The following is a 144179-nucleotide window of genomic DNA, read 5'->3' on the forward strand; positions in this document are numbered from 1 at the left end:
CTTTCTGATTAGCTAGGAATAAAGACATGAGCCACCAGTGTGGCTCCTACTTTTTCCTATGCTTATCTATTGCACATACTTAGATAGCAATTTTAATATTGAGAGTATATAAGCAAGTTGTATAGTTATTATATTGTTCTGTCAGAAATTGAAGTTACTAATGTAAATTTCTTCTTAAGACCATACACAAAAAATACTTAAGTAGAAATATGATGTTTGTGTGTGTGTGTGTGTGTGTGTGTGTGTGTGTGTGTGTGTGTGTGTGTGTGTGCTGTTGCAATATGTTTCACATATAAGCACTGTGCAGGGGTGTCCAGCCATTCACAGTTATGTCATTAATATCTGCCTTGAGATACCAACTCATGGACAATGTCTAAGTGCCCACTCTATGCTTCCCAATGAAGAGGGTATACTCACCCTCATCCCTAGTATTGATATGAGGGGCCTGTTTGGAAAGTTGACTCCGCACTGTAGTAAACTGCAATAAAAGCACTCTACCACTGAGCCACCTTCCCAACCCAAGGATTAAGATTCTTGTCTGTAATTTGGTCAAAGCTATGTCTCTTTATATAGGCCAATATAAATATATTTACTTAATTCCAGTAAATACATAAATTCTACTTCCATCTTTTTTAACAAATAAAAAATAAAATTGTTTGCTTTGTAAATTGATCAGAAGCATGTATTTTGTGGCTAGTTAGGTCATTGCACATCTGTATCTCTCTTCCTCTCTCTCTTTCATGATTCTCATAGATTACATGGTTGCTCCATAATTATCCCAATTTATTTTCCTTTTATATTTTTGGTTGCATCATTTCACTTTCTGCTCTGCCATTTCCCAAATCAGCACCACATAAACAGAACCACAGAAGTGATTTTGTGGCTCATGTGGTAGAGCGTTTGCCTTGATTTGAAGAGCTCAAGGACGGTGCCTAAGCCCAGAGTCCAGGCCCCACAACTAATTTTTAAAAAACGAATCTAAATCCTTGATAAGTCTAGGAACAGATCTGAGTGAAATCGGTTGAATCACCCATTTCCTGCACAATGAAAGAAAAGGTCCAGGCTAGGAAAGCAGCTAGAAAAGACGGACAGATTGTACCTGTGACAAAACTTTGTGGAAAATGGTATCGAGGATTAGTTACTGGTGATCCATTTGCATTGGAAGTATGATGCTGAACTATTTTTTGCTGATTCTGAACTATTGCTTTGATCATTATATTATCCAAGAAGAAAAAATGAAATTTAATTATATCAAAGGACTACTAATGCATGTTGGCTCCTCATTAAGCATCTTCAATCATCAAAATCACCTGAAGACAATAGATAGGCCTACTTTTTTAGATGAAAACAAGTGTCTTTTAAAAAACAAGGAATTTAAGTAGTCACGCAAAGGGCTTCTATTTTACTACTGAATTATACATTTTTTTCTAATGTTGGGTACCAATAAATAATGGATCTATTAGAAAGCTCTTAAAGCTCATATATTGAATAGTAAGTTCTCTTATACTATACCATGGTATTTCCCAAATCATTTACATAGAAGGCATTGTTTCCTATTTTCTCATTCCTAGAATAAGCTACACATGAAGACACCACTGGTCCTCATTTTCAGTCTGTGCATTTGAATACGGAGGAAAATCTTTCCTCTGCTCTCTATCAATTCACTACTCTCCAGTTAGAATAATTTAAAATAGTAAAAATGGAAAAAGAGAAAATAAATCATGGTGAAAAAACATATGCAGAAAATTCACCGGATTTTTCTGAACATTTCAACCAATGTTAATTGTTGGGGAAATACATGGACACCTCATTCCCACTGGTATAAAAGTTTCTGGTTAGGCAATTCTGATAAAGACAAGGAACAAGATTAAAACGTGAGGAATGGTATCAATTGCAAGAAAATAATGGAGAAGATTCCATGCAAATTTCTTCTTTGGGATGCCAAAATTAATCGGCTTACTACAGTGCTGAGACTACTTTGCAAAAAGGCCATGCATATGTATACTAGGATGAGGTAAGTATACCCCTCTTCATTGGGAAGCCTAGAGTGGACATTTAGACATTGTCCATGAGTTGGTAGCTCAAGGCAGATATTCATGCAATAACTTTGAATGGCTTGGCACTCCTGCACAGTGCTTATATGTTGAATAATACCAGAATGGATCTTTCTTACTTCATAATGAAGGAGATATCAATCCCCAAACTAAAGGACTCTTGACCCCCCCCCTTGCCTTTTGCTGCTGGGAATAGAAATAGGCAAGATACTCTGTATCTCCTTCTGTTGAACCATTGTATTAAACCGGGTCTGAGGAACAAGTTGGAAGAAACTACATTTGATATTGCCAAAAGGATAACTGTGAATCATTACCTCTTTGAAGTTGTGGAAGGCTGTACTATTTATTTCCTACGTAGTAATGGTTTGGTTAAGTTTCTTACATTTCAAAAGTGCCAGTCCATCCTTTTGTCCCTACAAATTATTTTCATAATACAAAATAACAGCTATATCTTAATTTAAAAATTCATAGATTCCATGGTATATTCCACGTGAATAGCCTGACTTTGATGTCAAAATGGATTCAAGAGTTGTTTGTCCAACTAAATTTTTTCGTTTTTATGTATAAAGTTCCCAATGCTGTCTTTTGTCATGACTTCTACAATCTCCATAGAGGCAAACCTGAAGTCTATATATTAAATATTCTAATCATCATATGAAATAATTAGGAAGGGCAAATCAATAGAAACAATGAAAACTATGTCAAACACAATGAACAGGACAATTACCCATCAAACAGATGCTTATCATATTTGAGAACAACAGTTTGAGAATGGGCAGAATTACTGACAGGACAATGTTTGAATTCAAACGAAAGGGGAAAACCCTTAAAATAGTGAAAGGCAAACATGCACCAATATGTCATGCCTGTTATCCTAGATGCTCAGGATGCTCATTAGTGGCTAAAGAAAAGCAAGAATGAACCGGATAACATCAAATGATAACCTTTCATAATTCAAAGGACACTATAACAGAAGAGAAAATATATCCACCAGATACAGGGGACACATTTGATAATGCTACAATGATCCAAGTCTTAAGTATTTTATATCTTATAATTATCTCTATATATTATTTGGGGAGTCCAGTCATTGGGCTTGAACTCTGGGCCTGGGCGCTGTCTCTCAGCTCTTTAGCTCAAGGCTAGTGCTCTACCACTTGAGCCACAGTGCCTCTTGCTGATTTTTTCTTTTTGCTTATGTGGTGCCGAGGAATCGAACCCAGGGCCTCAAGAATGCAAGGCAAGTGCTCTGCAATTAAGCCACCTTTCTAGCCATCATTCTATATATTTTTTTCTGAATACTATATTTCTTTTTTTAATTGTGAAAATACTGTACAGAGGGCTTACAATTACACGAGCAAAGTAATGAGTACATTTCTTATCAAGAATTGTTGCCTCCTCTCCAGTTGCCATTTCACATTCTCATCCCCCCACCAGGTGTTCCCCTACCCCCCCCAAGGCCAAAATTGAAAAGTTCATTTTTCAAAATAATGACTTGTATAGCTCATTGTTGCAATGGGTCCATCTGTATCCCTATTTAAACGATTTGTTTTTTCCCTTCCTCTCCACAAATTATACCAACATAAAATACAGTTAAAACAGGGGTTATACTGTTGGGGAGGGACTTGCAAAGCAACAAAGAAATTATCTTATAAATGTTATATTGGGGTTCATTTCACGTAATATCTACTTATCTGATGGTTTCTGCTTGTCTCACAAATATATGTTATTGCAAACAAAGGAAACCATGGGACCTATGTTTAATTGGGCCTGGCTTACCTCACTTAAGTAAATTTTTTCCAAGTCATTCAATTTCCTAAGAAATAGGGCAATGTCACTCTTTCTGATAGAGGCATAGAATTCCATTTTGTATATATACCTTATTTTCTTGATCCATTCATCTACTGAGGGGCATCTGGGTTGGTTTCATATCTTAACTATGGTAAATAATGCTGCAATAAACACAGTCGTGCTGGTAGCTTTAAAATAATCATGTTTGTATCATTTGGATAAATGTTCAGAAGTGTGATTGCTGGGAAATAGGGAAGCTCTATGTGGAGTCTTTTGAGGAATCTCCATACTACTTTCAAAAGTTGTTGAACAACTTTACACTCCCAACAACAATGCAGTAGGGTTCCCTTCTGTCGACTTACCATCCAGAATCTGTTGTTAGAGTTCTTGATTACAGCCATAATTGGGGTGAGGTGGAATCTGAATGTTGTTTTGATTTGCATTTATTTTGTAGCTAGGGAGGTTGAGCATTACTTCATGTGTCTACTGGCCATCCTTCTTTCCTTTTTAGAGAAGTTTCTCTTTAAGGTTTTAGCCCACTTATTTATTGGGCAGTTGTTTCTGTGAAGATTTGTTGGTAGGGGATTTAATTTTTTGAGTTCCTGCTATATTTTAGATATGAGAACCTTGTCTGTTTTATGGCTAGTGAATATCTTCTCCCAATCCGTGGGCTTTCTATTGATCTTGCTAGCTTCATCCTTTGCCATGAAGAAACTGCATTTTCATGCAATTCCATTTGTCCAACCTTTCTTTGATTTGTTGTGTTTCTGGGTCTCTTTTAAGAAATTTTCGGCCTGTAACGAGGAGCCTTATAGTTTCTCCAATTCCATCCTTTAATATTTTCAGAGTGTCCACTTTGACTCCATGTCTTTTATCTTTTGGAGTTGATTCTTTTGCATGGTGATATATAAGGATCTAGTTTTAGTTTTCTACAAGTGATTAACCAATTTTGCCAGAACCATTTACTGAAGAGGCTGTCTTTCTACCATTCCAATTTTTAGTTCCCTTATCGAAGATTAGATGGCTATAGGTCTGTAGGTTCATTTTTGGATTTTCAGTTATATTCCATTTTTCCTGAAGTCTGTTCTTGTGTCGGTAATAAGCTGTTTGGATTACAGTGGTGTTGTATTAGAGTTTGAAATTTGGTATTGATATTCTTCTATCACTTTTCTTTCTGTTTTTGATCATTTTTGTTATTCGGGGTCTTTTATTGTTCCATATGAATTTTTGGATTGCCTCTTCTACTTCCTTGAACAATGAGGTTGGAATATTGAATTTGTAGATAGCCTTGGCAAGTATTGCCATTTTCATGATGTGGATCCTTCCAATCCAGGAGCATGGGAGCTTTTTCCACTTTCAAAGTAGTATTTTGATTTCCTGTTTCAGGTTTTTAAAGTTTTCATCAGCTGGGCACTGATGGCTCACGCCTGTAATCCTAGCTACTCAGGAGGCTGAGATCTGAGGATCATGGTTCAAACCTAGGCAGGGAGGAAAGTCCGTGAGACTCTTATCTCCAATAAACCACTAGAAAACCGGAAGTGGTTCTGTGCTCCAGTGATAGAGCTCTCCCCTTGAGCTGAATACATGTGGGAGAGCACCCAGGGCCAGAGCTCAAGACCCATGAGTGACAAAATAAAAAAGTTTCCATCATAAAGGTCCGTCACTTTTTGGTTAATTCCTAGGTGTTTTATTTTATAGATGGAATTGTTTTCCTGGTTTCCGCCACACTTTTCTCATTGTTGGATTAGAGAAAAGCCGGTTATAAAATTACCCGTCTATTTTGCCTAAGTTTTGAATCACTATGAGTAATTTGGGAGTGGATTCCATGGGATTCTTTAAATACAACATCATGTCATCTACAAAGAGGGAGAATTTTACTTCATCATTGCCTATTTGGATCCATTGTATGTATGCACCTTGTCTTAATGTTGTAGCTTTGCATTCTAATACTAAATTGAAAAAAAACTGGAGAGAGTGGACATTCTTGTACCCTTCGTTTATTATACAGAGGGGTTACAATTACATGGGCAAGATAATGAATACATTTCTTATCAAGCTTGTAGTCTCCTCCCTTGTTTCCCCTTCTCATCCCTTCCTATTCTACCCCACCCCCACCCAATTCTCGCCCCCCCGGCGCCCCGCACCACAGTTGTAAAGTTCATTTTTGACATCACGACTTGTAATGTCATTGTTGCAATGCGTCCACCTGTATCCCTATTTAAATGATCTGTTTTTCCCCTTCCCCTCCACAATTATTCCGACATCAAATACAGTGAAAGCAGTGGTTATACTGTGGGGGTGGGAACAAACAACAAAGAAATAATCTTGCAAATGTGTTAGAAACAATCGCATGAAAGAAAAAATAACATTTCTATACATACCTTAGGGTTCATTTCCCTAATATCAAATTATCTGACCTTTTCTGCTTGACTCAGACATATACTAGATATTGCTAATAAAGGAAACCATAGGACCTATGTTTCTTTGGGCCTGGCTTACTTCACTTAATACAATCTTTTCCAAGCCTTTCCATTTCCTAACAAACTGGGCAATGTCATTCTTTGTGATGGAGGCGTAGAATTCCTTTGTTTATATATACCACATTTTCTTGACCCACTCATCTACTGAGGGGCATCAGGTTGGTTCCATATCTTACCTATAGTAAATAATGCTACAATAAACATATACATGCTGGTAGCTTTAGTGTGGTCTTGTTTGTGAACATTTGGGTAAATACTGCATAGGCTGAAATTTTCTTAATAGAGACACAGAAACACAACAAATCAAAGAAGGGTTGGAAAAATGGGATTGCATGAAAATGCCGAGCTTCTGCATGGCAAAGGTCATAGCTTGCAAGATCAATAGAACGCCCACGGATTGGGAGAATATCTTCCCTAGCCATACAACGGACAAGGTTCTCAAATCTAAAATATACCTAGAACTCAAAAAATTAAATCCCCCAACCACAAATCTTCAAAGAAACAACTGCCCAATAAATAAGTGGGCTAAAGCCTTAAAGAGAAACTTCTCTGAAGAGGAAAGAAGGATGGCCAATATACACATGAAAAATGCCTCCCTAGCAAAAAAAAAATGCAAATCAAAACAACATTGAGATATCACCTCACTCTAGTTAGAATGGCTACAATCAAGAACTCTAATAACAACAGATGCATGAGGGGATGTGTACAGAAGGGAACCTTACTACATTGTTGGTGGGAGTGTAAATTTTTTCAACCACTTTGGAAAGTAATATGGAGGTTCCTCAAAGTCTCGACATAGAGCTTCCCTCTGACCCAGAAATCCGTTTTCCCCTTCTTGATTTAAGAGAAAATGGCTTTAGTTTTTCACCATTAAGTATAATGCTGGCTGTAGGTATGTCATATACAGCCTTTATTCTATTGAGGAATGTTCCCTGATTTCATAATTTTTCCAGAGCCTTCATCATAAAGGGTTTGTTGGATGTTGTCAAATGTTTTTTCTCAATCAATTGAGATAACCGTATGGTTCTTATCCTTGCTCTTGTTGTTGCGACGTATTATATTAATTGATTTGCATATATTGACCCAACTTTGCATCCCTGAAATGAATCCTGTTTGATCATGGTGTATTATTTTTTGGATGAATTGTTGAAGTCAATTGACCAAAATTTTGTTGAGAAGTTTTGCATCAATGTTCATCAAAGAAATGTGTTTAAACTTCTCTTTTTTGATGAGTCTCTGCCTGGTTTGGGGATGAGGCTTTTGATGGCCTCATTGAATAAGTTCTGTAGTGAACTTTCTCTTTCAATTTCATTGAAGAGTTGGAGTAGTATTGGTGTGAGCTCTGCTTTGAAGGCTTTGTAGAATTCTGATGTAAATCTGTCTGGTCTTGGGATTTTTTTATATAGGACTTCTCTTATTGCTGTTTCTATTTTAATGCTTGATATGGGCCTGTTAAAATAGTTTAACTCATCTTGGTATAGTTTCGGCATGTTGATATTTGCTATTAAAAGGTCCATTTCTGCCAAGTTCTCAAACTTATTAGCATAGTTTTGAGAAGTATTTCCTTATAATGTTCTGAATCTTGTTTGATTCTTTGGTGATGTTCATTCTGAACTCTGAGTTTATTTATTTGGGTGAGTTTTCTTCTTTTTCTGATAAGATTTGTTAAGAGTCTGTCAATTTTTTTAATATTTTCGAAGAACCAACTCTTTGCTTTGTTGATTCTTTCTATGTTTTTTTGGGGCGGAATCTAATTCATTTAATTCTTATTTAATTTTAATTATTTCTTTCCATCTACTGGCTTGGGGTATATCTTGCTGCTCTTTTTCAAGGAGGTTCAGCTGTGTCATTAAATTGTTGGTTTCATATGTCTCCAACTTGCCTCTGAGTACTGACTTTTCTGTGTCCCAGAGGAGCTGGTCATTTGTTTGTTCGTTTTCGTTGAATATCATGAACAATTGAATTTCCTTTCTAATCTCTTACATGACTTACCCGTGATTCAACAGTATGTTGTTCAGCCTCCATGTGTTACAGGACTTTGGCTTTTGGCATTGGAATAAAATTTTATTTCCTGTGGTCTGAGAGAATGCAAAGTATAACTTCAATGTTTCTGAATTTGGACTTTTGTTTTGTGACCTAAAATGTGGTCAGTTTTTGAAAATCTTCTATGTGCTTCTGAGAAAAAACGTGTATTCTGATACTGCTGTGTGAAATATTCGCTAGATATCTGTTAAATCTAGTTGATCCTTACAGTTGTTTAGATCTGCAGTTTATTGAGTTTTTGCCGAGTTGATCTATCTAGTGGGCATAGTGATGTGTTAAAGTCCCCAACAATTAATGTCTTTTGATCTATGTGATCTTTGAGGGAAAGTAGTGTTTCTTGGGTAAATTTACATGCTCCATTGTTTGGTAAATAGATATTTAGAATTGTAATATCATCCTGAATGAGCAATCCCTTAATTAGTATGTAGCGACCCTCTTTTTCTCTTCTCACTAATTTTAATTTGAAGTCTATTTTATCTGATATTAGGATTACAAATCCCACCTTTTTATGGGGGTCATTTGCTTGGTAGATTTTGTTCCAGTCTTTCACTTTCAAAATGTGTTTGTTTTTATTGGCAAGGTGTGACTCCTGAAGGCAGCAGATAGAAGGATTTTGCTTTTTAATACAACTAGACAGTCTACCTCTCTTATTTGGAGAGCTAATCCGGTAATGTTGAGAGATAGGACTGAGAGGTATTTTTTATTGTGAAAATGCCATACAGATTGTTTACAATTACATGGACAAGATAATGAGAATATTTCTTATCAAAGATTGTTGCTTCCTCCTTTGTTTCCCCATCCCATCACTTCCTAGACTCCCCTTACCCAATTCTCTCCCCCCCACCAAAGTTGTAAAGATCATTTTTCTACATAACAACATGTGCATTTCACTGCTGCAATGGTTCCACCTCTATTCGTATTCAAACAAATTGTTTTTTCCGTTCCCCTCTACAAATTATACCAGCAACAAATACAGTGAAATCTGGAGTTATTTTTTGTTATGTCGAAAAATGAACTTTACAACTTTGGCCGGGGAATTTGGGAGGGAAGCATTGGGGATCAGTGTGGGGGGAGGTGAAAGGGATGGGAATAGGAAACAAAGGAGGAAGCAACAATGTTTGAAAAGAAATATACTCATTACCTTGCCCATGTAATCATAACCCCTTGGTACAGTATTTTCACAAAAAAACTTCAAAAATGTTTATCACTTCTTATAATTCAAATACCAAGCAAGAGCTATTTTATATAATCATTACAGATATCATTTTATCAGTATCATAAAACAGAATAAAAAGACCACTCCCAATTATTACCTATCTATCATTATCCTTAATTCCTAAACATTACCTAAATATCTTAAACAATCTAAATAGTCATGTCTTTAACATAGACATAAATATTCTATAGTTTTTACTTAAAAATTTCCAGGGGCATGTATTCATGTCTCTAAGAAATGTTCACAGCAGTTAAAAAATGTTTTTGTGAAATTAATGTGAGACATGTTGTTGTTGTTGTTTTTTGCAAGTACTGGGCATTGTCCCTAAGTTTTTTTGTGCTCAAGGCCAGCACTGCACAACTTGAAGCACAGGGCTAATTTCTGTTTTTGAATGGTTAATAGGAGAATAAGAATCTAACATGTACTTTTCAGTTTGGGCTAGATGTGAAAACAATTGTTAGATCTCAGCCACCAGAGGAGCTAGATTTATAGGCAAGAGTTACCAGCATTTGCTTTGATGATTTTTTTTTAATTTTAATTATGTTTTAAGATGTTTGTTTCACTATAATGCACATGATTCTATACATAAATAAATATATATATATATATATATATATATATATATATATATATATGACAACAAATTCCCTCTAAAAATATATGACTTTCTACACGTAACATTTATACACACACACACACACACACACAAACACAAACATATATTTCTGAATATATACACTCCCTCTAAAACGGTTATGCTACTATTTTTACCCTTTTCATTTCAAAGATATAGTCTATTTTTCCAAAAGTTTCCTAGAGTAACATGACTAATATTTCAATAGAAAGTAGAACATATTATTTTCAAGGTAATTTTAGATATACACATGATGTCATAGTAATATTTATAGTATATTACTTGAAAAAAATCTGTTCAAACCCTGAAATATTTGTGTGTAATGACAGGGAGAGGGGAAGTTAATTCATACTGGTTAGAAATATGCAATGCTTCAAAAATCGGTTCAATAATTTGTTGTAATCACATAGCCAAGCTACCTGTTATGGTTTAGTTTTTTTATTTCTTTATTTATTCAAAAATTTAACAGGGATGCATGCTCAGTGGTAATATTAAAGTTATTAATCAAAATACAAATAATAAAAAATCATAGACACATACCAGATTTTCAATAATTAGCACTGATGATGCTAATAATAATTATGTTGAAGATGATGATGACCAGAGTGTCCTTGATAATGGCAATGTTATGACTCAAAAGGAAAAAATTTTTAGACATCTTTGAAGTTAGATTTCCCATATTTAATACATAATAATAAACAGTGTTGGATTACATACAATAAGAATTACAAGAAGAGAGTTTCAATATCAAGAAATAACAATCACATAATCAGGTGAGACAGTAAATCCCTAATTTTATTCTTGCAGTCAAGACATAGACTATCTAGATGGATTAAAAAGCAAAATCCTTCTATCTGCTGCCTTCAGGAGTCACACTTTGCCCATAGAAACAAACACATTTTGAAAGTGAAGGACTGGAACAAAATCTACCAAGTAAATGACCCTCAAAAACAAGTGGGAGTTGCAATCCTAATCAGATAAAATAGATTTCAAATTAAAATTAGTGAGAAGAGAAAAAGAAGGTCGCTACATACTAATTATGGGATCACTCCTTCAGGAAAATATTACAATTCTAAATATCTATTTGTCAAACAACAGAGATGCAAATTTATCCAAGAAACACTACTTTCCCTGAAAGCTCACATAGATCCAAAGACATTAATTGTTAGGTACTTTAACACACCACTATCCCCACTAGATAGATCAACTCGGCAAAAACTCAATAAACTGCAGATCTAAAAACTGCAAGGATCATCTAGATTTAACAGACATCTAACGAATATTTCACCGAGCAGTATCAGAGTACACCTTTGTCTCAGCAGCATATAGAACATTTTGAAAAATTGATCACATTTTAGGTCACAAAGCAAAGGTCCAAATTCAGAAACATTGAAGTTATACTTTGCATTCTCTCAGACCACAGGAAATAAAATTAGAATTCAACGCCAAAAGCCACCAAAGAAAGTCCTGTAACACATGGATGCTGAACAACACACTGTTGAGTCACGAGTAAGTGATGTAAGAGATTAGAAAGGAAATTCAAGTGCTCATGATATTCAACAAAAACGAACACACAAATTACCAGCTTCTCTCGGACACAGAAAAGTCAGTACTCAGAGGCAAGTTGGAGATATATGAAACCAACAATTTAATGACACATCTGAACCTCCTTGAAAAAGAGCAAGATAAACACCAACCCAGTAGATGGAAAGAACTAATTAAAATTAAATAAGAATTAAATGAATTAGATTCCAAAAAACATAGAAAGAATCAACAAAACAAAGTGTTGTTTCTTCTAAAACATTAACAAAATTGAGAGACCTTTAACAAATCTTATTTGAAAAAGAAGAAAACTCACCCAAATAAATAAACTCAGAGATGAGAATGGAAACATCACCAGAGAAACAACCAAGATTCAGAACATTATAAGGGAATATTTCTCAAAACTATGCTAATAGGTTTGAGAACTTAGCAAAAATGGACCTTTACATAGCAAATATCTACACGCTGCTGAAACTAAAAAAAGATGAGTTAAACTATTTTAACAGGCCCATATCAAGCATTAAAATAGAAACAGCAATAAGAGAAGTCCTATATAAAAAAATCCCAAGACCAGACAGATTTACATCAGAATTCTACAAGGCCTTCAACGCAAAGCTCACACCAATACTACTCCAACTATTCAATGAAATTGAAAAAGAAAGTTCACTACAGAACTTATTCAATGAGGACATCAAAACCCTCATCCCCAAACCAGGCAGGGACTCATCAAAAAAAGAGAAGTTTAAACACATTTCTTTGATGAACATTGATGCAAAACTTCTCAACAAAATTTTGGTCAATTGACTTCAACAATTCATCCAAAAAATAATACACCACGATCAAACAAGATTTATTTTAGGGATGCAAAGTTGGGTCAATATATGCAAATCAATTAATATAATACATCCCAACAACAAGAGCAAGGACAAGAATCACATGGTTATCTTAATTGTTTGAGAAAAAGCATTTGACAATATCCAACAATCCCTTTATGATGGAGGCTCTGGAAAAATTAGGAATCCAGGGAACATTCCACAATAGAATAATGGTTGTATATTACAAACCTACAGCCAGCATTATACTTAATGGTGAAAAACTGAAGCAATTTCCTCTTAAATCAAGAAGGGAACAACGGATTGCTGGGTGATAGGGAAGCTCAATGTGCAGTCGTTTTAGGAACCTCCATACTATTTTCCAAAGTGGTTGAACAAATTTACACTCCCACCAACAAAAAGTAAGGTTCCCTTCTGTCCACATCCCTTCCAGCAGCTGTTGTTATTACAATTCTTGATTTTAGCCATTCTAACTGGAGTGAGGTGGAATCTCAATGTTGTTTTGATTTGCATTTTTTTATGACTAGGGAGGTTGAGCATTTCTTAATATATCTATTGGCCATCCTTCTTTCCTCTTCAGAGAAGTTTCTCTTTAAGGCTTTAGCCCACTTATTTATTGGGCAGTTGTTTCTTTGAGGATTTGTTGGTGGGGATTTAATTTTTTGATTTCCAGGTATATTTTAGATATTAGACCCTTGTCCATTGTATGGCTAGTGAAGATCTTCTCCCAATCCGTGGGCCTTCTATTGATCTTGCTATGACCTTTGCCACGCAGAAGCTCTGCAATTTCATGCATTCCCATTTGTCCAACCTTTTTGATTTGTCGTGTTTCTGCGTCTCTATTACGAAAATTTCGGTCTGTGGGGCATTTACCCAAATGTTCACAAACAAGCCCACACTAGAGCTACCAGCACGACTATGTTTATTGCAGCATTATTTACTATAGCTAAGATATGGAACCAAACCAGATGTCCTCAGTAGATGAATGGATCAAGAAAATGTGGTATATATACACAATGGAATTCTATGCCTCCATCAGAAAGAATGACTTTGCCCCATTTGTTAGGAAATGGAAAGTCTTGGAAAAAATTATATTAAGTGAAGTAAGCCAGGCCCAAAGAAACATAAGACTCATGGTTTCCCTTAATAGCAGTATATAGTATATGTCTGAGTGAAGAAACAAAGGTTAGATAATTTGTTGTTAGGGATATGAACCCTACCATATGTATTCAAATGTTAATTTTTCCTTAATGCGATTATTTCTAACACATTTGTAAAATTATTTCTTTATTGCTTTGAGTGTCCCTCCCCCACAGTATAACCCCTGCTTTCACTGTATTTGATGTCGGTATAATTGTGGAGGGGAAGGGAAAAAAATCATTTAAATAGGGATATAGGTCGACCCATTGCAACAATGAGACATCCAAGTCCTTATGTAGAAAATGAACTTTACAAATTTGGTGCGGGGGAGGGGGTATTGGGTTCAGGTGGGGGAGGATGGGAAGGGATGGGAAGGGGAAACAAAGGAGGAGATTACGATGCTTGATAAGAAATGTATTCCTTATCTTACACATGTAATTGTAACCCCTCTGTAAAGTATTTTCACAATAAAAAAAGAAGGGGACAAGGATGTCCAATCTGTACAGTTTTTTCAATTTAGTATTAGAATGCCAAGTTACAGCAATAAGACAAGGTGCAAACATAAAATGGATCCAAATAGGGAAAGATTAAGTAAAAATCTCCCTCTTTGTAGATGACATGATCTTGTATTTAAAGAATCCCATGGAATCTACTCCCAAATTACTCATAGTGATTCAAAACTTTGGCAAAGATGCCGGTTATAAAATTAACCCTCAAAAACAGTGGCTTTTCTCTCATCCAACAATGAGAAAAGTGTGGCTGAAACCAGGAAAATAATTTCATCTATAATAGTCCCCACCAACAAAATAAAACACCTAGGAATTAACCAAAAATGAAGGACCTTTATGATGGAAACTTTTTTGTTTTTGGTCAGTCATGGGTCTTGATCTCTAGGCCTGTGTGCTGTCCCACAGGTCTTCAGCTCAAGGAGACCACTCTATCACTGGAGGCACAGCACCACTTCTGGTTTTCTAGTGGTTTGTTGTTAGAGTCTCACGGACTTAACTTCCATAGCTAGCTTTGAACCATGATCCTCAGATCTCAGCCTCCTGAGTAGCTAGAATTACAGGCGTGAGCCACCAGTGCCCAGCTAATGAAAACTTTAAAAACCTGAAAAAGAATATCAAAACAGTACTTAGAAAGTGGAAAAATCTCCCATGCTCCTGGATTGGAAGTATCCACATCGTGAAAATGGCAATACTTGCCAAGGCTATCTACAAATTCAATGTGATACCTATCAATATTCCAACCTCATTGTTCAAGGAAGTAGAAGAGGCAATCCAAAAATTCATATGGAACAATAAAAGACCCTGAATAACAAAAATGATTAAAAACAGAAAGAATAGTGCTGGAGGAATATCCATACCAAATTTCAAACTCTACTACAACAGCACTGTAATCAAAACAGCTTGATACTGACACAAGAACAGACTTCAGGAGCAATGGAATATAATTGAAAATCCAAAAATGAGCCTACAGACTTATAGCCATCTAATATTCGATAAGGGACCTGAACATTAGAATGGAAGAAAGACAGCCACTTCAGTAAATGGTGCTGGCAAAATTGGTTAATCACTTGTAGAAAACTAAAGCTACATCCTTATATATCACCCTGCAAAAGAATCAACTCCAAATGGATCAAAGACCTGGAGTCAAAGCAGACACTCTGAAAACATTACAGAATGGAATTGGAGAATCTCTAAGGCTCCTTGGCACAGGCCGAAATTTTCTTAAAAGAGACCCAGAAACACAACAAATCAAAGAAAGGTTGGACAAATGGGATTGCATGAAATTGCAGAGTTTCTGCATGGCAAAGGATGAAGATAGCAAGGTCAATAGAATGCCCAAGGATTAGGAGAAGATCTTCACTAGCCATACAACGGACAAGGGTCTCATATCTAAAATATTCCCAGAAATCAAAAAATTAAATCCCTTAACAACAAATCTCCACACACACAACTGCTCAATAAATAATTGGGCTAAAATCTTAAAGAGAAACTTCTCTGAAGAGGAAAGAAGGATGGCCAGTAGACACATAAAGGAATGCTCAACCTCACTAGCTATAAAATAAATGCAAATCAAAACAACATTCAGATTCCACCTCACCCCTGTTAGTATGGCTATATCAAGAACTCTAACAACAGATTCTGGAAGGTATGTGGACAAAAGGGAACCCTACTTCATTGTTGGTGGGCGTTTAAACTTGTTCAACCACTTTGGAAAGTAATATGGAGATTCCTCAAAAGACTCCACATAGAGCTGTCCTATTTCCCAGCAATCCCACTTTTGAGCATTTACCCAAATGATACAAACATGATTATTTTAAAGCTACGAGCACAACTGTGTTTATTGCAGCATTATTTACCATAGGTAAGATATGGAACCAACTCAGATGCCCCTCAGTAGATGAATGGATTAAGAAACTGTGGTATATATACAAAATGGAATTCTATGCCTCTATCAGAAAGAATGACGTTGCCCCATTTCCTAGGAAATAGAAGGACTTGGAAAAAATTTAATTAAGTGAAGTAAGCCAGGCCCAATGAAACATAGGTCCCATGGTTTCCCTTATTTGCAGTAATGTATATTTGTGAGACAAGCAGAAACGGTCAGATCAGTTGATGTTAGGTTTGTGATTGTTTCTAAAATTTATAAGATGATTTCTTTGTTGCTGTGTATGTTCCTACCCCACAATATAACCCCTGTTTTCACTATATTTGATGTTGGTATAATTTGTGGAGGGGAAGGGAAAAAACAAATAGTTTAAATAGGGATAAGATGGACCCATTGCAACAATGACCTATACAAGTCGTTTTGTTGAAAAATGAACTTTACAACTTTGGCCTGGGGGGAAAGTTGGGGACACATGGTTGGATGAGAATGGATGTGAAAGGGAAACAGAGGAGGAGGCAAGAATGCTTGATAAGAAATGTACTTATTACTTTGCTCATGTAATTGTAAGCCCTCTGTATAGTATTTTCACAATTAAAAAAAAAGAAATATAGTATTCAGGAAAAAATATATAGAATTAGGGGCTGGGAAGGTGGCTAATTTGTAGAGCACTAGCCTTGAATGCTTTAGGCCCTGGGTTCAATTCCTCGGCACCACATAAGCAAAAAGAAAAAAATCAGCAAGTGGCACTGTGGCTCAAATGGTAGAGCACTAGCCTTGAGTTGAAGAGATGAGGGACAGCGCCCAGGCCCAGAGTTCAAGCCCCATGACCGGACCCATGAATCATATATATAGAGAGAATTATAAGATATAAAAATACTTAAGACTCAGGATCATTGTAGCATTAACATTGTAGGATTAACAAATAAGTGCCCGCCCTGTATCTGTTGGATATATTTTCACTTCTGTTATAGTGTCCTTTGAATTATGAAAGGTTATCATTTGATGTTATCCGGTTCATTCTTGCTTTTCTTTATCCACTAATGTGCTTCCTGAGCAGGTAGGATTACAGGCAAGACATATTGGTGCATGTTTGTCTTTCAATATTTTAAGGGTTTTCCTCTTTCCTTTGAATTCAAACATTGTCCTGTCAGTAATTCTGCAAATTTTCAGATTGCTGTTCTCAAAGATGACAAGCATCTGTTTGATGGGTAATTGTCCTGTTCATTGTGTTTGACATAGTTTTCATTGTTTCTACTGATTTGCCCTTCCTAGTTATTTCATATGATGATTAGAATATTTAATATATAGACTTCGGTTTTGCCTCTATGGAGATTGTCAAAAGAATGTTTAAAAAGATTCTTATAGAGACAGCATTGTGAACTTTATACATAAAAACAAAAAAAAACTTTTAGTTGGTCTTTGGTCCTATGAAGAAATATTAAAAATAGGATTTAAATTATATGGGAATATATTTTTAAATGCCATAGGAATAAAAAATATGATAATCAGCAAAATTTTCCCTAGGTGACTGTCCCATTTATTCCCCCACCTCACTTTTCCCTGTTCTGGAGCTTAGAAAGGAAAAGGAAAATTGGTGTTGAACATTAAACATTGTGAAATTCTCAAACTAGATTTTTAGCTGTAGAGGGTTGGGATGTAGAACTGTGTTAGAGACCAAGCCTTTTATATGCAAAGCTCTGCTCTTGATCTTCAGCACTGAGAAAAGAGGAGGAGGAGGAGGAGGAGGAGGAGGAGGAGGAGGAGGAGGAGGAGGAGGAGGAGGAGGAAGAGGAAGAAGAAGAGGAAGAAGAAGAGAAGAAGAAGAAGAAGAAGAAGAAGAAGAAGAAGAAGAAGAAGAAGAAGAAGAAGAAGAAGAAGAAGAAGAAGAAGAAGAAGAAGAAGAAGAAGAAGAAGGAGAAGAAGAAGGAGAAGGAGAAGGAGAAGGAGAAGGAGAAGGAGAAGAAGAAGACAAAGAAGAAGACAAAGAAGAAGAAGGAGGAGGAGGAGGAAGAGGGGGAAGAGGAGGAAGAGGGGGAAGAGGAGGAAGAGGAGGAGGAAGAGGAAGAAGAGGAGGTGGAGGAGGAGGAGGAGGAGAAGAAGAAGAAGAAGAAGAAGAAGAAGAAGAAGAAGAAGAAGAAGAAGAAGAAGAAGAAGAAGAAGAAGAAGAAGAAGAAGAAGAGGAGGAGGAGGAGGAGGAGGAGGAGGAGGAGGAGGAGGAGGAGGAGGAGGAGGAGGAGGAGGAGAAGGAGGAGGAGGAGGAGGAGGAGGAGGAGGAGGAGGAGGAGGAGGAGGAGGAGGAGGAGGAACAGGAGGAGGAGGAGGAGGAGGAAGAGGTACCGAATCAAATTTATCCACATTTTATTTAATGAATAATTATGGCTAAATAAGAGGTTCAAGTTTCATTTTGATCTTTACAGTAGTTCCTGTTTAGCCTCTGGATATATATTTCAAGTGGATACCTGAAATCCATGAAGTACTTTATAGAGTTATCCCTCAGTATCCAGAATTTCCACATCTAGGTGTTCAGTCAACCAGAAATTTAAAATATTCAGTAAAAAATTTTTCCCCAAACATTCAATATATCAACTATTTACATACTGTTACATGTATGTTGGTAATAGATATAACCTTGATGTGATTTAAAGTGTAACTTACTTTGTATGCTATTTTCTATATGGGACTGGAGCCTATGCTGATTTTAGTATACTCAAACAATTCTGGAAGCAACACTGTAAATACCGAGATGACTATTTTAGGATTTTACCTAAACAAATATAGTTACAATAAACTTCAGATATAAATTAGGTACAGTAAGACAATTATAACAGTACCTAATAAAAATAGAAAAATTGTAACCATATAATATAAAAAAAAATAATGTGAAATGGATGTGGAAGTGCATACCTGAAATTCCAGGAAACAGAAGCCTAGGCAGGAAAATAATCAAAGATATATACAGTGAAATTTTAGCTCCAAAATAACCCAAAAAAAATAAAATAAAGGTATTATGTGAATGTGGTCTCTTTCAAATTATGAGATGTTTTTCCATTCATCTTTTCAGAACAGTGGAGCACAGGTAACTTGTTGGGTCTTTGTCTGTCCCAGGAAACAAGAAAGACAGAGGGGTCTGAGGAAAGGTAAGTGTGGTGCTTGCCCATTCTCCAGGCTCCCTCAAACCGGGAGACAATCAGACACAGCGGGGAGCCAAGTCAAGCAGGAAGAAAACTCATTTATTAACAGAGTGCAGCCCTTTTTAAAGCCAAGAAAAGCAGGTGGCATGGCAGGGGAGGAAGATGAATCAATCACTGTCAAGGTCACACCCTATCATACACCTAAGCTTTCACAGGCTGGTTAAGCACTGAACATAAGGTAAATTCGGCTCTGCCCACTCAACTCCTCTCAGCGCCATCTTTGCTGACTATGTGCTCTTCAGTAACTAACTACAGAAGGGGAAATTATAGTGGAGGGGACTATTGTATAATTGTTTTGTGAAGAGAAAAACGTATCTTATTTAAAGGTTATTTTCTGAGAAGAACAACCATGCACAATTCTTTTGCCTTTTTCTGAAACTCTAAGACATTTCTCCCCTCCCAACTAACCATCTTCCCACCTGGGTGCTGGAAAGGACAAGCACTCCCAAACTAGCTTAGCTGTGCCATCAAGTCTTTCCATGGCAACAATTCTTGATAAGAAATGTACTCATTACCTTGCTCAGGTAATTGTAACCTCTCTGTACGGTATTTTCACAATTAAAAAGAAAAAGCAGAAGTACAAACATGATTTATTCCTGAACAATCAAGCTTCCTGTAGCCTGTTTCGCTCTTCCTATTTTGCTCCCAGATGCCCAGGAGGCCCTGGTTTGAAGACATATTCTGTATTGTCAGGTGTGTGAGATAAATGACTTCCTTAGAAAAAAATGTAAATTTGAAGATTGAAATTGAGAAGGGAAATCAAACTCTTCCTTCTGTTTTACTAAGGACCAGAAAACAATGATAATGTGCTTACATGCTGAGAGTAAGTAACTTTTGCCACCTGTGGTAATGAATTTAATTTTTTTTATGTTTTAATATTTATTTTTATTGTATATATACTGTACAGAGGGGTTAGAGTTATATGAGTAAGGTAATGAGTCCATTTCCTGTCGAGTATTGTTACCCCCTCCTTTGTTTTCCCCTACCATCTCTTCTCTTCGCACTTTCCCAACTTCTACCCCACCCCAAGCTGTAAATTTCATTTTGATGCTGTTTTGAAATGTATCTGACATGTGTCCTGACCCCTAATTCCTTATTTTCTGAAAGCACCACCTATTCAGAAATTCTGATTTGTGCTGTCAATATTTACTTCCTGTAAAATGTAGTTGCTTGGATATTTTGATTTTGTGAAAGCTTGGTTAGTTTGATATTGTTCTCTCATTTAAATTATAAGCAAGTAAAAATGAATTGAACCTGATTAAATGAAGTTCTTTCTGCCCATTTACTCTGGTACAGATTTCTCTGATTAGGAAATCTGCATTTTAAGTCATTCTGGACGCCTAACTAGATCAGTGTATATGAACGAATCAATAAGAGTTGTAGACTTTGCCACATTGATTTTGGAGCAAAAAATTACAGCTGATAACTGAGCAATAATTCAGAAGACAGCTGAGGCTGAAGCCATCAGCCCTCCTGCTTGTGTTCAGTTCCAAATCTCTTCTAAAACACCCCTCACTTCCCATGCAGGGGTTTCTTTTTCTATCCAAAAAGGTTTCTGGAGCTTCATCTTATGCTGCCTCCTTGTATGCCAACATGAGGGGAGCCAAAACAAGCAAGGCAGATGTGGCAGAGGCATTTTTCTTGGTCGGTTGCGGGGCCTGAATTCTGGGACTGGGCATTGTCCCTCACCTCTTCAGCTCAAGTCTGAAACTGCTAATCTAAACAGCTGCATATATCAACTAGATTTAACAGACATCTATTGAATATTTCACCCAGCAGCATCAGAATACACGTTTTTCTCTGCAGCAATAGAACATTTTCCAAAATAGACCACAAAGCAATCTTGTCCAAATTCAGAAACATTTAAATTATACCTTGCATTCGCTCACACCACAAGGGAATAAAATTAGAACTCAACACCAAAAACCACCAAAGAAAGTCCTGTAACACATGGAGGCTAAACAAGACACTGTTGAATCATCAGTGGGTCAGGGAAGAGATTAGAAAGGAAATTCAAATGTTCATGATATTCAACAAAAATGAGCACACAAATTACCAACTCTTCTGGGACAGAGCAAAGACAGTACTCAGAGGCGAGTTTATAGCTTTGAGATCCTACATCAACTAATTGGAGAGATCTAAAACCAACAATTTAATGAGTCATCTGAACCTCCTTGAAAAAGAGCAGCAAGATAAACCCTAATCCAGGAGATGGAAAGAAATAATTAAAATTAAATCAGAATTAAACTAATTAGGATCCAAGAAAACCAGAGAAAGAATCAACAAAACAAAGAGTTGGTTCTTCAACAAAATTAACAAAATTGACAGACCCTTAGCAAATCTTATCAGGAAAAGAAGCAGACTCACCCAAAGAAATAAACTCAGAGATGAGAATGGAAACATCACCAGAGAAACAACCAAGATTCCGAACATTAAAAGGGAATACTTATCAAAACTATGCTAATAAGATTGAGAACTTGAAAGAAATGGACCTTTTCCGAGCAAATATTGACATGCTGAAACTAAACCAAGATGAGTTAAAATATTTTAACAGGCCCATATAAAACATTGAGATAGAAACAACAATAAGAGAAGTCCCATCTAAGAAAAGCCCAGGACCAGAAAGATTTGCAGCAGAATTCTACAAGGCCTTTAAAGCAGAGCTGACACCAATAGCCCTTCAATGAAATTGAAAGAGAAAGTGCACTACTACATAGAACTCATTCTATGAAGACATCATAACCCTTATCCCAAAACCAGTCAGGGACTCTTCAAAAAAGAGAACTGTAGACCCATTTTTTTTTTGTCAGTCGTGGGGCTTGAACACTGGGCCTGGGCACTGTCCTTCAGTTCTTCAACTCAATGCGAGGGCTCTACCACTTGAGCTACAGCGTCACTTCCGTTTTTCCTGTGGTTTATTGGAGATAGGAGTCTCACAGTCTTTCCTGCCCGGGCTGGCTTTGTACCGTGATCCTCAGATCTCAGCCTCCTGAGTAGCTAAGATTACAGGCATGAGCCACCAGCCCCCGGCTGACCCATTTCTTTCATGAACATTGATGCAAAATTTCTGACAAAATTTTGGCCAATCGACTTCAACAATTCATGCAAAAAATCAAACACCACGATCAAACAGGATTGATTTCAGGGGTGCAAAGCTGGTTCAATATACGCAAATCAATTAATAAAATTTATCACATCAACAAGACCAAGGATAATAAACACATGGTTATCTCAATAGAAGCAGAAAAGGCATTTGGCAAGATTCAACACCCATTGATAATGAAGACTCTGGAAAAACTAGGAATCCAGGGATCATTCCTCAATACAATAAAGGCTGTATATGACAAACCTACAACCAACATTATACTTAATGGTGAAAAACTAAAGCCATTTTCTCTTAAATCAGGAATGAGACAAGGATGTCTGTTCTTACCACTCATCTTCAATCTAGTATTAGAATGCCTAGATACAAAAAAGAGACAAGATGCAAACATAAAATGGATCCAAAAAGGGAAAGATGATGTAAAACTCTCCCTTTTTGCAGATGGAATGGTCTTGTATTTAAAGAATCCCACTGACTCCACTCCCAAATTATTCTACCTTATTCAAAACTTGGGCAAAGAAACAGGGTATAAATTTAACCCTCAAAAATCAATGGCTTTTCTGTATGCCAAGAATGAGAAAAGTGTGGCTGAAATCAGGAAAACCACTCCATTCATAATAGCTCCACAAAAAATAAAATACCTAGGAATTAACTTAACCAAAGAATTGAAGGACCTCTATGATAAAAACTTTAAAAATCTGAAAAAGGAAATCAAAACAGAACACAGAAAGTGGCAGAAACTCCCCTGCTCCTGGATTGGAAGGAACAACATCATGGAAATGGCAGTACTTCTCAAGGCTATCTACAAATTCAATGCAATACCTATCAATATCCCAAATTGATTCTTCAAGGAATAGAAGAGAAAATCCAAAAATTCATATGGAACAATAAAAGACCCTGGATAGCATAAAAGATCCTTTACAGAAGGAAAAGTGCTGTAGGAATATCAATACCAAATTTCAAACTCTACTACAACACTATAGTAATCAAAACAACTTGGTAATGGCACAAGAACAGACCTCAGGACGAATGGAATAGAATTGAACCTACAGATATATAGCCATCTAATTTTCGATAAGGAAGCTAAATAATTAGAATGGAAGAAAGATAGACTCTTTAGTAAATGGTGCTGGCAAAATTGGTTAATCACTTGGTAGAAAACTAAACCTAGATTCTTATATATCACCCTGCACAAGAATCTACTCCAAATGGATCAAAGACCTCGGAGTCAAAGCAGACACTCTGAAAACATTACAGGATGCAATAGGAGAAACACTAGGTCTCCTTGGCACAGGCCAAAATTTTCTTAATAGAGACCCAGAAATACAACAAATCAAAGAAAATTTGGACAAATGGGATTGCATGAAATTGCAGAGCTTCTGCAAGTCAAAGAACATAGCTACCATGATCGATAGAAAGTCCACGGATCGGGAGATGATCTTCACTAGCCATACAACGGGCAAGGGTCTCATATCTAAAATATAACTGGAACTCAAAAAATTAAATCCCCCAACAACAAATCCTCAGAGAAACAACTGCCCAATGAATAAGTGGGCTAAAGACTTAAAGGGAAACTTTTCTGAAGAGGAAAGAAGGCTTGCAGATAGACATATGAAGAAATTCTCAACCTCTCTAGCTTTAAAGAAATGCAAATCAACCCAACATTGAGATACCACCTCAGCCCAGTTAGAACAGCTATAATAAAGAACTCTAATAACAAGTGATACTGGACGAGTTGGGGAAAGAAGGGAATCTTCCTGCATTGTTCATGGGAGTGTAAACTTGTTCAACCACTTTGGAAAGTAGTATGGAGGTTCCTCAAAAGACTCCACATAGAGCTCCCTATTTCCCAGCAATCCCACTTTTGGGCATTTAGCCAAATGATCACAAACAAGACCATACTAAAGTTGACAGCACAACTATGTTTATTGCAACATTATTTACCATAGATAAGATATGGAACCAACCCAGATGCCCCTCATTAGATGAATGGATCTAGAAAATGTGGTAGATATACACAATGCAATTCTATGCCTATATCAGAAAGGATGATATTGTCCCATTTGTTAGGAAATGGAAATACTTGGAAAAAATTAAGTGAAGTAAGCCAGGCACAAAAATATTGGTCCCATGGTTTCCCTTATTTGCAATAACTAGTATGTTTTTGAGACAAGCAGAAAAGGTAAGATAAGCTAATGTTAGGTGAAATGAACCCCAAGATAAGTATTGAAATGTTTTTTTTCTTTCTTGCAATTGTTTCTGGCATATTTATAAGATTATTTCTTTGTTGCTTTGTATGTCCCTCCCCCATGTTATAACCACTGCTTCCATTTTATTTGATATTGGTATAATTTGTGGAGGGAATGGGCAAAAACCAACCTTTAAATTGGGATACGTTGTACCCAGTGCAACAATGAGCTATACAAGTTATTATGTCCAATAACGAACTTTACAACTTTTGCCAGGGGCGGAGTGTTGGGGGGTTGGAGAGGGGAGATCGGAAGGGATAAGAAGTGGAATCAGGAGGAGGCAAAAATGCTTGATAAGAAATGTACTCATTACCTTACCCATGTAATTGTAACCCCTCTGTACGGCATTTTGCAAAAAAAATAAAAAATAAAAACCTTTGTCAGAATAATGTCAAAAAGTTTTTGACAGAATAATCATTAGTGTATCACCTAGAATCTGGATATGGTTGGTAACTCTAGAGGATTTTCTCATACTTTCAGAATTTTCGTAAACATAAGTCAAATGAGGTGTTTTATACCTATAATCCCAACTACTCTGAAAATGGAAATGTCAATAGTTGCAGTTCATGGTCAAGCTGGAAAACATACAAGAGACCTCCAGCTCAATCAATAAAAGCTGGGTGTACCAATATGTGGCTGTCATCCTACCTATGTTGAACATAAAACTAGGAAGTACACTATCCAGGTAGACTAGGAATAAACAAATACAAGATTCTATCTCAAACACCAACAAAGCAAAAATTGCTGTATGTGACATGGTTCAAGTGGTCAGATGCCTGCCTGGCAAATGCAAGGCTCTGAATTTGAATCCAAGTACATACCTCAAAAAATTAAAAATAAACAATATGAATTAATTCTCTAAATCACTTCTCAGTGCAATTATTTTATGTATTCCTCAAATAATCTGGTTGTGAAAGCAGAGAATTGATTAAACCAGATCAATATAATAGGTGAAATGAACCCAAGGATAATTATTGAAATGTTTTTTTTTCTTGCTTGCAATTCTTTCTAACATATTTATAAGATTATTTCTTTGTACTTGGAATGCCTAGCTTCTGCATGGCTCATAGGCTGGTGTGCTCTTGTGGACCCATTCACCAATTAGGCCTGCTAGGCCACGAGTTCAGATCCCAGCCCTGCCAAAAGATTCATCTTGATGTCAGAAGCAAATCGTTTCCCTGTTTTCCTTTCCTGTGCAACTCCTGGGCTTCAGCTAGGATGGAGAATGCATGGGCCACCCTGTGGTCATGGGAATAACTTGTTATACATGTCAGCCAAGTTGTACCTGTCATATACTCAAGAAATGAATAGCATACAAAATAAAGACAATAACTACACTTAATATACGATGCAGTCCACACACGGATGTGAATATACATACCATGTTTCAATGATGCATTGAGGACTATTTTGGCCTCCCTGGGGCTCAATCTCAGTTCCTGGGAACAGCCCAGCTCCTTACTGGCTCACAGTCTGGTGTGATCATGTGGACCCAATGGGCAGTTGGGCTGCCTAGGCCTCGAGTTCGAATCCCAGCACTGAGCAAAATTCACCCTGATGTGAGAAGCCAGTCATTGCACCCGTTTTCATGTGCTGTGCAAATTCTGGGTCTCAGCTAGGATAGAGAAGGTATAGGCAACTCTATATTCATGGGAATAGGTTGTAATCCAGTTCACCACAGTTATATCTGTCAACCTATACTCAAGAAAATACACAAGGGCTGGGAAGGTGGCTCAGTGGTAGAGCATTTGCCTTGCATGCTCAAGGCCCTGGGATTGATTCCTCAGTACCACATAAGCAAAAAGAAAAAAGCCGGAAGTGGACACTGTGGCTCAAATGGTAGGGCACTAGCCTTGAGCTGAAGAGCTGAGGGACAGCATCCAGGCCCAGAGTTCAGGACCCACGACCGGACCCACCCCCCCAAAAAAAGAAAATACACAGTACATCAATGACTAAGACACAAAATAAAGAGAATGACTACACCAAATGCAAGATGTCGCCCACTCATGTTTGGAAATATAGATCCTTTGTTTAATTATGAATTTATGACTGTATTGGCCCCCACCAGGACTCCATCTCAGGTCCCAGGAATGGCCTACCTCCTTAGTGCTTCACAGGCTGGTGTGCTCACCATGACCCATTCACCAATTGGGCCTGCTAGGCCTTGAGTTCAAATTCCAGCACTGCCAAAAGATTCATTCTAATGTGAAAAGCCTGGGTTGCTCATGTTTTCCTGTTCTGTGAATGTCCTGAGTCTCATTGAGGATGGAAAATGTTAAATAAGCAACTCAATAGCCATGGGAATAGGTTGTCATCCATGTAAGCACAGTTATATCTGTCACCATATTCAATAAAATTCACAATACCTCCATGAATAAGATAAATAGAAAATTAATAAAAAGTGTAACTACACTGAATGCAAGATGCATACCACACCTGTAGGTAAATACAGATCCTATGTTTAAAAAAGGTGGGCTTGCTATTTTGTCCAGTGCTGGGGCTTCAAATCAGGCCCTAAACCAGACCTGACATTCTAGTCTTCAAGGATGGTGAGCTTCCCCTTCTCCCTCAGTGCAACAGAGCTATCCAAACCTGAATTCAAATCCCAGTGCTCACAAAAGTTTCATTCTGATGTCAGAAGCCAGTTGTTTCACACGTTTTCCTCTTCTGTGAAAGTCCTGAGTCTCAACCAACAAGAGAAATTCATAAGCAACCCTATAACCATAGGAACAGGTTGTCATCCATGTCAGCAAATTTATACCTGTCACCATATTTAGTAAAATACACAATACCTCCATGAAATAGAGACAAAATAAGGAGAAGAAATTCACCGAACACAAGATTCTCTACACACATGTGTGTCAATATAGATCGTATGTTTAAATTATGAATTCATGACTATAGTGGACCACCCTGGCAATCAATGTCAGATCCTGGAAATGGCCTAGCTCATTAGTTGCTCACAGGTTAATGTGTTCACCTTGACTTATTGGCCAATTGGTCCTACTAGGTCCTGAGTTAAGATCCCAGCACTACCAACAAGTGGATCGTGGAGTAAGAAGCTAAGTGTGAAACTTATTTTCCTTTTCTCTGAATATCCTGGGTGATCCTGAGAATCCTGGCATGATGGAGAATATTTCTATAAATCTACATGCTCTATGATGGGATGTCATCAATGTAATAAATTTAAGGGGTTTCATCTTAGTACAATCAATGGTAAATAAATGAATAAAACAAAAAATACAAGAACAATCACACCAAACATGTATGGACTGAACATCTACAGGTAAATATAAATCCTATCTTTACAATGTATATAAATAGTATGTATCCAGGGCTGGGCTTGAATTCAGGACTAGTGAACAGGCCTAATTTTCTTTCTTTTTTTTTTTTTTTTTGTCGGTCGTGGGGCTTGAACTCTGGGCCTGGGCGCTGTCCCTCAGCTCTTCAGCTCAAGGTGAGTGCTCTACCACTTGAGCTACAACGCCACTTTCGGTTTTCTGGTGGTTTATTGGAGATAGGAGTCTCACGGTCTCTTCTACCCGGGCTGGCTTTGAACCGCGATCCTCAGATCTCAGCCTCCTGAGTAGCTAGGATTACAGGCGTGAGCCACTAGCGCCCGGCAGGCCTAAATTTCTTATCTTCAAATACGGTGATCATCCCCTTTATCCACATTGCTGCCAATTTACCCAGATACTGAGTTCAAATCCAAAGCCTGGAAGAATAAAGAGTGTGAACTGCAAGCTAGGGAACTAAATTTTTTTTTTATTTTACTTTTCTCAATATCGCGCTTGAACTCAGGTCGTGGCAACTCTGCCTAACCTTTGATCACGTTAGGCTGGGTTGCAGCCACAAGATCTCCAGCTCCTCCTGGGATCCTAGACCCCCAGGCCTTGCAGGGAAAGCAATGCACAGAAAAAATATGGCCATTTTATGTTTTCTTCCTTTGCATGGTGACCCTCATGGGCCTGAATGACACTGTTGCAAATGGTACTTCACCTTGCATTGCTGAAGGCTGCCAGACTATCAGGGATGCCATAGGCCCACGTGGCAACATAGGCCCTGATTTCGAATCCCTGTCCTAACACCAACCAATGGCAGGAGCTACTAAGAAAATGGTTCCCATCCACAGGATTAACAATGGAATATTATCAATGTCAAGGTTCAATGAGTTGATCATGCATGATGCTCCTATAAAATTAGACAGCATGATTTCAGGAGGCTGATTCATTTTATTCAATATTTATGAAACATTAAAAGAATATTATTACTTAAAGGAACTCAATAATTTCAGGACACTGATTTCATTAATAGTTTAAGGATGAAAACAATTATATTACACTAATTAAAATTAATTACATTGAGGCATAATTAATAACCAGGAATTGGAAGGAATGTAGTCTATATAACTGAATAATGTATAGACATCTCTGACATGCTATAAAGTTATATTTATTAGCGTACTGCCATCTGCATGTCAATCTTTTCTTATTTTGGTCACCCCTAGTGCTTGATCTGAGGTCCTGGAACAGCATGTCATCTGAATTTGCCACAGGATGGCATGCTAACACTCACCCATTCATTAATTGGGCCTTGAAGGCTTGTAGGTCTTGAGTTCAGATGCCAGCACTCCCAAAAATGAATCGTGGAGTAAGATGATGATGGTGACACGTTTTCCTTTTCTGTGAAAGTCCTGGGTGTCAGGTATGAAGTGGAATACATATGCAGACCTATATCCTATGTAATCAATGTAATCAATGTTTTATGTTCCATAATAGTCAATAAAATAAATGGTCAATATATGAATAAAACAAAAAAATATAATAACTACACTGAATACAATATGGAGTCAACATATGTATATAAATATAAATCATATATTTAAATTGTACATGAATAGGATGTTTTCTAGTGTTGGAGATCTATTTTAGGCATAAGGAACACACCTGAATTTCTTGACTTTAAGGAGGCCAGCTTCCCATTCCCACACAGTGCAACAGAGTTACCAAGACATTGAGTTTCAATCCCAATCCTGGCAGAAAAATGGTACCTTTGCACTATGTGAGGCCCAATTCTTAAGCATTTCATTATGCCTACATTTTATGAATGTGATTGTTTAACTGCTTAATAAAGAATTAACTAAAATCAATCAGTGTTCTATAACATAATTGTGTATAATTTTATCCTAGAATCATTCAAGAACTGCCCATTCAATCATATGGATAGGAATGAGTTCCTTAAGATCTCCAGCCATTTGGAGGTGGCAGGACCAGGATTCCAACTGTGAGTTCCAGCTCCCACCACTTCAACCTGGGAATAGGGTACTCACCGGTCTGTCCAAGAATATCAGCAAGACCAATGATTAGACAGGAACCAGGGATTCAAAGCAGTGCTCCTTGATACTTACAAGGCTGTGATGGGAAGATCATGGTAAAAGTCATCGTAGTCAGGAAAGTCCTTGAACTTCTCTCCAACTTCAGTGTCAACAAAGCCAGAAGCCCTGTGGCTCCAGTGTGGAGGGCGAGCCTTGAGCAAAAGCAGTGCCTAGACTGTGCCCAGATCCTGAGTTCAAGGTCCGGGTCTGGCAACAAACAGACATACAGAAGAATCTGTGCAGCCATCCAGCTAAAGCAGGTCACCCTCTCATCTCCAACTGAATTGGACATTGTTCCCTGGGAAAAGGGCTGGGGGAGCTGCTATCTTCTTGACTATGCCCATGCTGCTTGCATCACAGAATTCCGGCCACACCCCCATTCTTTCATGGTTATTTCTGACCAATGGGATACAAGAATTGTGACCACGCCCACATTCCATGCTGCCTAGTAGCACCCAGGATTCCCACTGTTAGTTTACACCACTACCAGCAGTTGAGGAAGGTAGAGGTGCCTGAGTGGTGAGGAAGAGACTCAAGCAACTTTGGAGTATACTAGGAAATTGAGATGCCTGCCCGCATCCGGGATCCCTCCCCACCTTCCCAAGTTGCTGGATTTCAAACCTCTGGCAATGTTGTACTGCCAGCCCGCCTAAAGCCTTGACCTGGTCCCTGGCTCTGGTTCTCTGCTCTTGGCCCATGTGTTTGCAATGATGCTGCCATTGCTGCTTGCCCCAACTGGAGCAGCCTCCAGCAGCTTTTCCCAGCAGCACAGGTGAGTGGCTGCCCCCAAATCACCACTACCAGGGATCAGACACCCCTCTGGGGGCACCATGACCCCCTGCTTATTTCCTCACCCTGACTCTGAGGAGCCACCTTTCTGTCTTGGGCATTTCTGAAACAGAGACTCAATATATGCTCTGGTTGGACAGGATCAAGGTCCTCCTATCTGGGACAGGTATGCTCCACCAGGCCTGGTCCTCTGTAGTTGGGATGGTAAACATGTAGCGCCAAGCTCAGTAATAGATTTAGATGGATTATCCCAAACTTTTAGTCCACAGCAGCCAATTCTTGACCACAGGTGAAGCTCTGGGTAGGGCCACAACCATCAGAACTCATTCTCCTCACAGGACAGTTTGAGGAAACAAGGGATTTATACAGAGGGAATCTCTGGAGCATGGCTTGGCATGGAGGGAGTGGCATTCAGAGAAGGTTCTGCAATTCTGTGAGCAAATGACAGGAAGATACACACAAAGGGCTCAGGTGGGGCCAGTTATTAATCATGCAACAGCTGGGGATTTTGAAACAAAACACGGCTCTCTTTCATCATTACCCTCTCCCCATGAGGAAGGGGATCCTTCACTGTGTTGAATTTTGCATCTGGGGAAACCGAGGCACAGAGAAGTCAGGTGACCTCCTTATGACTTCAACTTCACAGGAAGCTGGGCCTGACTTGACTACCATGCTCCCTAGGACAATGGGTGCTATTCAATCCACTTCTTGTGGTAGGAAGTCCACTTCTTGTCAGTTGTGGGGCTTGAACCCTAGGCATGGGCACTGTTCCTGAGCTCCTCAGCAAAAGGCTAGTGTTCTACCACTTGAGCCCACAGCACCAATTCTGGTTTTCTGGTGGTTCTTTGGAAATAAAAGAAAGACGTTCCTGTGGGGGCTGTCTATGAACCATGATCCTCATATGTCAGCCTCCAGTGTAGTTAGGATTAGAGATCTGAGCCACTGGCACCCAACTTAATTTTAATTCTGATTTCTCTCTCTCTCTCTCTTTTATAAAAACTGGTTGAATAGGTGCTGGAGTAAGGGGTCCAGCATCCCCATATGGCTGGAATACAAGGTGACCCTCTCATTCTGGAGGTGGGCTGTGGGTCAGGAGCTGTCTCACTCAGCCTGTTGAAACAGCTCCCTGAGGTAAGCCCCACTGTGCCCTGGCTAGATCATGAAATTCATTGTCAATCCAGCCTTACTGGGCTTATTGTATTGTATTGCTTTCTACATCATTTTCTAGCACCTGGCCAAACTTATGATACATAGTTATGGAATGAAAATGTAATGTCTTCTTAAGAAAGTCATTTAGGGCTCTGGGAATGTGGCTTCATGGTATGCTGTTTGCCTAGCATGCATGAAACCCTGGGTTCAATTCCTCAGTAAAACAGAAAAAAGAAAAACACTAGAAGGAATGCTGTGCCTCAAGTGGTAGAGTGCTAGCCTTGAAGAAAAAAAAGCTCAGGAATAATTCCCTACCCCTGAGTTTAAGCCTGGACTGGAAAAAAATTAGTAAATGGAAAAGAAAGAACACATACTTGAAATATATAATTGCGACTTCTGTACTGACACCTGATAATAGCCCCTAATTCATGTATTTTACTTATGTTAGGATACTGTGTTAAAAAATTTTTGTTCATTAAGTCACAGCAATTAATACCAGGAATATGCTTAATTGTCAGCTGAAGATTAATTCTGGAAATTCAAGGATTCCAGGATTTTGTGTCATCACTGCTAATCACAAAGTAAAAAGTTGTCTAAGTGTGATTTTGAAATCTTTTTGATCAGTTTTGGCATCAAAAAGGCAGAAGCTAATTAATAGTTGTGACAGAAAATAAGGAGTAACTCCAGATGGAAGGAAAAAATGATACTAAATAAGGTATACCAGAAACTGGTCTAGAGAACCATTTTTGGTTATTGAAGAACTAGTTGTCAACTAGGATTTTCCTCGTTGCCATTAGGATTCTAAATCTCTTAGGCTAGTTCTTAATCTCTGCGTGATACATGTAAACCCTTCTTTTTTTTTACTTGTGTGCATTTTTTTTCTTTTTTCTTTTTATTATTTTTTATTTTTTTAATTTTAATTTTTATTTTTTGTGATCATATTGTACAGAGGGGTTACAATTACATGGGCAAGATTACGAGCAAATTACTTATCAAAAATTGCAACCTCCTCCTTTGTTTAACCTTCATATCCCTTCCCAGCCTTCCCCCCCTGCCCCCCTACCTAATCCTCCCCTCCCCCTGGCAACAAAGTTGTAAAGTTCGTTTTTGACATGACAACTTGTACCACTCATAGTCGCATCGGGCCCACCTTTATCCTTAAAAGACTTGTTTTCCCCCATCTCCTCCACAAATTATACTGACATCAAATATAGTGAAAGTTGGGGTTATAGTGTGGGAGAGGGACATACAAAGCAACAAAGAAATAATCTTATAAATGAGTTAGAAACAAATGCATAAAAGAAAAAAAATAAATACATATTTAAGGGTTCATTTTCCTAACATCACATTATCTGAACTTTCATGCTTGACTTATACATATACTAGATATTGCAAATAAGGACAACCATGGGACCTAAGTTTCCTTGGGCCTGGCTTACTTCACTTAATATAATTTTTTCCAAGCCTTTCCATTTCTTAACAAATGGGGAAATGTCATTCTTTCTGATGGAGGCATAGAATTCCATTGTGTATATATACCACATTTTCTTGATCCATTCATCTACTGAGGGGCATCTGGGTTGGTTCCAGATCTTAGGTATGGTAAATAATGCTGCAATAAACATAGTTGTGCTGGCAAATTTAGTGTGGTCTTGTTTGTAAATATCTGAATAAATGCCCAGAAGTGGTTTTGCTGGGTCATAGGGGAGCTCTATGTGAAGTCTTTTGAAAAACCTCCATGCTGATTTCCAAAGTGGTTGAACAAGTTTATACTCCAACCAACAATGAAGTAAGGTTTCCTTCTGTCCACATCCCCTCCAGCATCTGTTGTTATTAGAGTTCTTGATTTTAGCCATTCTAACTGGGTTGGGGTGGTATCTCAAAGTTGTTTGGATTTACATTTCTTTTATGGCTAGGGAGGTTGAGCATTTCTTCATGTGTCTATTGGCCATCCTTCTTTCTTCTTCAGACAAGTTTCTCTTCAAGTGTTTAGCCCACTTATTTATTGGAAAGTTGTTTCTTTGAGGATTTGTTGTTGGGGGATTTAATTTTTCGAGTTCCAAGTATGTTTTAGATATGAGACCCTTGTCTGTTGTATTGCTAGTGAAGATCTTCTCCCAATCCGTGGGCTTTCTATTGATCTTGCTAGCTATGTCCGTTTCCATGCAGAAGCTCTGCAACTTCATGCAATCCCATTTGTCTAGCATTTCTTTGATTTGTTGTGTTTCCGGGTCTCTATTAAGAAAATTTCAGCTTGAGTAAAGGAGGCATAGGTTTTCTCCTATTCCATCCTGTAATGTTTTTAGAGTGTCTGCTTTGACTCCGAGGTCTTTGATCCATTTGGACTTGATTCTGGTGCAGGGTGATATATAAGGATCTAGTTTTAGATTTCTACAAGTAGTTAACCAATATTGCCAGCACTATTTACTGAAGAGGCTATCTTTCTTCCATTCTATTATTTTAGCTCCCTTATCGACGATTAATTGGCTATAGGTCTGTAGGTTCATTGCTGGGTTTTCAATTCTATTCCATTCGTCCTGAGGTCTGTTCTTATGCCAGTACCAAGCTGTTTTGATTATTATGGCTTTATAGTAGAGTTTGAATTTTGGTATTGATATTCCACCAGCAGTGTTCTTTCCGTTGAGGAGCGTTTTTGCTATTCGGGGGTCTTTTATTGTTTCATATGAAATTTTGGATTGCCTCTTTTATTTCCTTGAACAATGAGGTTGGAATTTTGATAGGTATTGCGTTGAATTTATAGATAGCCTTGGGAAGTATTGCCATTTTCACGATGTTAATCTTTCCAATCCAGGAGCATGGGGGTTTTGCCATTTTGTAAGTTATGTTTTGATTTCCTTTTTCAAGATTTTAAAGTTTTCATCGTAGAGGTCCTTCAGTTCTTTGATTAAGTTAATTCCTAGGTATTTTATTTTTTGAGGGGTTATTAAAAATGGAGTTACTTGCCTAATTTCAGCCACAATTTTCATTGTTGGCATATAGAAAAGCCCTTGATTTTGAGGGACTAATTTTATACCCTGCTACTTTGCCAAAGTTTTGAATCAGCTTGAGTAATTTTGGAGTGGAGTCTATGGGATTCTTTAAATACAAGATCATGTCATCTGCAAAGAGGGAGAATTTTATTTCTACTTTCCCTATTTGGATTCCCTTTATGTTTGCACCTTGTCTTATTGCTGTAGCTAGCCATTCTAATACTAGATTGAAGAGAAGTGGAGAGAGTGGACATCCTTTACTTATTCATGAGTTAGAGTAAATGGCTTTAGTTTTTCACCATTAATTATAATGTTGGCTGTAGGTTTGTCATATACAGCCTTTATTGTATTGAGGAATGTTCCATGGATTCCTAATTTTTCCAAAATCTTCATGATAAAGGGGTGTTGGATCTTGTCGAATGTTTTTTCTGCATCTATTGAAATAACCATGTCGTTCTTACACTTGCTCCTGTTGATGTGATGAATAATATTAATTGATTTGCATATATTGAACCAGCTTTGCATCCCTGAAATGAATCCTGTTTCATCGTGGTGTATTATTTTTTGGATGAATTGTTGAAGTCGATTGGCCAAAATTTTGTTGAGAAGTTTTGCATCAATGTTCATCAAAGAAATGGGTCTATAATTCTCTTTCTTTAATGAGTCCCTGCCTGGTTTGGGATGAGGGTTATGATGGATTCATAGAATGTGTTCTGTCGTGAAATTTCTCTTTCAATTTCATTGAAGAGTTGGAGGAGTATTGGTGTGAGCTCTGCTTTGAAGGCCTTGTAAAATTCTGCTGTAAAACCATCTGGTCCTGGACTTTTCTTAGCTGGGAGGTCTCTTATTGCTGTTTCTATTTCAATGCTTGATATGGGCCTGTTAAGATGGTTTAACTCATCTTGGTTTAGTTTTGGCATGTCAATATTTGCTAGGAAAATATCCATTTCTCTCAATTTCTCAAACATATTAGCATAAAGTTTTGAGAAGTATTCCCTTATAATGTTCTGAATCTTGGTTGTTTCCATGGCGATATTTCCATTCTCATCTCTGAGTTTATTTATTTGTGTATGTTCTCTTCCTTTTCTGATAAGATTTGCTAAGGGTCTGTCAATTTTGTTAATTTTTTTGAAGAATCACCTCTTTGTTATGTTGATTCTTTCTATAGTTTTTTGGATTCAAATTCATTTAATTCTGATTTAATTTTAATTATTTCTTTCCATCTACTGGATTGGGGTTTATAATGCTGCTCTTTTTCAAGGAGGTTCAGATGACTCATTAAATTTTTAGTTTCAGATCTCTCCAATTTGTAGATGTAGGAGCTCAGAGCTATAAACTTGCCTCTGCATACTGCCTTTGCTGTGTCCCAGAGGAGCTGGTAAATTGTGTGCTCATTATTATTAAATAGCATGAGCATTTGAGTTTCCTTTCTAATCACTTCATGAATCATTCCTGATTCAGCAGTGTGTCGTTCAGCCTCCATGTATTACTGGACTTTCTTTGGTGGCTTTTGGTCTTGATTCTAATTTTATTCCTTTGTGGTCAGAGAGAATGCAAGGTATAACTTCAATGTTTCTGAATTTGGACAAGCTTTCTTTGTGGCCTAAAATGTGTTCTATTTTAGAAAATATTCCATGTGCTGCTGAGAAAAACTTGTATTCTGATGCTGCTGGGTGAAATGTTTGGTAGATGTCTATTTAATCTAGTTGATCTCTGCAGCTGTTTATATCTGCAGTTTCTCTGTTGAGTTTTTGTCGAGTTGATCTATCTAGTTGGGAGATTGGGGTGTTAAATACCCAACAATTAATGTCTTTGGATCTATGTGGGATTTGAGGGAAAGTAGTGTTTCTTGAATAAATTTGGGTGCTCCATTGTTTGGCAGTTAGATACTTAGAATTGTAATATCCTCCTGAAGGAGAGATCCCTTAATTAGTATGTAGCAACCTTCTTTATCTCTTCTCACAAATTTTAATATGAAGTCTATTTTATCTGATATTAGGATTGCAACTCCTGCCTGTTTATGAGGGCCATTTGCTTGGTAGATTTTGCTCCAGTGTTTAACATTGAAAATGTGTTTGTTTTTATGGGCAAGATATAACTCCTGAAGGCAGCAGATAGGAGGATCTTGTTTTTTAGTCCAACTGGACAATCTATGTCGCTTAATTGGTGAGTTAAGTCTGTTAATGTTAAGAGATATGACTGAGAGGTATTTGGGAGTTCCTGCCATGTCATCCACCTTCTTGGGGGTTGCAAAACCTGGATTGTTCCTATGGTTCTTGGATTCTCAGTTTGGTTGCAGTTTCTTGGCCTTTATTTTGGTCTCGTTGGTTTTCTATGTGTGGGACATCTTTAAGAATTTTTGTAGGGCTGGTTTGGTGGAGATGTATTGTTTCAATTTTTCTTTGCTATGGAAGGTTTTTATTTGGCCTTCAGTTATGAAGGAGAGTTTAGCTGGGTTCAGTATTCTTGGTTGATTGTTTGTTTTTAGGGCATGGCATACATCATTCCAGGCTCTTCTTGATTTGATTGTCTCTGCTGAGAAATCTGAGGTCATTCTAATTGGTTTCCCATTATAAATGATTAATCTTTTCACCTTAACAGCTTTATGGATCTTTTCCTTTGTCTGTGTTGATCCTGTGTGAATTATAATGTGACAGTGGGATGTCCTATTCTGATCTGGTCTATTTGGACTTCTAAAAGCTTTTTGTATCTGAATAGGCCTATCTTTTTGCATGTTTAAGAAATTCTCTGCTAGGATTCTGTTAAACAAATTTCCTAGACCATTAACTTCTTTTTCTAGGTGCTCCTCTACACCCATTATCCTTAGATTAGGCCTTCTGATGGTGTCTTCCAAGTGTTGGGTTGTTCTATCATATTTCTTGGACTTGTCTTGGATGGTTGTATGTTCTTTCTCTATAATATCTAGGCTATCTTCAATCCCCGAGATTCGATCTTCTGCATGGTCTAAACTGCTGTCAAGACTTTCTACTTAGTTTTTTATTTCTTTTCCTTCTAAGTGGTCAGCTTTAATGGCTTCAAATTCTTTGTTGAAGCTTTGTTTTAGATCTTGTATTAACTTCTTTACTTCCTTAATTTGGTGTTCAGTGTTCATTCTCTAATCACTTAGTTGATTGGTTATGGTTTCCTTGGAATCCCATTCCTTCTGTTGGTTTCCATTCAGCATTCCATTTGTGGTCTCCCTGACTTCCCTCAGCTCTTTGTTAGTGGAGCCCATGAATGCCTTTAGTGATCTTTGTGTATTCTCTTCCTGCTCTCTCAATTCCTGTATTACTCTTTGATTAGCTTCCTCCCATTCATGGGATTCCTGTAGTTCTCTTTGAGTGTAATCAGCCTGATAACGCCATTCCTGCCTTTCTCTTTGAGTATTCTCAAGCTGCTCATGCAAATCCTGTATCAGTTTTTGAGTAGCTTCCTCACGCTCATGATATTCCTCTAGAAACCTTTGGATTGCCTCCTCTCTCTCCCTATCACGCTCATACAGAGTCCTTTGTAGGTATTTAATCTTTTCCTGCATTGACCTATTGTTTGCCTCCTCTCTCTACCTATTACGCTCATACAGAGTTCTTTGTATGTTTTCAATCTTTTTGTTTATCAGTTTTGCCAGCAGTGTTTGTAGAGCTATTTGGGAACTCTCCTATGGATTATTCATTATCTGTTCTGTCCCCTGATTATCATGAGTGGGAGTGAAGATACCCGGAATTGCCATTTTCTTGTGGTTTTCTAGCTTACTCTGCCCATTTGGGATGAAAGTAATACCAGTTTTGTGCTAGAACACTAACTTAATGCAAGCATCAACCAAAGGCTGAATTTGCATAGTCAACAGTCTGCAGATACAATCTAGTTGAACAGTTACCTCTATTCAACATCAAATGACTCTATATTAATGGGCTACAAACCGCAAAGAAGAATTTGATGAACCAGAAATTATTAGGGTTAGGGAGAGATGTGGGTAAAAAGATGTGGGAAAAAAAGAGGAATAGAATGATATGGGAAGGTACAGGGAGAGTTAACTTAACTAAGTCCTAGTCTCAAAGCAGGAATTAGGTTGGATAGAATGGAAGTAGAGAGAGAGAAAACAAGAAGAAAAAGAAAGGGAGAAAAAGAGACCAGAAAAAATAGAAAAATATAAATTAATAATATACAGATCGAGAGCAAACTATTCAAAGAACGTGAATATATTGAGAGAAGTGGAGGGATATAAAGGAGATGTGAAAAACTTAAAAATAAAAATAATTAAAATGTTATATTGGTATAAAGAGGTAGTATAGCTATTAAGGAATTTAAGTCTCAAAAGTTTTGAATTGAGTAATTAATTTGTGGATTAAGTGTGTACACAATGGGCGATAGGGTCTAATAATCAACTACGGGTATATCTGAGGATGTGCAGAACAACAATTAAGTCCCATAAAGAACAAAATTGAGGAAAAGGTAGGAAGGATAAGGAAGAAAGAAGAAAAAAATCAGAAGTTCAGTCGAGCTAAGCAAAAAGCAAAAAGAAAATTTTGTTAAAAGAAGAAAAAAAGAAAGCTACAAAGCAATAAACTTATAAATGAGTTAGAAACAAATGCATGAAATAAAAAAAAAACATTTAAATGCATATCTAAGGGTTCATTTTCCTAACATCACATTATCTGACCTTTCCTGCTTGACTCATACATATACTAGATATTGCAAATAAGGGAAACCATGGGACCTATGTTTCTTTGTGCTTGGCTTACTTCACTTAATATAATTTTTTCCGAGCCTTTCCATTTCCTAACAAATGGGGAAATGTCATTCTTTCTGTCCCTCCCCCACAGTATAACCCCTGCTTTCACTATATTTGATGTCGCTATAATTTGTGGAGTACATGTGGAAAAACAAGTCGTTTAAGCATACAGGTGGACCCGATGCAACTATGAGAAGTACAAGTTGTCATGTTAAAAACAAACTTTACTTTAGTGCGGGGGGTGGGGGGGATAGGGTCGGGGGGTGGGTGAGGCTGGGAAGGGATGTGAGGGGTAAAAAAGGAGGAGGCTGCAATGCTTGATAGGAAATGTACTCATTATCTTGCCCATGTAGTTGTAACCCCTCTGTACAGTATGTCACAAAAAATTAAAATTAAAATTAAAAAAAATAAAAAAAATAAAAAGAAAAAAGAAAGAAAGAGAAATGCACACACGCATGTATACCTAAAATAAAGATTAAAAGGGGGAAAAAGTTACTAGAAAATAGTTTTTTTCAAAAAAGGTAAAAATTAAAGATTAAAAAAGTTTTAGAAAAGAAAAATAATTTTTTTCGTAAAAGGTATATAAAAAAGAAGAAGATTAAAAAAAAAGTTCTTTGATTTTTTTAGGAGCATTGGGAAAAATCCTGTATCTCCCTTGTGTCTGTAATCAGCTTCTGGTTGGAGTCTCTGGTCTGCTTGGTTGGTTTCTTAAGTCAGTTTGTTTGGACAGGCAGAAAAATACTCTGCTTTACCCAGGATTTTTCGATCCTCCTCCCAAGTTAGTTCAATGGGAGTGGGGTATGCTTTGAGTATCACAAAAGAGGGAGATGGCTTTTTCCTCCAATTTGGAGATGCTGTGATGAGGCTAGGTTCTTTGTAGACTTGAGGCCTTTCAGCAAAGAGTAGCTTTTCCCAGGGACTAGTTTGTGAGAAACTCACACAGTCCAGCCTGGAACCACTCTCAGGGCTTCTGTTTACTGATATTGAAGCTGCTAATGGGAGGGGCAGCCTCTGGCTCTGATTACTCAATGAAGAAAGCCACTCCTAGGTCTGGCGCCCGAACTGGGTGACTTTTCCCTTGGTAGAGCTGATTCTGGCAGGTCACGCCTTTAAGTTCTTGTGACCTGCTAAATGATGCTAGTTTTATTCCAAGGCCTGAGTTGGAGCTAGCAGCTTTGCCAAGTTTGTGGGTATCCAAGATGGAGATCTCCAGTACTGGGGTGGGGGGGAGGAGTGGCCTTCAATCCTCTGATCCCTGAGAAGGAGTGAGGATGTCAGGGTTTTACTCATGCCGTCTTGCTTCCTGGGTCGTCTCTGGTCTGCGAACTGCAGGATGAAGATGTCTGCTCCTTGTCGGTTCTTGCTGGTGTTGAGTAGAATCCGCTCACTTGCTGCTTCTGGCTCTTTCGTCCCCAGACTCTCTCTGTTTCAGGTATGGGGGTACCGCCGCTGTCGCTGCCGACGCTGCTGTCACAGCAGCTGCTGCTGGCAAGAGCTCAGATCTGTCTCCTTGCCTGGATTTTCCCTCTCTGGCCTAACTCTCTGTCCTGTGATGGCACACTTGGTGTGATTCTCTGGCTTAGGACTGTTCACTGGAACTCTAAAACTGCTTTCTATGTGAGAGCTTGTTTTGCCTCCAGCTTCTCCTCTGTCATCTTCCTGGAACTCCCAAAATGTATCTCCTTCTATGCTGTTCTTTCATACCTTATCTCCTTTTTTTTCTAAAAATCTCAGTCTTTCTATATTTCTCTATGAACATTTCCTGATACTAAATACACCTATACAGATGTCACAGCATGCTATTGTAAGGGTCCCATAGCTCATGAGTCATTAATGTAACAAAATGGAAAAGGAGGACATATTTACTGCTACCTCAATTTTTCTGAAAAGCTGCAATGGCATCATTTGGTTAAAATTTCCATTCTTTGTCTACACAGTGTCATTCAGTGTACCTAAATGCAAATATGAAATGGGTGCTGGTGGTTTACACCTGTAATCCTATCTACTCAGGAGGTTGAGACCAGAATTGTGGTTCAAAGCCAGCCTTGTCAGGAAAGTCCAGGAGACCCTAATCTTCAATTAACCACCAGAAACCCGGAAGTGGTGCTGTAGCTAAAGTGTTAATGTGCACAACTTGAAGTGAAGAGCAGAGGGACAGTGCCCAGTATCAGAATTCAAACCCCACAACCAACAAAAAAGGTGAAATATGACTTTAAATTTCCCCAGAAGGAATGACAAGATCAATAATCTTCCCAAGCAAAAAAATTAATTCCAAAATTATTCAGTGCACCTACATTTGGTGAGTTATTTTATAGAATCTGTGCTGGACATATTCTCTTAAAACAAATCGTTTAGGAATACAGGTAGACCCATTTCAACAATGAGATGTATAAGTCTTTATGTCAAAAAACGAACTTTACAACTTTGTTGGGGGGGGAGGATGATATGGGGAGAGAGGGGGAGTATGGGAAGGGATGGGAAGGGAAAACAATGAAGAGGCAACAATGCGTGATAAGAAATGTACACGTTATCTTGCCCGTGTAATTGTAACTCCTCTATAAGGTATTCTCACAATAAAAAAAGGAAAAAATGTCAAATATTAGCTTTACAATAAACATCTAATATTTCATCTTTGAAGAGAGATGTCTATACAGTTGATGTTGCTTGGCTTTCTTACTATCTTAGTTCGAATCCAACCCTGGCAGGATAGTCTGTCAAAATCTTATCTGTATTTACACAGCAAAAAAGCCACAAGTGGAGTTTTGGTTCAAGCAGTAGAGTACAAGCTTTGGGGGCAGGTTAGCAGGAAAGAAAACCGTTCAGAGACAGTACCCAGCCTATGAGTTCAAGCAGCATAGCCAACACAAAGTAAAAAAAAAAACAAGCAAACAAAAAAAACCCAAAATTTCCTAAAAGGAGTACTGGTCTGAGAAGAGCCTCCTTTTGCTGATCATACTCACTGGATGCTTTTTTGGAATCCTTATTGCTCTGGAGAATTCCGGACCAAACTAAAGGAATTGATAACTGAGTCCTGAAACAAGAGAATCATCTCAGGGGTAAAAATACGAGCGATAAGAGACTTTAAAACCTCCATGTCTTTGTTTCTTAGCAGTAGAACGGTTTTGGGAGGGTCCAGTGGTGGGCCTGAACTCTGGGCTGAGCGCTGTCCCTCAGCTCTTCAATTCAAGGTTAGCGCTCTAGCACTTGAGCCACAGCACCACTTCTGGCTTAATTTTTGCTTATATAGTGCTGACGAATCAAACCTGGGCCTCATGCATGCAATGCCAACGCTTTAACACTGAGGCAACTTCCCAGTCCCCTCAGTAGAACATGTTTAAAACAATGTTATTTCTTTTTGTTCTATGCTGGCCTTAAAATGGCACATTATTTCTTTTTGTAATATTCTCAATTAGAAGTTTACAGAAAAGTTATATATGAGTAAAAACACACACGAAAAATTCGGAGACAGAGTTTCCTTCAAGCCTTGGGATTTTCTTGTACAGTAAAAAGGAAAGCACAAGTTAACTTGAACTTTGGCAATCCTCTATGTTCCATTCCTCTCCTGGGATCAGTTTCCACATCCAGTAGCAGTTACTTCCAGGAACAATCTATGGTGCTGCCGGAGGTATAATGAATGTTTTCTTGCTTCACCAAAATAACACAAGGACACCTTTATCTGAGGTTACACGTGTTTCAGAGACAACTTAGTAAAGAGAAAATATGAAATTTATATTGCTTTTCAATACATTTTCCATGAGTATATTGAGTTCAAACTTTGTAAGTTCTCTATAAATTAAGGTGAATTTTAAATGGGAAGAAGGTTCTCAGATCTTTTTATTTGTGAGTGTATGTGCTGCGCATTATTTCCCAACTGTTCATGAGTTAACAGTAAGGAAACAATAGCAATAATAGGAGAAAGAGAAGTTTTGTGTTTAAGTATAAGGGTTCAATACACTATAGAAGATTCTGAAAATAAGACCATGTTGAAACAATAAAGCCAAGTCCAGTATGTAGATTTCAGAGTGATATAGAGAAAGCATTACTTGTATGTGGAACAGGAAGTATGAGGCCACTCACTTTCTAAATCATGCTTGCTAATCATGCAACTTTGTAGACAGTAGAATGGAAGCATAATTCTGTTTCCAATGCAAATCAGATATGAGCATGGACTTAATTGGAAAAAAAAAGTCCATCCGGAGAGAGCAGGGATTATACTAGCCATGAACTGGTGGATAAGATCACATTTATTTTCTTTCCTTTACTTATGTATTTTTTGTTGGTGGTGGTCTTGGCAATTGAACACTGGGCCTGGGAGCTGTCCCTCTGCTATTCAACTCAAGGCTAATGCTCTATACTTGAGCAACAGTGCCACTTTCAGTTTTCTTATAGTTAATTGGAAAAAGAGTCTCCGGAACATTCCTGCCCGGCCTGGCTTTGAACCCTATCCGAAGATCTCACCACCATCCAGCTTAGGATCACACTTCTAACAGTGTACACACAGCATATATAATGTGCATGTTCATGTATCTTTATATGAATTCTTAAGTTAAAAATCTAGGCTACAGCTTAGCCTTTACACTCACGAAAATGTTTGTAATTTAAAAGTTGATACTACTGGAGAAATAAAACCTAAGAATGTAAAGGTGTCTGGGAAGTTCAGTTTGCATCCAGCCTGGGCAGAACAGTCTTTGAGAAACTATAATTAACCAACCAAAAGCTGGATTGGAAGCATGGCTCAAGTATTGGAATACCAGTCATGAACAAGATTGCTGAATAAGATCTTGACGCTTTTGCATACATACATACAATCATACACATATATACACACGTATGTGTGTATATGTGCACACACAAATACACATATGAAGTAACTCTCAGAATATGTGGAAAAGTTAGAAAACAATAGAAAATATGTCCAGAGTAAGACTAGAATCAAGTGATAATTTTTAATGTTAGAAAGTCCTCAAGTGAACCTTCTTCAAAAAGTTTAAGAATATTACATAGATAGGGACCAGAGATAGTAAGAGAATCAAGTAATCATTATTAATGGGATCAGGTCCATGGAGGAATGAATCAGAGACTCCTGCAGGTGCATCTGAAAATGTTCATATCCTGTGTCAAATGTTAGAACATCTTTGAAAAGAGTACATGAACACTCTGAGCAGTATGGTGGATAATATTACTGGAGAAATTCAGAATTGCTAGTCTGTATCTAGATTAAATAAACCAAGAAACTATGGAGGGGCAATGTGATACAAGGCTAGAATTCTAGCATTCAGACTAAGACAGGAGATTAGATAGTGGAATTACACAGTGATACCTTCCCTGGAGCAGGTAGTATAATTTTGTCTTAATAAAACAAACCGAACAAGAAAGGAATACAAAGTTGTAAGTTTGGGCTAATTTTGTCATTATGTTTTGAGAAGTCATGTTTCCTATTGAAATGCAACTCATATATAATCCTCAGTTGTGTTTGAAATGATCTCTTCATTAAAGAACATTCTTAGATGCAAAATGGCTCATGATTCCCATCCAAAATTTGAAAATGTAAGGAATCATCATTCTGATAGATTCCAAGGAAAGGACAAAGGATTACAAAAGCTTAAGCTTGGAAAAATAGCAAAGTTAATCTAATGTAGCACTATGTAGATCTTGCTAAATTAGAGTTTATATTTAAAATAAATGTTTTGGTTTTGTTTGTAATTTCATATTCTATAGGATACTACAAAATTCTTTTTAAGTAGAGGGTTTAATTGACAAATTTACAAATGTGTCTTGCATGCTATTTGCCTAGAATATTCTTTCATGAGATTTATAATTAGAACTCAGTAGATAATACCAACACTTCATGTATAAAATGATAATGTGAATAATGTAGACAGAGTTGGCAAAAAGTGGATGATATTAATTTATAAATTTAGAAAAAGGGCGATTTTTTGAGGCTTTGGTATAACATGGAATGAAGAGAATAATTGTGTGACATCTTCTTTCTTCTACCTCTATGTAAGACAGGAAGCAATTCCCTTAATTACGTGCCTCTGTATACAGTGAGAAAAATGCTCGGTTTGTGATTTGTTTTATTGGTTTGTCCTAGGGCTTGAACTCAGGGACTGGACACTGTCTGAGCCTGTTTATGCTCAAGGCCCATGCCCTACCACTTCAACCTCAGCTCACTTGTGTCTGGCTTTTCCTAAAAAGTTTATTGGAGATAAGAATCTAGAGAACCTTCTTGCCTGGGTGGGCCTTTGCCAATGTCTAGTGCGTTGGGGTCCCTGGGTAAGGGTAACGAAATCACCAGGACACTGGGGATGCAGAGTGCAAACAGCAATTGCCACTGCATGCTGTGCTTTATTGTTAGTAGTATTTAACAACAAGGAAGCATGATCTTTGCCAATATTTGGTCAGAAGACATTGACACAAAAATTTCAACAGATAGATTTTTACTTGACCTATGCGGCAATGTCTTGGTATATTATTATCTCAACTATTTTATTACAAGCTCAAACCAATCAGGAAAATGCTTGACTAGCTGTTAATCTATGTTTAAGCAAGAAGAAGCGCTACTTCCTCAGCTCCCAGGAGTCTGTGACATGTGTTTTGAGATAGGGAGAGAACATTTTCCCTCTCTAGCCCGGCATGCCAAGAGCTTTCCTAATACTCAAACACGGTCTTCAGATAATCCTGAGGCCGGAGCCTGCATCATTCTGCCCCTTCAACATAGACCCTGCGTCCTCACAATTTCCTTCTTTTTTCTTTTGTTTTAAAGTAAAGCTTTCCACAGAGTTATCATAGATGTTTGCATTGATTTCATAAAAATCAAACATAACAGTCCAATGCAATCAAAATACTAACAATCATAATTTCCCTACCACTAGCAATATGTGAAATGCTTTGTAGTAGTTTTTTGTATCCAACCCTTCTAATTGTTTAATAAGTGCATCAGCAATATTAGAATCATTATCATTTGTAAATTGTTTACCAAAATTCTCATGTACATTAAATTGTAATTGTGTAATCAATTGAGCAGCAGTAGAATTTCCAGATAAATACTGCTGTATTACATTCTAATCATGTATAGATTTATTATATTTTACATTAGTAATGAAAAAGGTAGTAAAATTCCAATTACATTTTAACAGTAACTGTTTTTCCACAACCAATAACTTGTGTCCTAACCATCCCACTATCTGTTTAAGAATATTAATCTGTGTTTGTGATAGAGCATCAATTTCTACCTGTGAGACCCACAATTCATGTGAATCCCGGAGACATTCTTCCACAAAGTGCTAATTTGTAAGGAAGTGTATAGGGCAATTCCAGACACCGCAGCAACAGTGGTAATAGCAATTAAGCTTAAGATGACAGCTACCATGGCTCCAATCATGCACTTTGTACATTTTAGTATTTTGGTAAAAAATTCAATAACAACACTATCCAAAGGATTTTGGAACCATTGTCTTCCTAATTTGACAGGTAGCCAAATATGAGTGCTTTGTTGTAATATCATAGTACTATACTGTCATTAAAATTAAGAGGAATTAATGCAAGAACACAGGCGACAATGAAAACAAGAAATATTAGGAGAAAATGTAAAATTTCCCACTAAAAGTGCATAAGGCAGAGCTACACAAGCAGTTGAATCATAAGATTTGTACAAAGTAAAATTATAAGTGGATGCAGAGTTCACCGTCCCTGAAAACGATCCATTTGATAGCCTCATGGTTTCAGCGCCGCTGCGACCTTCCAAAGATGAGTCTGAACAGCAGTGGGTGCAGCCATGAAAGCCCATAGAGCATCTGCAATGCCTCCATCTCCCCAGGCCATCAATCGAACTTCAGTAAGCGATCCATTAATGGCTTCCGGCATCCTAGTAACATTTGATAAATCACATCTGGTAATATTCCATTCTGAACATGTGTTAATAAACTGTCCAAAGGTCCTCAATTAATAAAATTATTGAACATTTTTCCAAATGTTCCTCTATACTCTTGCCACACAAAAGGCTGATATTTTAAATCAATATAAGTAAAATCAGGGCACATAGGTAAGGATAACTTGCCATCAGTGACACTTTCCCAGCTACTATTAATGGCCAAGAAGTTAATCGCTGAAACTGTGTTTTAAAATTGGAAGTGCGTTTCCCAGGTAAAACCCAACGTTGCCAATTCATTACTAAACATGGAGGAGGCCCCAGACAAACAGGCAAGGAATGAGTATAGTAAGTAAAATTTAAAAAGCTACCATCATCCTTATTGCAAAGTGTGAAATTATTCCAAGGAGGAGATAAAACCGCAGGAAGAATATAGAAGGTTATATCCCCAAACAACAGGTTCCAATGAAGGAGGGTTAGGAACAAAGGCCCAATAACTTACATTAGCATTAGCATGGACAAAGTTTACAGTAAGCAGGGCACACATGGCCAGGAACAAGTTCTCAGCAGTGACAGGTTTATCATTGAATTGTAACATCTTTTGTCTTTCTCCAGTCAACTTTTTAACCTGCCCCCAGATGGGCAGTGGGGGTTTCTTTTTTTTATTTTTATTTTATTTGTGAACATAATGTGCAGAGGGGTTACAACTACATGGACAGGATAATGTGTATATTTCTTACCAAGCATTGCAGCCTCCTCCTTTGTTTACCCTTCACATCCCTTCCCAGCCTCCCCCTCACCCAGTCCCAATCCTTCTCCCCGCTCCCCCCCGCCCCCGCGCACCAGCGTGGTAAATTGTTGCATCTACCTCGACCAGCAAGGAAGACACGACCCGGGATTCTTGTCAAAGCAGTTTATTCAGGAACCTTGTTTGTTAGCTTTATTTGCTTCTTCCCCCCCCCCCACACGCACTCTGGTTATAAGCCTCCTGGATGGCCAACCCTGAAGTGCCACGTGGCAAATACCAATAGGGTCACAAACACGGAAGCAAGCCAGTAGCCAAGCCATAGCCATATAAGGAGTTGTTTTTCACAGAGAGCACTCGCTGTCGGGAAGGGGGAAGGCAGAAGCCAGCGCCATGTTTGGTCATGGCCGTGCCATGTGGCCCCTCCATCTTTGGTCAGCTCAAGCAGCTCTCCACAGCTCCCCCTTTTTTGTTTTATTGAGATACAGGTAAGAGTAGAGGTTGGGCCTCTGTCTGAAACATTAATGAGAGGACCTTGCACTGGTCTTCGCCTGAGGTGCGTGCTTTCCCCAGTGATGACCAGGCCCGTCCGATGCCTTTTTTGCAGAGGTGGGATCTTGGGCATCAACCCACTTGTAACCCAACATGCTCTTCTTGGGCTCACGCCAGGAAGTGATTCCCATGTGCAGTGCGTTTGCCCATGTGCAGTGCATTTGCCTTACACCCTGTGCTATTCTCTTAATGTGGCAAGCCACACATGAGGGGACTGTCTGGCCTCAATGGCAGTGAAGGCCTGGACCACCATAGCCATACTCCTGCGCTGTGAGCTCCTAATCCGGTATATGCACCACAGGCACAGCAAGATCTCCAATGCCAGGATACCAATAAGGGAGCCTATTCCCGCCCACTCCTTCAAATGATCCACAGCTGTCAAAATCCAGGAGGAAACATCTTGTAACAGGGCATCATCCATCCGCGACAATGGCCAATCGTAGCTGTAACATCAATTGGTCGAATTCCCCTGTCCAGTTGCCTAAAAGATAACTTGACAGTTGTTTAGACAAATTTGCTGCTTGGGTATAGTTATAATACTGAATAGTAGTAATACAAAGCCCTTCATATTTTTGAACACATCCCAGCTGTGCCAACTGCCACATGATATCAACCTGTTCCTGTACAAGGTCAAACCTTTTATTTAACAGCATCAGTCCTCCTTTTAATTGTGCAATGTCCACTTGTTGTAAATCCAAAGCTCTGGCTGTAGTAGCCGACAAGTTATTTAGAGTCTGAGCCGTCTGCACAGTATGTGACATGGCGACAGCGGCAGCTGTTGCACCCACAGCAGCCACAGCTATAGCAGTTACAATGGCCGCAGTGAAGCCAAAATCTCTCTCTCTTTTTTTTTTCTTATCGAGACCACTTCCCAACCAAAGAAGGGTGTTTTTATTATTATTATTATTATTATTATTATTATTATTATTATTATTATTATTGCCAATTTTTTTTTATGTCTAAACAAGGTTACAGATTGAGAAGCATCTACTGGCACAGGCACCCAACGCGGAATGCGTGCAACTATAGCTAACGAATATTGAGAACTCCAGCAGGTAGCATAATAGCAGGTTTCATTAGTACAAGCACACACATCATCTGAACATATAGAGATGTTGTTAATTATCAAAAACACAAAAGGGGAAACCTGGCAACTCTGCATTCTTTGGTGTATTGCTCATAGACTAATTGTTTTATAAGAGGCATAGCCATGTCAGGATCCCCAAAAATTCTGTCTGCTGCTTCCACCATTCTGGCCACAAAATCTAAAAAAGGCTCGGTAGCCCCCTGCAGGATCTTGGTGAGATTACCACTAACTTTCCCCTTATTTGGTAGTGATTTTCACGCCCTAATGCAAACATCATTTATCTGTTGATACACTTCAGGGGGATATCTTGTCTGAGCATTAGCAAAGCGGCCTTGTCCTAAGAGCATATCTCTGTCCCAAGCCTGACATCCGTTTGCTTGATTAATGGCTGCCTGTTCATTACAAAATTTTAGCATAAATGCCCTCCAATCCAAGTATTGGCCTGGACTCAGACATGCTCGTGCTAGACTCGCCCAATCAGAGGGAGTCATGCAATATCTTTTTATAGCTTCCACTTAAGCCACGGTAAAAGAGGCTGAAATCCCATACGTCCCAACAGACTCAGCCAAGGACTTAATTACTTTAAATTCTAGAGGCTCATGAAATCTCAGTTGATTATTGTCTTGAAAAACTGGAAAGGCGAGTTTTGCTCGAGCAGTCCTCCAAGTATCCGGGCAAAATGTATGCCCATTGGCTCCATGTAGATATGGAGGAGGACCTAAAAGGGCTTGACTGGAAGGTCTTTCTACGTCATCTAAAGGGGCTTGACCAGAAGTTCTTTTTATGTCCTCATTAAGCACAGATTGGCTTAGCTTATGTTCTCCCTTTTTTATACTGCTCCTTTTCATCTGTTGAATAAGTGCTCTCACTTCTTCCTCCTCTAACTCACTGGAACTTTCTCTTTCCTTTTTTAGCTCAGACAGTTCTGGGTATAGTTGCCTCCTTTTGCCCTGTTTACTGTCTCCCACTTCACTGATCGCGTTCTCTGACCTCTCCTCCTGTAACTGCACCAGTGCTGACTGTCCATTTTCTACAATCTCACAGCAGCTCTGATCCTCCAGACAGCCCTTAATCAATGCCCAAATGGGGCGGACTCCTGCCCTTAATGTGCCCTGTTTATAGGCAAAGTCCAAATCCCTCCCTAACTTTTCCCACGAAGCTGCTGTAAGGCTCCCGGACACTATGAACCAAGGAGCTACAATATTGCAAGCCTCAAGGAACTTCTGTAAAGTATCCTTTTTTAACTTTAGCCCTTTTAAGTGTAGCAGCTCTTCCAAGGCCAGAAAAATTGGATGTGAAGTCGCGGCGCCCATCTTAGTTATTAAAAAAAATATTTTTTGTTACTTTTACTTTAGGCCTGTATTTCTTCCCGGGTTTCCACTCTCTCTTTATCTACAGAGAAGAGCCCCGTATTATGCCCGCTTTAATCGTGGATTCCCACTTACCTGGGAACTTACCCTGCTCTTGTAGCGGATTTCCTTTTCCTGGGAACTTACGGGTGCACCACCCTGACTGCCAGGAGTTTTGAATCCCTTGTGGAGTTAGTTCCCCGTATGGGCCACCAGCTGTCGCATCTACCTTGACCAGCAAGGAAGACACGACCCGGGATTCTTGTCAAAGCAGTTTATTCAGGAACCTTGTTTGTTAGCTTTTATTGCTTCCTCCTCGCCCCGCACCCACACTCCAGTTATAAGCCTCCTGGATGGCCAACCCCGAAGTGACACGTGGCAAATTCCAATAGGGTCACAAACATGGAAGCAAGCCAGTAGCCAAGCCATAGCCATATAAGGAGTTGTTTTTCACAGAGAGCACTCGCTGTCGGGAAGGCGGAAGGCGGAAGCCAGCGCCATCTTTTGTCATGGCCGTGCCATGTGGCCCTGCCATCTTTGGTCGGCTCCCGCAGCTCTCCAAAGTAAAGCTCGATTTGGACATGACAACTTGTACTTCTCATTGTTGCAACAGGTCCACCAGTATCCTTAAACGACTTATTTTTCCCCATCTCCTCCAAAAGTTATACTGACATCAAATATAGTGAAAGCAGTGGTTATACTGTGGGGGAGGGACATACAAAGCAACAAAGAAATAATATTATAAATGCGTTAGAAACACATGCATGAAAGAAAAAAAACATTAAAATACATATCTAAGGGTTCTTTTTCCTCAACTGGTGGCCGATTCCTTGAAGGATACAGGGCTGTCCTCACTGGGCCGCATCTGTATCCATCAGGCAGGAAGCTAGTATTGTTTGCCATCCTGTGTAGACACGAAACCCTATCCTCACCCCTTATGTAATAATGTTCCTAGTTGCCTTTCTGCATCCAATGCAATCTTAATCCATACATAAGCATTTAAATAATGTTTTTCTGATATTTGTTCAAAATAGCGCTCAGCTCTAGTTAAAATATCTACTTGTGGTAAATTTAAAAAATTAAGAACATAGAGAGCTTGATGTAAAATTATTTTAGGATTTTGCATGGAAAACCACAAAATATCCATACCCTCATCCAACCTTTTCCTCCTTTTTAGTTTTTTAATTTGTTGTTTTAGTATGCCATGAACTCATTCAATAATGGCTTGTCCTTGGGGGTTGTATTCTATTCCTGTAATATGTACTACATCATAAAGTTCACAAAATCTTTTAAATCTGATACTTTTATAGGCTGGTCCATTATCAGTCTTTATTTTGGCAGGCACTCCCATAATGGCAAAAGCTTCCAATAAGTGTTCTATTACATGGTTAACAATTTCTCCCATAAGGGCAGAAGCCCAAACAAATTTGGAATACGTATCTATTGTAACATGTACAAAGGAAAAACGGCCAAAGGCTTATTCATGGATTATATCCATTTGTCAGAGCTCGTTAGGTTGTAATCCTCGAGGATTTACTCCAGCAGGTACAACTCTCAAATGCATGGGTCTGCAGATAGGACACCTTTTTATAATTTGTTTAGCTTGAGAATAAGGTATTTTATAATGTATATGTAAATGGCTAGCATTTGTATGTAAATGAGCATGATCCTGTTTAGCAGAAGCAAAACTAACTAATTTATCAACCTGATTATTGCCATATACAAGGTAGCAGGTAACAAAGAGTGAGCTCAAATGTGAGTTACACTTTGGCATTACGTTGTTGCAGTAAAGCTTGTAGTTGTTTAAATAGTTGGTTTAGCTGGGGTTTAGATGAATGTGTAATTCCAGTTATATTAGTCACAACTCCTACAGCATAGGCAGAATCAGTAACAATATTAATATCTCCCACAAAATCTTATAACATCTCAATAATAGCAAAAAGTTCATTTTGTTGAACTGATGCTTAAGTAGTTGTTTGTACCCAATATTTATTTGTTGTCCAATAGCACTTTTTGTTTTGGAGCCATCTGTAAAAACGGTAAGAGCAGTGGAAATAGGTACCTTGGTAATTATATTATTAATGACAAGTTGTTGCTTATGCAAGCAATCCCACAATCTACCTATGAGGAAATGATAGGAATATTGCCCAGTAAAATTTACTAATGCTATTTGTAGCGTTTCAGACAGGTTTAACAAATATTTTAGTTGGACTTTTGGCAAAGGAAAGATAATTTCAAATAAATCATACCACGATAGGGTAAATACCCGTTGCCTGGCTTGTTGAATAATAATTGCCAACTGTTGTTGATAAGGAATAATATTTTTTGTAAATCTATGCTGCGTATAAATCCATTCTAATGGTATCTCATTTTGTCGTATAATTCTTGTTGGGTATTTCCATGTATCTAAAATACATAAATTTATGAGTTGATTTAGCGTTACTCGATGTAAAAACATTTTTTTAATTCTCTGTTCTACAAATTGTACTTCTCTTTCAGCTTCCTTAGTTAAAGTTCTTTTGCTATGTAAATCAGGCTCCAATTGTAACAATGAAAGCAAATTATGTAATTGGTAAGTAGGAATTCCTAAGGCCGGTCGCATGCAAATAATATCTCCTATTAACTTTTGAAAATCATTTAACGTATGTAATTGATCACGTCGTAAAGATATTTTTTGAGGTGTCACTGTTTGTCTACAAACAACATATCCTGATGGAGACACAGAATTCCATTGTGTATATATACCACATTTTCTTGATCCATTCATCTACTGAGGGGCATCTGGGTTGGTTCCAGATCTTAGGTATGGTAAATAATGCTGCAATAAACATAGTTGTGCTGGTAGCTTTAATGTGGTCTTATTTGTAAACATTTGGGTAAATGTCCAAAAGTGGGATTGCTGAGTCATAGGGGAGCTCGATGTGGAGTCTTTTGAAGAAACTCCATACTACTTTCCAAAGTGGTTGAACAAGTTTATACTCCCACCAACAATGAAGTAAGGCTACCTTCTGTCCACATCCCCTCCAGCATCTGTTGTTATTAGAGTTCTTGATTTTAGCCATTCTAACTGGGGTGAGGTGGTATCTCAAAGTTGTTTGGATTTGCATTTCTTTTATGGCTAGGCAGGTTGAGCATTTCTTCATGTGCCTATTGGCCATCCTTCTTTCTTCTTCAGACAAGTTTCTCTTTAAGTAATTAGCCCACTTATTTATTGGGCAGTTGTTTCTTTGAGCATTTGTTGTTGAGGGGTTTAATTTTTCGAGTTCCAAGTATATTTTAGATATTAGACCCTTATCCATTGTATGGCTAGTGAAGATCTTCTCCCAATCCGTGGGCTTTCTATTGATCTTGCTAACTATGTCCTTTGCCATGCAGAAGCTCTGCAACTTCATGCAATCCCATTTGTCCAACCATTCTTTGATTTTTTGTGTTTCCAGGTCTCTATTAAGAAAATTTTGGCCTGCACCAAGGAGACCTAGGGTTTCTCCTATTCCATCCTGTAATGTTTTCAGAATGTCTGCTTTGACTCCGAGGTCTTTTATCAATTTGGAGTTGATTCAATGTATGGTGATATACAAGGATCTAGCTTTAGTTTTCTACATGTAGTTAATCAATTTTTCCAGCACCATTTACTGAAGAGGCTGTCTTTCTTCCATTTTATTTTTTGAGCTCTCTTATCAAAGATTAGATGGTTGTATGTCTGTAGGTTCATTTATGGGTTTTCAATTCTATTCCATTGGTCCTGAGGTCTATTCTTGTGCCAGTACTAAGCTGTTTTGATTACTATGGCTTTATAGTAGAGTTTGAAATTTGGTATTGATATTCCTCCAGCAGTGTTCTTTCCGTTGAGGAGCATTTTTGCTATTCTGGGTCATTTATTGTACCATATGAATTTTTGGATTTCCTCTTCTATTTCCTTGAAGAATGACGTTGGAATTTTGATAGGTATCGCATTGAATTTGTAGATAGCCTTGGGAAATATTGTCATTATCAGGATGTTAATCTTTCCAATCCAGGAGCATGGAGGATGACATTGCCCCATTTGTTAGGATATGGAAAGACTTGGAAAAATATTATATTCAGTGAAGTAAGCCAAGCCCAAAGAAACATACGTCCCATGATTTCGCTTATTTGCAATATCTAGTATATGTATGAGTCAAGCAGAAAAGGTCAGATAAGGTGATGTTAGAAAATGAATCCTAAGCTATGTATTTAAATGTTTTTTTTTTCTTTCATGCATTTGTTTCTAACGCATTTATAAGATTATTTCTTTGTTGCTTTGTATGTCCCTTACCCACTGTATAACCCCTGCTTTCACACTATTTGATGTCGGTATAATTTGTGGAGGGGAAGGGGAAAAACCAGTCATTTAAATAAGGATACAGGTGGACTTGTTGCAACAATGAGAAGTACAAGTTGTCATGTCGAAAACGAACTTTACAGCTTGAGGGGGGTGGATTTGGTGGGGGAGAAGGAAAATGGAAAGGGATGGGAAGGGTAAACTAAGAGGCTACAATGCTTGATAAGAAATGTACTCACTCTCTTGCCCATGTAATTGCAACCCCTCTGTACCGCATTTTCAAAATAAAAAAAACAAAAAAACAAAAATAAATCCTAAATATTTTACCTCCATATCTTTTTGTATTTTTTCAGGTGCTATTATTAATCCAAAATCTATAAATCTATAAATATGGAGGGTAAACACTGTAACACCATGTCTAATTCTGTCACATTTGATCCTGCAAATAAAATATCATCCATATAATGAAAAATATAAATGTGAGGCCATTTTTGTCACAGGTTTTAAGGCCTTATCAACATATCTGATACATAGTTGGAGAATTCATCATTCCTTGAGGCAACACCTTCCATTGGAAGTGCTGATGAGGGGTTTGATGATTTATTTGTGGTAAAGAAAAGGAAAATCTTTTATTATCTTTTAAATGTACAGGAATGGTAGAAAAGCAATCTTGTAAATCTATTACTACTATTGGCCAACTTTTAGGAAGCATGGCAGGCGACGGTATACCAGGTTGAAAAGCCCCCATAGGGTACATGGATGCTTTACCTCCTTGTAAATCAGTCCGCAATCTTCATTTCCCTGACTTCTTTTTAATATCAAATATTGTAAAATTCCATGGTGACATAGACGGCTCAATATGTCCTTTGGTTAACTGTTCTTCCACTAATTGATGAGTTGCTTCTAATTTTTCTTTAGATAAAGGACATTGTTGAATCCAAAGAAGTTCCTCAGATTTCCATAATATCTCTATGGGCTCCATCTAAAAATGTTAAAATTCAATATGAGCTCCCCATTGTTCCAGTACATCTCTACCAATTATATTAACTTGAACTTCCATAATATAAGGTTTAAGGACAGCTGTCTGCCCGTCTTCTGATGTTATAATAACATACGACACTGAGAGCTAGAAAAGAGCAGCGAGAGAGCGCCTCTGGGCCTGGGCTAGGCTTTATTGATATCTGGCAACTAGGTAGAAAGTCAGGTGACAAAGGCAAGAATATAAATTCCTGTTCAGTTAATAAGTAGACAAGTATAGACATTGGATGGGCAGGCTTCTTACTTCCACTGACCTCCTGGCTCAGGATAATTTTGAAAGCGCAGGCACAAAGTAGCTGATGTGTCATCTCCTCTTACTCCTCTCCATGTTCCCTTGTTCCCCAGACTGGCTGTGTCTAGGTGCTCATTGCTGGGATGGCTTGTCCCAGTTGGTATTCAAGGAGGTTTGAACTCAAGGGCTGGGCATGGTCTGTGAGCACTTATTCTCAAGGCTAGTACTCTACAACTTTGAGTTAAAATAGCACTTCCAGTGTTTGGCTGCTTAGAGGTAAGAGTCTTGAGCCATGCTTGCAGCCTGGCTCTTTGCAGGTTAGTTGGGAGATGGAGTCTTAGGGATTTTTCAGCCCGGGCTGTCTTTGAACTGCAGTCTTTGCCACAAAACCCCTTTATTATTTCCAATTAAAGCAACAAGGAGATCAAGTAGAATAAGTAGAGCTTACCCGGTTCTTATCAAGAATTGACCAACAAATATTCTGAAATGACAGAACTCATTAGCTGTGATGAGAATTTCAGCACAGATATGCCTAGTATTTTAGAACCATGTAGTCAGTAAAATACACAACACAAAACAAAAAGGCTTATCAAGAATTGCCAACAAATATTCTGAAAAGACAAAACTCATTATATGTGATGAGAATTTTACCACAGATATGACCAGTATTTTAAAACCATGTAGTCAGTAGAATACACAACACAAAACAAAAAAGGCAAAACTCAAAACCTAAAATTTTGACAACAATGTTTAGACATCTTTGCTAGCAAAGCACATCACATGGTTGGGCCTCAGTTACCAGGGCCTGTGAAAAAAGCAAATTGTTAGCAAGGCACCTTACAATAGCAGAATGGAATAGTAAGTTTGGTGGAAGGTTTAGGGCCAGATGGGGCCAAATCCTTAAGCCACCATGTGGCCAAGATGGTGAATTTCTGAAAAAAAAAAACAAAAACAAAATGCAAAGACACCCTGAACAAATAGACCAAGACTACAATTGGCTAGCCTTTGAGAGAGAACCTAGAAGAGGTCCCTGGGACCCAGCCTGCATCTCACTCTTCAGGGCACAAGCCAAAATGTAGAAAAAAGAAAGGGAGAGATAGGGAAAGTTGACATGAATGGCCGAGAGAGAACAAAGAGAGCCTGAAAGTAAACAGAATTCTGACCATTTACCATTGCAGTAGCAAAAACTGTCTACATCTGAGAATGGCATAAAAATGAGGCGCTCTAGCTTTCCAGGGAGCACAGGAGACATTTCAATGGGGTTTCACGGCTCAGGCATGATTTGCAGCACCCCATTAATGAGTAGGAGAGTCAGTCAGGTGAGTGAAGGAGAGCTGACGAGGCAGAAGTGGCGTCCCAACTTCCCCCAGAGCCCTCTAGAGAGAGCAACAGAGAATCATAGAGTAGCGTCACTCACCACAGTAGAGAAGTGGTGTGGACGTGGATGTGAAGGCCAGCAATTGTATCAATGCGCTGTGTCTTCAGCAGACAGATGGGTTCGCAAAAGGCCATCAGAACTGCGGGTATTCCTCAGAGCAAACAGGGAAAAACAAACAGAAAAAGTAAAAAGAGGGGAAAAAAAACAGAGAAATCCCAACTATCCTGACTTTAAGCCCTTTATCCAAGTCATGCCACCATTTATGTTAGGTTTTTAAAAAAAGGTAGCTGAGTAAGAATAGCACCACGCACGTGGTATTTAGGTAAGGGGTAGATTTATTCAGTAGACCCGCTGGGACCAGGCAAGGTTGGCACTCCACATGGCTCGGAAAGGCCTAGGAAAGAGAGACCTGGGAAAGAGAGAGGAAAGAAAGAGAAGAGAGAGAGCTTGGAAAGAGCAGTGAGAGAGTAGAGAGAGCTAGAAAAGAACACTGGGAGAGCAGAGAGAGAACAGAGAGGTAGAAAAGAACAGTGAGAACAGAGAGAGAGAGCAGAGAGCTAGGAAAGAACAGTGAGAGAGCTAGAAAAGAGCAGCGGGAGAGTGCCTCTGGGCCTGGGTTAGGCCTTATCTAGGGTATGGTCAGAGGAGGTGTGGCCACATCAAATTCAGATGTGACCTCAGTGGATGCAGATGTGACCTCTTCCAGGTGTCCCAGTTGCCTAGGTAGTGCAGGTACTGTGTGGAGACTTTGCTGCAAGGAGGGTGGAGTTTTCTCGCCATCCTGGAGCTGACCTTACAAGGACCATACACCATCACTGCCTTCTTAAGTTTACCAATATCATCAACAGCAGCACCTTCATATCTGGCTGGTTGAGATATACCATTCATAGGGGGTGGTCGAATTACAGGATAAGAAAAAAATAGGCATTTCATCATCAAACTCATGGTCTGAGCCCTCTGTTTTGTGAGGGAGTAATGCTGTAAAAATTGCATCGGCAAGTGAAGGAGCCGAAGGCTGCTTTACTTTCACATTTTCAGGTTGTCCTTTCACTCTGCTAATTTCCAACTCCATATATTGTAATTTTGATAAAATCAATTCCATTTGCTCAGACATTTTATTTACACTTTCAGTTTGTTCCTTTTCAGCCTTTTTTACTTGTTTTTTCTCTGTTAATTGCAATGCATCCTATCTATTGTGTCCTCAACCTCAGATTCCAATTGTAAACCTACAATGGAAGGCGTGGCCTCTTTCTTTAAGTCTGCTATTAATCTTTCCTCATTCAAAGCTTTAAAAAGGGTATGTAAAATAGCCCAAATGGACCAAAATCTAAAAGGAATCATTTCCCCTTCTCGAACAGCTCTTTCTACATTATTCTTTACTCATTTCCAATTATCAACATCTAATGTTCCTTCATCGGGGAACCAAGGATTCCATTCCCTAACTACATTAATACACATTTCTATGTCAGAAGAAGAAATATTTAGACCAAAAGCAGCAAGTAAATGTTTAAGCATATGTAAGTACGGAGTAGATTTAACTTGTCCTATCACCCTGTAATTAAAAGTACTTACCTGAATAATCATTCCTGAATTCAACAATGAAGGGTCCCTGTTTGGGTGCCAGTTGTATCATCTAGTGCCTTGGGGTCCCTGGGTAAGGGTAAAGAAATCGCCAGGACACTGGGGATGCAGAGTGCATACAGCAATTGCCACTGCATGGTATGCTTTATTGTTAGTGGGTATTTAAAGACAAGCAAGCATGATTTTTGACAATATTTGGTCAGAAGACATTAACACAAAAATTTCAACAGATACATGCCTTGGTATATTATTATTTTTGGGGGGTCTGATCATGGGGCCTTAACTCTGGGCCTGGGTGCTGTCCCTCAGCTCTTCAGCTCAAGGCTAGAGCTCTACCAGTGGAGCGACATCACCATTTCCGGCTTTTTTCTTTTTGCTTATGTGGTGCTGAGGAATCGAATGTAGGGCCTCAAGCATGCAAGGCAAGCACTCTACCAGTGAGCCACCTTCCCAGCCCTGTCTTGGTATATTATTATCTAAACTATTTTAGAGCAAGCTCAAACCACTTCTCCAATCTCAGGAAAATGCTTGACCAGCTGTTCAACTATGCTTAAGCAATCAGAAGAGCTACTTCCTCAGCTCCCAGGAGTCTGTGGCATGTATTTTGAGATAGGGAGAGAGAACATTTTCCCTCTCTAGCCCGGCATACCAAGAGCTTTCCTAATACTCAAACACAGTCCTCAGATAATCCTGAGGCCGGAGCCTGCATCATTCTGCCCCTTCAACATAGACCCTGAGTCTTCACAGGCTTTTAACTGTAATCTTACAATCTTAGCATCCTGATTATCTATGATATTTAAAAAAGTATAAATATAAATAATATTTCCAAGAATACCAGTGGAGGAAAAATGATGCAACCCAGTTTGTAGTGTTGTTATTTTCAGAACACGGAGGGCATCACATTAGCAGAGATGCAGTGTATTTTCAGAATGGAGATAATCTATTCTTGATGTGAATTAAGGGAATTTTGAGATGCCCCCTACAAATTGGAAACTGGTGGGCTAGGATGACTTTATGACCTAAATCTTGTGATTGACGGTCATGAAATAATAGCTTAATCTGATAAACAACTGATTACTCTTGAAGAATTAATTATAACATGTTTCATAGTTTTATCCTTTATCAGAATGTGGCTCTTTTTCTGTTCACTTCTCAGTCTGTAACACCCCATTGGAAAATGTATCTATTGCAGAATTACGTAACATGCAAACAGGTATATTGTGAATCTCTCAGGTATGGAATATTCAGAATTTGAAAATGAGTAGTTATTAGTCATAGGAATTTTGAAGAACACATACATTCTGTCCTCTTAACAACTTATTTACTTTTAAAAGTTATGGGTTTCCATAGAATTAAACTGTTTTCTGTTTTTGTATAAGAAAGTACTAAATTTATTCTATTTCCAAAATATTGGCAAGTAAATTGTGAAAAAATTGTCTAGTTGGATATCATTCAAGTTGATGACCCTCTGATAAAGAAGAGGTAATTAATTCAAATTAGATGCCAAATAATACTGATTTTTAAAAAGTTACTACATAAAGAATAATATTTACTATATCAAAACAGTGAAATTTTATTTCATCAGCTTATTTTTTATATTTAATTTTAATGTGAAAGTGATGTGCACTGGGGTTACAGCCATTGGAAGGTACTGAATACATAACTTTTCAAACTTGTTATCCCCTCTCTCATTTTTCTCACAGTTTTTCCTTCATCACAATACCCCTCAGACGTTGTAATGTCCATTTCCAACTTATTGTTTTGTGAAAATTGCTATTTCATTGGTTTGCTCTTTTTCCTTTGCCTCACCATTTTTTTGTTCCTGTTCCCTTCCCTAATTAAGGTAAATGTATACAAAATACACAGGGTACCAAAATCAAACACAGCAGAGGATAAACCATAGGGGAAAATCTCAAAGAAAATAAAAATCACATAGTACATCAAAAACAACAACCGCAAATAAATATTTCTCTTTCCATATCTTGGAGTTCATTTTGCTCAGTATCAGCTTATATGGTCATATATATGCATAACAAAGGCACTGGAAAATAGTAGTTTCATGGATACTATATCATGAAAACAACATGTTAACTCTTTTTGATGGTAAAAGCGGGATTATGATTGGTGAATTCATGATTCTGATAAAGGAATTTCAAAAGAGCTTTAAAATTTATGACAGGTAAATTTTAATTGTTCCAACTTTTTAACAACTTAGCCTATTAAGAGCATTTAAAATTGTTTGGGAAAATAGGCTTTCATGCAAAGAAATCCGTGGAGACTTAGCTGAGAGGGAGCAATGTGGGTGAATATGGCTCATTTCCACAGTAAACAAACAAGCCTCACAAACCTTGCTGTAAATCCTGTAGATTCCCTTGAGAATTGTCCTTACCCAGGAAATATACTCTCACTGTGTGAAACAAGGTTGCAATGGAATTTAAATTCAAAGTTCTTTTGAAAAAAGACATCAAAATTTGTGAATTGACATTTAATTACTAAACAGTAATTCTTTGAAAAAGAAGGGAAGATGTAATTCAAAATCACTTGATTTAAATAAAAGTATGAGGAAAGAGTAGTGAAGAAAGATGAGAAAAACCATAGAGGACTGTTCTCTCTCCAGTGGTGTAATGGGTTCTTGACCTTGTTTCTTCCATTCTATCTTCACAAGCTTCGATTCCTCAGCATCACATAAGCAAAAAGAAAATAGCCGGGAGTGGAGCTGTGGCTCAAGTGGTAGATCGTTAGCCTTGAGCTGAAGAGCTGAGGGACAGCGCCCAGGCCCAGAGTTCAGGCCCCACGACTGGACCCACCCTTAAAAAAAAGAATACTCACAGAAGAAAATATTTGCTGTAGATATAGATGATTTATAACATTTGACAATCTATTTAAATCTGTTCAAAATTCTCCCATACCCCAAGCTGCCCTCTTTGAACAGTTTGTTTGCTTTTCCCATGACTGCCCTTCATTAACTGCTTAAAATTTTGTGAGCTCTTATACATACTCTCTAGGGATTGCTGTTTGGTTGTGATTTTTGTGTGTTTTTGTTTGTAGTTGTGTTTTTAACTGAATTTCAAAAGGTTGTGCATTTGTGTAACAATTAAATATTTCCACCTAATTGTCCAGTGCTCCTGGATCAGAGTCACTCCTTCTATGATTCTCAACCAACCCTATCTCCAAGATTTATTGCAGATTTAGGACTTCCTTTATTACATGTGTACATTGAGTATTCTAGCTGTACTTGCCCCTTGTTCCATTTTTCATTCATTTTATGTCTTTACTATTATTCCTTTCTGGTTTCAACTTCCTGATAGTCGTTCTGTTAAACTGTCTGTTAATACTTTGAAAGGTTTATATACATTCCATGGAGTTTCAATCCCACATATACTTGAAATGATGTCAGCTTATATTTCCATAATTCATTCATCTGCAATAACAATTTGCAAGACGGGAGACGTGAAGCACCTAGACATGATTTTATTCTCATCGTTTTGGAAGATTAATCTTTAGTCAACAAGAAAGTTTAAAAATCACTTAGAATTTATAGCTAACTACCAGTTTTTATAAATCGCTTTGTACAATGGTGTGTGATTATTTTATTGTACATGGATGATATTTTCTACTACCTATAAGTTTTGGAAAAAGAAGAAAACTAAAATTTATTACTGTAAAGGAATATGATAGCAATAGAAGACAGATTTTATGTTTGTCACATCTCTGATCAGTACCCATATTCAAGACTTAAAGTCATATTTCTTACTATGTTAGACAGATACGGAAAATATATGATAAGGCAACACATGATAAGGCAACTATTAGTGACTTTTTAAAATGTACCTTTTTTATGATGAAATTTACTTTATTAGCTAATATTTGGGTTTGAATTATGGGAGGCTGATGTATTTAACACATTTCTGGAAGGCACCTACTGAACATTGCAAATGGTGGGAGATACTATTTCTACACTTTAATGAATGGTTGAACTTATTTGGCATTAGTGCTGGGTAAACAAATCAACTCTATTGTAACTTGATTCCTACACTTGGAAAACTTAATGTCACTATCATCTACTTGTCAAGTGTTATTTTGGTGAATATGTTTTTAAAAAGTTTATTTGAAAAGGAATATACTTTCAAGAGATTAAATGTAGGTTACCATTGGTTTGAGAATGACAGCATTTTTAGACTACAGAACCAAGTTTTACTGAAGTACCAGTGTTTTGAAGTACTAAGGGTCTTCTCAATTAATGTTTTTTGAAATTATATTTGAACTCTAAGTCAAGTTTTCCTAGCCTTGGTAGAACAATTATGGATCTAACATTCAGGAATTATTTTTTGGCCTACTTATGCTGGACTGAAATCTTCCATTCATCATTAGGAGAGGCGTATTAAAAATAATCTTGTGACATTTGGGATTTTGTTTACTCATATGGCCTGGTCATCTGTAAATTGAAAGTTTGAACTACAGTACTTTCTGTCATATCTTGTGAGCTCATCTTTCATTTTAAGTTGCCTTACATTTCACAATTGCTTACTGCTAATTCCTGCAAGGAATTGGGGCACTGAAATATTATAGGAAATAAGAAATTGAGATGGGTCTTCAATTACTTTCTCTTAGCATGTTGCATGGGCCAGGGTGAGAAGGTTTGCCCATGTTATCTGATGATGCAGGTAACTGGGACCTGATATCCTCAGACCCATGGGTACTGCAGAAGAATAATAGCTTTTAGGCATCATATCAGCCAAATTTGTGTATAATCAGTAAGAACGCTTCAGAAATATGGAAAAAAACTTTGGGACTAACGAGTTAACACAATAAACATATCAGCAGTGTAACATCTCTTCTAGCTTAGAGGAAAACAATACTGCTTTTTTTTTTTTTTACTATGTGAATTCAGAAGACCAAGAACACTTAGAAGGTATCACAAGTTTATACCGAAGACATTGCATTGATACGTTTTATATTCTAATATATATTGTAAACCTAATTATTTATGTTCCAATCTATTTATGGGAATAATTTTCAATTTATTTGTCAAATTATCAATGAATTCTAGTAAGATTCACTGTGTGAAATTTAAGATCAGCAAATATAAATATAAAATATATAAGTATATATAATATAAGACATTGTTAAGCAATGTTCCGTTGTGGTTAGGGTATCAAAGGCAACTCTGTTTTAAAGTATTATTCCATTATCTCTACCTCAGTTTTTGGTAGAGTTAGACCTAAAACTTTACCATTTGTAAATTTACAGCCTGGAGGCAAGAGGAAACACTTTGATTAAAACATTACCAATTTAAGGCCTAATATCGAGGAAAAACATATGGACTTCTCCAGGAGCTATGGAAATATTTGGTGATAGAAAGTCACTAGTATAAGTTCCTGCCTGGTTGGATGGTAGACAGGCCAGGATATTAGGTAAACATGAATAGGAACATTTTTTCACCTTCTTGGCTTTAGCTACTTTTGAAATAATAGGAATAATTAACAATTATATTTTGATAAAATACCTTCTATTCTGAACAATTAGGTCTGAAGTGTTCATCTCTCTATGAACCCTTGTAACTAAGATTAGTTTTGTTCCAGTAAGACAATCTATGCTGTCAGGGTAAGATATTCTGGTTGGTCTGTTCCTACATGGAAGAAGGGTAATGGGTCAGAAAGACATTTGTACCACTGAGACCTCATTTAGGAAATTTTAACCTGCAGAAGTTTAGAAGTAGCTTTTAAGCAAGGCTTACTTTGAATCCATTAGCTCCACAAAGCTAACTCAGTTGATAAATAAGTACTTGAAAAGCCATTACCTTTGGACTTAGCTATAAAGGCTTCAAAATATGGTCAAATTTAAAATGAAAACGACAAAATAGTCATTGACAAAAAATGGCAAATGTGAGCAATCGACCAAACAATATAAATTTTTTCCACTATACATAGAAATTTATAGAAATAAGATCAATAGCATATTTAGGAACAATAAAGGTTCCTTGTTACAAATAGGCAACCAAGGATATATGCCTGTATAAAGGTTACATTGTTAACTACTTAAATTAAGAGGATACTCCATGCTTCAGCAGCAAGTCTACACAAATTACAACAATACAGAGATTAACATAGCACTTGCACAGGGATGGTATGAAAATTTGTGAATTATTCCATATTTTTCATTCTTAAAATGCAAGAAATGGAAAACAGTTTTGAAAAAGTTGATTACAAAAATACAAGCGTAACAAAACCTGTAATTCACAGAATTAAAGGTTAGTTTGACATCAGTGTATTAAACCTTCACATTCAAAGGCCCTTACATAGCATAACCTTTACAAAACTTGAAATTAGATAACATTATCTTTTTATCCCAAAGAAATAAAATAATATAAGGACTTAGGAAAAAGGAATCTTAAACTTTTCCTATATGGAATGTAATCTGAAAGGACACATTTATTAATGAACCTATATATTATAAAACAATGTAGACATCAAAGTATTATATCTAGAAGACAATGAAATAGATTATGGACTTTATATAAACATAGATACTTTTTTTCAGACAAGCACCAGGAATATCTTTAATTTCTATACTATTCTTTTCAACAGATAAGATAAAATTAAAAAAATCACAAACTCTGCAGAAATCATTATAAATGCATACAAACAACTCTTGAATACATTTTGACATCAAAGTCAGGCAATTCACGTGGAAGAATACCATGGAATCCATAAATTTTTAAATTAAGATATTGCTGTTGTTTTGTATTATGAAAATATTTTGTTGGGCCACAAAGGATGGACTGGCACTTTTGAAATTTAAGAAACTTAACCAAACCATTACTACGTAGAATAACAATTTGTACAGCCTTCCACAACTTTAAATAGGTAGTGATACATATTTGTGCTTTTGGCAATATCAAATGCAATTTCTTCCAAGTTGTTCTTCAATCCCGGTTTGATATCATGTTTCAACAGAAGGAGATACAGTGTTTCTTTGCTATTTCTATCCCAAGAAACAATATTTAAGGGGGTCAAGAGGCCCTTAGTTTGGGGATTGGTATCTGCATCATGATTAAGTACGAAAGAATCAATTCTGGTATTCCACATATACTCACTGTGCAGTGGTGCCAAGCCATTCAGAATTCTTGCATGAATATCTGCCTTGAGCTACCAACTCATGGACAATGTCTAAATGTCCACTCTAGGCTTCCCGATGAAGAGGGATATACTTACCTCATTTCTAGTATACATATGTGTGGCCTTTTTGGCAAGTAGTCTCGGCACTGTAGTAAGCCGATTAATTTCAGCATCCCAAAGAAGAAATTTGCATGGATTCTTCTCCATTATTTTCTTGCAATTGATACCTTCCTCACGTTTTCATCTTGTTCCTTATCTTCATCAGAATTGCCTAACCAGAGACTTTGAGTACCAGTGGGAATGAGGTTTCCATGTATTTCCCCAATAGTTCACGTTGGTTGAAATGGTCAGAAAAATCCGGTGAATTTTCTGCATGTTTTTTCACCATGATTTATTTTCTCTTTTTCCATTTTTCCTATTTTAAATAATTCTCACTGGAGAGTAGTGAATTGATAGAGAGCAGAGGAAAGATTTTCCTCCGTATTCAAATGCACAGACTGAAAATGAGGGCCAGTGGTGTCTTCATGTGCAGCTTATTCTAGGAAGGAGAAAATAAGAAACAAAGCCTACTACATAAATGATTTGGGAAATACCAAGATATAGTGTAAGAGAAATTACTATTCAATATATGAGCTTTAACAGCTTTCTAATAGATCCATTATTTATTGGTAACCAACATTAGAAAAAAATGTATAATTCAGTAGTAAAATAGAAGTCCTTTGTATGACTACCTAAATTCTTGTTTTTTTAAAAACACTTGTTTCCATCTAAAAAAGTAGGCCTGGGCTGGGAAGGTGGCTCAGTGGTAGAGCACTTGCCTTGCATGCCAGAGGGCCTGGGTTCGATTCCTCAGCACCACATAAGCAAAAAGAAAAAAGTCGGAAGTGGCGGTGTGGCTCAAGTGGTAGAGCGCTAGCCTTGAGCTGAAGAGCTGAGGGACAATGCCCAGGCCAGAGTTCAGGCCCCAAGACCGGACCAAAAAAAAAAAAAGTAGGCCTATCTATTTTCTTCAGGTGATTTTGATGATTGAAGATGCTTAATGAGGAGACCACATGTATTAGTAGTCCTTTGATATCAATTAAATTTCATTTTTTCTTCTTGGAGAATATAATGATCAAAGCAATAGTTCTGAATCAGCAAACAATAGTTCAGCATCATGCTTTCAGTGCAAGTGGATCTCCAGTAAGTAATCCTCTGTACCATTTTCCACAAAGTTTTGTCACACATACAATCTGTCTGCCTTCTCTAGCTGCTTTCCTAGCCTGGACCTTTCCTTTCATTGTGCAGGAAAAGTGTGATTCAACTGATTTCAGTCAGATCTGTTCCAAGAATTATCAAGGATTTAGATTCTTTTTTTAAAAAATTAGTTGTGGGGCCTGTACTCTGGGCTTGGGCACCGTCCTTGAGCTCTTCAAATCAAGGCAAGTGCTCTACCACATGAGCCACAGAACCACTTCTGTTGTTCTGTTTATGTGTGCTGATTTGGGAAATGATAGAGCAGAAAGTGAAATGATGCAACCAAAAATATACAAGCAAAATAAATTAGCATAATTTGGAGCAACCATATTGTCTATGAGAATCACAAAAGAGAGAGAGGAAGAGAGATACAGATGTGCAATGACCTAGCTAGCCAAAAATTCCATTCTTCTGATCCATTTACAAAGCAAACAATTTTATTTTTTATTTGTTAAAAGAGATGGAAATAGAATTTATGTATTTACTTGAAATTAGTAAATACATTTTTAGTAGCATGCATAAAGAGACATAGCTTTGACCAAATTACAAACAAGAATCTTAATCCTTTGGCTTCGAAAATGGCTCAGTGGTAGAGTGTTTTTCTTGCCGCTTACTACAGTGTGGAGACTACATTCCAAAAAGGCCTCTCCTATGAATACTAGGGATGACGATGAGTATACCCCTCTTCATCGGGAGGCCTAGAGTGGACACTTAGACATTATCAATGAGATGGTAGCTCAAGGCAGATATTCACGCAATTACTGTGAATGTCTGGACACCCCTGCACAGTGCTTATATGTGAAACATATTGCAACAGTACAGACACACACACACACACACACACACATCATCATCATCATCATCATCATCAGATTTCTTCTTAATTATTTTTTGTGTGTGGTCTTAAGAAGAAAGGTACATTACTAACTTGAATTTCTGACAGAAAAATATAATCACTATAGATCTTGCTTCTATACTCTCAATATTAAATTGCTATCTAAGTATGTGCAATAGATAAGTATAGGAAAAAGTAGGATCCACACTGGTTGCTCATGTCTTTATTCCTAGCTAATCAGAAAGATGAAATCTGATGATTGTGGTTTGAAACCAGACCAAGGAAAAAAGTCCATTAGATTCTGGTTTGAAAGTAACCAGCAAAAGCTAGAAATGGAGCTGTGGTACAAGCAAAAAAATGCTAGACTTGAGAAAACTAAAACAAAAACATAACAAATTCTGGGACAGAGCTAGGCCCTGAGTTCAAGATCTAGTATTAGTATTTAACTAAAGAAGGAATGAATTAGTTAAAGAATTACCTAAAATAAATTAAGTGGTAACATGTGGAGGGGCAGATGAAATGTAACTTCAATGGTGACTGGATTATGTATCATTTTGTAATAAGGTAAATTATCATTTGTCCTAAACACTAATATTTTATTTGAACTTTTTGTACAATAAACCCTGAATTTGGCATGCATGTATATGTGTGTGTACGTGTGCACACATGTGTGTTTATGTGTGTGTGTGTTTGTGTGTGTGTGTGTGTTGTTGCAATGTTGCTTGCCAATATGAACAGGGTGAGACTGAAAAGAACTGTGTTGCAATGTTTTTTTTATTTATCAGTGATCTGTTCTGTCATTTCAGTGGAACCACCCTTCTGTACATTTTATTTGTTAATAACATAATCATAATCAAAGCATTTACAACGTAAGTTAGATAAAAGAGATCATTTTCAGTTCTTAATATATGTTAGGCAAAAAGATACACATATAATTAGGTAGTAATTTATTGCTGTAAGATGACTGTCAGTACAAAATATGTGTTTGACTTCCTAAATTGGTTATATTTTTAAGAAATATTCATGGAGTGATTTTGACCAACTTGAACAAATAGGTATTTCTCTCTGTTTTTTTCTGTGAAACTCAAGGTGGGCAAACTCTTTCCAGATGTCTGTTGAAAACAACTTTCTTTGTAAGATCATATCTATTCACACTAAGATAATAAACCCCGTATTTTTAAGGTTTGAATATCGCATCATATTTACTGAAAATTAGTATTGTGGCTATGCTTGTTAGATATATATTTAAAAAAAACAAAAACATGTGTCATCTCCAAATTGTGGATGCATTTGAAGTTGTTTTGTACATACAAATGTTTCTTCATTAGTAGTTCTTTTGTGGGAGTAACGATCACAACTTTAACAAATAAGGCTTTTCGAATATCTTTTCCAATATAAATAACATCCCAGTGCGAGTCTTGCAATTTCTGAAAACCATTTAAATATTTTAGTAATATTTTAGTTCATTGACTATACAGCTAAAGACATTCCTGAAATAAATATTGTTAAGATCTGAAAATGTAAGTGGGTATATAGGCTTTTTTATGGATCATTTTATGAAAAGCCAGTTTTTATGAAACTAAAAGAAATAGAATAAAAGTATGTAAGTGAATTGGGTAACCTAATTATTAGTTTTTTAGTAATATGTTATTTAAATATTTTAGTAATATTTTAGTTCATTGACAATACAGCTAAAAACATTTCTGAAATAAATATTGTTAAGATCTGAAAATGTAAATGGGTATATAGGCTTTTTTATGGATCATTTTATGAAAAGCCAGTTTTTACGAAACTAAAAGAAATAGATTAAAAGAATGTAAATGAATTGGGTAACCTAATTATTAGTATAATTTTGTTTTCTATTAGCACAGTCCTCTGAATGTAGATGATGCATTTAAATAATTTTTGTGTCACTGTGCTTCAGTTATTTTTAGAATCTTTGTAGTTATAAGAGTGAATTTGTAGTATAAATAAATGTCTTTTAATATGATTAGGATTAATCTTGTGTTTTGTGTTCTACTCCCATGAAAATGAGTTATTTTCAAGTGTTAATAGTTTATAATTGAATCTTCAGTATCATAAGAAATTGTGAAGAAAAAATTGGTAGTATTGATGTCTTTATTTTGGGGGGGAGAGGTACGGTAGTGGGGCCTGGACTCTGGGCACTGTCCCTCAGCTCTTCATCTCCAGTCTAGCGCTCTACCACTTGAGCCACAGCGTCAATTCCAGCTTTTTTCTTTATGCTTGTGTGCTGCTAAAGAATCGAACCCAGGGCTTCATGTATCCAAGGCAAGCACTCTACCACTAAGCCACCTTCCAGCCCTTTATGTCTTTTTAAACCAATATTATTCACAAGTTGGAGAGTCTTTAATTCATAATTAGGTCTTGGTGTCTATGATTTTTATCCTCTCATTCCTAACATTAATGATAGGTCAGAGTGCATTTTTGAGTATAGGAAAGATAAAATATTTATCTGGGGCCAAAGGTGATTTTAATATCAGTCTTGCTTTAATAGCATTTTAAAGTAGTACCTTTCTCTCAAATTGTTGGGTATAAAAAGCAATCAAAATACTTGAATGGTAAACAACTTAGTTGAGCTACAATGTGGAAATGATTAGTCCATAAGACCTGCAAAATGTTTCCATCAGGAATTGGGGAGGTCATTCTTTCAGTAAGACAGTGTTAAACAGAGATAGTGTCCCCAGGCAGTGCAGTGTTGAGTGAAGGGATAAAATACGATTCCTACTATTTTGAGCTAGAAATCAAGAATATTATACTTGAGCAGTTCCTTTCACCAGGGAGGTATGCATTGATTATGAACTTTGAGTTTTCATATTACAGTTCCCTATTTTCTAACAAATATAAAGTGAAATATTGTGAAAGTGAAAACAATAATTCTGGGAAATTTCCTATAATTTGTAGACTAAGTGCTGGTATTTTAGTCATAAAATAGAATGAGGTTAATTGATACAGTGGGAGATGATCGTCAGGTTAACACCATGTGTGCAATGCTGTACTAGTAATTCCAACTCTGAAGACTTCAATATCATCATCTGAGAATTAAAAATGTAAGGAGTTCCATTTTATGCAATTATTGTGAGGATTAAATTATATACCATAGGTAAAGTACTTGGAAAAACAATCAATTAGCATTTGGCAAATTCTACCTATTATTTTATCATATGATGAATTCTAACATTTTTACTGTGATTTTATATGTACAATGTGATGTATTGATATTCATTGCATTGATCACTTTTCTGTCACTATGAGGAAAATACCTGCAAAGAAAATTTCTGAGGAAGAAACTATTATATTGACTCATGGTTTAAGAGAACACAGTTTAAGATCAAATATCTCCATTGTTTTTAATCATATTTTAATTATCTTTACTAGGTGTAAACGGGAATTTCCATTCAATAAATTACTTTTTAAGTATAATGGATCTTTACATAACTTTTCCCTACCCTTCCAAACCTCACCCCACTTTAATTTTTTCTAGTTTCATATTATTTGCATTGACTATTATGTCTTCATTTTTCCTCCATAACTCTCTTTATTCCTTCCCTTTGACTTACCTTCACATCTTCCAAGTAATAGTTTCCTGGTATTCATTTTGTTAGATTAAAAGTTCAATTTTATAAGAAATTACACCTTTTAAATACTGCTCTGAAAAATGAAAACTTTGGTTAATACTGTTGTTTAACTTGCATAAAAGTCTGGCTTCCAAATATGTGACAGAACATGGGTCCTTTGTGTGTCTGGCTCTCACTTCGTTTACTTAACATATTTTTAGATCTATCACTTTCTTTGTAAATAATGTAACAGTGCTCATAATGGATAGGTGCAATCCAATTGTGTATATATGACACAATTTCTCCAAGCATCCCTCTGCCAAAAGGCATCTTGGCTGTTTCCATAACTTGTCTGTGGTGAATAGTGCAATAATGAACAAGGTTGTGAATGTGATTTTACTGTAACCTTTTGGAAGAATTCATCACTATCTTTCTGAGAGCAATCCTCTAGCTAGTTTTCTTGAATAAGCACATCCTTCCTTTCATCTACATGACAAGGTATTGCAAGTCCTCAAAAACACACTCTCCCATACATGTCTCAATAAGCTAAAACCACACGATGCCCATATTCTTTCAATATATTTTTAATACTTATATAAATTTAGTGAGAACCTTCTATGTACTTTCCTAATGTGGGAATGAGAGACATAACAACAGAGTAAAAGTAAGAAATATACATTTTAATTAGCTATTATCATATTTAAAATCTTTTTCAGCTCTAACTCATAGCCTCACTTTCTATTATTTTAATCTTTATTTGATTACTTCATCTATCCCCTAAATTATAACAGGTGAGTTAAATACAGACAAAAAATTGTGGTTTGATTTTGACATTCATGTGTGAGGATGCACAATATGGGCAAATAGATGGATTGGAATTAATAGCAATTATCCATTTTGTTAAAGTAGAGATGACTTTTTTTCCAAACTGATACATATTTCATTCAACAAAAATAAACTTGTAAAAATTCCCTTTGTTTTGCTCCTCATTAACTTTTGTTTCCATTTTATTTTATAATGAAGGATGATTTCATATATATACTGTAGATACAAAAATATGTTAAACTATTTCTACCCATATGTATTGATATATACATACATACATATATTACACAGGTTACAATGATAATTTATAACTTCTGTAACTATAAAATTTACTAAATTATTAAAAACATCGATGGTTCATGCCTTGAATCCTGGTTACTCGGGAGGCTGAGATCTGATGAACATGGTTTAAAGCCATCCTCGGCAGAAACGTCCATAAGCCTCTTATCTCCAAACAACCAACAGAAAATAAGAATAGGAACTGTGGCTCAAAGTGATAGAGTGGTAGCTTTGAGAGAAAAAGCTCAGGGACATCACCCAGGCTCTTAGTTCAAGAACTACAATCTACCCAAAAAATCTAATTTACATCTGTGTAAGTAGAGTATTTCCATCACCCTAATGCACATCCATGCTCATTTACAAGGTAACTCTGTTTTGTCTGAAGTACCACTAAACATTTTCACTAAAGTAGCATTGGAACGTGGGTTCATTCTATCTCTGAAATGGATTTTTCTCCACTAAAATACTGAAGTGTTACAATTTTTCCAATTATTTAAAATCATAGCTTTTTTCTTTAATACCCCTAATATTACAGTTTGAATTCAGTGTCTTGTGCCCCCTAAATGGGTGTGCTTACCACTTTGTCATGTGCCAGCCCTAAATTATCCTGATAATTTTTCAGATAGAAACTGGCTTCCTACTTGTGTATGACCTTGGCCTCAGTCCACTTTATGTTATTCATCCTGGAATTTAGAATAACAAGTGTATGGTATTCTGTACAGTTTTTTCTGTCTAGTCTAGGCTTTAGCCACTGTTCTCACATCAGTGCACTCCCATGTAGTCAGGATTTTCATAAGCTTGTCATAGCTGATTTTTAAAAATTCTTTGCATTTCCTGCAGGTTCTTGAGTACTGAATTAATTTGTGTTTTCTGTCTTGTTTTGTTTCATTTGAATGTATGTGTTGAGTTGTTCCAAACTTTTCATTTTGTTTGTTTCTCTGATTTTCTTACCTAAAGTGCTGAGAAACCAATTCTATTTTCTCAAGATAGTCAGGGTGAACATTATTTATTCCAAAGCAATTTCAGTAACATTTAAACACATTCATATCTATGAATGGTATAAAAATGCTGAGAAGGGTGTTTTTACTTTCACGGTAGTCTTTGTCATACACAGATCATGAAATATATGAAGATAATATAACTACAGATGCATGCCAAGAGGAGAAAAACCTATTATTAATTTTTTGAAATAGGCTTCACTTCTAGTGAAAGAAATATATTGCTTTATGCAGGATTTCACAAAATCATATTGCTAGGAAGAACTTGAGCAATCATCTAATACTATAGACTTGAGAGTGATGAATTGACTTCCTGACTAATTTACTTTTGGGTCAAATAAAAGCAGGCTTCCAAAAAGAGTGTAGATTTTAGAGAAACATGATGAATTTTATGTAAATATATCCTTAGCTGATTTTGTTAATTTGTGAGCCAGTACAGGGAAATAAAGTACAGCAAAGGTAAAAAATAAAGAACTTCACATTGAAATACTCATTTGTGTGTGTGTGTGTGTGTGTGTGTGTTTGTGTGTGTGTGTGTTCATGCGCATGCGAATATGCAAAGGCACACGTGCATGTGCTCATGCATGCATTCATCATTCTTGACGCTTGATATGCTTGGGAATTATTCCTCAGTTTCTGTGCCCAAGGATAGTGGTCTACCACTTCAGCCACTTCTTTTTTTTTTCTTTTTTTAGATAATCGCTTGTATTTTCATGATTGGACTGGCTTTGAACAGTGGTCATGAGATTTCAGACTCCGGAGTAGCTAGTTAAGCTTATTCATCCTCTGAGTACCTAGTTAAAATTCTGGCTGTCCTCTATGCTTCACTGCTCTTTTATTCATTTCCTGAGATTATCACAAGCCTAAGTCATATATATGTCTAATAGCTTTATACTGTTACTGCTTGGCACCAGGGGCTCCTATCTGTACTCTTAAATACTTAGGAGGCTTGAGAACAGAACCCAGGCCAAAAGTTCAGTGGAATTCCTTCTCAATCTATAGCTTGGTGCATTGGATCATTTCCACCATACTTCACTATCTAGTTACTACGATTGGATTGATTGTGGATCCAGGCCAGTCAAGGTAGCAGGCTGGACAAGTTGGTGTTCATCTCGGATGCCATTGATGATGAGATGGCTAAAAGGACAGATCAGGTGCATGTTCTTGTGGAAAGGAAACCCCTATCCTAAAATTAACCACTGATATGACGCCTGCCTAGCAAGAAAAATATACCCCAAGTTGAAATACCCACAATTTCCCACAACCAAAATAAGTATATACATGAACATTCAAAAACTTAATACAATCTGTTCTTTGCTCTAATATCAGCTTCATCTGATTATCATATGATGTGACAGAACAGTTCCTTCATTTATCATATGATAATTTAAAAAGACCTAAAAAATTCTTTCTCACTTATTAAGTGCAAATTAATGGCAAATTGCATCATTTCTTACATATTTGACTACCACTATAAATTCATCTTATGATTCTTATTAATAGTAATATATTCTGATTTATTACTTTACTTTGTAACAGTTTTTAAACTTTTTGCTTTTCTGCTGAAGTTGAAGTATTTAAATAGTATCATCAAAGTATATTCCTTGGGTATTTAGGGCAGTTTTTTACAAAGTTTTTAACCAATGGTGTCTAAGAATTCTTAATTGGTATATCACTTGGTTTTATTTTCATTTCAATTTAATTTTATTTTAATGGAAATGTACACAGGGGTTACAGTTACATAAATAAGGTAAAGTAATGAGTACATTTAGTAGGGAAGGAACATTATCTCTTCCATCGATTTTTTAGTACACTCAAAAGAAGGACTACTGATGCTATTGCTATTGCTATTGATCCATGGGTAATTTTGCTTTCTTTGTTAATGCGTTTTTATTATAAAATCGATATACAGAGGGTTTACACTTAATTAAGTCAACTAAAGAGTACACTGCAATTTATTTTCTAAATTTCAAATTTTGGGCTTAAATAATTTCTTTTGTTTCTTTAGGGTAATTCATTTTTTTCAGAGTTGTAGGTTTAGTTAATTTATTTTTGCATGATTTTACACATGTAAATTATTCAGATACATGTATTTTACTTTTATAATATTTAACATGTGACTATTTAAAAATTGTTTTCTTAATTTTTATATGGCTATGATTTTAAATAAATTTATTTTCTTATTGTTATAAACATATTTGTCCAGGTAACAAATCCTTACTGTATTTTCATGAAGCACATACTTTATTAAGAAAAGCTTCATTACTTGGCCACTTTTTGGAAATATTTTTACTTGAATTAAAAAAAAAAGTTTGAGCCCGGCATTGTGATTTGTGGCATCCATTTTCTAGCTATGATGGGAAGTGTAAATAGGGTTTGTAATTCGAGAGATACTGGAAAACTCTGTGACCTTATTATAAAACTATTCAGAACGAAATGATTAGAGATATAGCCATCGCTAATGTTATATAGGGCATCTCGCTATCATATCCTAAATCTTAAGTTAAAACACCAGTAACATCACTCTTTTGTCAAAATAAAAGGATACATGTTTCAAAATGTTTATTATTTAAACTTATTTGCAAAGATTCTCATGTCTTCTATTAATTTTCAATTTACTTAATCTATTAAAATCCAAGTATATTGTGATTATTTTATTTCTAGTAAACTTTTAAATTGTACAAGCAATATTAAGATTTCATATATTAACATACTTTTACTATTTGTGATAATTTCCTCCGTTGAATAGGATAATATCTATATTCCAAATGTGGGTATGTGGTGTGTATGTGTGTGTTTATGTGGTTTTTGTGTGGGTGTTCTTTGTGTGTACTTTGTAATGTTTGGGAGATCACACCATTGCTTCACACATGCAAGGCCAAAGTTTTACCACTGGGCTATACTGCTTGCATTTCTAAATTCTTCAAAATTATCTGAACTACTTTATACTTCTGGCAGCTTCTTAGATGTTTCTCAAGGGAAATATTTTTGACACTACCATTTTTATCCTCTATGATATTGGATATCTTCCTGCCTAATTCAGTGCAAGATATACATGAGACTCATCCAGATTTCTCAAAACTCATACCACCATAAAATCCTATGTTACTAGAAATCATGCTTTTATAATGTCTAGGGAAGTGGCATCTCTCATTTTTGAATGACCCTAAGTGATATTTATAAGCAGTCATGTTTTAAACCAATATGCCACTCAGCAGATGAATGAACTGACAAAGTGTGTTTTATGTATGCACGGTGTAATTCTATACTTCAAATTCATACAGAACTGGAAAGTCTTGGAAAAATCCCACGAAGTAAAATAAACAAGACACAAATAAACAGATTGCGTTGTTTCCTCATTTGTAATAAGTAAGAAATGTGTAGCATAATCTAGCAGTTGAGCAGAATTGTTCAATAACTATGTATATATGACCATATAAGATGATGATGAGCAAAATGGACTTCTGGATATGGGAACAGAATATTCTGTTTGTGGTTGTTGTTTTTAATGTAGTATGAGATTTCTTTTTTCTTTTGTGTTTTACCTTTGATTTATCCCTGTTATATTTGATTTCAATATCCTGTGTATTGTATATACATTTATCTTTATTTAGCAAGGGAAGAGGAACAATGAAATGGCAAGACAAAGAACAAAGGGCAAACCAATGCAATAGCAACACTCACAAAACAACATGTTGAAAATTTACATTACAACTTATGAGGGGTATTGAGCTGAAGGAAAACTGTGACAAAAATGAGGGAGTGGGTAAATAGTTACACATGCTATGTATTCACTACCTTATAATTACTGCAACCCCTTCTATATATCACCTTGACAATAAAATGAAATTAAAAATGAGCTGTATAAAATATAATTTCACTGTATTGGTATAGTAAATATTATTATATGTGTATTACCTTTTTAAGAAATGAACATTTTTGGCTGCTAATTTGAATTAATTACCTCTTTATCAGAGGGTCATCAACTTGAATATTATCAAACTATATAATATTTCAGAATATACTTGCCATTATTTTGAAAAAAAACATTGTTTTAGTATTGTCTCATACTAAAACAAAAATAGTTCAATTCTGTTGAAACTCCTAACTTTTAAAACGGAATAATTGTTAAGAGGACAGAGTATATGTGTTCTTGAACATTCCTATGACTAATAAATACTCATTTTCAAATTCTTAACATGCCACACTAGAGACATTCAAAACAGTACCTGTTTTCATTTTATTTAATTCTGCAATAAATGCAGTTTTCAATGGAGCGTTACATATTTAAATTCAACAGAAAAAATAGCCACAGTCTGGGAGAGGGTAAACCTATGAAATACCTATATTAATTCCTCAAGAGTAAACATTTGTTCATCAAAGTAAGCCATTATGTCTATAACCATCGATCCCAAGTTTTTATGTCATAAAGTCATCCTAGCCCAACAATTTCCAACTTGTAATGTGCACCTTAAAATTCCTTAAATTCACAACATGACAAGCATATAACTATTGTGAAAAAATACTACAATTCTGCTAATGTGATGCCCTTCGTATTGTGGAAAGAACACTACACTAAACTTTTCTGTATCATTTTCCTCCCAGTGTTATCCTTGAGATCAGAACACTTGCAAATATTATTTATAGTTATATATTTTATCTATCATAGATATTCAGGAGATCTGAATGTCTGACTATTAAGATCTAAAGACTCTGGTTCAAATCCCACCCAGGAAGGATGGTTCCTTAGATTCTTACCTCCAATAACTGCTCACGAAAAGCCTGACACAAGTGGCGCTGAGTTTCAAGAGGTAGAGCAGTAGCCTTGAGCAAAAATAGGCTCAGGGACAGTGCCCAGGCCTAGAAGTTAAGATGTCACACAATTACTCTCTTCATACCATGTTACACCAGAGTCTCAAAAAGTTGCTCTTTTGGTAAATTTATAAATTAATAGCATAAATTTGTTGTCAACTTTATCTAGATTATTCACATTATCATGTTACTTACGAACTGTTGGAATTAACTGTTGTCTAAGTTCTAATTATGCCTTACTTGAAAGAATATTTTAGGCAAATAGAAAGCGAGAATCATTTGTGAATTTGTAAATTAAATCTTCTACTTAAAAACAATTTTATAGTAACCTATAGAATATTAAATTACAAACAAAAATATTTATTTTAAATCTAAATTCTTATTTAGCCAGGTCTACAAACTCCTACATAAAATGAACTTTCCTATTTCTCTAGGCTTAAGCTTTTGTAATCCTTCATCTTTTCTTTGGAATCTAACAGAATGTGGTTGCTTTATCAAATTCTTGGTTGGGAATCATGAGCTCTTCTGCATCTAGTAATGTTCTGTAATGAAGGCGACATTTAAACACAACTGAGGATTATATATGAGTTGCATTTCAATAGGAAACTTGATTTCTCAAAATATATTGACAAAATTAGCCCAAACTTACAACTGTGTATTCCTTTCTGGCTTATTTTTTATTCCTTTCTTGGTTTGTTTATTGAGACCAAATTATACTACCTATTCCACTGAAAGTATCACTATGTCATTCCACTTTCTAATCACCTGTCTTAGTCTGAGTGCTAGAATTCCCGGCTTGTATCACATTGTCCTACCATAGTTTTTTATTTATTTAATCTAGATACAGTCTAGCAATTCTGAACTTCTCCAATAATATTTTCCACTAGAGTGCTGGCTCAGACTGTTTATGAACTATTATCAAAGATGTTCTAACATTTGACACAAGATATGAACATTTTCAGATGCACCTGAAGGGGTCTCGGATTCATTCCTCCCTGGATCCGATCCCTTTATTAATGATGACTTGACTTTCTTACTATCTCTGTTCCCACCTATGTAATATTCTCAAGCTTTTTGGGAAAATTTCACTTGAGGACTTTCTAATATTAAAAATTATCACTTGATTTTATTTTTACTCAGGACATATTTTCTAACTTTTCTACATAATCTGATAGTTGTTCCATATGTGTGTTTGAACATATAAGTACCTCTGTGTGTATGTGAGTATTTGTATGTATATATGTATGCAAAAACCTCAAGCTCTTCTTCAGCAATCTTGCTCATAATTAGTATTCCTTCACTTGAGACATTATTCTAATGCATCTTTTTGCTGGTTAATTATAGTGTCTCAAAGACTGTTTTGCCCAAGCTAGATGCAAACTGAACTTCCCAGACTCCTTTACATTCTTAAGTTTTATTTCTCCAGGGATACCACCTTTTGAAGTACAACCATTTTTGTGAGTGTAAAATCTAAGCTGTTTCCCAGATTTTTAACTAGAGTTCATGTAAAGATAGATGAACATACACATTACATATGCTGAGTATACACTGTTAGAAATGTGATCCTAAGCAGGGTTCAAGTGGTTCAGACCTATAATCCTAGCTAATTTGGAGGCTGAGATCTGAGCATTGCAGTTCAAATCCAGCATGAGTAGAAAGTTTCTGAGGCATTTATCTCTAATTAACCACCAGAAAACTGGAAGTGGTGTGGGGCTCAATGGTAGAGAAAAAATTTTTGAGCTGAAGAATAGAGGGACAGTGCCCAGGCCCGGAGTTCAGTCCCCACTACCATCAAAACACACACACACACACACACACACACACACACACACACACACACACACACACAAAGAAAGAAAAGAAAAAGAAATGTAATCTTAGCCACTATTTCATTGCTAGTATAATTCCTGCTCTCTCAACATGGCCTTTTTTCCAGTTAAGTCCACGGTCTTATATATGAATTGCTTGGATCCAGAATTATTCTTCCATTCTACTTTTTACAAATTTGAATAATTAGCTATCATGATTTAGAGGTAGTAGAAGAAAGAGACTGGTCTCATCCTTCATGTTCCACTTAGTAGAAATGCTTTCTCTATGTCACTCCCATAGATCTTCATGCTGGCCTTGACTTTATTTTTTCAAAGTTGTCTTATTTGCAGAGTCTTCTATAGAGTATTGAACCATTATACTTAAATACAGAACTTCTCTTTGTCCTATTCCTATTGTTTCTCCTTCTGTTAACTTATGTACACTTGGGTAATAATGCACAACACAAACACTGACAAAAAATGTTTCTGAGAAACTTCTTCCCACTTAAAATAGGTCTTAATTTACAGAGCACTTAGGAAATTTGAACATAATGTACTCCAGGATAATATTTTCCTTTTTCATGTTTTTTTATTGTGAAAATGGTGGACAGAAGGGTTAAAGTTACATAAGTAAGTTAATGACTACACTATCTAACGAACATTGTTACCTTTTCTTTTGTCTTTTCCCTGCCATGCCTTTTCTCCCCATCACCCCAACTCTCCCCTCCTATCCCCAAGTTGTAAAGTTCATTTTCAAAATAGTGTTTTGTTCATCTCATTGTTAAAACAGGTCATACTGTATCCTTGTTTCACCATTTTATTTCCCTTCCCCTCCCCACATTAGAAAAATGTATGTGCAAGGTCCCTGATATCAAACAGTGGAAACGGGTTATACCATGGAAGAAGAAAATAGAAGAGAAACAAAAAAAAACACAGAATATATGTTAGATACATTAAAAACAATAGTAAGAAAGAAAAAAAAAACAATTGGTGTCCCTATTTTTGGGCTCATTTCACTTAACATAGTCTTATATGGCCATATGTACATGGATAATGTTTTATAAGACATGTAAATTCTATATTTTCTCGTTGCTAAGATGTCTCTGAAACACGTGTTACCTCATGCCCAAAGATGTCTTTGTGCTATTTCAATGAAGCCAGAAAACATTCACTTTGCCTGGAGCAGCACCGTAGATTGTTACGGAAGTAATAGGAAGGAACTTTTACAGGAAGTAGAAGCTCAACCCATGAGAGATATTGAACATAGAAAAATGACAAAGTTCAAGTTAATTTGTGCTTTCCTTTTACTGTACAAGAAAATAATCAAAGGCTTGAAGGAAACTCTGTCCCTGACTTTTTCGAGTGTGCTCTTTACTCTGTAGACTTCTAGTTGAGAGTATTACAAAAGGAAACAACATGCCATTTGAAGGCCAGCATAGAAAAAATGGAAATAACATTGTTGTACAATGTTCTACTGCAAAGAAACAAAGACACGGAGGTTTTAAAATGTCTTATGCATGGATATTTAACTCCTGAGATATTTCTCTTGTTGTAAAAGTCAGATATCCATTCCTTTATTCTGGTCCTGAGTTTGCCATATCAATAAGGACTACAAAAAGCAGGATCCAGTGAGTATGATCAGCAAAAGGAGCCTCTTTTCAAACCAGTGCTTTAAGGATAGTCCCAAAGAAATATGTGGGGTTTTTTTTTTGTTTGCTTGTTTGTTTCTTTAGTTTGTGCTGCTTCTGGGGCTTGAACTCAGATGCTGGACTCTGTCCCTGAACAATTGTCTTTCCTGCCCACCTGCCCCCAAAGCTAGTACACTACTGCTTGAGCCAAAAGTCCACTTCCGGATTTTTTGGTGTTTAATTAGAGATAAGAATTTGACAGATTCTCCTGCCTGGGTTGGCTTTGAACTGAGATAGTAAGAAAGCTAAATGACATGAACTTTATGGACTTCTCTTTTGAACCAAGAAGTATTAGATGAAGGTTATTATAATGGTAATATTTGACAATTTTTAAAAGAAGAGAATACATCCAGCAAAGAAGCCATAACTTAAATAATTCAGCAAAAGTAGGTGCACTGAATCTTATTGGAAAATTTTTTCTGCTTGGGACGATACTATTCAGTTCGTAGTTCTTTTTAGGGAAACTTAAAGTATATTTGACTTTTTTTTTTCGTCGTGGGGCTTGAACTCTGATCCTGGGCACTGTTCCTCAGCTCTTAAGTTCAAATTGAGTGCTCTACCAGTTTAGACACAGCACCACTTCCTGGTTTCTGATGGCTAATTGAAGATAAGTGTCTCATGTACTTTCCTGACCAGGCTACCTTTGAACCACAATCCTCTGGTCTCAAACTCTTGAGTAGCTAGGATGACAGATGTGAGCCACCAGCACCTGGCTCATCTTTGTATTTATGTGCAAGTAATGACTTGTAGACAAATAATGGAAATTTGAATCAAATGATGACATTTCAGCTTTTCAGAAAATTTGAGGTAACAATAAATATGTCCTCCATTTCCATGTTGTTACATTAATGACTCATGAGCTATTGGACTCTTACTTTAGCATCTTCTGATGTATGCGACGGTGGACTTAGTATAAATAATTGTCAGTAGAGAAATATAGAAAGACTGAGATTTTTAGAAAGCAATGGAGATCAGATAGAAAAGAACAACATAGAATGGCATTCAATTTATCACACAGAGATTAAGAATTGGCCTAAGTGATATAGAATGCTAAAGGTAATGAGGAATAAGCTTGGTTCATAACTAGTTCTTCAATAAACAAATATGGTTTCCTAGAAGAGTTTCTGGTATAATTTAGTTATTATTAATATAAGGTCCGCTCCTGGATGGCTAGCAAACTCCACCCTCCTCTCAGCAAAGTCTCCATCCAGTACCTGTGTTACCTAGGCAACTAGGACACCTGGAAGAGGTCACATCTGCATTCACTGAGGTCAATCTAAATTTGATGTGGCCACACCTTTCTGTCCCCATACCCTAGATAAAGACTAGCCCAGGCCCAGACGCCCTGTCTCTGCTCTTTTCTAGCTCTTTCTCAGCTCTCTCCTTCTCTTCTCTTTCCCAGCTCTCTTCTCTTTCCTAGCTCTCCATTTCCCACCTCTTTTTCAGATGCTCTCTTTTCTAGCTCTTTTCTCTCTTTTCTAGCTCTTTTCTCTCTTTTCTAGCTCTTTTCTATTTCCCAGCTCTTTCTCTTTCCCAGATCTCCCAGCAATCTTTCCCAGGCCTTTCCCCACCACGTGGAGGACCAAGATGGCCTGGTGCCAGCCGGAACGAAGAGTAAACCTGCTCCTTACGTGAATTCCACGTGCATGGTGCTGTTCTTACTTGGCTATCTCTTTAAAAAAAAAAAAAAAACTAACAATTCTCATTTATTTCTTCCATCTGGATTTATTCCTTCACTTCTATCACAACTATTAATTAGCTGGTGCCTTTTTGGTTCCATACTGACCAAAAAGATTTCCAATTCTCACTTAGACGACCCTTCTCATTGTGATTAGCAGTGAACAGTCAAAAGCCTGGAATCTTTGAATTTCCAGGATTAACCTTCACCTGATACCTAAGCACATTCCTGCCATTAATTGCCGTGACTTACTAACAATTTTTTTTCTCAACACAGCCTTCTAATATAGATAAAGTACATAAGAACTATTGTTACATCATTATTGGAAGGAGCAATTATATATTCAAATATAGGTTCTTTATTTGGCATTTACTAGCTAAAGAATTTTTTGCCAGTCCTGGGGCTTGAACTCAGGGCCAGGGAACTCTTCCTGAGATTTTTCTTTTTCTTTTACTTTTTTCTTTATTTTTGCTTAAGGCTTGCACTCTACCACTTGAGGCACAGCACCACTTTCTTTTCTGTTTATGTGGTACTGAGGAATTGAACCCAGGATTTCTTGCACTCTAAGAAATCACTGTACCATGAAGCCACATTCCCAGAAACCTAAATGACTTTCTTAATATGGCATTACTTTTTCATTCCATTACTATGTATTATAATTTAGGCTAGGTGGTAGAAAAGGAAGTGGAAAACAATACTAAGTCCAGTAAGGCTAACATTCCTATCACATCCCTAAAGAAGTACAGTGTTAACACTTGCAGGACTCATAGGGATGTTGCATGTTACATTATTATATAAAAAAAAAACATAAAAAGTAATCCCCGACATCCATAACATTCTACTTCCACTTTCAAGTTCAAGAGCCAAAAATCTAAGCCTTTTTATTGATTGGGTGTATTTCCTAGGAAGGAAGAAGGAGATGTAGAAGGTGATGTTGGAAAAAAATGTATATTGGCTCCCAGTCCACATTTTTTGCACTTTTAAAAAGTGCTACTGACGAACTCCACATCTACTTTAATATGCTGTCTGCACAAAATGCAGATAAATGAAGACATTTATTCTGGTGGAAAATCACATATATTAACAAAATCCAGTTCTGGAAAAAAAAAAGTTACCAGTATAAAGTATTGTCTATAAAATGGTTTCATGTCCTAGCAGAACAAAATGTAGTATTGAAATGATTAGTCCAGCTTTCTTTGAGATTTTATGTTGTCTCAGTATTAAGATGTTCTCTAATTCCAGTAACATGGAAGCATAAAAGACATGATTTAAAGATCTCAGTAGTTTTAGAAACAAAGGTACATAATAGTTTCCTTCCTGCAGAGACATGTGATGGCATGTATGACTGATTGTATTATAGTTCTCTTCTTTTTCCTCTTTATCTCAAGTATTGCATATCTTGGCATATTAGTCTGTCCTGCATTAGCTTACTGTAGGTGAGATTTACCTCTACTCTGCAATGTCAAGATGGGTCATGTGACTTACTTCAGCTAACAAAAATGAACCAGAAGTGGTCAAAGGCTACTTCTAAGGAAAGATTTCTATCCCATTGTCTGTGTCTAAGAGCTAACTTCTTTACACTTACCGATAAAAATAGCATATTTCCAGAGGGAATCTTTTTTTAACTTATATAGTGGAAGAATATAGCATGTAAAATTGAAGCAAAACTCAAACACAGCAAGAATTAAGCGAATATTAGAATGTGGTATAAATATGTTAGTTTCTTACCATTCTTGTATGACTACAGCACATCAGAATTTAAGAAATATTAAACCAGTACTAAATAAATAGATAACACTTCCTGTTTGATGCTATTACATTTTTTAAATAAATAAGCATTCTCTATGTGATCACTTGAGGGGTTAACTTTTTCTATAAATGTGTTTAATCACTCTAGAAGACTGTATCTAACATCCACAATCATTATCAAGAACTTGTGATTGAGATGAGAAAGAAATATCTAGATTTCTCACTTCTCTTTTCCTCTCCTCCTTTTTCTAGTGAGAATTCTCATCCTTTCTCCAAATTTTCCTATTAATAAAGAAAGAATGAGACATTGTGGATATCAAGCAAAAGGCTTCAAAGCCAGAATTTTATTCTTTCAGAAATATATGAAATAAATCAGAGTGGCTCAAGGAAGAAGAAAAGCATGATTTTTCCCTTTCTGGCTTCAACAATACAGTATGCACATGACTCTAAACATCTAACAAACAATTTTCCTTGGCTAATTTTTAAAAATATATTGTTTTTTAATAAATAATAATTTTAACAATTAAAAAATTTAAAATATATACTAATTTGTTGTTTGCTTTTAGTAGGCATGAAATAAGACAGCATTAGCATTGTGTGAGTTGAGAGGCTAAATTTTATCAGAATCCAAAAAAAATGAAAAAACATATGATGTTAAGAAAATAGCTTTTAGGTAAATTTTCAATATGACATACACACAGGGGCATCTTTTTTCTTCTTTTCCTCTCCACACTTCAATAAGCAGTTCATGTAATTCAAATAGCCGTGTTTCTTTCAGAAATAGATTACACATAAACAAGTTAAAAGACGAGAAGGAGTATTGGTGGTGCATTATTTAAAAATAGCAGTCAAATAACTATTAACCATAATTCCAAAATAATAACAATCAAATGCTCTTGAAAAGAGAAGATTGTAAGGAGAATATACAAAAAGTGATAGTGCCAGAACTGCTTCAGGAGCTGCTGTCTGATATTTAAGATTTCTAGTAAATGACAATTTTTAATCAGGATTAAATGCTTTCAGGAGCCAAATTTTTTCTAGTTATATTTTATTGAAGAAATATTTTGTTCAAAATTAAGGAAAGGGTAACAGGTTATAACCTGTAGAAGGAATGCTTATGCACTCATTGTGGTAGGCAGTAATATTCCTTCTGAAAATATCTATAGTCCCGAAATATCTAATCAATCAAATGTAGATTTACATTTTATATATAAGTTTGTAAAATAATCACCTTTCATTACCCAAGGAACACAAATTTGAATAATTTTCAGATTGGCAAATTATACTCAAAAGTCCCAGCTGTAGTTCGAAAGGGACATCATTAGGTAAGAATCAACTGAAAGATGTAAAATGCTACATTAGAAGATTAAGGGAAAGACAAGAACAAACATACTGAAGGTTCTGGAAAGCGGAACAGGAAGTAAATGCCTTTTCCACTAGAATCACCTGAAAAATATTTTAGCTCTGTAGGAGGCTCTATTTTAATCTAGTGAGAGTTATTTTGATTACTGTCCTTTAGAAATGTAAATGATAAGTACAGATCATTCAAGACAATTATCTTGTAGAAATATTTTACAGCAGAGTTGGTTTAGTAAGCTAAATCAAATACAGCCTTTTCCTGATGCAACTACAAGGATACCACGTATCCTAGTTTCTGAGAATAAGAAAAAGTTGTCACCAGCTTTATACACATTTATGATGTACATACTACTAAGGGCCTTGCATTAATGTAGTCTTGAATTCCTAAATAATATTTAAACAAGAAGCTCCCTATCTTCATTTTAATATTTGGGGATCACTAAGTACCAAAGTTATCTAGAAAGCTAGGGTAAGAATATAGAAATGAAATCTGTCTCCTCTTATTATAAAGATAAGTTATGTTATTTTGATTTACAGTTTCTAAGTTAATAAAAAAATAAGGTAAAACTGAAACAGTAACTCAATCTTCTCTCCTTCCTAACTTTCCAACATAAATTAGAGAATCCAGTAAAGATAAGCAATTGCAGGATGGTATAGGATGTTATAGGATCACCAGATGGTGAAAAAGAAGTTAACAAAAATGGGTCCTATGGAACAATGGGAAAAAAATCTACACCTACAGATTGTGATATAGCTAGAAAATAGTTTGCACTATGCTAAGTGTTTGACATTTTAACTACTTTCATCACTGAGGAGATGACTTTATTAATACTCAAGGGTTTGCAGCTTATAACCCAGCAACAAATAATGCTTCTAAATGTAAACAAGCATGATACTAAGAGTAACCAAGGCAACTTGCATTGCTATATCTGATAAAGTAGAATGATCTTGGGGAATAGTCAAACAATCTTGAACTTTTTCATACCTTTCCTCTTCTCCAACACAAGAAGTCCTAGTCTAGATATGTAAAATTTCAATAAAGAATTTTTATATTTTTTTATCGTTCACACTAAAGCAAATACACTTTTCCTCTTTGCAAGCCTGACTTTGAACGAGTCAGACCCTCACCATTATTTTATAGACAAACGTTTACTGCTTTGGCTTAGGTGTTTCCTTGCCTTTGGGTGTTGCTCTCTATTATTTTGGCAACTACAAAGAAAAAAGATAACTCCATTTTACTTATGTTGGATTGTTCAAAGTCAAGCTGTCTTCAGTTTTCTGTTCCCTTCTTCACTGTTAATTGAAGTTTAATTATTGCTCTTTAAATGAAAACAAAAACGTGATACTTTAACGTATATTCTCATTAAAACCAGTGAATACAGGAGTGTCGGCGATTGTTTTATAATTGTTTCAAATATTTTCCGTGGCTATTTTCATTATTGCCTTTGTTCCTGTCTTCTAATCAGGAACACAAGGTAACACAAAAAATCTTTCTAAGGAATAGGACGTTAGAAAGAAAAAAAAATATATAATTAAAGGTTTTCATCTCTTAAGAGACTGAAAAGCTCAGAAGACATTTTGTTATTACTTGTACAGTTAAGATGACTTGAATGTTTTGGTTCTTAAACTAAGTGAAATGCATGTAAAATGTTACAGTTGTTCCAAAAAATGATTATGGTTTATATTTTTCTGCTTCAATGAGATGAAACCTCTTACAAGGTTAGAGAGACTATTTATTTTAGAGTAGAAGGGTTAATGTTAGAAAGCCAAGGGAGATTCCTAAAACAACACTCCCTATCACACATCAGTTAATTATACTTATGGCCTATAAGTATATAAACATACAAATATATATTGAGTGAGAAATGTGTGATTTACACAATTGATTCAATGACATTTAAAACCAGAGTTAACTTCTCTACGTTTATATAAACTAGCATATCTAGTGAGGATTTAAAGGTTTTTATAATACATATTTTAACATTTATACCAAAATATTAGTTTATTTGTAACTGTTTATTTCTAATTTTTGTCGGTCATGGAGCTTGAAATCGTCACCTGGACGATGTCAGTCAGGTCTTCAGCTCAAGACAAGTGAACTACAATTGAGCCACAGCCAGTTTTCTGGTGGGTCATTGGAGATAAGAGTCTCATGGTCTTTCGTGCCTAGGCTGGCTTTGAACCATGATTCTCACCTCTCAGCCTCCTTAGTAAATAAGGTTACAAGTATGAGCCATTGGCGCCTAGCAACATAATTATTTTTTACACATTTATGAAGTATGGAGTGATACTCCCATTCATTTATATGTTGTTTAATGATCAAGTCACATCATATCCATTAATTTCTGCATGTAACATTTCTTTATGGGGAGAATGCTCAAAAACTTATCTCCTGGCTGTGATGAAATATCTATTCTTAAGTACAATCACTTTGCTTCTTGTAGTAAAAAATTAATATATTTACTTTTAGTCATGGAAGTTTGCTAATTAAAGTTTTATAAAACATGAATTGTAAAGTGAAAGAAATTCATAGTTCCTTTACTTGTTTAAAGAAAATAATTATGCATTTTTTCAATTACATTTCTTTGGGAATGTTTAGCATTCATTGATTTAACTGTTAAAATTGATAACAGTTACATTATATCAAGTATATTCAAACTTGTATTTGAAAATTGCACACTTAATGCAAATAGACTTCACTTTCTCCAAGACATAATTAAAATAATAGTATAGCAAAGCTTGGTGTTAGTTGTTCATGTGTAGAATCACCGAAACTCAGGAAGCTAACACCTGAATATTTTAGCTCAATATCAGTCCAAACAGACAAAAATGTGAAAACTTATCTCCAATTATCCAGCAGGAGGCAGAAGGTGAGGATGTGGCACAAAGAATAGCGTGTCCTCAGCCATGAGCAAAAAATACAAGGAAGACAATTAAACATTGAGTTCAAGCACTAAAAATGGCATATACACAAAAGACAACAACAAAAAAGTAGTATGAGTATCAATAATGAAGACAAAATAGTAGAAAAGATCATGAGAAATATTGTGAAAACATCTGGAAGACAGAAATTATTAGACAGAATTTTGATTCATGAGAGGTAAAAGTCACAGTATAATTTGGACAATCTCATTTTAGTCATACGTGTTGAAACCTGGCTATTGGGTAACTTGTGAAAGAGCAGACTGGATTACCTGACATGTCAGACTTCGTCTGTAACTATGCATCATCTCACTCTGCAAAAATCTAAAATTGTGCTTGTTAATTTAAAAAGAACCTCATGTTAGAGACTGTTTGGTCCACACAGAATGGGGTCCTTATTTTGAGGCTTCAGACCAGTGCTTTTTTTTTTTATACCCACTCCTGTTTTACCCCTCTTCCCTGGTGCAGCTATAACTTACTAAGCTGGCACCAAGCCAAGGCTTTGAACTAGAAGCCCCTGCCTTTTTACATTTAGAAGCATTATTTGTTGCTGGGTTATAAGCTGCAAACCCTTGAGTATTAATAAAGTCATTTCCTAAGAGATGACAGTAGCTGTGTAAACAAACCTAAAATGTCAAAGACTTAGCATAGTGAAAACTAATTTCTAGCTATATCACAATCTGTAGGTGTAGATTTTGTTTCCCATTGTTCCATGGGACCCATTTTTGTTAACAGATCGTATTCTGCTGTCTTTTCGTAAGAAATCATAGAGGTGATTTTTTGCCTCTTATTCAATTATATCTAATATTTTAAAGTAGATTTGTTCTAATATAATATTAATTTAATCAATTATTTCATTAGGGCGATGTTGGTCTGATTTTTTTTCCAGTAAATCTTATCACTTACAATAAATGAGAACATGCTGTTTCAGTCTCCTATTAATATGACAAAATACATTATAAACTTAACTTAAAAGGAGGAAAGATAAATCTTGACTTCTTGTTTTACACATTTCATTTTATGTTTCTTATCCTCATTGCTTTGCATTGCTGGTGGCACAATACCCCATGTCAGGAACAAGTGATGGATTATTTGTATTCATGGAAGCGAGGAAGTAAAGAAAAGGTTGAATAGGAGTGGGGGAAGGGAGAAAGAGGAGCAGGGGAAGAGGGAGATGGAGAAGGAAAAGGAGAAGGAGAAAGAGAATTAAAAGAAGGAAGAGGAAGAAAGGAATTTGATCTTAACATTCTCTTTGATCACAAGTTCTCAGTGACCAAATCTTTATGACTATGCCCACTTGAAAGGGTTCACCTCTTTATGGCAACACAGTGAAAGCTAATTATTAATCCCAATCCTTTTTGATTTAAGATTTAATTTATTGCGTGGTGGGTAGATACTTCTATACAATTGTGATAACTTCTGTTCCTAAATATTTACTTGACTTAATCAGAGAAACTATTTGGAGTAAAGGTGGTTTGGTTATACCATTGCTGGAGAAATGAATGAAATATTTAGAGGGCAAATGCTTTTTATTTAACAGATAAGGAAGCTTCAAGAGATTTCACTTTTGATTATTACATCTAAATCATAATGACTTGAATTTTTCATAATTTTATGGCATTTCTATTCAAGTATGTGTCATCGATAGTGAGGTTCTTTCTTTATAGATGAAGGAACAATAAATACTATCATGATCATTTATTTCTTAGTTATTCTATAGAGAGTAGCTATTCAAAAATAAGTTCTATTAAAGTCTGTTGGAATAATTGGATAACTGATGGAATTTCGTGCTTTAGTTATCTCATATTGAGATTGATTCATTTCTAAAATCACTATTGACATAAAATACATGAAATTCAGTGTTTCTCTGAAAGGACTTGTTATTCAAACCTTAGAAATACTTGACCAATAACTGAGATTTTTATATACCCCAAAATTTATGAATCTACTTTTTTCTGTCAAATATAGTTTATGTTTAAAAAGAGAAAATTATGTGACCAAAGTATATAATATTTAATGTAATATAAAATTGCTTCATTAAGGCTGACAGAGCCTGTTGCTTTTAGTTTACATGAGAAATTTAATTAATTATTCTTTTTCGTTTTTGAATAATAGAATATTTCAATTTGTCCAAAGATTCTGTCATCTAAACCTTTGAGTGTATTTTTTTTCATAAAAATGAACACTATTTTTCACACTGCACGTTCAATTTTAATAACTAAATAAATGTCTAAACGTTAATTTGTTAAATGGAGCTTCTAAAATTCAAATAATATGAAATATCTGTATACTATAGACTTTGCAAATTCAGACTTTGATTGATGCTTGCCTTAAGATAGTGTTCTAGCACAAAACTGGTGGTATTTTCATCTCAAATGGGCAGAGTAAGCCGGAAAAACACAAGAAAAATGGGAAATCCGGGTATCTCAATTCCCAATCTGGATAATCAGGGGACAGAACAGATAATGAATAATCCAGAGGAGAGTTCCCAAATAGTTCTACAAACACTGCTGGCAAACATGATAAATGAAAAGATGGAAAACATACAAAGGAATCTGTATGAGCGTGATAGGGAGAGAGAGGAGGCAATCCAAAAGTTTATACAGGAATATCATAAGCGTGAAGAAGATACTCAAAAACTGATACAGGATTTGCATGAGCAGCTTGAGAATACTCAAAGAGAAAGGCAGTAATGGCGTGAGCAGGCTGATTACACTCAAAGAGAACTACAGGAATACCACGAACGGGAGGAAGATAATCAAAAAGTAATACAGGAACTGAGAGAGCAGGAAGAGAATACACAAAGATCACTAAAGGTATTCATGGAATCCATTAAAAAAGAGCTGAAGGAAGTCAGGGATACCACAAAGGGAATGCTGAATGGAAACCAACAGAAGGAATGGGAGTCCAAGGAAACCATAACCAATCAACTATCTGATCTGAGAATATACACTGAACACCAAATTAAGGAAGTAAAGAAGTTCATACAAGATCTAAAACAAAGCTTCAACAAAGAATTTGAAGCCATCAAAGCTGACCAATTAGAAGGAAAAGAGATAAAAAAACAAAGTAGAAAGACTTGAGAGCAGGTGAGACCATGCAGAAGATCGAATCTCAGGGATTGAAGACAGCCGAGATATTATAGAGAAAGAACATACAAACATCCGAGACAAGTCCAAGAAATATGATAGATCTATCCAACACTTGGAAGACACCATCAGAAGGCCTAATCTAAGAATAATGGCTGTAGAGGAGTACCTAGAAACAGAAGTTAATGTTCTAGGAAATTTGTTCAACAGGATCCTAACAGAGAACTTCCCAAACGTGTAAAAAGATAGGCCTATTCAGATACAAGAAGCTTTTAGAACCCCAAATAGACCAGACCAGGATAGGACATCACACTGTCACATTATAATCCACACTGGATCAACTCAGACCAAGGAAAAGATCCTTAAAGCTGTCAAGGAGAAAATATTAATCACCTACAAAGGGAAAACAATTAGAATCTCCTCAGATCTCTCCGCAGAGACAATCAAAGCAAGAAGAGCCTGGAATGATGTATGCCAAGCCCTAAAAACAAACAACTATCAACCAAGAATACTGTACCCAGCTAAAGTTTCCTTCATAACTGAAGGCCAAATAAAAACCTTCCATAGCGAAGAAAAATTGGAACAATACATCTCCACCAAACCAGCCCTACAAAAGATTCTTAAAGATGTCCTACACATAGAAAACCAACAAGACCACAATAAAAGCCAAGACTCATCAAACAAACTGAGAATCCAAGAACCATAGGAAGAACCCTGTTTTCGCAACCCCCAAGAAGGTGAAAACATGGCAGAAAGTCCCAAATACATGTCAGTCCTATCTCTTAACAATAACGGACTTAACTCTCCAATTAAGCTACATAGACTGTCTAGTTGGATTAAAAAACAAATGCTTCTATCTGCTGCCTTCAAGAGTCACATCTTGCCCATAAAAACAAACACATTTTCAATGTGAAAGACTGGAGCAAAATTTACCAAACAAACGACCCCCATAAACAGGCAGGAGTTGCATTCCTAATATAAGATAAAATAGACTTCAAATTAAAATTCGTGAGAAGAGATAAAGAAGGTCTCTACATACTAATTAAGGGATCTCTCCTTCAGGAGGATATTACAATTCTAAATATCTATTCACCAAACAATGGAGCACCCAAATTTATCCAAGAAACACTACTTTCCCTCAAATCCCATAAACATCCAAAGACATTACTTGTTGGGGATTTTGACACACCACTCTCCCCACTAGATAGATCAACCTGGCAAAAACACAACAGAGAAACCACAGCTCGAAACAGCTGCATAGATCAACTAGATTTTACAGACATCTACCGAACATTTCACCCAGCAGCATCAGAATACACGTTTTTCTCAGCAGCACATGGAACATTTTCTAAATTAGACCACATTTTAGGCCACAAAGAAAACTTATCTAAATTCAGAAACATTGAAGTTATACCTTGCATTCTCTCTGACCACAAGGGAATAAAATTAGAACTCAACACCAAAAGCCACCAAAAAAAGTTCGGTATCACATGGACGCTAAACAACACACTGCTGAATCACGAGTGGGTCATGGAAGAGATTAGAAAGGACATTCAAATGTTCATGCTATTCAACAAAAATGAACAGACAAATTACCAGCTCCTCTGGGACACAGCAAAGGCAGCACTCAGAGGCAAGTTTATAGCTCTGGGCACCTACATCAACAAATTGGAGAGATCTGAAACCAAGACACAGCTAAACCTCCTTGAAAAAGAGCAGCAAGGTAAACCTCAATCCATTAGATGGAAAGAAATAATTAAAATTTAATAAGAATTAAATGAATTAGAATCCAAAAAAACTATAGAAAGAATCAACAAAACAAAGAGTTGGTTCTTCAAAAAAATTAACAACATTGACAGACCCTTAGCAAATCTTATCAGAAAAAGAAGAGAACACACACAAATAAATAAACTCAGCGATGAGAATGGAAACATCACCACGGAAACAACCAAGATTCAGAACATTATAAGGGAATACTTCTCAAAACTTTATGCTAATAAGTTTGAGAACTTGACAGAAATGGACCTTTTCCTAGCAAATATTGACATGCCAAAACTAAACCAAGATGAGTTAAACCACCTTAACCAGCCCATATCAAGCATTGAAATAGAAACAGCAATAAAAGACATCCCAGCTAAGAAAAGTCCAGGACCAGATGGTTTTACAGCAGAATTTTACAAGGACATCAAAGCAGTGCTCACAGCAATACTCCTCCAACTCTTCAATGAGATTGAAAGAGAAAGTTCACTACGGAGGAGCACATTCTATGAAGCCATCATAACCCTCATCCCAAAACCAGGAAGGGACTCATCAAAGAAAGAGAACTATAGACCCATTTCTTTGATGAACATTGATGCAAAAATTCTCAAAAAAATTTTGGCCAATCAACTTCGACTATTCATCCAAAAAATCATACACCACGATCAAACAGGATTCATTTCAGGGATGCAAAGCTGGTTCAATATACGCAAATCAAATAAATTATTCATCACATCAACAGGAGCAAGAATAAAAACCACATGGTTATCTCAATAGATGCAGAAAAAGCATTCGACAAGATCCAACACCCCTTTATGATGCAGGTTTTGGAAAAGTTAGGAATCCCTGGAACATTCGTCAATATAATAAAGGCTGTATATGACAAACCTACAGCCAGCATTATACTTAATGGTGAAAAACTAAAGCCATTTCCTCTTAACTTAGGAACAAGACAAGAATGTCCACACTGTCTACTTCTCTTCAATCTAGTATTAGAATGCCTAGCTACAGCAATAAGACAAGATGCAGACATAAAGGGGATCCAAATAGGGAAAGAAGAAATAAAACTCTCCTTCTTTGCAGATGACATGATCTTATATTTAAAGAATCACACATACTCCACTCCCAAATTACTCAAGCTGATTCAAAACTTTGGCAAAGTAGCAGGATATAAAATTAACCCCCCCCCCCCAAATCAATAGCTTTTCTGTATGCCAACAATGAGAAAAGTATGGCTGAAATTAGGAAAGCAACTCCATTTTTAAGAGCTCCACAAAAAATAAAATACCTAGGAATTAACTTTACCAAAGAAGTGAAGGACCTCTATGATGAAAACTTTAAAATCTTGAAAAAGGACATCAACAGAGAACTTAGCAAATGGCAAAACCTCCCATGCTCCTGGATTGGAAAGATTAACATCGTGAAAATGGCAATGCTTCTCAAGGCTATCTACAAATTCAACGTGATACCTATCAAAATTCCAACCTCATTCTTCAAGGAAATAGAAGGGGCAATGCAAAAATTCATGTGGAACAATAAAAGACACCAAATAGCAAAAACGCTCCTCATCGGAAAGAACACTCCTGGAGGAATATCTGTACCAAATTTCAAACTCTACTATAAAGCCATAGTAATCAAAACAGCTTGGTATTGGCATAAGAACAGACCTCAGGACCAATGGAATAAAATTAAAAATCCAGAAATGAACCCACAGACCTATAGCCATCTAATCTTCGATAAGGGAGCTAAAAAAATAAAATGGAAGAAAGAGAGCCTGTTCAGTAAATGGTGCTGGCAAAATTGGTTAACAATATGTAGAAAACTAAAGCTAGATCCTTATATATCACCCTGCACCACAATCAACTCCAAATGGATCAAAGACCTCGAAGTCAATGCAGACACTCTGAAAACATTACAGGATGGAATAGGAGAAACCCCAGGTCTCCTTGGCTCCGTCTGAAATGTTCTGAATAGAGACCAGGAAACCCAACAAATCAAAGAAAGGTTGGACCAATGGGATTGCATGAAGTTGCAGAGCTTCTGCATGGCAAAGGACATAGCTAGCAAGATCAATAAAAACCCCACAGATTGGGAGAAGATCTTCACTAGCCATACAGCAGACAAGGGTCTCATATCTATAATATACTTGGAACTCAAAAAATTAAATCCCCCAACAACAAATCCTCAAAGAAACAACTGCCCAATAAATAAGTGGGCTAAAGACTTGAAGAGAAACTTGTCTGAAGAAGAAAATAGGATGGCCAATAGACACATGAAAAAATGCTCAACCTCCCTAGCCATAAAAGAAATGCAAATCAAAACAGCATTGAGATACCACCTCACCCCAGTTAGAATGGCTATAATTAAGAACTCTTAACAACAACAGATGCTGGAGGGGATGTGGACAGAAGGGAACCTTACTTCATTGTTGGTGGGAGCGTAAACTTGTTCATCCACTTTGGAAAGCAGTATGGAGGTTCCTGAAAAGACTTCATATAGAGCTCCCCTATGACCCAGCAATCCCGGTTTTGGGAATTTACCTAAATGTTTACAAACAAGACCACACTAAAGCTACCAGCACAACTATGTTTATTGCAGCATTATTTTCCATAGCTAAGATATGGAACCAACCTAGATGCCCATCAGTAGATGAATGGAACAAGAAATTTGGTATATATACAAAATGGAATTCTATGCCTCCATCATAAAGAATGAGACTGCCCCATTTGTTAGGAAATGGAAAAACTTGAAAAAAATTATATTAAGTGAAGTAAGCGAGGCCCAAAGAAACATAGGTCCCATGGTTTCTCTTATTTGCAGATCAGATAATAGGATGTTAGGAAAATGAACCCTTAGATATGAATTTTAATGTATTTTTATTTCATGCATTTGTTTCTAACACATTTATAAGATTATCTCTTTGTTGCTTTGTATGTCCCTCCCCCACAGTATAACCCCTGCTTTTACTATATTTGTTGTCAGTACAACTTGTGGAGGAAATGGGGAAAAACAAGTCGTTTGAGGATACAGGTGAACCTGTTGCAACAATGAGAAGTACAAGTTGTCATGTCGAAAACGAGCTTTACACAGTTGGTGCGGTGGTTGGGGGGAGGGGGGAGTTGGGAGAATTGTGTGGAGGGGAGGTAGGGGGGAGGTGGGGAGTGATGTGAAGGTTAAATAAAGAAAGAAGCTGCAATGCTTGATAAGAACTGTATGCATTATCCTGCCCATGTAATTGTATTCCCTCTGTACAATAGGTTCACACAAAAAAATGAAATAATATTTTAAAAAAAAGAAAATAAAAAAAAAGGAAAACAGGAATGTTTTATCTTCAAGAATGTCATTATTGGGCTGGGAAGGTGGCTCAGTGGTAGAGTGCTTGCCTTGCTTGCTTGAGGTCCTGGGTTCGATTTCTCAGCACCACATAAGCAAAAATAACAAAGCCGAAAGTGGTGCTGTGGCTCAAGTGGTAGAGTGCTAGCCTTGAGCTGAAGAGCTGAGGGACAGTGCCCAGGCCCAGAGTTCAGGCCCCACGAACGCCCCCCCCCCAAAAAAAAAAGAATGTCTTTATTTCTTGTGCAAAAAACTAAAATAAGTGTAATATTAATGTAGTGGAAATAAGAAATCAAATACTTATGCAATGCATCAATTCCATAGATTATGAGATGTATTGATAAAATTAAGAAAACTTGTTTTAAGTAGATTACTTAAGACATAAAGCAATTGATTATCTTCTTTTCTAGGTGAAGTTGATATAGAAATCAAAGCCCAAAGATTCCAGAGTCCTGTGTGCTTGGTGCGTGGCAATTTACACATATGCTTGTCTCATCTCAAAGTTACTTTAAAATAACTGTGAACAGGAGTAGAATGAAAAGAATCACTCAAATATTCACTCTTATTTTGTGACTAAATATGCCTTTTTATATCTATTTTATTTCAAAAATCTGGTAAATTTATTTAAGTCACACCAAGAATAATGAGAAATAAACCGCCCCACGCTCCTTAAAAGACAATCAATAAAAAGGAAACAATAAAGAAAAAAATGAACCTCATTTTGCACGTGGTCTTTTATATTGTGGTGCTTTGTAATTGTGGATTATGTGACTATCTCATGAGTCTGGGCTTGAATCACTAGGGAGGGCTACTGGAAGAAAATTTCAAAATCTAGAGCAGCTTAACACAGCTGTGCAGTTGTTTGTGGGTTTCACTACAGTAGCAGCAGGGCATATGATGTACAAAGGAAATGATTCCAGTGCTTTACAGGCCACAATGTGATGAAAAGCATACTTTTATCTTCTTAGATGTAATCAGAAGAACACATTTTAAAAGATTACTAAACGATCAGCCCTTTAAATAGCATTGCCATCTTTTAGGCACTCCAGATACTTCCAAGTCCTTCATTTCCCCACAAACATTGCTGCCATTCACAATCATTGCTAAGGTGAATATCCAGTTCTTTTTGACATTTCAAATGCTTTAGGAGCAATATAAACAATAATACAAGTTGTTGAGAAAAGTTAATTTAGAATCAGTAAACAAATCAGATTCAACTTTATAGCATAACCTTTAGGAAAAATGAATTAAGGAATATGGCATGTCCTTTGTAATTTAATATTAGACATTAGGGAAAAATGCCAGAAACAGACTCTGCAAGAAGGAAAGAGAATTCTTTGATATGATATATTAAAGATTAACTAGGGAAAAGTAATTTTACCTAGAGTTTCTATTATATGATAACATACTTTTGTCTAATAATCAGAGAGACTCAAAAAGATTTTTAATTATGATATGAAAAATGCATCATCATGAATGAATGAAATCACGGAGTAGATGGTTCATTATTCTCATTATTTTGAATGATCTGGTGTATTTGTTTGTGTGGAAGTATGGATGTATTGTCTGGGGAGGAAAGTTTGATTATTAGATCATTGTGTGATATCCCATGTCAGGAACCTAACATGAGTCAAAGTAGTAAATGTGTGTGTGTGTGTCTGTGTGTGTGTGTGTGTGTGTGTGTCTGTGTGTGTGAGTGTGTGTGTGTGTCGGTCATGGGGCTTGAACTCTGGGCTTGGGCGCCAAGGTACCACTTCCAGAAGCTATTATTCTTATCACGAAAGGACTTCACATTGACAGGTATAATTACAAGAAGTAAAACGATAAATATTCAAAGTGGCATAAAAATCCCTTAGGTGTCTAGCAAGACAGCACGTTTTTCCAGACACTGCATGAGGTGTGAGCAATTTGCAAACAAAGCGACCATAGAAGATGTTGGACCCTAAACAAAATTGACAATTGCATAAACCCAGTCCTCTATGACAGATTTAGCAAGGCCTATCTTGGAGATTCTTGTTAGGGACTTGATGAAAAATGTATAGTTAGTTGTTATTACAGAACAATTTTACACCTGTCCCTCAGCCATTAACTATATTTAACATAGTTTCTTTTGCTCTAACATATATTTTTGGCTCAGGAAATTCTTTTTTGTTTGTGAAAACTTGGTTGTTCACAACATAGACATGGGTTTTTTAAACCTTTTCAAATTGCTGTTCGCATAGAATTCTATGAGATGAGCTACTCTTTGTCATTTCATAGGAATAAACTTACTTTGATTCAAACCTGGACAGCAGCTAAGCTTGTTCTCCCTCCTAGAAATCCATCTGTATAGACTTCTTTACATGTAAACAGACCCTCATTTACTTGCAAAAGTCTGTCAGTGAGTCAAACCTAATTCACCCAATGAGGTGCATTCCTTTCCCATGCTTCCTTTACATTAAAAATATAAACAATTTTTACATTTTGTTGAACATTAAAAATGTTCAACAATGTGCATACTTTTTAATGTGAACTGTGATTCCTATTTTCCATAATGTGAATCAAACAGAGAAATCATTTTAAGATGTGAAAGAGCCTTTCAAACAGTCTTTGACCTTGAAAATTTTCCTGGGTATGAATTTTTGGAGAAATATCCCTTTTCAAAAATAAAGGACTCATTTTTTTTACATTGTGCTGGTACTGGGGTTTGAAATCCTGGCCTTGCGCTCTACCTGTGTAAAATCTGCTCCTGGATGGAGAGCAGACTCTTTCCTCCTTGTATTAAAGTCTCCGCCCAATAACTGTGTTACCTAGGCAACTGGCACACCTGGAAGATGTCACATCTGCATCTGCTGAGGTCACATCTGAATTTGATGTGGCCACACCTATCTTCACCCATCCCATAGACAAGGCCTAGCCCATGTCCAGACCTGCTCTTTCCCAGGTCTTTCCCAAGTCTTTCCCAGGCCTTTCCCAGCCCCCTGGAAGACCAACATGTCCTGGTGCCAGCAGGATTGATGAATAAACCTACTCCTTACCTTAATACCTCATGTGTGGTGTCGTTCTTACTCAGCAACCACTTTGAAAAACCTAACATAAATGGTGCCATTTGAATCTGGGAAAGGCTTAAAGTCAGGATAGGAGGTGGGATTCCTCTCCTTTTTTTTTCTTTCTTTCTTTTGTTTGTTTTTCCCTTTTTTGCTCTGAGGAATACCACAATTCTGAAGGCCTTTTGGGAACCGGTCTGTCTGCTGTGGACAAAGTGAATCAATTCCTTGCTGGCCTCTGCATCCACCTCCATGCTTGAACATTTTGGTGAGTGAACTACTCTCTAAGGGTTCTCTGTCGCTCAGTCTCTCTCCAGATGTGGTTCCACACCGAAGAACCTGCTAGGCCTTTAACTGAAAGCCCAGTCACATCTGGAGCCAAGGGCACTTGACTCTGGTTGCTGGACCACTCCCCCTAGAGGGCTCAGTGGTAAGTTGTGGCTCCACTTCCATCCAATAAGCCCACCTTCACTCACTAGTTATTTTTCTCTCCTACACCCTTAATGGGGAGCTGTGTGTAACTCCAGTGCCACGAAACCCCTCTGAAATGCCTCCTGCACTCCCTGGATAGCAAGAGCACCTAATTTTTTAGTCTCTTCTCAGGTTTAGACAATTTTTGCCTCTGCAATGGTAAACGGTCAGAAGTCTGTTCACTTTCAGGATCTCTTTGCTCTCTGCTAATCATGTCCAACTTCGTGTATCTCTCCCTTTCTTTTCTACAACTTTTTGGATTGTGTCCTGAAGAGTGTAATGAGAGTTGGGTCCTGGGGACCTCCTCTAGCTTCCCTATCAAAGACTAGCCAACCTAGGCTTCATCTCTTTGTTCAGGCTTTCTTTGCATTTTTTTCAGAAATTCACCATCGTGAGTTTGCCATCTTGGCCACATGGTGGGTTCAGTGTTTGGTCCTATCTGACCCATATCTTTCCACTAATTTTACTACTCCTCCATCCATCTATTCTATTGTACCTTGCTAACAAGTTGCTCGTTTCTCAGACTCTGGTAACTGAGGCCCAAGTATCTGATGTGCTTTGTTAGCAAAGATGCCTAAATATTAATGTAAAAAAATTTTAGATTTTGAGTTTTGCCTTTTTGGTTTGTTGTTATGTATTCTAGTACTGACTACGTGATTCTAAAATATTGGGCATATCTGTGCTAAGATTCTCAAATCTAACGAGTTTTGTCATTGCAAGATATTACTTGGTCAATTCTTGGTAAGGACCAGGTAAATTCTACTTATTCTATTTGATCGCCATGTTGTTTAATTGGAAATAATAAAGAGTTTTTGTGACAAAGATTGCAATTCAAACCAACCGGGGCTGAAAAAATCCCTAAGACTCCATCTCCCAACTAACCTGCAAAGAGCGAGGCTGGAAGTATGGCCGAAGACTCTTAATTCTAACCAGCCAAACACTGGAAGTGGTATTGTAACTCAAAATGGTAGAGCACTAGCCTTGAGCAGAAGTGCTCAGGCACAGTGCCCAGGCCTTGAGTGAAAATCTCCATGAATACTCACTGAGACAAGTCATCCCAGAAACGAGCACCTAGACTCAGCCAGTCTGGGGAACAAGGGACTATGGAGAGGAGTAAGAGGAGATGATGTCATATCAGCCATTTTGTGCCTGCCCTTTCCTAATTAACCAGAGGCAGGAGGTCAATATAAGTAAGAAACCTGCCATCTAATGTTCATACTTGTCTACCTTTTAACAGGATGGGAATTCACATTCTTGCCTTTGTTACCTGAATTCTCCTCTACCTAGTCGCAAGATAGGGACATTTCTACCAACATTTTTCAGCCCCAAGTCCTTCCACTTGCCATTTATTTGCTCTCTAATAAATTTTTACAGCCCCTCAATGCCTCATGAGACTTTCTCTAGACTTCATCCAAGAGACTTGCCTCCGCCAGACTTTATTAAAGACTCACACTCACCAAAGGACAGCTGCAGCTCACTGCCTTCTCTGGGATGGGACCAAATTCCAGCCTTTTACCCCTAATTTTGATACACCTTGTCAGCAGGAAGTAGCCAGAGAGGATCCGCACCCTATTTCATGATTATTAAAAGGCTGGAATATAAGGTCTGCTTCTGGATAGCGAGCAGATTCCACCCTCCTCCAAGCAAAGTCTCCTCCCAGTACCTGTGTTACCTTGGCAACTGGCACTCCTGGAAGATATCACATCTGCATCTGAATTTGATGTGGCCACACCTTTCTCCATCCATACCATAGGTAAGGCCTAGCCCAGCCCTAGATGTTCAATTTCTCAGGTCTTTTCCATTTCTTTCCCAGGACTTTCCCAGCCGCATGGAGGGCCAACATGGCCTGGTGCCAGCGGGAATGATGAAAAAACTTACCCCTTTCCTGAATATCTCGTGTTTGTGTGGTTCTTACTCGACTACTCTTTAAAAACCTAACAATCTGGGCTTTAAATCCCAATGCTTACTCTATACCTCCTGAACCACACTTTCACTTCTTCATTTTACCACAAGTGGAGAAAAGAATCTCTTAGGTTTATCTACTTGGAAAAGCTTTGAATTACAATTGTCAAATTTGAACCCACCTAGTATGGAGCTGTAAGCCACTGGTGCTCTGCTAGAACTCACTTCTTAATAATAAATATTCTCAAAAAGAGGAGAATACATATTTGTTCAATTACGTATGTATAAACCAAATCACTTCCTACTGGAAGAGAAAAAGAGAGAAGATAGAAATGAATATGGAGGAGAGAGATATAAAGAAAGAAGAAGGGAAGGGAGGGTAAGTGATGGGAGGGGAGGGGAATGAAGGATAGAAGAGGAGGGGGGAGCTGAGTAGAATTGTGTATTCCTCACTAAGGTATTGTTGAACAATCAGCGCCTTTGCATTTATGTAACCAAAGCTTTCTATTTTTGGTAGTAATAAGCTGAGATATAAAATACAAATTTACATGTAAAACCTGTTAGTGTGCTTACTCCTGCACGAAGGAAGCCACAGTTAGGTTACTGTTAGAGACAAGGCAAGAGTAAGCAGTTTAAGTGATTCTGAGAAACAATAATTGATATGCCAGGAATGCTCCCTTGCCCAAGTATTACTCTTGTTCCCTGCTCCAGTCTTCCTTTCTACAAGGATAGCAGAAACAGGGAGGCTGGGAAGGGATGGGAAGGGGAAATAAAGAAGGAGGCTACAATGTTTGATAAGAAATGTACTCATTATTTTGCCCATGTACTTGTAACTTCTCTGTACAATATTTTCACAATAAAAATAAATAAAAATTTAAAAAAGAATAGCAGAAACAGAAGAAGTAGGAGATATCTGAGCAATGATCATCTTTCTGTTTACACTCATCTGTTTACCCTCATCCCCTCAAACAATAAAGCCAAAGGAGACTTAACCTGAACTAGTAGGGGAAATGGGGGGGGAGTTCATTCTAACTTATTGAAATAAAACTTGTTTCAATTATTAATAAAAAGTAACTCAGAATTTATTGAAAATTTAGAAGACTACAGCACTCACTATATAGTGGATTCTGCACAATTAAAACTGACTCCTGTTTCTATCACCAGAAATTGAAAATCATCCCTAAACTTCCAATACTAGGTAAATTGTCCTCGATATTCACTTAAAATGTGTGAATATAATGCAGAAAACATAACTTTAAATTTAGACTGTTGAAGTCATAAGTGATGGACATTCATGATGGATAGCATAATGTTGAGATCATGGAAATTATTTTCCTTCCATCTTCAGTGTGTAGAAAGTGAAAAAGCTCTATTTGATGGCCCTGAAGGTCCAATTCTAAATTTAGGACAGAAGGTGAATAGTAAAGGAGACCTATCTCAGCCATTCACAGATTGGAAATGTGGAGAAATAGCCTCATTTATGTAGGTCAAACATGGAAGTGAGGATTTGGCAAGCCCAAAGCCAAATGCCAAAGGAAGAGATACTTTACAAAATACCGTGAAGTTGAAATAAGTCTTAAATAAGGAGCTGGGCTTAAAGGGAGTAGGACAGAAGAATGGAGGGGGAAATGTTGGACTAATATAGTCAGATCACTCAACGTACATATGTGAGAATATGACTAGGAAACTTGAAGGGATAGGTGGGGTTGGGGAAAGGGAAGGAAGAAAAGTGGAAAGATTAACAATGATCCAGATGTGTTGTACAATGAAATGTACATACACTCTATTCCACACTGACATGATGGAGTGAAACCCCTTTGCACAACTAGCTAAAGATTAAAAAAATTGGTTTTATTATTAAGAGACCAAAAGCATAAACCGTTAGAGATAAATAACAGGATAGCTTTGACATATTGTTGAGGCTTGTGCTCTTTTCAATATACAAAATTTAATAAGTGTCGTCTGCTGCAAATGTAAATTTTACTTTGCCAATTCTTTTTGAAAATTGCTTAAACTATAGAGAACCAAATTCCAATATCCCTTCACTTCAAATAACAAAAATCTTATAGACCTTTAGTTGTTTCTAAATATCTTAAGGTAATGCATTGGAAATAATTTCATTCCACATTTAAATTTAAATTTTAAAACACTAAAGTCATTTAAATCCTCTCACTCGGGCACAGGTATGGATAGATAACTGATATGGGCAGAATCAGAATTATGCAGAAGGTTGTAAATGGATGCTTATCTAGTTTTCTCTCTGCTGGATCATAGAATACAGACTATCCTAATTGGAAACATTTAGCCTTCCCAGGTTTTCTGCATATAAACACTCCACCAACATTTTCTTATTAAAGGATTATTCAAGATTAGCTATATGTTGAGTGATAATGACTGAGCATGACAGAAAGTTGAGGGAAAACCATTTACTCTTCAGTGAGGTTCTGGCTTGCGTTTCACAAAGTGTTATGAAAGCTCTCCATTAGAAATCTAGCAGCTGTATTTCTAAAAAGTACTTGCATGCTTACACTTTCTGATAATGTCTCAATGCAAGTACTTCTCCTTGGAGTTCAGTACTATTCAATGATGGTGTGTAAGCTTTTTTCTTACATTTTGCAGACCAGTCTTCGTGATGAAATTTGTGCTCCCAATTCCATCCACAAAATGCAGACAAAAATTATCTGAAAAAAATTTGTATCTGTTGACAGTGCATATACTTTTATTTTTTATTACAAACATAGAATGTAGTACAAATTTTCATAGTAATTACACTGCACTAGGTTGTTGGCAGATTCTAATGTAAATAATAATATATTGTGTTCATGTAGAGTAGTTGAATATCCGATGTTTTAATATGCCTGTGGTCCTAAAACCAATACCTTACTGATATTGAGTGACAAATACAACTTCCTATAAGTACATAAGTTTTCCTTATATCTTTATATATATATATATATGTATATATATATATATATATATATATATGTAGTAAAGATACTGTACAGAGGGGTTACAGTTACATAAGTAAGATAATGAGTACAAATTTTTTCTTCATTATTGGTCCTGGACTTGAACTCAAGGCCTGAGCATTGTCCCTCAGCAATTCAGCTCAAGGTTATCGCTCTACCACTTGAGCTACAGTGCCACTTCCGGTTTTCTGGAAAAAGAGTTTCACGGACTTTCCTTCCCTGGCTGGCTTTGAACCACAATCCTCAGACCTCAGCCTCCTGAGTAGTTAGGATTACAGGCATGAGTCACTGGCACCTGGCATGAGTCCATTTCTTATTGAGCATTTTTACCCCATCCGTTGTTTTCCCCTACCATCCCTTCTCTTCACACCTCCTCAACTCATCCCTCCACCCACTCTCTGATAAAGTGTCTTATTATTACATTATTACATTATTATTATCTCATTATTACAATGGGTCAACCTGAATCCTATCTTTGTATATTAAATGAAGAAATGCTGGCTTGATTTAGGCTGATTCTACTGTGTAGACACAATTAAAATCACTCACCAAGTCCAAGAGCATATTAAATGAAATGGACAACGTTTCTGTCAGTTGGTTTAGTTGTGTTCTAGACATTTATTGACAAGTTACAAATTATTCTCAAACTTTAATATATTAAAAATAATCTCTTCTTTTCTTATTTTCTTGGCCAGAAAATCAGCAAGACCTCAGTCAGCATTTCTCTCATAGGACTTTTCACATGAGTTGGTTACCTGTTGACCTGAGGTCCAGTTTTATGAGGACTCAATAATCTTTTTAGGAATTGATGCTGGCTGTTGGAAAAGAGCTCAAAGAAGGCTGCCATTTAATGGCTTATAATTTTATTCTTTACCATGATATTCTCCTGTTACTTTGGCTGTTGAGAGTGTGTGTATAAGAGCAAGCATTCCCTGGGGATCAAGGAGACACCATATGATCTTTACATACTGACATTTCTGAGTAACTTGCTATCATGTGTACTGCATTTTGCAAGTCCAATCTGTCAAAACCTCCCAGTTTAAAGAGATAAGAGGAGTGGTAAAAGAACTCTTAGAGACAAATACATCTTGAACATATTTTTTTCCAAGCATTCCATCTAAGGCATTTTCAGCAACTAATGAAACTTGTGTTGGCTGTAATTATGTGTCTTTCTCCATGTGTGCATGTATGCGTGTATATGTGTATGTGAATTTGTGTGTATAGTAACATATATGTGTGCAATATAAGGGCATATACACACATATATGCATATATAAATAAATATACATTTACAAATATATATGCATATATACCATTGTTCAGTTCCCAGAACATTGTCATTCTCACAAAGTGTTCATGATAAACTGCTCTGAGGACCTTGCTCTATTGTACTCACTTCCATCATTAGCTTCTTTTTCATCCCTGTGAACAACTTCGGTCTTGTTTCCATAGGAGAGCTTTATTTTCATTACATGTAGTTACAAAGTGCTAATCAAAGACAAAGGTTGTTTGTGAAAGAAAAAGAACTTTTAGGTCACAGGTTAAAATATCTTTTTTTGGGGTGGGGTCCAGTCTTGGTGCCTGAATTCTGGGCCTGGGAACTGTCCCTCAGCTCTTCAGCTCAAGGCTAGCACTCTACCACTTGAGCCACAGCGCCACTTCTGGCTTTTTTTCTTTTTGCTTATGTGCTGCTGACGAATCGAACCCAGAGTCTTATGCATGCAAGGCAAGCACTCTAGCACTGAGCCACCTTCCTAGCCCACATTAAAATATCATATCCATCCAAATGATTCCTATGAGATAAAATTTGTAATAGTAGTAAACATGAAAAGGAATTCCTAGACCTGTTGCTTTGCCATTTACAATGTCAAAGAATAATATCACGTCACTCATAATTCTTTAAGAATGCAAGGGAAAATGTTAGTCTCCATCATGTTCCCACAAAGCCAGTGGATCCTCAAGGATAATAGTAGACCAGCAGAAATTCTATGTAGCAGACATGGAGCATGAAAGAGAAAGAGGAAATGAGAGAGCGTGAAAGAGGGAGAAATATCATAATACTGAAAGTGCATAACAGATAAAAGAGCTGTATGAGAATATTCATACTGTTATCTTTAGGCTCTACATGTACACTTGAAGGTATTTGATGTATGATAATCCATCAACCCAAAATATAAAATGATTTTAATAAAAAATAAAAATGACTCAGAAGTAATTTAAAATGCTAAAACAATTTTCACATTAGCAAACTCTCAGAGATATTTCATGACTTTGAAAAGAATAATGTGGCTGGGATTAGTTTAAATTTAGAAGTATAAAAATACACAAAAATATGAAAAGATATTCATATATTTCATTATATAACCCAAAGCAGAAAGCAAATGTTGTTTGGATGAATTTTTAAAACCAGGCTATCAGGAGCTGGGATGGTGGCTGTTGTAGAGTGCCTGCCTTGCATGCATTAGGCCCTGGGTTTGATTCCTCAGCATCACATAAGTAGAAAAGGACGGAAGTGGTTCTGTGGCTCAAGTGGTAGCACTAGCCTTGAGCTGAGGTACAGCAACCAGGCCCCAGAGTTCAACCCCATGGCCAACAAAATCAAAGTAAAAAACAAAAGAAAACACAGTCTCTCACTTTTGTGACCTCAACTCTGTAATATCACTGCTTCAGCCTAGGGCTAAGATTTTAAGTGTGGACATTTATCATACCTCCTGATTCTGACTGTACTTGATAATTTTTTAATCAATATTTTGTTCTTAATTTTGCTTTATGTAAATTCACATGCAACTATAAAAAATGTTTTGGCTATCCCAGTAACCTTCTCAAAGTACCTCCTGATGATGAATAACAAAAAGCTTTATTATATTACAAGGGAAACAATACTACAAATAAAAAACACAATAAATAAATATTAATGATTAATAAAATAAAATATCGAAGAATTACCAGGGTTTTCAGTATTTGAAGTGTACTTACATATTTAATTTTACTATTCTCACATTCCTGTACATTTAACAATGAATAAGATTATGATGTTCAACAGAGTTTATAGGCTATGTGTAGTCTTTAAAGTTACCAACTAAGATTGCTTTTTATGACTCATCTCATCATTTGTATATGGCTTATATCATCATTTGTTCCTCACTAACATATAAAGTAAGGAAGCCCTAAAGTTTTAAGAGAAACTGTGCAGTTAACAAAGTCTTAACTCTTCACTCTGCTTCTTTACACTAAGACTTTGCAACATCTCATTAGTAATGTTTCTACTAAACTCTGAAATGTACTTTTTAGTAGCATATGTCTGCTACCATAAATCTTAAATATTTATAGAAAAGTTGTATGACCTGACAAACAGTCCTAATTTTGGCCTATATAAGCAAATTCCCAAAATTAAATATATTTAAAACATTAAAACTTTTAACAAAACCTAACACTTGCCATAGTGTTCATAATGACAGGTGCCTTGTACAGAATAATTGAATTCGTCCTCCTACACATCTCATTTTTTTATTTTTATTTTTTGTATACATACTGTACAGAGGGGTTACAATTACATGGGCAAGATAATGAGTATATTTCTTATAAAGCATTACAACCTCCTCCTTTGTTTACCCTTCACATCCCTTCCCAGCCTTCCTCCACCCCTCCTACCCAATACCCTCCCACCCGATCCTACACATCGCTTGAACAACAATATCTGGGATTATTTTGTTTCTGACATGTCAATCTTGACTATTCTTAAATGTGTGCTTATGTAAGAGGTACATGGTTCTAAAATTTAACGAGAATTCTTCAAAACTTACTTTTCTTTGAATTGTCTAGTTTAAGAAAATCAATTACACTTTATCTATATAAAATGCTCTGTGCTCAATTCAGCAGCACATACACTAAAATTGGAACAATACAGAGAAGATTAACATGGCCCCTACGCAAGGTTGACATGCAAATTCTTGAATCATTCCATATTTTTACAACTAAAGATGCTGGAGATGATGTGGCCACAAGGGAACTTTACTTGATTCTTGGTGGGAGTTTTAACTTGTTCAACCACTTTGGAAAGCAGTATGGAGGCTCATCAAAAGATTCCATATAAAGCTCCGCTATGACCCAGCAATCACACTTTTGGGGATTTACCCAAATGATCACAAAGAAGACCATACTAAAACTACCAGAACAACTATGTTTACTGTAGCATTATTTACAATAGCTGAGATATGGAGCCCACCTGGAGGGCCCACAGAAGATGAATGGATCATGAAAATGTGGTATATATATACACAATGAAATTCTTGCCTCCATCAGAAAGAATGACATCGCCCAATTTGTTAAGAATTGGAAAGACTTGAAAAAAATTTATTAAATGAAGTAAGCCAAGTCAAAAGAAACATAGGTCCCAGGTTTCCCTCATTTTCAACAGATAATATATGTCTAGAATAAGAATAGATCATAAGCTATGTGCATATCAGATAAGATGATATTACCAGAAATGAATCAGACAAGTGATTTTTCTGTTTCTTGCTATTGTTTCTAAGATACTTATAATGTGTGAGGTGATGTTTTTTGTTCCTTTATATGTTCCTCCCCTACGCTCTAACCCCTGTTTTCACTGTATTTGAAGTTTGCGCGCCTACATCCTGTGTATAAGTTTCTCTAATTTGGGGAGGGGAAAGGGAAATACAAAATAGTTAAACAGGGATACAGGTTGAGATGCACAAGACACTATGTTGAAAAATGAACTTTACAATTTAGACAGGGGAAGGGGGAGAGGAGTGTATTTGTTGAGGTGGGAGGGAAGGGATGGTGGAAGAAAAAGAAAGGAAGAGGTAACAATGCTTGTTAGGAAATGTACTCATTATTTGTTCAAATAAATATGACACCTCTGTACAGTTATTTTTACAGGTGGACCCATTGCAACAATGAGAAGTACAAGTCGTTATGTCAAAAACGAACTTTACAAATTTGGGGGGGGGCAGGGAGGATTGGGTGGGAGGGCTGGGGAAGATGGGAATGGATGGGAAGGGGAAACAAAGGAGGAGGCTACAATGCTTGATAAAAAAATGTACTCATTATCTTGCCCATTAAATTGTAACCCCTCTGTACAGTATTTTCACAGTAAAAAAAGTATAAAAATATTCTGATATAGAAGAGTTTATTTCCTCTATTTTACCCAGACAATAACGTTAACAAAGAAATTAATGCAGAACACTGATATGCTGATACGAAGGTATTTTGAATAAATGTGCGTGGGGGGTGTTTGTACACACACGCATGCACACATGCACACATGCACATGCTTGTGTATTGGCATGCTCAGAGTTTGAAATCAGGGCTTCAAGGTCTTGCTAGGCCTTTCCTCTTTAGATTGATGAGCTAATATATAAACTACATCTCCATTCCTGGCTCTTTACTAGTTCATTATAATTTCTGAAAAATAATTTCATGAATTTATTCTGCCCTGAGTGGCTTCCAACAGTTATCCACAGATCTCAGGCTCCTGAGTAGATATCCCGAGTAGATAGGATTACAGGTGTGACCACCCAGGACAAGGCCTTAAGAATAATTTTAAAAATAGAAGAAAGTTTACTTTATGGGGGCCTGTTTTATCATCTCCTACTTTTAAAGCATTTTGGAGTGATTATATGTGAATTTACTTCGTTTTCGGATTCTTAAAAGATAGTAAGTGTTGGTATTTAAAAGTTTTAGTACTTTTTGAAAAAGGACACTGGAGCTGTGGGACAAAAGAAATTTGACTCTCTTTGGACATCAATTTATAAGCTCAGTTCTGTGCATGATAACACAATGTCACCAACACAGTCTGTGTTGGAGACAAAATGTAACAGAAAACAATCGCCATGGGCAATATTTGGTATGCTATTATTATAGGACAATATGAATATTGAATTGAGAGTGTAAGAGAATGGAGAGATTTTACCTACAATTTTTGTATTGCTAAAAGGCTTTTGGAGACTGTGACTCATTTCCTTCCTCACTGTGTGTCTTTGGGCCATGCACTTCATGCCTTTAATTACAATTTTTTCCCAACACTAAAATGATAATAACATTAGCATTATAGCAAATGTTATCTTAAGAATTGAGAGAAATAAAACTTGCAAAATACTTAACATAAACTTCTATGAATGAGCTTTGAGTTTAGCCATAATTTTTAATATTAAATAGAATGCAATAATATTACAGAAAACATTACAGGTAGTGAGCAACCAGAAGGAATATGATCTATTGACCATGCTCTGCTTCTAAGGAAGCCAGGTGTACAATGTCTCATGCTTTAAATCAAACTGATTATCTTATGTCTTGGTAGTGTAAAAGTATCAAGGACAGAATAATGAAGGAATGTTGTAGACTGAGGTAATGTCCATATGATAATGTGAAAAACTGATAAAACGTAAAAGTACCTGAGCAGTATATTGTGTTTTACATCATTTAAGTTGCATTGCAAAGATAGGGAATACCTAGAACCATGAATTCTCTTTTTGATATCCTATCATAGGTCCTTAGCAAGATGAACTCTTTCTTCATTCTTGTAGAAGCATTATCAGATGAGAGGAACTGTATTTTTTGTTTGCTTCTTTCAATTTATTCTTCAATTTGAAATCTGAACTACTTGAGAATGAAAGAAACCAAGGGAAATTATACATGCAAGCTTTTGAAAGAACAATCAACATAAAATAAATAAAATACACATAGCCTTATGAAAGGTCTAACTAAATTGAGTTATATAGTCTAAAGTGTAAACAGAAAATGATATAAGCAATATTATGTTATTGAAAATTGAAAAATGTAAGGAGTTATTAATTTTTTCCTTTCTCCTCCCTTGAATTAATTATTGATTTTGTATAAAGAGATTAAAGATGAGATTAACAAGAAATGATTAAAATTCAAAAGAGTTCTGGGAAGATGGTAAGGGAGAAGCTGGAGGCTACAGGCTCTTTCATAGAAAGCAGTTTAAGTGTTCCAGTGAACAGTCCTAAGCAAGAGAATCACACCAAGGGTGCCATCACAGTACAGAAAGTTTGGCCAGCGAGGGAAAATCCAGGCAAGGGGACAGGTCCATGCACTTGTCAGCAGGCTCAGCTGCGGTTTTGGCGGTGGCTGAGGCAGCCATAGCCACCAAACCTGAAAAACAGAGCGTCCGGGACGAAGGCCCCAGATCAGCGGGCTAGGGGATTCTACACAACACTAGCAAGAACTGACAAGGAAGAGACATCTTCATCCTGCAGATCGAAGACCAGAGATGACCCAGGAACCAAGAGTCTGCTGTGAGTAGAAGCCTGACATCCTCACTCCTTCTAAGGGAGCAGAGGAGGAAAGGCAACTCCTCCCCTCTCCACTACTGGAGATCTCCATCTTTGATACTGATAAAGGCCTGGCTGAGCAGCTAGCTCCAACTCAGGCCTTGGAAGAAAACAAAAGTCATTTAGCAGGTCACAGGAACCTGACGTCACCTGCCAGGCTCAGCTCCACCCAGGGAAAAGTCATCCAGCCCAGGCAGAGATAGCTCTGCCCTCCTCAGGTGTTGATTATTTCACTGGCTAAACAGAGCAAGAGGCTGCTCCTCCCTACAGCAGTCTTGACAATCAACTGAAATTCAGTAAACATAAACCCTGAGAACATCTCCAGGCTAGGCTCTGTAAGTGTCTCAGAAGCTAGCCCCTCAGGGAAACTCTACTGCTTGCTGAAAGGCCTCCACTCTACCCAGAACCAAGACTCATCAAAGCATCTCCAGACTAGAGGAAACAGCCATCTCACTCTTTTGTGATACTCAAAACAGATCTCCCTCCCATTGAACTAGCCTTGGAGGAGGATCACAAAATTCTGGGTAAATCAGAACATTTTTCTGCATGCTCAAACAAACTGACTTAAGAAACCAATCAACCCACAGGAAAATCAAACACCACAAGCAGACCAGAAACTCCAACAAGGGACTGGTTACAGACACAAGGGAGATACAGGATCTTCCCATCCACACCAAAAAAATCAAAGAACTCATATTTTGTACCTTTTAAAATTTGTTTAAATTTTTGGTTTTCATTTTTAATTTTAAAAAATTGTTTGCTGTTAACCTTTTTTTTCTTCCTCTTCTAATTTTTATTTTGGGGGAATATCTGTGCTTCTGTGTGTGTGTGTGTGTGTGTGTGTGTGTGTGTGTGTGTGTGTGTGTGTGTGTGTGTGCTTTAGCTCTACTGAACTTTTGATCCTTTTTTTCTTTCTCATTCTTTTCACTTTTTTTCCTCTTTCATTCTTTTTTGTGTGACTTAATTGCTGTTCTGCTCATCCTCAGATATACGAAAAGTCGATTATTAGACCTTATCCCCCATTGTGTACACAATCCAGAAATTTATTACTCAATTCAAAACCTCTTTGACTTAAGTTTCTTAATAGCAGTACTACCTCTTTATACCTATATAATATTTTCAGGATATTTTTTTTTACTTTCTATCCCTTTCTATCCCTCCCCTTCTCTCATCCTATCCCTCTTCTTCTGTGAATATTATGTTGTTAAATTTGCATAAATTTTAAGTGTTTCAATTAATAATTTTTAATATTTGTTTTTCTATTCTGTCTAGTCTCTTTTTTCTTTTTCATAGTTTTTCTTCTTTTTTTTCTCTCTCTACTATCATTCTATCTGAACTATTTTCCTTATTGAGATTAGGACTTAGTTAATTTAATTCTCCTTTTACCTTTCCACATTCCTCTATTCCTATTTTTACCCACATCTCTCCCTAAACCTTATAATTTCTGGTATGCCAAATTATTCTTTGTTGTTCATAGCCCATTAGTATATAGTTGTTTGATATTGAATAAATATATCTGTTGAACTAGATTGTATCTGAGGACTTTTGACTGTGAAACTACAGACTTTGGATGATGCTTGCCTTAAGATAATGTTCTAGCACAAAACTGGTGTTACTTTCATCCCAAATTTGCAGAACAAGCAGAAAAACACAAGAAAAATGGCAAGTCCGGTATCTAAACTCCTACTTATGATAATCAGGGGACAGAATAGATAATGAATAATCCAGGGGAGAGCTCCCCAAAAGCTATACAAAAACTACTGATAAACATGGTAAATGAAAAAATTGACCACCTTCAAACGACTCAGTGTAAGCATGATAGGGAGAGAGAGGAGGCAAACCAAAGGTCAATACATGAATATCATGAGCTTGAGGAACGGAACTTACTCAAAGATTGACACAGGGACTGCATGAGCAGATTGAAAACACTAAAAGAGAAATACAGGGATAGCATGAGAAGGCTGAGTCCAGTCAAAGAGATAGACATGAATTGCGTGAGCTGGCTGAGAATAGACAAAGAGAAAGTCAGGAATTGCATAAATGTGAGGAAGCTAATCAAAGAGTAATACAAGAATTGAGATAGCGAGATGAGATAGACAAAGATCTTTTGAGGCATTTATGGAATCCATAAACAGAGAGCTGAAAGAAGTCAGGGAGACCACAAAGGGAATGCTGAATGGAACCCAACAGAAGTAATGGGAGTCCAAGGAAACCATAACCAATCAACTAAGTGATTTGAGAATAAACACTGAACACTAAGTTAAGGAAGCAAAGAACTCCATAGAAGATCTAAAACAAAGCTCCAACAAAGAATTTGAAGCGATCAAAACCGACAAATTAGAAAGAAAAGAAATAAAAAACAATAGAAAGTCTTGTCAGTAGGTTACACCATGTAGAAGATCGAATCTCGGGGATTGAAGACAGCCTAGATATTATAGAGAAAGAACGTACAAACATCAAGACAAATCCAAGAAATATGACAGATCTATTCAACATTTAGAAGACACCATCATAAGGCCTAATCTGAGGATAATGGGTGTAGTGGAGCACTTAGAGAGAGAGAGAAGTTAATGGTCTAGGAAATTTGTTTACCAGGATCCTAGCAGAGAACTTCCCAAACATGCAAAACGATAGGCCTATTCAGATACAAGAAGCTTTTGGAACTCCAACTAGACCAGACAAGAACAGGACATCCCACCATCACATTATAATCCACACAGGATAAATTCAGACAAAGGAAAAGATCCTTAAAGCTGTCAAGGAGAAAAGATTAATCACCTACAAAGGGAAAACAATTAGAATCACCTCAGATTTCTAAGCAGAGACAACTAAAACAAGAAGAGCCCGGGATAAGGTATGCCATGCCCTAAAGACAAACAACTAGAAACCAAGAATACTGTACACAGCTAAACTCTCCTTCATAACTGAAGGTCAAATATAAACCTTCCATAGCAAAGAAAAATTGAAACAATATATCTCTCCCAAGCCAGGCCTACAAAAGATACTCAAAGATATCCTTAGCAAACCAACAAGACCACAATAAAGGCCAAGAAACTGCACCCAAACTGAGAATCCAAGAACCATAGGAAGAACCCAGTTGCCACAATCCCAAGAAGGTGGATAAAATGGCAGGAACTCCCAAATCCCTCTCAGTTCTACCTCTCAACATTAACGGAATAAACTCTCCAATTAAGCAACATAGACTGCCTAGTTGGATTAAAAAGCAAGATCCTTCTATCTGCTGCCTTCAGGAGTCACATCTTGCCCATAAAAACAAACACATTTTGAATGTGAAATGCTGAAACAAAATCTACCAAGCAAACGGCCACCATAAACAGGCAGGTGTTGCAAGCCTCATATCAGATAAAATAGACTTCAAATTAAAATCAATGAGAAGAGATAAGGAAGCTTGCTATATACTAATTAAGGGATCCCCCCTTCAGGAGGATATTACAATTCTAAATATCTATTTTCCAAACAACGGAGCACCCAAATTTATCCAAGAAATACTACTTTCCCTCAAATCCCACATAGATACAATGGCATTGATTGTTGGGAACTTGACACACCACTCTCCCCACTAGACAGATGAACTCGGCAAAAATTCAACTGAGAAACTGCAGATCTAAACAACTGCATAGGTCAACAATATTTCACAGACATTTACCGAATATTTCACTCAGCAGCATCAGAATACACATTCTTCTCATCAGCACATGGAACAAAAATAGACCACTTTTTAGGTCACATAGCAAACTTGTCCAAATTCAGAAACATTGCAGTTATACCTTGCATTCTCTCAGATCACAAGGGAATAAAATTAGAACTCAAAACCAAAAGCCACCAAAGAAAGTCCTGTAACTCATGGAGGCTGAACAACACACTGCTGACTCACGAGTGGCTGTTGGAAGAAATTAGAAAGGAAATTCAAATGTTCATGTTATTCAACAAAAAAGAACACACATATTACCACATCCTCTGGGACACAGTAAAGGCAGTACTCAGAGGCAAGTTTATAGCTCTAAGATGCTATATCAACAAATTGGAGATATCTGAAACCAACAATTTAACGAGACATCTGAGCCTACTTGAAAAAGAGCAGCAATATAAACCCCAATACAGTCGATGGAAAGAAATGATTAAAATTAAATCAGAAATAAATGAATTAGAATCCAAAAAAACATGGAGAGAATCAACAAAACAAAGAGTGGGTTATTCAAAAAAATTTTTAAAAATTGATAGCCCCTTAGCAAATCTTATCAGAAAAACGAAGAGAATACATCCAAATAAATAAACTCAGAGATGAAAATGGTAACATCACCACAGAAACAACCAAGATTCAGAACATTATAAGGGAATAATCCTCAAAACTTTATGCTAATATGTTTGAGAACTTGACAGCGACAGAACTTTTCCTACCAAATATTGACATGTTGAAACTGAACCAAGATGAGTTAAACCATCTGAACAGGCCCATTTCAAGTATTGTAATAGAAAGAGCAATAAGAGACCTCCCATCTAAGAAAAGTCCAAGACCAGATGGTTTTAAGTGAAATTCTACAAGACCTTCAAAGCAGAGTTCACACAAATAATACTTCAGCTCTACAATTAAATTTGAAGAGAAAGTTCACTACCGAGCTCATTCTATGAAGCCATCATAACCCTCATCCCAAAACCAGGCAGGGACTCATCAAAGAAAGAGTACTATAGACCCATTTCTTTGAAGAACATTGATGCAAAACTTTTCAACAAAATTTTGGCCAATCGATTTCAACAATTTATCTAAAAAATCATGCAACATGATCAAACAGGATTCAGTTCAGGAATGCAAAGCTCGCTCAATATACACAAATCAATTAATATAATTCATAACATCAACTGAAGCAAGGATAAGAACTTCATGGTTATCTCAATAGATGCAGAACAAGCATTTGACATGATACAAAACCCCTTTATAATGAAGGTTCTGAAAAAATTAGGAATCCATGGAACATTCCTCAATACAATAAAGGCTTTGTATGACAAACCTACAGCCAGCATTATACTTAATGGTGAAAAATTGAAGCCATTCCCTCTTAACTCAGGAATGAGACAAGGATGTTCACTCTCTCCACTTCTCTTCCATGTACTATTAAAATGCCTAGCTACAGCCATAAGACAAGATATAAACATAAAGGGGATCCAAATAGGGAATGAAAAAGTAAAACTCTCCCTCTTTGAAGATGATATGTTATTGTATTTAAAGAATCTCACAGCCTCCACTCCCAAATTTCTCAAGTTGATTCAAAACTTTGGCAAAATAGCACGGTATAAAATTAACCCTCAAAAATCAATGCCTTTTCTGTTTACCAACGAGAAAAGTGTGGCTGAAATTAGGAAAGCAACTCCATTCAAAATAGGCCTCCAAAAAATAACTAGGAATTAAATTAACCAAAAAGTGAAGGATCTCTATGATTAAAAATTTAAAAACCTGAAAAAGTAAATCAAAACAAAAGTTAGAAAGTGGCAAAAACTCCCATGATCTTGGATTGGAAAGATCAACATCGTGAAAATGGCAATACTTCCAAAGACTATCTACAAATTCAATGTGATATTTATCAATATTCCAACCTACTTCTTCAAGAAAATAGAAGCTGCAATCGAAAATTTCATATGAAACAATAAAAGATGCCAAATAGTGAAAATGATCCCTACCAGAAATCACAGAGCTAGAGGAATGTCAATACCAAATTTCAAACTCTACTACAAAGCCATAATAATCAAAACAGCTTAGAACTGGCACAAGAACAGACCTCAGGACCAATGGAATAGAATTGAAAACCCAGAAATGAACCTACAGACCTATAGCCATCTAATTTTCGATTAGGGAGCTAAAATGTTGAATGGAAGAAAGACAGCCCTTTCTGTAAATGGTGCTGGCAAAATTGGTTAACTACTTGAAGAGAACTAAGGGTAGGTCCTTAGATATCACTCTGCACCAGAATCAACTCCAAATGGATCAAAGACCTTGGAGTCAAAGCAGACATTCTGAAAACATTACAGAATGGAATAGAAGAAATCCTAGGTCTCCTTGGCAGAGGCCTAAATTTTCTTAATAGAGACCCAGAAACACAACAAATCAAAGAAAGGTTGGACAAATGGGATTGCATGAAATTGTAGGGCTTGTGCATGGCAAAGGACATAGCTAGCAACATCAATCGAAAGCCCACTGATTGGGAGAAGATCTTTACTAGCCATACAACAGACAAGGGTCTCACATCTAAAATATACCTGCAATTCCAAAAAATTCAATCCCCCAAGAACAAATCTTCAAAGAAACAACGGCCCAATAAGTAAGTGGGCTAAAGAAAAGGAGAAACTTCTCTGAAGATGAAAGAACCAGGGCCAATTGACACATGAAGAAATGCTCAACCTCCCTGGCCATAAAAGAAATGAAAATCAAAACAACATTGAGATACCACCTCACCCCAGTTAGAATGGCGATAATCAAGACCTCTAATAGCAACAGATGCTGGAGGTGATATGGAAAGAAGTGAATCTTACTGCATTGTTGGTGGGAGTGTAAATTTGTTCAACCACTTTCAAAAACAACATGGAGATTCCTCCAAAGGCTCCACATAGAGCTCCCCTATGACCCAGCAATCCCACTTTTGGGCATTTACTCAAATGACCCCAAACATGACCATACTAAGGCTACCAGCAGGACTAAGTTTATTGAAGCATTATTTCCCTTGGCAAAGATATGGAACCAACCCAGATGACCCTCAAGTGATGAATGGATCAAGAAAATATGGTATATATACACAATGGAATTCTATGCCCTCATCAGAAAGAATGGAATTGCCCCATTAGTTAGGAAGTGGAAAGACTTGGAAAAAATTATTTTAAGTGAAGTAAGCCAGGCCCAAAGAAACATAGGTCCCATGGTTTCCCTTATTTGCAATAACTAGTATATGTCTCAGTCAAGCAGAAATGGTCAGATAAATTGATGTTAGGGAAATGAACCCTAAGATATGTATTCAAATGTTTTTTTGTTTCATGCGATTGTTCCTAAAGTATATATAAGATTTTTTTTGTTGCTTTCTATGTCCCTCCCCCACGATATAACCCCTGCTTTCATTGTATTTGATGTTGGTATATATTGTGGAGGGGAAGGAAGAAACAAATCGCTTAAATAGGAATACAGGTGGACCCATTGAAACAATGAGAGGCACAAGTTATTATGTTGAAAAACTAACTTTAAACTTTTATGATGGGAGAAGAGGGGGAGGAAGATTGGCGCGGGGAGAATGGAAAGGGATGGGAATGGGAAACAAATGTGGAGGCTACAATGCTTGAAAAGGAATGTACTTATCTTTCACATGTAATTGTAACCCCTCTGTACAGTATTTTCACATTAAAAAAAGAAATGATTAAAATGGGACAAAAGTTCGGAATAGACCTGTTTTCCAAATAGCCATGAAAGTAGCCAGTGGGTTTACAAATTAGTGTTTAATACAACTTCTATGTTGGCTTAATGCTTTTGGAACAGAATTCATTAGAGAAATGCAATTCAAAATTACTATGATACTACTTCATAACTATTATAACACTTATCCAAAAAATCAAAGGAACCTGGTGTGGTGGTAAAGGCTTGTAATTCCAAGCATTTAGCTGGTTGGAGTTATAGGATTTTATTCTAAGGCCAGTCTGGGGTACTGCACATAGTAAAAGCCTGACCTTAAAAAAATAGGTAATAATGTTGGTGAGAATGTTGATAAAAAAATTTTCTAGGGCTGGGAAGGTGGCTCAGTGGTAGAGCAGTTGCCTTGTATGCCTGAGGCCCTGGGTTCGATTCCTCAGCACCACAGAAGCAAAAAGAAGAAATTCTCTACACTCTTAGTCAAAATACAGGTAAATATTCTCATTGTAGAAAGTAATATGCAGTTTTCTAGAGAAATGTAAAGCTGAAATATCATATGACCCATGGATCATGTGTTTATTTCTCTTTGGGTAACTGATAAATATCTGTAGTTCATTGCTATTCACATTATTCACAACAACGGCCAAGATATAACTTGAAGTTAAGGGTTCAACTGCAGACTAATAAAGCACTGTGTTGCATGCACAATATATTTTTGTTCCATCTTTATTTTATTTTATTTTTTTAATTTAAATTAATTTTATTTGAGAACATACTGTCCAGAGGGGCTACAATTACATGGGCAGGATAATGCATACATTTCTTACCAAGCATTGCAGCCTCCTCCTTTGTTTACCCTTCACCTCCCTTCCCAGCCTCCCCCCTCCCCCCACCCAATTATACCCCCCTCCCCCCCCACACCGACATTGTAAAGCTGGTTTTGACATAAGAACTTGACTGAAATAGACCTTTTCCTAGCAAATATTGACATGCCAAAACTAAACCAAGATGAGTTAAACCAGCTTAGCAGGCCCATATCAAGCATTGAAATAGAAACAGCAATAAGAGACCTCCCAGCTAAGAAAAGTCCAGGACCAGATGGTTTTACAGCGGAATTTTAAAGGCCTTCAAAGCAGAGCTCACCACAATACTACTCCAAATCTTCAATGAAATTGAAAGAGAAAGCTCACTACCGAACACATTCTATGAAGCCATCATAACCCTCATCCCAAAACCAGGCAGGGACTCATCAAAGAAAGAGAACTATAGACCCATTTCTTTGATGAACATTGATGCAAAACTTCTCAACAAAATTTTGGCCAACCGAATTCAACAATTCATCCAAAAAATCATACACCATGATCAAACAGGATTCATTTCAGGGATGCAAAGCTGGTTCAATATACGCAAATCAATTAATATTATTCATCACATCAACAGGAGCAAGAATAAGAACCACATGGTTATCTCAATAGATGCAGAAAAAGCATTAGACAAGATCCAACACCCCTTTATGATGAAGGTTCTGGAAAAATTAGGAATCCATGGAACATTCCTCAATATAATAAAGGCTGTATATGACAAACCTACAGCCAGCATTATACTCAATGGTGAAAAACTAAAGCCATTTCCTCTTAACTCAGGAACAAGACAAGGATGCCCACTCTCTCCACTTCTCTTCAATCTAGTATTAGAATGCCTAGCTACAGCAATAAGAAAAGATGCAGACATAAAGGGGATCCAAATAGGGATAGAAGAAATAAAACTCTCCCTCTTTGCAGATGACATGATCTTGTATTTAAAGAATCCCATAGACTCCACTCCCAAATTACTCAAGCTGATTCAAAACTTTGGCAAAGTAGCAGGTTATAAAATTAACCACCCAAAATCAATGGCTTTTCTATATGCCAACCATGAGAAAAGTGTGGCTGAAATTAGGAAAGCAACTCCATTTGTAATAGCCCCACAAAAAATAAAATACCTAGGAATTAACTTAACCAAAGAAGTGAAGGACCTCTGTGATGAAAACTTTAAAATCTTGAAAAAGGAAATCAACACCCAACTTAAAAAATGGCAAAACCTCCCATGCTCCTGGATTGGCAAGATTAACATCGTGAAAAAGGCAATACTTCCCAAGGCTATCTAGAAATTCAACGCGATACCTATCAAAATTCCACCCTCATTCTTCAAGGAAATAGAAGAGGCAATCCAAAAATTCATATGGAACAATAAAAGACCCCGAATAGCAAAAACGCTCCTCAACGGAAAGAACACTGCTGGAGGAATATCAATACCAAATTTCATACTCTACTATAAAGCCATAGTAATCAAAACAGCTTGTTTCATCTTTAATATAGCAAGAGTCTTCTCCCAGTAGCCACAATTTACAATAACCTCAAAGATGTATTCTAAATGAAGTAAATGTCTTCTGATCTTTGTAAAACCACACACACACACACACACAACAACAACAACAACAACAACAACAACAACCTCAAAGATTTAGAGAGAAATGATTTTTGTTGTTCCCAAGAATTTTATTTTTTTATTGTGAAAATACTGTACAGAGGGGTTACAATTACATGGGCAACATAATGAGTACATTTCTTGTAGTGCCCACGTTGCTGGACCCCCACCATGAAGACCAACAAGAGTCAGACATTCTGAAATGCAAAAGCAAGGTTTTATTTAGACGGGCTGCAGCTTGGGCTTCATTCTACACTCCCACCCAGTGGAGCCTAGGAGCAGACCCCTGAGCTAAATAAAGATTTGCAGGGCTCATAAAGGCAAACAACCAGGTGTTTGGATTACCACCACATCTTGCTCTGCTAGCTGAGATAACCAAGCAACAAATGGTCACTGCCTCAAAAAATGGAGTTACTTTAACCTTCCTCCCCACTTGACTTATGGTCCTGAGACACAATATTGTGGCTCCAGCCAAAAACTACACTCCAACAGCTCTCGATCTTGACTAGTCCCTCTATGACCATGTCCATGTTGTCTTTTGCTATTCCTGAATGGTCAACGTGAAAACAACACTCTTCTCCTAGGGCAGCACAAAGTTCCCCTTGTTGTACTGAGCGGGTCCCAGGAGTTCTGCAAATGATAATTGAAACAATACCAATAACAATCAGTCCATTTTTCTATGGAGTGGTTGGGTAGGATGCTTAGAGACTTCCCATGTTTCCCCATGGTCATCAAGGGCAAGGGAGTCAGCTGGTCTTTCATGGGTGCAGTGGATCCAAGCAGCAATGCTGTCCACCTTAAGGGCACTGGGTGTAGCCAGAGGTACCATGTAAAGTCCATTCCACCGTGGTTCCAAAAACCTCAAGTTGTACCTTTGAACAAACACACAGTCCCCTGGTTTAAAGAAATGGGGGGTACGAATAGAACCAGAATCATATAATGCTCTAAGCTGGGGCCACCCACTTTTGTGGACAAGCTATAGATAGTCAAGTTTACATAGAAATTCAGTGTCACTCAAATGAGCAAGCAATCCAGTCTGAAGGCTAGGGATAATGGGTGGAGGATGTCCATACATTATTTCAAAAGGAGTACAGCTAAGGTGATAGGGTGAATTTCTTACTCTAAACAGGTCAAAAAGAAGGAGTGATACCTAGTCTGTGCCAGTCTCCAAAGCCAATTTAGTTAAGGTCTCTTTTAGAGTCTGATTCATTCTTTCTACGTGCCCTGAACTCTGGAGTCTATAAGCACGGTGCAATTTCCAATCCGTCCCCAGTGCCACAGCTATTCCCTGACTTAATTTTGAGACCAAGGCAGGTCAATTTTCCGACCTGATGGTGGATGGGAAGCCATAGATGGGTAGGATTTCTTCCAGGATCTTCTTAGCTACGAAGTTCGTGGTCTCATGCTTTGTTGGGTAGGCTTCAACCCGTCCTGAAAGGTGTCTACAAAAACTACCAAATATTTATATCCAACTTTTCCACTTTAAATTTCTGTGAAGTCTAATTCCCAATACACATCTGGCCTATCTCCACGGACGCCAACTCCTTTTGTAACCGGTTGATTGGGGGCATTGGTGAGCTGACAGGCTTTACAATTTTTAACAATGTTCTCAATGAGTTGATTTCCTTGCTTAATTTTTACTTCTGATTGTTGGAGCAAGTCCTGCATTCTTCGGGTTCCCATGAAAGAGGCCTGATGGATTCTCTTAAAAATTCCCTTGCCCAATCTTTGTGACAAGGTAAGTTTCCCCTCACCAGTTTTCCACCAGTCTTTATTTTCTTCTCTGCCTGGGGGCTTATAGGCTATGGGAATTTTCTTTATCTGCTCCAAGTCTTCTTGGGAGTACTGAGGCTCAGGAGGCAAAGCTCGAGGCCCTGCGTCTACTAGAGTAAGTACTTCCCCCCTAGGATGGAGGGCCACCTCCTTTGCTGCCTGATCTTACAAGTTATTTCCTTTGGGTGTTGAATCAGTTCCCTTTTGATGGCCAAGGCAGTGCATAATGGCAATATTTGCTGGTTCCCATAAGGCCTGGACAAAGCTTAAAATTTCTTGTTGGTTTTAATAGCCTTTCCCTCAGCTGTCAGCAGCCCCCTCTCTTGGTAAATGGCTCCCTGGACATGCATGGTAGCAAAAGCAATTGTCGGTGTAAATGTTTAATCCCTTCCCTTTTCCCATCCATAGGGCTTTTGTAAGTGCCACTAGTTCTGCTCTTTGTGCAGATGTTCCCTAGGGGAGTGCTTCAGCCTACACTATCTCAGTGTCCATGGTGACTGCTGTGCCCGTGTACCTTTTTCCATCTCGAATGAAACTGCTGCCATCTGTGAACCAGGTATGCAAGGCATGTGATAATGACAATTGCAACAAGTCTGGCCTCTTTAACTTGGCCTGGTCTCTCTTTTCATGCTCAATTTCACGTTCTTTGCCCTTCCTTTCCTTTCTTTGCTCCTCTGTCTCTCTCTTACTGTAAATCTTTTCCACCACTGCTATTAGATCCCTAATAGACTTTTCACGAAGTCATTCTAGAGCCTGCAACTTTTGCTTTATGTCTGGTACAGATAAATTTATATAGGAAAACATAATCATCAGAGCTGACTCCTGGGTATATTTACTAAAAGCTTCCATGAGCTGCTCAAGATACGCTGCCGGACTTGCACTTCCTCCCTATCTAACATCATGGACTCTGGCTGTATTTGTAGGTCGGTGAGCTGCCACCTTGAGACTTACCAACAGAGCCTGGTGATAGATGAGGAGTTGCTCCCTACTTTCAACCATATTGTAGTCCCATGTTGGTCAGATCTCAGGAAAATAGGCAGCGATCTGTGATGGGCTCTCCTAAGTGACCAGGGATATGTTTCCGGGCCACCTCTCAGATACCGTCTCTCTCTTCAGTGGTAAAAAGGACCTGTAAAAGCTGACTACAATCATCTCAAGTGGGCTGATGAGTAAACAGAATGGTTTCAAGCAAATGAATTAAATCCTGGGGTTTCTCAGAAAAGGGGGCATTTTGGGTACGCCAATTGTATAGATCACTGGCAGAAAATGGCCAATATTACAATTGCTGTTGACCATTCACATCCACAGGACCTACTGTGCTTAAGGGAAAAACAGCTGCATTAGAAGGGGGAGAGGGGCTGATCCCATGGCTTCCTCTAGTGACTGGCCCCTCAGAAACTTTAAGAGCAGGTACCGAGGGTTCGGCTGCTGGTTCTATAGCTACCTCCTCCTCTTGATCATTCTCAGGCTTTGTAAAAGGAACCTGGAAGCTGAGTATGGGGTAGGAAATATTTTTTCCACGTTATCTCCCTGAAAAACTGGGGGGTACAATATCTTTTCCTCTTTCTTAGTTTTTTCTTTTTGTAAGTCTAGGGGGTTAAATGGACTGTTGCCCATGATTTCCAGTCCCATTAGTCATACAGTCCAAAAAACAATAAACAGTACAAAAAAAAAAAAAACACACAGGCCTGACAGTTAAAAAAAAAGAAAAGGTTACGAAGTGGAGATCTGAATTGGTCCGCTGACCCCTGTAATAGGGAAGCGGAAGGAGCAGACCCACAGTGTGTGAGTTGGGCCTAGGTTAGGAGGACCTCTTTCTCAGGTCTCAGTTTCCCCCAGTTCCTCCAGGGTTGTCATGCAAGCGCATCCGCTATGACAACCCTTTACACAATACGAATTGGAGCTGCTATCCTCACAAACAAAAATGAAAGTAAAACAGACAAAGAGGAACGACAGGACAAGACAAATTTGACAGCACTGTTTTACCTTCGGAGTCTGAGGTCTCGTGGGTCTCTTGAGTTATCCTGGACGAGCCCTCACTAACATGTAGTGACCATTTTTCAGGACCCCCACAAAGAAGACCAACTAGAGTCAGACGTTCCAAAATGCAAAAGCAAGGTTTTATTTAGACGGGCTGCAGCTCAGGCCTCATCCTACACTCCCACAGAGTGGAGCTTAGGAGGAGAGCCCTGACCTGAACATTTGCAGGGCTTATAAAGGCAAACAACCAGGTATTTGGATTACCACCACGTGTTGCTCTGCTAGCTGAGATAAACAAGAAAGAAATGGTCACTACCTCAAAAATGGAGTTACTTTAACCCTTCCTTCTTATCAAGCATTGTAGCCTCCACCTTTGTTTCCCATTCCCATTCCTTCCCATCCTCCCCCCCACCCAATCCTCCTCCTCCCCCAAAGTTGTAAATTTCATTTTCAACATGAGGACTTGTATGTCTCATTGTTGCAATGGGTCCACCTCTAACCCTATTTAAATGATTTGTTTTTTCCCTTACCCTCCACAAATTATACCAACATCAAATACCATGAAAGCAGGGGTTATACCATGGGGAAGGGACATACAAAGCAACCAAAAAATCTTATAAATACTTTAGATACAATTGCATGAAAGAAATCAAACATTTGAATACACATCTTAGGGTTCATTTCCCTAACATCAACTTATCTGACCTTTTCAGCTTGACTCAGACATATACTAATTATTGCAAATAAAGGAAACCATGGGGCCTATGTTTCTTTGGGGCTGGCTTACTTCACTTAAAATAATTTTTTCCAAGTCCTTCCACTTCCTAACAAATGGGGCAATGTCATTCTTTCTGATGGAGGCATAGAATTCTATTGTGTATATATACCACATTTACTTGATCCATTCATCACTTGCAGGGCATCTGGGATGGTTCCATATCTTAGCTATGGTAAATAATGCTGCAATAAACATAGTCGTGGTGGTATCTTTAGTGTGGTGTTGTTTGTGATCTTTTGGGTAGATACCCAAAAATAGGATTGCTGAGTGATAGGGGAGCTCTTTGTTGAGTCTTTGGAGGAACCTCCATACTGCTTTCCAAAGTGGTTAAACAAGTTTACACTCCCAATGCAGTAAGGTTCCCTTCTGTCCACATCCCTTCCAGCATCTGTTGTTATTAGAGTTCTTCATTATAGCCATTCTAACTGGGGTGAGGTGGTATCTCATTGTTGTTTTGATTTGCATTTCTTTTATGGCTAGGGAGGTTGAGCATTTCTTCATGTGTCTATTGACCCTGCTTCTTTCCTCTTCAGAGAAGTTTCTCTTTGTCTTTAGCCCACTTACTTATTGGGCAGTTGTTTCTTTGTAGATTTGTTCTTGAGGGATTTAATTTTTTGAGTTCCAGGTTTATTTTAGATATGAGACACTTCTCCGTTGTATGTCTAGTCATCAATAAAGGAGCTAAAAATCATAGAATGGAAGAAAGACAGCCTCTTCAGAAAATGGTGCTGGCAAAATTGGTTAAGTACTTGTAGAAAACTGAAGCTAGATCCTTAGATATCACTCTACACCAGAATCAACCCCAAATGCTTCAAAGACCTCTGAGTCAAAGCAGACACTCTAAAAACATTACAAGATGGAATAGGAGAAACCCTGGGTCTCCAGGAAAAGGCCAGATTTTCTTAATAGAGACCCAGAAACACAACAAATCAAAGAAAGGTTGGACAAATGGGATTGCATGGAATTGCACAGCTTCTACATGGCAAAGGACATAACTAGCAAGATCAATAGAAAGCCCACAGATGGGGAGAATATCTTCACTAGAGAGAATTTTTTTTAAAAAGTAAAACGAAGTGGAAATCCTGTGGCATTTAGGTCACAATGTATAAGATAGTAGATATACTGGATGATCAAGTATAAAGTTGTAATGTACAACATGAGGATACAGGGGGCAACTCTGGCGTTACAGAGGAATGAAGCTAAGTAAATAGGAGTTCTTCTTCCTAATAGGGATTGCTCTTTTATTTGTTCTACCTTCAGTAATGCATAAGCTGAACATAATTCTTTAAGTATATCTGCCTTTTGCCCCATTTGTCCAGAAATGGAAAGATTTGGAAAAAATTATATTAAGTGAAGTAAGCCAGGTTCAAAGAAACATACGTCCCATGGCTTCCCTTATGTACAATAACTAGTATATGTCTGAGACAAGAAATAACAGACAAATAAGTTGATGTTAAGTGAAATGAAACTCAAGATAAAGACTCTTTTTTTTTTCTTTCTTGCTATCGTTTCTAACATTTTTTAAAGTTATTTCTTTGTTGCTTTGTGTGTCCCTCCCACATGGTATAACCCCGGTTTTCACTGTATTTGATGTAGGTATAATTTGTGGAAGTGAAGCAAAAAAATCAAATTGTTTAAATAGATGGACTCATTGCAACAATGAGATGTACAGGACTTTAAGTCAAAAATCGAACTTTACAACTTTTGCACGAGAATTGGGGGGAGGGATAGGAATTGATGGTTAGGGGAAACAAAGGTGGAGGCAACAACGTTTGATAAGAAATATACTCATTACCTTGCCATGTAATGGTAACTGCTCCATACGGTATTTTCACAATAAAAAATTATTAAGAAGATACATTATATTAAACTTTATACAGTGGCTACATACTTCATTTTAATGGTTAAATAAATTTTAGCCCTCCTCAAAAAAAGAAAGAATAACAAACAATATAGTAATAATGTATGTTCAACATAAAACAAAATTTCAAATTAAAATACATGAGATTTTCCTTGATGTAACCTAATTATTACAAATAAGGACAACCTGGGGACCTATGTTCCTTTACGTCTGGCTTACTTCACTTAGTATGATGTTTTTTCAAGATCTTTCATTTCTTTATGGATGAGGTGGTATCATTGTTTCTGATGGAAGCATAGTATTCCATGTTTGTGTATGTGTGTATGTCTGTGTGTGTGTGTCACATTTTCTATATCTATTCATCTACTGAGGTGAATCTGGCTTAATTCCATACCTTAGCTATAGTAAATAATACTGTAAAAAACATAATTGTGCTGGTAGCTTCAGTGTAGCCTTGTTTGTGGTCACATGGTTAAATGCCCAGAAGTTGGTTTACTGAGTAATAGGGGAGCATTATTGTGCACATCAAGGATAATCTTAGTAGATGAGCTGAATAACTCAATAGCTATGTACATATGACCACAAAAGGTGATTCCAAGTGAAATGAACTCCAAGACATGTTATTTGTTATTGTTGTTCTTAATGTACTATGTACTTTTCATCCTTTTGCGTTTTCCCCACATATGTTTATCCCCTGTAGTCACTGTATTTGATTTTGATACCCAGGTTATCACAACTAGGGAACTAGGGAAGGGTAAGAGAAAAAAACAAAATGGTGAGACAAAGGACAAAGGGGGAACTTATGCAAAAGTGAAAATCATGAGACAATATGTTAGAAATAATCTTGGGGGGGGATTTTGGGAGGGAAGAGGGAGAAAAATGGGGGAAAGGTAAAAAGTTATAAAAGAAATGAATTCATTACATTACTTATGTAACTACAACCCCTCTGTACATTACTTTGACAATCAAATTTAAATACAAAATGAAATAAAATAGTTGAGAGCAGCAATACAGGAGATGGGAGTGTGGGAAATATAATAGTATACAAAGAAGAGCAGAACAGCTGTTGGGAGTAAACTACCATACAGAATTTCAGCCTCATGTCAGTCACTAAAAAGGGAAATCAAAATGCACAATCAGCAAACCAATAGAGATAAAATAGAAAACTAAACAACTAAGGTGAAGAGATGACATGGACCAAGAATAAGAAATAACACATTTAGAAAACAAATAACAAGCTGGTAAGTTTAAAAATTATTACCCACAATTCTATTAAAAGTTTTTTACATCAGGGCTGGGAAGGTGGCTCAGTGAAGAGTGCTTGCCTTGCATGCATGAGGGCCTGGATTTGATTCCTCAGCACCACATAAGCAAAAAGAAAAAAGCCAGAAGTGGCGCTGCAGCTCAAATGGTAGAGCACTAGCCTTGAGCTGAAGAGCTGAGGGACAGAGCCCATTCCCAGAGTTCAGGCCCCAAGATTGGAACCCCCAAGAAAAGTTTTTTTACATCACAAATTGTTAGAAACATAATTCAAATCACAGTTTAATAGTAGATAATTTTAATAGTAGATCATTTTAATAACAGGTTACTTATTCCTGATTTCTTAATATTAAATGTTTAATATATAATTTAAATTTAATATATAAATTAAATTTAAATTTAATATATAATTTAAAATTTAGAAAAGAAGAAATTGAAACTAATTTTAATAATACATTTCATGAATTGTAAAATTGACAAGCATTAGAATTTAAAAAATAATATATCATTACTGTTTCATTTATGTGAATTAATGGAATAATTCAAAGTGTATTCTACACTTAGCACTCATCTTGACATCAAATAATAAATTATTGCACATGACTCTTGGTATTAGGTGGAAGGGTTCAGCACTGTGGTAAAATTCACACCACACAGTACATGAGGGTATGACTCCTCTCATCTAGCTTAAATTGTGGAAATTTGATTTCTTCATGCATGTTAAATTCCTTTCTAGGTGACTTCTACACAGTTATATGCAATTAGATACACGAGTAGCATTTCAGATGATTCTTAAAAGTCATATTCATTAATTAAAGTTTTATTATTTTTTACCAAATAAATTTTTATAGAGAGACTGAATTTTTGAGTAGATGATGGTGTATATGTGCCAGATTACACATCTTGAGGTTCATTTTATATTCCTGACATTGTTTCTACTGTTGGATGTAATATTCCATAAGGGGATAAGTGTATTATATTGGATATATGAAAGTAAATTAAATGTTTATTCCATTAATCCTTTGTCACTTGTCTAATTGCAATATAAATTATCTATATGTTTGAAGTAATGAAAATAACAACAGATATAAGCCAGATAAATCAGTCTGTAGTAGACAAGTATTTTCACCTTTATTTTGATAATTGGTCCTCTTTTACACTACAGAATATTCTTGGGAAAATATGCTCCAGGATGGCAAAACTGCAGAATATTATGTTTTGATCTATCGTAAGACAAGGAAGGAAGGCTAACCTTCCATAGAAAAGTCTGTTCCCAGTGAGGTGATCTGTTTTATGGTGGTCACTTGGAAATGAACATTTTTCACAGTCAACCTTGACAAGCCATCTTGATAGACCATTTCTGTAAGTGGTTACAGAGGCTCATTGATGGCTTTGCAAGGATCCAGATTGCCTCATTTTGAGACAACTGAAACAGGAATTTAGTCAGTTGTTTTTGTATCTTTAGGAAAAAAAGCCATTGACTCTAGGCCAGGGGATCACTGGGGCCCAGAGAATCTACTACCTTGAATAGTAATCATAAATCTCTAAAAAACACACAAACAAACAGAGAACTCCAGTAAGTACAGCCAGTCAGGGCTGCTATCACAGCCTACATGAAGTCAGGCAAAAAACAAAAGCTGAGAGTCATTTAGCTAATAACTAACATATTTTTTTATGAGGCAGACTGAAATGAGATTCCCGAGAGAGGGTCAGAAGGACAGATCAGAGAGACTAAAATTGATCACACAAAGATTGTATAATAGAATTCCTTGTAGAACAAATAAATCATAGAACACTTGTGCACGTAAGAACAAGACATAAGACCAATTCCAGAAATACACATTTTCTTAGATATCAGCTTAATGAATTATCAGTGGAAATCTTTGAATTCTTAAATATTTGACCACATGTGGGAGAAGGCCAATTGCTGAAGAGAAAGAAAATGTCATCACTCTTTTAGGTGGTCCAATATCACATTAGGAAGTAATCAAACACAGATTTGTAATTAAAAGAGAAAACAATTATTCCAAATGAGGGTTTTATTTGTTTTGATATAACAGTTCTTGATTTACATGCTAGCAATTAACATACAATTGATCCAGTCCCACAGCTGAATTGATATTGACTGCAATGTTCCCAGATGAAGGAAAAGAGAAAATTTACAAATGTGGGATGAAATGAGTTGAGGGTGCCGTGTTCTAATAGTGACATCTGATATTTAGACACAGGTGAAGAGGTGGATTTTCTTTTATAAAAATCCCCCATTTTTAGCCTGGTACCACAGGCTCATAGTTGTAATCCTAGCTACTCAGGAAGCTGAGATATGAGGACTGCCGTTCAAAGCCAGCCTGGGCAGGAAAGCCCCTGAGCCTCCTATCTCCAATTAACCACCAGAAAATCAGAGCAGGCCCTGTGGCTCAAGAGATAGAGCCCTTACCTTGAGTTGAAGAGCTCAGGGCCAGTGGCCACGCCCAGACATCAAGCCTCTCAACCAACATCAACAACAAAATATTCTCCCTTTTCTTGGACTGCTTACCGCTTTTCCTAACATTCAATAAAGAAGCCATTTTAAAACCGACTACATTTAAGTCCTATCGTAGCTGTTGCAAATAGAATGATTTGGAATCTTATGTCAAAAGATTCATATTTGGGGAAACAAATACCAGCAATGTAACTTTTTTCCAATCTTGAACTCTGGGCCTTGGCCATGATCGTGGTTATGCTGGTAGTTTTAATGTGAACTTCTTTGTTATTTTTTGGAATACTGACCCTGAGTGGAATTATTGGGTAATAGGGAGATCTATGTTTAGACTTTTGAGGAAAGTTCATACTGCATTCCAGAGTGGTTGAACAAGTTCAATTTCCTAGCAACAGTGTAATAGAGTTCCCATTTGGCTACATCCACCTCAGAATTTGCTATTGTCAATTTTCTTGATAATGGCCCTCCTAACGGAGGAGCTAGAATCTGTCTTGTTATTGTAGATTTCTAGGCACCTTCTAGCTACCATAAGTGAATGAATCCATGAAACATATATTGCTCTGAGTGTGCATTCCTTTCTCTTAGTATAATTTCCCCAAGCCTTTCATTTTCCTTAAGACTAGTGAAAAGTCATCCCTTCTGATGAGTGAATAGAAATCCATTGTGTGTGTGTGTGTGTGTGTGTGTGTGTGTGTGTGTGTGTGTGTGTGTGTGTGTGTGTGTGTTTAAAATGACTATAGGCCCATTAGTTCATTTCTAAGCTTTCTGTTTCATCTGTAATTTTGTAATTTCATATTAAATTTGGATTGTTTTCCCTACTGTATTGAAGAATATTGTTGGGATTTTGCTGGGTATTGCATTGTCAATTGTTTGGGGGTAATATTGCAGTTTCCACAATGTTAATTCTTCCAACCAGGAGCATTGAAAGACTTTCCATTTCCTTGAATCTCCTTCAATTACCCATTTTATAGTTTTAACGTTTTTACAGTAGAGGTACTTCTCATTTTTAGTTAAATTAATTAATTCCTAGTTTTGTTGTTGTTTTGTTCTGTTTAGTTTTGATTTGATTTTGAGCTAATATACATGAGGTTGTTTTTTGGATTCCAGCCTGGATCTTCCCATTGTTGGTAACACAAAACAACTACTGATTCTTGTGGGTTTTATACCCTGCTACGTTGCTGAAGGTTAGCATCACCTTTACTAATTTGAGGGAGGAAGTTCTAGGGTCCTATAAATACAGGATCATTTCATCTGTAAAAAGAGATACTTTTCCTTCTTCCCTATTTGGATCCCCATTATGTTTTTCTCTTGCTTATTGCTCTTGCTAGGAACTCCAGTACTATATTGAACATTAGTAGAGAGAGTGGACATCCTTTTATCATTCCTGATTTTAATGTCTTCCTGCCTCCACCATTAGGTACATGTTTATTATCTCTTTGTCATATACATACTCTGTATTATATTGAGGAATGTTCCATGCATTCCTAGCTTCTCAGACCTTTAATCATAAAGGGGTATTGGAGTTTGTTAAAAGCTATTTTTACATCTATGTATATATGATAATGTGGCTCTTGTCCCTGCTTCTGATGATGGTTTATGTTATGTTTATTTACAAGTATATTGGATCCAAGTTGATCCTAGAATGAATACTGTTTGATTATAGTATACGATTTTTTTGTTAGTTGCTGAAATTGGTTGGTGAAAATTTTATTGAGAAGTTCTGTATCAATGCATATCAAGAGTTCAGTTCATAGTTCTCTTTCTTTGATGAGTCCCTATCTGATTTGGGGAAGAGTCTAATTCTAGCTTCATAGAATGTGTTTGATAATTTCATTTCCCTTGCTATTCCATTGAAGAGTTAGATCTGAGTATTGCAAGCTCTTTGCAGGCCTTAATTTCATGGTAAATCCATTGAGTCCTAGATTTTTCTGGTATGGGAAATTGTTTATTGACATTTCATTTTCATTACTTCTTATGTATCACTTCCTGGTTCAGTTCGAGTATATGAAAGCATATATTTCTCTAGAATTCTCCAGGTGACTGGCATACGGTTTTCAAAGTACTTTCTTATAGCATTCTCAATTTTGCTTATTTATGTTGTGATGTCTAATTTTTTCTCTAATTTCTCTATTTGGGTGAGTTCTCTTATTGTATTTTCAGGGTTTTTTTTATTATGAAGGTGTTAGACGGGGGGGGGTTACATTAAAATAAGTAATGAGTACATTACCCCCAAACTTGATATCCCACACCTACAAAGTTATAAAGTTCATTTCTAACATAGTGTCTAGTGTTTATCACTGTTGCTTTGGTTAATCTTTGTCCCACCATTTCTGTGATTTCTCTTCGTTCCCCAAATAAAATTAACTTAGGTATAAGACAAAGGGTACGGAAATCAAAAACAGTGACTACAGGGAATAAACCAAAGGGGGAAAAGTAAATAGAAATAACTAAAAACAGTTCACCATACAATTATCTTGTTTCCATTTCGGGGAGCTCATTTCAATAAGCATCATTTTCTATGGTGATATGCATATAGCTATTGAGCTATTGTGCTCTTTTCTAAGAATATCCTAGATATATTCTAGTTTTTCCAAATGAGTGAAAACATGTAGCCTATGGTTTTTTGGGTCTGGCTTTTTTGACTTATTATGTTTTCCAAGTCTTTCCTTTTCCTTACAAATGGGGCAATGTCATTCTTTCTAACGGAACCATAGAATTTTGTTGTGAATGTATATGACATTTTTTGGACCGATTCATCTACTGAGGGGCATCTGTTTTGGTTTCATATCTTAGTTATGGTAAATAATGCTACATTGGACATAGTTTTGATAGCAGCGTTAGTGTGGCTTTGTTTGTGGTCATTTGGGTAAATGCCCAGGAGTGAGATTGCTGAGTCATAGGGGAGCCTTTCTGAGAAACCTGTACACTTCTTTACGGAATATTTGAGCAAGTTTACATTTCAACCAATAGTGTAGTAATGTTCCTTTTTGGCCATATCCCCACCAGCCCATCATCTGTTATTATTAATTTTCTTCATAATGGTCATTCTAACTGGGGTGAGGTGGAATCTCAATGTTGCTTTGATTTGAATTTCTATGGCCAGAAATGTTGCATATTACTTCATGTGTCTATTGGCCATTCATATTTCTTCTTCAGAGAGTTCTCTCCTTAAATCTTTAGCCCACTTATTAATAGGGTGGCTGTTTTTTGATTATTTGTTTTTTTTTGGGGGGGGGTTAACTTTAGGGGCTCTAAATATATTTGAGTTATGAGTCCATTGTCTGTAGCAGAGCAAGTAACGATCTTCTCCCAATCTGTGGACTTTTTATTTATCTTTCTATCTATATAAATTCTCTTCTTAGTCGGATTTGGTAAGGGTCGGTCAATTCTGTTAATTTATTGAAAGAACCAACTCTGTTTTGTTGATCTTTTTATGTTTCATTTTGTCTTTATGTAGGTATTTCTGATTTAATTTTTTTTGGTAGGTCGTAGGGCTTGAACTCTGGTCTTGGGCACTGTCCCTGTGCTCTTCACTTCAAGGCGAGAGCATTACCGTTTGAGCCACAGTGCCACTTCCGGGTTTCTATTGGTTTATTGGAGATAAAAGTCTCACAGACTTTCCTGCCAGGGCTGGATTTGACCCTCGATCCTCAGATCTCAGCTTCCTGAGTAGCTAGGATTACAGGCGTGAGCCACAACCTGTGCGTGTATCTGATTTAGTTCTTTTTTTGTTTGTTTGTTTCTGTCTACTGCTTTGGGTTTGGACTTGTTCCTGTTTTCAAGAAGATTGAGGTATATAATTAAAATACAGACTTGAGATTTCCCCAATTGCTTGATGTAGGCACTCCGAGGTATACATTTTCCTCTATGTATTGCATTTACTGTGTCCCAGAGGAGTTGGTATTTTGTGTGTTCAATTTGTTAATTTTCAGAAACTTTCAGATTTTCATTATAATGTATTCAGTGCCCCACTGGTCATTCAGTAATGTGTTGTTCAGTCTTCATGTATTTGAGACTTTTTTTTTGCTTTAGCTGTTTAATTCTAAATTTAGTCTGTTGTGGTCTGACATGATTTGGCAAGTCAATTTATTTTTCTTTCATTTTGGATAGAATTTCTATGTAACATAGGATATGTTCTATTTTCAAGACTCTTCCAAGAGCTGCTGAGAAGAATGTTTCTATTGATGCTGAATGTATATTCTGTAGAAGTCTGTTAGGGCTAGTCAGTCAATGTAGTTATTTAAGCCTGCAGTTTTTGGTTGAGTTTTTCCTGGATGACCTATCCAAGGATAACAACGATGTGTTGAGATGTGTTTTTAGGTTAAGTGTTATTTGGTTGATGAAGTGGGGGTGCTCCAGGATTCAGGGCATTGATGTTTAGACTTTTTATATCCTCCTAATGGAGAGTTGCTTTTATCAATATATAATATCTCTTCCTCCTAATTTTAATTTGAATTCTATTTTATCTTATATTAGTAATTCTACTGTGGCCTGTTTATGGTGTCCTTTTGCTTGAAATTTTTCCTCCAGCCTTTCAGTTTGAGTATGTGTTTGTTTTTGTCAATAAAATGTGTCTCTTGTAGATACTACATGGATGCATCTTGTTTTTTGATACTAGTATCTAATCTATGTCTTCTATTTTGAAATTTAAGTCCAATGATATTGAGAGTTAAGACTTTGAAATATTTGATAAGTCCTGCTGTGTTATGCACCTGTTGTTAGGAGCTGTGCCTCATCTACTCTTAATATATTTACCTTGTTCTCTGGTAGGGAGCATTCTATGTCACCAGTTCCTGTTCTTCTTGATCTTCTCTATGTAGGATATATTAGATTAACTTCTATCCTGCGGATTTGGTGGAGATACATTGTTTCAAGTTTTCTTTGTCATGAAATATTTTTATATATCCTTTTAATATAAAGGATAGTTTGGCTTGGGAACGAATTCATGGTTGGTAGTTGTTTGCCTTTAATGTTTGTCATAATCATGCCAGGCTCTCCTTTTTACCATATCAGCTAAGAAATCTGTATTTATTCTGACTCTATATCTTTTATAAGTAATCCATCTTTTGCCAGGTGTTGATTTGATCTTCTGTTGTGATTTCTTTTTCTGGATTTAGGTTTTTGTCTAGACCATTAAGTGTAGGAGAAGAGATCAGTTGTGGTGAGATGTTGTCATGTTAATACTTGTGGTTACAATGACAGTTTGGACTGTCCAGTGGTAAGGTGAATTGAGTTTGTGTTTAGATGTGACTGTCTCTGTTCATGATTTATTTCCCATGTGGCCCTTTGTTTCCACAATGCAATTGTGCTTTTGAATATGTTGGCCAACACAGTCACAGCAGTCACCTGCCTGGCTGGGTAACTTTCCATAGATTTCTGTATTTTTTTGTGAAGTCAGTATAAAATCTGCCTCTGAATTTTATATCTATATATAATTATAGCTGACTTGGTATGAACCTCTAGAATTTGAGTATCTTCTAGGACTCTCAATATCTGTTTCATTAGAGAGACCTAGGGTAATTTTCTGTTGTTATTCTGTCATTGTTTTTCCTCTTCCTCAGGTTTATTTATTTATATTGTGGATTTTTTAACATAATTTATGATTTGTGATGGTTGTATCAGATTATTTTTGTTTTTATATTTGTGTTACTTTGAAATAGTGATTTCAGGCTTGTATGAAGAGACAATAATAATACTAAATGTGAAGAGCCTAAGGCTTAAAGAGGTACAATGAAGGCCTAAGTAACTCCATTACAGGCTAGCAACCATCTTGTAAGGTATGAATTATTAAAATAACCATGTGTTTGACCAAGAAATGACACAAAAAGAAAAACAATTCCTGGACAACTGAGACATAAATGATCCTTGGGAAAGCCACAGGAATTTTCTCCAGATGCATTGACCAAACACTGGGTGGCCATGCAGGACACAGTGACCCAGTGGCCAGACAATTCCCATCAATATCACATCCATAATAATATTAGCCAATCACATATGTATAGTGTAGTTTGCTTAAAATGTTAACCAATCATGTAATTTCTCATGTAAAACTTCCTTAAAGTTGTTTGTTCAATACTATAAAAAAAAAACTGTGCTTATTCTATGGTCGGGGCTTCTTAGCATCACTGGTTACTGAGTGCGTGGAGGATCAACCTCGAGCTTGCAAATAAACGACTCCTTTGTTATTTGCATTGGTCGTGGTCTCTGGTAGTCTTCGGGGGGTCTCAAGTCCAGGTACAACAAATAGGGGCTCATATGGGATCTCCCTCATAAGCTCACCCAGACACCTGATCAGGGTGTAGTAAAGAACAGCCAGTAAGTTTTGGAACTGTGATATTTGTGTAGTTTTCAGTTTGGGTCTTGGAGTTGGCAAAAAATCCTGGCGGACGTGCTATAAGGCAGCCAACAGAACCAGTGGGAGATGTCCCTGAGAAGCCCAGGGAAGGTAAACTATTCACTAGTGCGGACATTTGGGCCCATCTGTAGTCCTGAACTGTCTGCTTGATAGTTTACAGGGTAGACTGTCCACTAGTGTGGACATTTGGGATGTTTCCTGTCTTTAGTCCGGCAATTTCTGTCTGACAGTCTACCACCCAGTCTATCACCTGCATGCTGTTAATGTGTCTTCTCTTAAAATCTGTGTGTCTGTCTTATTGTGGCTTTCGTGGAACATTTCCCTCTTTCATATTCATCCTGACACAGATGCCTGGAAACCCTGTTTGTCTCCATGTAAAATTGTTATGCTTTGTTCAGTTTCTTGTCCAACAATAATTACTTTCTCTTTCAGACTCTCTTATCTTCTGCTTCGAAGGGTGAAATTTGGCTTAGAAAGTTGGCCCACTTGAAACAAAGCTAGAGTCGGGTAGTCTTTTACCCGATGACACTGCTGAAACATCACCAAGTGTCTACATCTACCTCTTTGGGATCCTAAACAGGCCAGTGAATCCACACTTTTCTCCTTGGGACACTCTGAGTTGTGGTTTTATCCTAAATCCCCGAAAGCACCAGTTGTTTAATTTTGTGACATTTGTAATTGCCTTCCTCCTTTTTTCTTGTCTTGTGTGTGGATTGATATACACTGAAATGAGTCAGAACCAAAGTACACCTCTTACCATTCTGACAGATATTTTTAAAGATGATAAGGAAAGAGCTAACAATTTAGGTGTTGAAGTTAAAAAAGAAAAATTACTTATTTTGTGCAAGTCAGAGTGGCCTACTTTTGAGGTTGGATGCCAGCCCCCAAAGAACTTTTAATCTAAACACCATTTGGGTGGTTAAAGTAGGGCTTTTCTCCCAGGAAGTGCAGGGCACCCCAATCAGATTCCCTATATTTTAGTATGGCAGAATTTGGTGCAGGAACCTCCAAAGTGTCTGTTGCCCTTTCTACCCCTTTCTGTCAATAAAAACAAGATTTTAGCATAAGAAAAGTTTGTGTCAACTACCGCCCTCAGCCTCCTTATATACCATTTTACAGGAAGGGAGTGAAGATCTTCTCTTATTAGCCTTTGATCTCCTCCCATACCCTTCACTGCTGCCTCCTCCACCCCTCTTGGAGGAAGGGGAGGCAGTAAGAGATGAGAAGCAAGGAGCCAGCAGCAACTTGGAAGGGCCAACAGGAAGAACTCTTGGTAGCATTCACAGAGCTGCCAGCCTGAGTCTCCCTGACACCACCATGATGCTGCTGTTCAGAGAAATTGGGCCACCGGACAAAACCAGAAACCCCCGAATTCAGTGTTGGCCCTTTCCATGAATGACTTATATAATTGGAAAACACAAAATGCAAAATTTTCAGATAATCCCAAGGATTTGATTTATCTCCTACATAATGTAATGTCCATGTGTCAGCTGACCAGGGATGATTGCCAGCAGTTACTTCGGGTCTTGTTCCACACGGAAGAAAGAGAAAGGATTCAAACTGAGGCTAGGAAACTGGTTCTGGTGGATGACAGGTAGCCTACTACTAACCCTGATTTCACCAATGCATCTTTTCCATTAACCAGGCCTCCAAATGATGGTTGGGACTACAACACGTCAGAACGTAGGGGGGGGATTAAGGGTCTATCACCAGACTCTAATGGCGGATCTCAGGGCAGTAGCCTGCAAACATAACAATTTGGCTAAAGTATACATGGTCTTACAGGGAAGGAAACCCTACGATGCCCAAATAGTCGAGGTCTACACAGACATTAGTGCACTTACTACCAAGAAATATTGCATTAGGTCAAAGAATGTGCTAAGAAAGGGAAACTGAACAAAGCAGTGGCAGCCTCATAGAACCTCGACACTAATGGCTAACAGTACTGCTAATAATGAATAGGGATGTCAGGGTTCAATTCCCCTCCCTGAACCCAGGGTAGCACTGAGAGTGGATGGGACTCCAGTAAAATTTCTAGTACATACCGGGATCCAATACTCTGCTTTAATATAGCCCCAAGGAAAAGTCTCAAATAAAATCTCTTGGGTGTTGGGCTAGGATGTAGCTCAGTGGCAACGCGCTTGCCTAGCAAGTACAACGTCCTGGGTTCGATCCCCAGTACCAAAAAGAAAAGACAAAAAAATACAGTTAAAAAACCCAAATAACAACAAAAAACCTCTGGGGTGCAAGAAGTAATGGGAATTAAACAATACTCATGGACCACTGAAAGAACAGTGGACCTGGGGATGGGATGAGTGTCCCACTCATTCTTGGTTATTCCATAAAGCCCTTATCCCTTATTGGGAAGAGACTTGTTAACCAAGGTCAGGACACAGATTCACTTATATCCAGAAGGCCCCCCGGTGGAGGATGCTCAAGGAAGACCAATACAAGTATTGACTCAGGGCCTGGAAGATGAGGACCAGTTGCTCCAACCACCCTAGACTCCTGACCAAGAAATCACCTATTGGCTGGAAAGGTATCCAGAAGCTTGGGCAGAGACTGCCAGAGTGGGACTAGCGAAACATAGACCAGCTCTCTTCATCAAAGTAAAATCAGGGGTGGACCCAGTTAGAGTTTGACAGTATGCTATGTCCATGGAGGCACAGGGGGAATTACACCCCACATTAGGTGTCTGCTAGACCTGGATGTATTGTGACCCTGCCAGTCAGAGTGGAACACTCCCCTGCTACCAGTCTGCAAGCCCAAATCTAATGAATATAAGCCAGTACAGGACTTCAGGGAAGTCCATAAAAGGGTAATGGACAATCACCCTACCATACCTAACACCTACACTCTCCTGAGCACCCTGCCTCAATATAGGCAGTGATACATTGTATTAGATTTAAAAGATGCCTTTTTCAGCCTACCCTTGGTGCCCAAAAATCAAGATCCCTTTGCCTTTGAGTGGACAGATGTCAAAGGAGGTGTCAATGTATCTGGACAAGACTCATTCAAGGATTCAAAAACTCACCAACACTCTTTGACAAAGCTCTGCATTAGGACTTGGGTGAGTTTAGGGGAAGCCACCCTGGTCTGACTTTGTTGCAATATGTGGGTGACTTATTAACTGCTGGTGAAACTGAAAGAGAATGCATCCAAGGAACAGAAGATTTACCCCAGATATTGGGAAACCTTGGTTAATGAGCATGGGCCAAGAAAGCATAAACCTGCAAATCAGAGGTAACT

General features: G+C 37.0%; 1 long non-coding RNA gene, 1 other non-coding gene and 1 pseudogene across 2 annotated transcripts; all 3 read left to right on the plus strand.

The window, feature by feature from the left end:
* Window positions 1–30551: 30551 nt before the first annotated feature.
* LOC138836738 (uncharacterized) lies at window positions 30552–86899 on the plus strand. The gene is made up of 3 exons (XR_011375035.1): window positions 30552–30816; window positions 31845–31964; window positions 86687–86899. It is a non-coding gene; the product is annotated as an uncharacterized lncRNA (long non-coding RNA).
* LOC138836743 (U6 spliceosomal RNA) lies at window positions 65892–65991 on the plus strand (annotated as a pseudogene).
* Window positions 86900–111126: 24227 nt separating the features above from the next.
* LOC138836740 (U6 spliceosomal RNA) lies at window positions 111127–111233 on the plus strand. The gene has a single exon (XR_011375036.1). It is a non-coding gene; the product is annotated as a U6 spliceosomal RNA (small nuclear RNA).
* Window positions 111234–144179: the final 32946 nt, after the last annotated feature.

Source organism: Dipodomys merriami, unplaced genomic scaffold (genome assembly GCF_024711535.1).
Source record: "Dipodomys merriami isolate MVZ:Mamm:240054 unplaced genomic scaffold, mDipMer1.0.p SCAF_256, whole genome shotgun sequence".
NCBI classification, from domain to species: Eukaryota; Metazoa; Chordata; class Mammalia; order Rodentia; family Heteromyidae; genus Dipodomys; species Dipodomys merriami.